Source organism: Felis catus, chromosome X (assembly GCF_018350175.1).
Source record: "Felis catus isolate Fca126 chromosome X, F.catus_Fca126_mat1.0, whole genome shotgun sequence".
NCBI lineage: Eukaryota > Metazoa > Chordata > Mammalia > Carnivora > Felidae > Felis > Felis catus.
The window spans coordinates 10,329,106-10,451,001 of NC_058386.1; the positions used below are offsets into that span (position 1 = coordinate 10,329,106).

At 47.7% G+C, this 121,896-nt stretch overlaps 2 protein-coding genes, 1 long non-coding RNA gene and 1 pseudogene across 11 annotated transcripts; all 4 read left to right on the forward strand.

Annotated features, from left to right (window-relative positions):
- Positions 1–16,456: 16,456 nt before the first annotated feature.
- On the forward strand, positions 16,457–17,862 carry LOC101092242 (annotated as a pseudogene).
- A 23,264-nt stretch (positions 17,863–41,126) lies between these two features.
- Positions 41,127–98,092, forward strand: EGFL6 (EGF like domain multiple 6). 9 transcript variants are annotated; one of them, XM_045050877.1, is made up of 12 exons: positions 41,162–41,490; positions 63,589–63,701; positions 69,688–69,780; positions 73,823–73,942; positions 76,754–76,873; positions 80,016–80,150; positions 81,798–81,920; positions 84,677–85,003; positions 86,306–86,386; positions 90,405–90,509; positions 93,589–93,854; positions 97,543–98,092. In XM_045050877.1, the coding sequence occupies exons 1-12, from the start codon at positions 41,177–41,179 to the stop codon at positions 97,651–97,653; spliced, it is 1,908 nt and encodes a 635-aa protein (XP_044906812.1). In that variant the 5' UTR covers positions 41,162–41,176; the 3' UTR covers positions 97,654–98,092. The 9 variants fall into 9 exon arrangements, with proteins under 9 accessions (XP_044906813.1, XP_044906812.1, XP_023104856.2 ...); XM_023249088.2 differs by having other exon boundaries at positions 90,408–90,509; XM_045050882.1 differs by lacking the exon at positions 41,162–41,490 and adding an exon at positions 63,162–63,403.
- A 6,882-nt stretch (positions 98,093–104,974) lies between these two features.
- LOC102900736 lies at positions 104,975–110,931 on the forward strand. Its single transcript, XR_442452.5, has 3 exons — positions 104,975–105,129; positions 110,004–110,270; positions 110,872–110,931. It is a non-coding gene; the product is annotated as an uncharacterized LOC102900736 (long non-coding RNA).
- Positions 110,932–112,886: 1,955 nt separating this feature from the next.
- On the forward strand, positions 112,887–115,747 carry TCEANC (transcription elongation factor A N-terminal and central domain containing). The gene is given in 3 exon segments (XM_006943564.5): positions 112,887–114,932; positions 114,934–115,532; positions 115,535–115,747. Coding segments are annotated over 3 exon segments (975 nt in total). The 5' UTR covers positions 112,887–114,741; the 3' UTR covers positions 115,720–115,747.
- The last annotated feature ends 6,149 nt before the right edge of the window (positions 115,748–121,896 follow it).

Here is a 121,896-nt window from a genome sequence, read left to right on the forward strand (position 1 = left end):
ATCTCACAGTTGGGGAGTTCGAGCCCCACGTGGGGCTCTGTGCTGACAGCTCGGAGCCTGGAGCCTGCTTCAGATTCTGTGTCTCCCTCTCTCTCTGCCCTTGCTCCACTCACGCTCTGTCTCTCTTTCGCTCGCTCTCAAAAATAAAAATAAACATTAAGTAGCCCGGCTCAAGTTAAACCAGAAGTAGCTGTTGTAAAGCTGTTGTCACAATTTATTCGGGCCCTTGCCTTGTCACCGACCTACATTCCTCATCTGTAAGTAAGTTACATTCACCTGGCATTTTGTTTAAAGAAGGTTGCTGAGTCCTGTCCAGGCAGAAGGCCCCAGCCCTCTGCTGCAGAGATCTGTCTCAGGAAATCTCCCCCCACCGAGGGACTAGCTCTCATGCTCTTGAGTTAAGCCATGGGGTAGAGCACCGGCAGGAAGCCCTGTCCCCTGGGCTTTCTCTCTGCGCAAAAGGCAACTTAGGAAGACAGAAAACACGCGTGTTTGCAGAGGAGGGACCCGCTGAAAGAAAGACGGAGCCGGACAAGCTGGAGTGCACGTGTGGCGATTTAAGTTTAAATTAGTTAAAATGAAATAAAATAAAATATTCGGTTCCCGTGGGGCCCTAGCCACACTTCCAGTGCTCAGTGGCCATAGGTGGCTAGAGGCGACCATATCGGACAGCCCAGGTAAAGGACGTTCGCGTCGTCGCGGAGACCCGTGTTGTGCAGCGTGCGGCTGACGGTGCTACAGAGTGGTGTTCCCTTCTCTTCACAGACTATGCCCTGGAGCCTTCTTTCTGGAAGCAGGAAGAAGAAATGGGGGACTTGATAAAGAGAGAGGGCCCCTTTTTAAATGTCACTTTTCTGAGAACACAGTTTATACCTTGTGTATGTGTGTGCATGTGCATGCAAAAATTGAAAGTTTTTGTTTCTGGGTTCCCCATAAATACCAAGAAGATACTAGAGACGCTGGTGAGTCAGACGTCAGTGAGGACAAGAATCTAGAGAAGGTCATCAGTTTGGAAGGAGCTGGTCAGACAGACCTGAGTCACTCCAGATCTTAAAGGCATTAAAATGGCTCAGTTTGGGGCACCTGGGTGGCTCGGTCAGTTAAGCATCTGACTTTGGTTCAGGTCGTGATCGCACAGTTCGTGAGTTCGAGCCTGAGCTCGAGCCCCGCTTTGGGTGAACGTGAGCCCCACTTTGGGTGAGCCCTGCTTCTCCCCACCCCCACCCCCGCCCCTCACTCGCTTGTGTCCTTTCTCTCTTCCTAAAACGAAACAAAACAAAAGATGCTTCGGTTTCCCCCAAGTGATCCCCTTTTGGAAAGCCCTACACGGAAACCATCTAGAAAGGCCACTGACTACAAAGAATCCCCAGTGGACCCCACGTCCCCCTGCCAACAGTCAGCTACATTCTTTTTAAATTACCAGGGATTTCATCGGTACGTCTACAAAGCACTGCTGTTTTTGGCTTCCTTGCTTATACCAGGCTATCTTCCAAGAATGGATTTAACACAAATATAAATTGTTACATACTTTTTACACTCATCAACTGCCACAAATTTATCAGTCATTTACAGGTGTTTCAACCTCTTATGAGTTGAGTCCCATGTACTGATGATGCTTATGTGTTGTGTCAAATGGACTGATTATAAGTGTATTTTAAATGTATCAGTTGGAACATGTTGAACCATAGAGATAAGGTTAAATTTAAAAACAGGCGAAGAAACTGGGGAAAAGAAGGCAGAGCGAACTGCTCGACACCCGTGCTGTGGCCACACATTTGGTTCTGAGCTTTCAAGCAGCCAAGACACGAGGAGAAACCGGCAGTTACGTGAGCCAGTGTCCATAAAGCATAAACTAATTCTTAGGGAAGGTTCCGTTCGCCCTCCGTCCTAGCACCAGGAACAGTATGAAAGTGAGCAAGGACCTCATCAGTGACCCTGTGACAAAGAGACAAGTTTGACATATTTGTTCTTCTCGGAAGGCCAATGGAAATGTGCAACGCCAAGAGTTCCAAACAGCAACTCTTGGACAGGGATTGGGATCAAAATATTTTTGTCCAGTTAAGATGCTTGCCAATGTATTGTTTAATCCAAGGCTAGATTGGAGGGCTGTGATTCATGCCGTAAGTGGGAAAATGAAAAGGCTCTTTGAGTCAACTGGGGAGATTTTTCAAACTACATCTGACTCCTTTCTGGTGCCATCCTTCCTCAAGATTTGATAGGGGGGCGCCTGGGTGGTTCAGTCAGTTAAGCATCCGACTTCGACTCAGGTCATGATCTCACATTTGGGGAGTTCGAGCCCCACGTCGCGCTCTGTGCTGACAGCTCAGAGCCTGGAGCCTGCTTCGGATTCTGTGTCTCCCTCTCTCTCTGCCCCTTCCCTGTCAAAATATATACTTTTTTTTTTTTTAAAGGAAGAAAATGTGAGGCACCTGAGTGGCTCAGTCGGTTAAATATCCAACTCTTGATCTCGGCTCAGGTCACGATCTCACGGTTCATGAGTTCGAGCCCCATGTTGGGCTCTGTCCTGGGAATGCAGATCCTGCTTGGAATTATCTCTCTCCTCTCTCTTTCAAAAATAAATAAACATTAAATTTTTTTTATTTTTTTAAGTTTATTTGTTTTGAGAGAGACAGAGAGAGTGTACAAGCAGGAGAGGGACAGCGAGAGAGAGGGAGACAGAGGATCCAAAGCAGGCTCTGTTCTGACGGCAGAAAGCCTGATGCGGGGGCTCGAACTCATGAACCAAGAGATCATGACCTGAGCTGCAGTCAGACCCTCAACCGACTGAGCCATCCAGGCTCCCCAGCAAATAAACATTTTTAAAGTGAAAAAAAAAAAATTCAAAGACACCTACCAATAAAAATAGACCTGATTTCTAGTGCAAAATAGTTTTCACTTAAGAAAAAAGATGATTTTCAATTTGATTTTCTGTTTTAGCTGCATAGCTAAGAAATTCCCTGGGATTAGGATGGTGTGTTTTCTTTTTCTTCCTCTGGGGCTTTGTAAGGACACATGAGAACTACATCTTTCGGCTGGGAGGTTATCTCTATTAATATGTGGGATCACTAGAGGTTATTCACAGAGGAGGTAGGAAGCTATGGACTTCATCCTTTCATTCAAGAGGGCTTTTGCTACTTGCAATAAAAATTCCTTTCATGAAAGACGGGTGGAACGGTATTCCATCACACTGAACTCCCTATTTCCATTGCAAAGACAATAACCTACGTTTGAGGAAAGAGAGAGTACTTGTGCCTCTAAAGTTCACCCGAAGTCACTTGAAATTCCTTATTTTTACTACCTTGAAGAGGGATGGGAAGGAAAAAAAGCAGGGGAAATGTTGTAAACATATTGGCACGTTGGCACGCCGTTTCGTTTCATACTTTTGAAAAAGACCTTTAAAAAGACCTATGTTGTGCCCTCCTAATTGATACGGTTCAAGGGACCTGTGACTTCTGCACAACGTCGAACAAATAGCCTCAGGAGGAGATACGTGCCTAAGTGAAGTCTTCTAGGTTGAGCACCCTTGTAACTGTCACCAGGTCAAGAAAGGGTTTTGCTGGCTACCCCAAAGCCCCATCTACGTGCCCGTTCCTGGCCCCTTCCCTCCCTCTCCCCATAAGTAGCCATCACTTTTGATTCTCTAGGAATCACTTCCTTGCAGTTTTTAATAGTTTTATTAGCCAATTACATGTACCTGGATATGACATATAGTCTTGCCCATATTTTAAAATTAAATGTCTCTTTTGGGGGCGCCTGGGTGGCTCACCTGGTGAAGCGTCCGACTTCGGCTCAGGTCATGGTTTCCCAGTTTGTGAGGTCGAGCCCCGCATCAGGCTCTGCGCTGACAGTGCAGAGCCTGCTTGGGATTCTCTCTCCACACCCCCCCCCCCGCCTCTGCCCCTCCCCCATGCTCGCTCGCACTCTCTCAAGATAAACTTAAAAATAAATAAATAAAATAAAATTTGACGTCTCTTTCAACTGTAGGTCCCTTGCCCAACTTGCCCAATCCTTTCTTTTGCTTGCAATTTATCTTCCGAAGAGCCCGGGCTGTTTGAAGAGTGGCATTTCGCGGCGTGGAGTTTGCTGATCGGGTGCTTGTGGTTTCCACCTTTCAGGATGACTTCCGGTGATCCTCCCGTCCTGTGAATCACACACCCGTGTAGTCCACTCCAGCCTGGTATCAGGGTTGGTCTGTGTGACCAACAGAATACAGCCAAACTGATGGCGGGTGGCTTCTGAGGCTTTACCATAAAAGACGTGCTGCTTCTGGTTTTGTCTCTTGGATTACTCAGCGAGAAACGCCAGCCGCTACCTCACCAGGACATCGAAGCAGCCTGGGGGAGGCCCGTGTCGGCCTTCCGCCGACAGCGCCGTGGTCGGGCCACCCTGGAAACCGCTAGTCTAGCCCCAGGCAAGCCTTCCGATAACTTCAGCCCCAGCTGACAGCTTGTCTGTGACCTCACGTGTGAGCCTGAGCCAGAAGCCCCCTGGTAAACCATTGAATTCCTAATCCGCAGAAACTCTGAGGATGATAAGCGTGCATTGTTGCTTTAAGCCGCCAAGCTCTGGGGCCATTTGTTATGCGGCGGTAGATAACTAACACAACGCTCTTGACGCAGTTCAGTATGTTCCCTTGTCCTCCGTGTTTCGTGCAGTTCAGCAGTGGGATCCTGAGACTCGTCAGACTTAGGTCAGCTCTGTCTGACAGGACCACGGGATGGTGATGATTTCCGACCTAGACAGCTCATCATGTCTGGTTGTCTCTCTTTTGATGATGTTACCAGCCACTGATGTTTAGTACTTTATATATTAATGGCGGTTGCAAAATGGTTCTTTTCTAATTTTACCCTTTCTTTTACAGTTAATTGTTGGAATACTCTTATAGGGAGGGACTTCCTCTCATTTAGTACTTGTCACCCACTGTTGCGGTTCGTAGACGAAAGTGGGATAAATCTTTGATTCGCTTCCTTGATCTGTTAGTTTTTCCAACAACAAATTGGTTTCCTGTCCTCATCACCGTTCTAAATACTCTTATAAATTCGCGTAAACATTAGATCGACTGCAGTTATGATCGTCGTCACCTTCTCAGAGCATACAGTCACTGCATACTATATACTCTCCTCCACCCCATTAGCCCTCATTTGGTCTTTCTCAAATATGGTAATCACTAACTACATGTGCCAGTTAAACACTACAAATGTGAGCCTAAGGAATTGTATTGTAATTTTAAATAACCCTTTGCCTTTGTGCACTTGACCCGTAGCTAGCACAACCGATAAACTGAATATTGTAATTCGAATTTTAGTTGCCCTCATCGGGCAGCACAGATGCGGGGGGGAGGGGGGAGAAGAGAGAGAGATGAACAAATCTGCGAGGGGGGCAAAATAAAAATTAAAGACAAATGAGTTCGTCCCAAAGAACTCCCAGGGGAGTCTGAGCTGGCGCGTTAGAAGGCTCGTATCAGCCGGTGCTCAACTCTCTGAAACAGTTGACCACCCGCCCCGGTGGCCCGATCCCACCCCCAGGTATTCTGATTTCATTGGTCCAGGGGGGTTCCAGTTTGCAGCCCAGCCTAAGCGTATAAATAAGTGTGTGAGCCATTCACTCTTTCAACAACAGTGTGTCAGACACTCTTCTGGTCACTCCTGACTTGATCCCAAACCTGCTTCCACACACAGCTCAGGGCAGCGAGGCCAGGAATCCGTATACAAAGAACTCAACGCCGTTGCGGAAGAGGATGGGAAACCATTTCAAGCCTCCAGGATGGTAGTGGCAGGATTTAGGCTGCATTTTAAGAAAAATTCCGCCTGTTGTGATACTGTGATTTGTAATAAGAAATATATATATTTGGGAGCGCCTGGGGGGGCTCAGTCGGTTAAGCGTCCGACTCTTGATCTCGGCTCAGGTCAGGATCTTACGATTCCCGGAGCTCCTAACACCCTTGGAATTGCCTCAACGTGGAGAGCCTTAGAGGTGTGTTTTGTTGTGTTAACGAGGTACTTTGGGAGAGCACCTAAGGATAGAGGCAACCAGGTGATTCTAGGGCTGGAACTTTCGGTCCCCACCCCCTGAGCTCCGAGGAGGGCAGGAGGTGGAATCAATCACCGACAGCCAGTGATGTGGTGGAGCCTACATAAAAACCCAGGAGGACGGGGTTGGTGAGTGCATCTTTGTCCCTGAGTTACAAAGGTAAGAGTTACCGACGGAATCTAGGGACGGATCCAGCGGCTGGGGACTTGGTTCACTGGGCGCATAAGGAAACGCAGACTAAGAAGAAAAAGGCAGAATTTTCAACCCCCCGGGTTATTGTTATCTGTAACAGCCAAAATGAAATTACAAGGGTGCTGGTTCAGGCTGCGATGCTGGACCTAGCTTAAGATTTCAGTGGGCCTGAGCTTTGGCCACTAGCCTCGAAGCCACCTAGAAAAGGGGAAACTTCTGCAGGGACAACACAAAGCCCCTCTACGACCTCTGTTCACCAGGAAGGTAGTCGCCACGGGGGAAGGGCGAAACCAAGAAACTATCGAAACTAGGGTGCGCGGTGTGAAGCTATCATTTTGGGGACGGGCGGCCTCATTTTTGTGGATCAGTTTCCTAAGCAACCTTTGCTGAAATGGATTATGAAAGCGACTAATCAGGACTGTCTTTGCTTTTGAATGCCGCCGAGGGGAAGTGCGTGTTTGAGTTGATCCAGACCTAAATAGGAGGTTCTTCCTGAAGGAACAGGCAGCCTAGTGGACCGGACAAAAGCCACCGGAGGATCTGTTAACCCTGAGAAGGGGGACTGCCCCCCCTCCCTCTGTGAATGACTCTGTGGAACGCTCCAGGTAAAGCTGCCCAGAAGTTTCTATGCAAGCCAGGTGGGACTGGTGACTGCTGTAGTTAAGGGGGGGCACCTCATTTAACCTTATTACTGAAAAACGGACAAAACTCAGGGAGGTTTGTCACTTTGTCCGTCCCTGCTTGACCTCCTGTGTCTTACAAATGCTGATAAAAACCTGCGATTAACGAGAGGATAGGAGTAGGCTGAGGGGAGTCTAGGAAATCTTGCCCCCCAAGTGGAAACTTGGAAACGGTTACTACGAGATCGTGACTAGGAGAAATGTGCTCAGAGGGAAACGAAGACCGAGGAGAGTCCCAGGAAACACCCCCCACCCCCGGCAGGGTCGCCATCTTGAGGTGGCTATTCAGAAATGGATGGGGCGCCTGGGTGGCTCAGTCGGTTGGGCCCCTGACTTCGGCTTAGGTCATGATCTCACGGTTGGCCAGTTCCAGCCCTGCATTCGGCTCGCTGCTGTCCGTGCAGAGCCCACTTCGGATCCTCCCTCTCTCTCTCTCTGTTTCTCAAAAATAAACAAAAAAATGGGATGCACAAAATGGGCACAGATGAGGTTAAAAGTTTGAATAGGGCAAAGGAACTCCCTGATGGTCCCCAACCTTAAACGGCCCCAAATAAGTTTGCTGTGTGTACCCCAGTTGGAAGGAATTAAAGAATTCAGAATCCCCAGGAGGCGGGGGAACCACTTTTTTCCCCACATCCCACATTGTCAACGTTCAAAGAGGCACGTAAGAAATAAAACCGGTCCTTGGTAACCGTCGATTTCTAAGGTAATGGCTTTGCACGCCGTAATCATCTGGGGAGCTATGAAAAGATATCCCCATTCTAGGGCACCTGGGTGGCCCAGCTGGTTAAGCCTCCGACTCTTGATTTCAGCTCCGGTCATGATGTCGCCATTGGTGAGTTCAAGCCCCGTATTGGGCTCCACGCTGACAAGTGTGGAGCCTGCCTTGGGATTCTCTCTCTCCCTCTCTCTCTGTCCCTCCCCTGCTCACACTCTGTCTCTCATTCTCTCAAAATAAACATTAAACAAATTTTTTTTTAAATCCCTCCATTCTGATTTCTTTGGTATGACCTGGGCATCAGAATTCTTTAACTCGACCCAGGGGGTTCTAATAAGTGGCCAGGGGTGAACTGCATTGCTGTAGGGCAGCAGCTCAACCTTACATGTGCTTGCAAATCCCCAGGGGCTTTGGTGAACTGCAAATTGACTCTGTAAATCTGGGTTGGGACAAGATGCCGCATTAAAAAAAAGAAAATTGGCCAATGGTACTGTAAATTGGTACAGCTTCTTAGAACAATCGACTATTAAACAAAATACAGCATACCTATATGCTCTGACCGGAGTTCTCCAATTAGGTAGTCTTTTTTTTTTTTTTTTTTTAATTTTTAAACATTTATTTTTGAGAGAGACCGAGTGTGAGCAGGGGAGGGGCAGAGAGAAAAGGAGAGACACAATCCAAAGCAGGCTCCAGGCTCCGAGCTGTCCGCACAGAGCCCGACGTGGGGCTCGAACTCACAAGCCATGAGATCATGACCAGAGCTGAAGGTAGGACGCTTAAGCGACTGAGCCCCCCCAGGCACCCCGTCCAGTTAGGTAGTCTCTTATGAACATGTGCACCTATGTGCAAGATGACCCGTGTATGCAAAAATTCCTCACACTGGAGCCCGTGCACTGGCCTAAATGCCCATCGGTAGGGGACCGGGGAGATAAAAGCTAGGGCCTCCGCAAAATGCCATAGAAGACTCCATAGCTCAAGATCCAGTGAGGCCGGCCACATAGGCTAGTGGGATAATCCATAAAACACGCTGTCACATGGAAATAAGGTAGAAATGATAGGAATGTTTACAGACCTATTGCTGTAAATACAGACCATCTAGAGGAGGATATGTGACCCACTGGGAACCGGGGTTGCCTTCGGGGAGAAGTGGGAGGTGGGGATTGAGCAAAAAACCCAGACTTGATTTAGTCAAACTTCCATGAACAAGCTTGTTTTGATTGATGGGTGGGGACAGAACAATTCAGCGAAGCATTTTTTTTTTTTAATGTTTATTTATTTTGAGAGAGCTGGAGAGAGGAAGGGGCAGAGAGAGAATCCCAAGCAGGCTCTGTGCTGACAGCACAGACCCGGATGCGGGGCTGGATCTCCCGAACAATGAGATCATAACCGGAGCCTAAAGCAACAGTCGGATGCTTAACTGACTGAGCCACCTAGGCGCCCCTCAGCTAAGCATTTTCAAGGCAAACAAATGGGAATTGGGAGAGTCTTAATGAAGTCCTGTGGAGAAAGGTGGTTCTTCATAGTAAGCTGCTTCCTGGAATCCAAAACCTGGGGAGATTTCCTTCTGCTTTCTAGGAGCACAGGGCTCAGGCAGCGTTCAATATCCTTGTTGGAGAGAAGGAACGAGGTGTATTTTTTCGTGGCAAATCTTTTTGTACCTTTCTTTTTTTTTTTTTTTTTTTTTTTTTTTTTTTTTTTTTTTTTTTTTTGAGAGTGTGCATGTGGACTGGGGGAGAAGGGCAGAGGAGGAGAGAGCATCCCAAGCAGGCGCCACGCTCAGCGCAGGGCTCGACACGCGACTCGACCCTACAGTCCCCGCGGCGTGAGTTGAGCCGAAATCAAGAGTTGGACGCTCAACCGACTGAGCCCCCCGGGTGCCCCCTTTTGTACTTTGGAGTTCGGCCCCAAAATAAACTCAAATAGAGAGTTTGAAAATTTTACACGGATGAAAACAAGACCATGAATCCCAGAAACCCCTTTTCTTGCTACGGTTTAGAGTTCTTCCAAAATGGTTCTGGATGTAGAAGGAAGTCTTAGGCCGTGCTTATGGAAGCTTGGGTGGAAATGCCGAGAGCTTAGAAATGTTCCCAGGGTTTTGATAACTCAGTTCTGAGTTTCACCCGTACAGATAAGCGGGTTAAGCCGGCCTACCACACCACAGAAATGGCCTCTATCTCTCTCGGGGATCAGTTTCGCAGGCAGGCATTGTATTCCGTTCCCACAAATGTGCTGTTTCCGAACCTCCGCTTGGACAAATGAGAACAGATCCTGAAACGGGAGATGTGCTCTAGCCCACGTGTATGCAAAAAAGAAGCAGAGGGACATTCATTTTCTGCTGAAAGGGATTTTGTGAAGCACTGCGTTTCTATGACACTGAGCCCTTGTTAACAGCCGACTGAGGATGATGTGATCGAGTTTGGGGATTTCCTCCACTCCTGGGGTCTGCTCTTTTTTTTTTCTTTTTTTTTCTTTTTTTTAAGTTTATTAAGTTTTTGAGAGCACAGGAAGGGAAGGTCCGAGACTGAATCCTAAGCAGGCTCCACGCTGTCAGCATGGAGCCCAACGTGGGGTTCGAACTCACGAACCGGAAGATCATGACCTGAGCCGAGGTCAAGAGTCAGACGTCGAACTGATGGAGCCACCCAGGCGCCCCTCTGCTCTTTTCCTAATACACGTTTTTGGCCTCCGCCAGGAGCCTTCTTGGACTCTTCTGTCATCAGCTGTGTCGGAGTTTGGCCTCTTGCTCTACAGGTGTTTCGGGCAGTGATTACGCATCCAAAATGTGGGCCTTAGCAGGACCCGGGTTGTGCAGCGCATTTGTTCAGTTGATCTGCCTCTTAGCCCCAGAAACCTGACTGTGATTGCCACAGTCGACCCGTTCAATTCCCTTAATAGCTAAAAGGCTTCTTTTGCTAACGATAAAATGACAACAGAAAAGTTAGTCAAAATTAAATCCTCTCTAAGGAAGTGAACTATATATAGCTTCCTAAATAGTTAAGTGTAGCACATGGAGATTTCTCAGGACAAGGCTGGAGACCGACTGCTTGTGACCTCGACTCCCAAGTTCCCTACACGTGGACATGGCTGATGCTAACACAGTAAGGCCCGAGAGAGACCCGGCAGTGCCCTAGGCCAGCCGTCGGCATGTAGCGTGCAGGCCTTCAGCGGCAGGAGCGGAGATCCACCCCAGTTGGGGACTAGCGCCTGTGCTTGGAAATCAATATCGAGTGCAAGAGGAAACTGAGGCAGCCTGTGGTTGGGAGACACAACTTTCCTCTAATGGTATGCTTAGGCTCCCACACTTCCCAGCAGCTTTGCCAAAACTCGTCCTAAATTATTTTTTTTAACTTAGTTTGAGAACGAGAGCGCGCACGTGAGCCGGGCAGAGGCAGAGAGAGGGGGAGAAAACCCCAAGCAGGCTCTGAACTGTCAGCACAGAGCCTGACTCAGGGCTTGAACTCACAACCCGTGAGACCGTGACCTGAGCTGAAACCAAGAGCCGGACAGTTAACCGACTGAGCCACCCAGGCGTCCCCAGATTTTCTGCTTCTGTTTGCTAACTTGATTGCTGGCCTTGGGCCCTCTTGTCACCTGGCCCCAGGCTGCTGGACGTTTCCTGCCAGCCTTATGAGGAAGGTTACTTTGTTATATTCAGGTGCTCTGTGTTTCCCAATTCTAGTAAGTCTGAGTCTTGGGTGATTTCTGTTAGTGGAGGATACGGCCTTTGAGGATTGTGTTTTTAAGATTTAGATTCTGATGTCCCCAGCTGTTAGAGCACAGATTTAAGAAATCCCAGCAAGTTGCATTTTTCCTGTGACGGTCTAGAATTCTCTGTTGACTTGGGCATGTGGCATCCTGGGCTTTGTCTTTCTAAGTTGGGCTGACTTGTTGAGGGTTAGAGCCATAGGGTTGTTGGTGCAGGAGAGCAACTCCTAGATTGAAAAGGACCCAGAACGTTGCCCTTGGCACAGAAGTCGCCGATAGTTCGGGTGTCTCTCATTCAAATAGACCCACTGACTCTTCCCACGCAACTTCTCGACCCCCATTGTTGGGCTGCACAAATACAGGTTCATTGCAGATTATTTTGTTGGAATGGAATTTTGCCACATCGCATATTGAATAATATTAGCGGAAAACAGTTTGAGCTCGAGACCCCTGTTTATTTTGAAGAGGAATCCTCTCTACATAGGAAATGGTAACCGTATTCTCTCCAGGGAGGGATATTGAGTGACGGGAGGACCCAGGCTAAGTGGGAGGTGGCCTTCTCCCTTGATGCTTCGGAATCTTTCCGATTTCTTGGCACGGAGGAAGTACTATGCTTTTTCTAAGTTTCAAAACAACGAAAAGTGGGGGCGCCTGGGTGGCTCAGTCGGTTGAGCATCCGACTTCGGCCCAGGTCACCATCTCCCGGCCCGTGAGTTCGAGCCCCGCATCGGGCTCTGTGTTGACAGCTCACAGCCTGGAGCCTGCTTCAGATTCTAGGTCTCCCTCTCTCTCTCTGCCCTGTCCCACTGTCTCTCATGCTCTCTCTGTCTCTCAAAAATGAATAAACATTAAAAAAGTTAAAACAAAAAATGAATTAACTCCTAAAAAGGAACTAGACGATGAAAATGGGATTCTCCTTGGACTATGTGGATACCTTAGCGTTACCTGGTTCATTGAATTCTCTGTCTGACCTGCTGCTGTCATTTTGCCTTCGTTCATTTGCTCCTGGGAAGAGGAATTAACTGGACTGCCTTTGCTTCCAGTGATGGTCAGCTTTCAGTTAAAGGTCGGCCTTTTTTTAATTTATTATTTCTTTGATTTTTTTTTTTTTAAAGCTTATTGATTTCTTTTGAGAGAGACAGAGACAGCGTGAGCAGGGGAGTGGCAGAGAGGGGGAGAGAATCCCAAGCAGGCTCTGTGCTCAATCCCATGAACGGGCAAGATCACCACCTGAACCGAGATCAAGAGTTGGAAGCTTAACCGACTGAGCCGCTCAGGCGCCCTAAAGGTAGTCTTTAAAACATTCACGTACATGTATAGGCACAGAAGTACCTCAAAGAGAAAGTAACTGTGTAACATTACAATGTTCTTCCCACTTAAAAACATGAGGGATATTTTACTTTAAGAGCGGGGAGCTGCTAACAGAGGTACAACATTTCTAAACCAACATACGGAAAATATTACAGACCAAGACATGAATGAGTCCTGAATTAGATCCAGGAGATGTCCTGGTTATAATTATAAACACTTAATGAAATCACAGACCCAGAAATGTGGCAATATGAAACCCTCAGCTCTTAGCCAGAGGTGAGCAAAGACTTTTTTTTTTTAATTCGAAAGCCAATGATTTATAATACTTCAAGTTGAACCTAGCCTTCTCGTTACATTTATTCATGAAAATGATAAATGGGCCACTTCCCGATGAATGAACAGATTTCCTACCATTCGTTGGAAGATATACTACAAAAGGGGGAAAATGTCACTCAGCGAAACCTCTATGTTTCTTTACTTTCTGGACAACTGAAACTGACATGAAAAATGAGTGCCTTGTGAATGTTGAAGTTAGACCTCCCATCAGGACTCCCAAGGGTAGGATCTCAGGGATAGCAAAGCATAGAGGCCCTAAATTACTATGTCGAACTTTCTTTTAGTTTTTAAATTTTATTTAAGTCCAAGTTAGTTAACATACCGTGTAAAATGATTTCAGGAGTAGAATTTAGTGATTGCTCGCTTACATGTAACACCCAGTGTTCATCCCAACAAGTGCCCTCCTTAATGACCATCACCCATTTAGCCCCTCCCCCCACCCAACACCCTTCCAGCAGCCCTCGGTTTGTTCTCTGTATTTAAGTCTCTTATGGTTTGCCTCCCTCTCTTTTTATCTTACTTTTCCATCCCTTTGCCTGTGTTCGTCTGTTTCTTAAATTCCACATAGGAGTGAAATCCTGGATTTGTCTTTCTCTAATTGTGCTTAGCATAATACGCTCTAGTCCTATCCACGTTGTTGCAAGTGACAAGATTTCATTCCTTTTGATCACCGAGTAGAGTGTGTGTGTGTGTGTGTGTGTGTGTGTGTGTGTGTACACACCACATCTTTATCCACTTGTCAGTCAGTGGACATTTGGGCTCTTTTCTATAATTTGGCTATTGTTAACAGGGCTGCTATAAACACTGGGGTGTATGTGCCCCATCGATCAGCATTTTTGTATCCTTTGGATAAATACCTAGTAGTGCAATTCTTGGGTCACAGGGTAGTTCTATTCTTAATTTTTTGAGGAACTTCCACCCTGTTGTCCACAGTGGCTGTACCAGTTTGGCATTCCCACCAACAGTGCAAGAGGGTTCCCATTTCTCCACATCCTCACCAACAGCTGTTGTTTCCTGAGTTGTTCATTTGAGCCATTCTGACAGGTGTGAGGTGGTATCTCATTGAGGGTTTTGATTTGTATTTCCCTGACGATGAGTGATGTTGAGCATCTTTTCATGTGTCTCTTAGCCCTCTGGATGGCATCCTTGGAAAAGTGTCTGTTCGTGTCTTTTGCCCATTTCTTCACTGGATTACTTGTGTTGAGTTTGAGAAGTTCTTTGTAGATTTTGGATACTAACCCTTGATGTGATATGTCATCTGCAAATATCTCCTCCCATTCTGTTGGCTGCCTTTTCGTTAATTGCTTCCTTTGCTGTGCAGAAGGTTTTGTATCTTGATGAGGTCCCAATAGTTCATTTTTGACTATGTCGAACTTTCTGAACTGAGGCAGAGCAAGGCCTGTGAGGAGATTATGGAGAGGGTCTGGAATACTACCCCAGACATTGGAACGGAAGAGGCGGTGCCTATAAGCTTGCCGATCCATTGTAACGTAATAGGAAACAGCTGCTATCAGACCCAAGCGTTGAGCAGAGTTAAAAGCAGTGGGTCTCTGAGTTGCAAGCTGAACTTAGAGTTGGTCCTGGTAAAAGGAGTCACCTTTCCAAACCTGCCATTTTTTCTTTCTCCTCAGTGCTGCTTTTGTATTTCAGCTTCGACAATACCTTGTCCCTCACAGTGGATTCTTTCCTACAATTCTCAGTCTCAAATTCTCTTCTCCCTCACAATTCTTTCTTTCCCACAATGCCTTTCTCTCCCATGGTGCCCAGGCTCTCCTACAGTTCTCCATAGTTTCCTACAATTTGTTTTCCTTTACAGTTCCATTCTCTGTTCTTTTCTGCCACGATTTCCCATCAGCCCCTACAATTCTCCCATTTTTTCAGAATTTTTTTTTCAGTCTGTTTACATTCCCTCCGTGCTTCCCACAGGTCTCGCTGACATTCCTACAAGTTTCAGTATTACAATTTTTATCTCCATCGTTCTAGACTCTAACAATTTTGTTTTTGCTAAAATGACTCTATAGCCTTTCCGCCAAGTCTCCGCTGCTCCAAGTCTGTTCTTCCCATAACTATTTGCATCTCTTATAATCCTCCAATTTCCCACAGTTCTTGGTATTCTAATTGTCATCTCCTTCACAATTCCCCATTCTCTCTCAAAATTTTATTTTCATTCTGCTAATTCTCCACTAGCCCATTTCTCTTCCACACCCAGCTCCCACACACGATCGCCCCTTGTCTCCTGCAGTTGCCCCTCAATTTTTTTTTATTCTGATAATTCTCCATTCACATTTCTTCTGCCCATCTCTCACCATTCTTTCCCATAAATTTTCTTCTTTCCCACAAGTCCCTGCCATTCCCCCAAGTCCCTGTATTTTATTTACTTATTTTTTAGCATTTTATTTATTTTTTGAGAGACAGAGAGAGACAGAGCATGAGCGGGGGAAGGGCAGAGAGAGAGAGAGGGAGTCACAGAATCCGAAGCAGGCTCCAGGCTCTGAGCTGTCAGCACAGAGCCCAACGCGGGGCTCGAACTCACAAACCATGAGATCATGACCTGAGCTGAAGTTGGACACCTAACCAGCTGAGCCACCCAGGCACCCCAAGTCCCTGGGTTTTAATTCCCATGCTCTCCCACAATTCCCCATCCTTCCCACAGTTATATGTAGTTCCCACAATTTTCTCTATGATTCCCAGTATTCTAATTTCCGTCTCTTAATTCTGCAATCTTTTTCAGAATTTTAAAAAATGTTTATTTTTTTGAACGTTTATTCTTGAGAGAGAAAGAGAGAGCGAGCCAGCGCACAGGCAGGGAAGGGGCAGAGAGAGAGAGGGAGGGAGACACAGAATCTGAAGCAGGCTCCTGGGGCACGAACCCACAGACTCTGAGATCACGACCTGAGCCAACGTCTGACACTTAACCTACTGAGCCACCCAGCTGCATCTCAGAATGTATTTTCATTCTGATAAATCCCCACTCTGCCATTTCTCTTCTTCACAGAGCTTTCCAGTCTTTCCCATAATTCCCCTTCTTTCCCACTAGTCTTTGCTTCTCCCACAATATCCTTTCCTTTCGTAAGGATATTCCTTCCTTTGCTCTCCTACAAGTCCCCGTCCTGCCTACACTGAGACGCCGCTCTCCTATTTCTTCATTTTCTCCCACAATTCTCTTTACAATTCCGAGTAGTCTAATTTCCATCTTTAACTTTGTATTTTCTCTCACAGTTCCCTTTGCTCTGATAATTGTCCATTTTCTTTCACAGTTCTCCTCTACCCCCAACTCTCCGTTTGTTCCCACAGTTCCCTATCTCCCCACCCCCCAACTCTACATCCACCCCATGGTTGTGTGCAGCCCATAATTCTCCAGTCCCTCCCCCAATTCTGTCTTTACAACTCTCGGGATTGGAATTCCCTGGTTAACGATGCAGCCTACCCACAGTTGCCACTTCACGCTGTTCTGTCTGTCAAGGAAAGGAGGTTGTGCCGGAAGGGAAGCCATTTACTTCATCAAGAAAGTTGCTGTGAAGAAGGAAGTCATGCCCCCTGAGCACTGCTGAGAAACATAGTCAGATTTGCTTTCTAGTACAAGCTTCTTATCCTGGTTTGGGCCAGTAACTAGCGGTTCCTGGCCCTTGAGTAACTCTGCCCTTTACTTAGAGTCTAGGTCCCGTTGCATACAGGAACAGTCGCTGAGTCCGTAAGGAGAGAAAGGAATTAATGAATTTTGAAAAAGACTCATTCGATAGTGCTTAGGGAACATTGGTAACATGCCGGGCCCTGTGTTAAGTGTTGGGAATACAAAAGTGAGCACCCCGGATGAAGTCCCTGCTTGAGGGCCAGGGCCCTCAATCATGGCACAGGACATCTACCTGCTTGCTCAGAAATGTCTCATCCCTGACCACGGCCACCTTCGTGGAGCTCAGTACCAAAGCTAAGGTGTCTCTTGTGGGTCTGCGCACCTGGAAGTCTCCCCTAGGCAAAGTCAAGGAGCCGGTGAAGGTGGCCGCTGATGTAGGCACAGTCTAGGTGAGGATAGCCTATCCGTGTCTATCAAGAGGAAGAATGAGGTGGGAGAAGCCATCCAAGAGAAGGTTGTCAAGCAAGAGGAACTCTTCATCACTGGCAAGTGAGGACCCACCTTCTTTGAGAGAATCCTAGCAAAAGAGGCCCGTCAGAAGACTTCGAAGGATCTGACGCAGAACTGTTTGGACGTCTGTTTGATTCACTGGTCACCGGGATTGCAGCCTGGGAAGGACTTTTTCTCCAAAGACAATAAGGCAGTGGCCTCACCAGTAAATTAACATTCTTGGGAGCCTGGGGGGCTGTGGAGGAGCTGGTAGATGAGGGGCTGGTGAGAGTCTTTGCAGTCTTCCACCACTTCCAGATCAAAAGGCTCTTGAACAAACCTGGACTGAAATAGAAGCAAATACCCCACACGAGAAAAAAATGGATCTAATACTGCCATTCCAAGGGCATCCCCGTTACAACTGACAGCCTTCTGGGCTCTCCTGAAGGACTCTGGGCCAAGTCCAAGGACTTTTCGCTTCTGGAGGGTCCCAAGATCAAGGTGATTGATGCAGAGCCCAAAAAACCCACAGCCCAGGGTCTGATTCAGTTCCCCATCCAGGGGAAGAGGGCTGGAATCCCCAAGTCTGCGACAGTGGCATGCATTGTTGAGGACATCAAGGCTTTTGACTTTAAACTGAGTAATGATGAGATGGTGACCATACCTAACTCAGTAGAACTGGAGGGCCAAGCACTGTGGATTCTAGCTCTCACTTAGAGGATTTATCCCTTTAGTGCAGACTTATTGAAGCTGAATCTCTTGATAAGATTACCTGGCAGGTTCTCTCTCTTGACCTGACTGCAGTGTAACTCTCTCTACCCGAGTCCCCTTTTAGCCAAGCCGATCTGAAATCCCAGTGACCCTGGCCTTGCTGTAGGCCAGAATCTAGGCAGGGTTGTGTCTAGGTCAGTACGGTTAGCTAGGAGCAGATTATCACAGGGAGATCGAACTGATAAACAAATTACCATCTTTGTTCTTTTTTTCAATTATTTGATCCGATCACTGGGGAACACTGTAAGGATTTGAGGATTAAAAAAAAAAATAAAAGACGAATAATGGCACAAAAAATAAGTCCCTCCTCTTGTGGAATTTATGTCTCCGTAAACAAATTGCTCGACTTATGCACAATCCAACACAGAATTTCCAAGTGCGAGAAACGCCGTGAAGAAAATGAAGCAGGTGGTGTGGCAGAGATGGAGGGGTAGTGACGCTACCCAAGGTGGGGTGTGGGGAAGCCAGGTTGGAGCCCCCGGGAGCTTGTCAGAAAGGCAGAATCGCAGCCTCGCACCCCCAGCCCCTTGAACCACGGAGTCGCAAGTCTGCATTGTAACAGATCGGCCTGCACGGTACAGATTGAGAGCTTTGGATACAGCCTCAGATGTGGTCATCTGGAAAGACTTCTCCAAGGAGGTGACATCTGAGCTGGAACCTGAATGGTGCGAAGGACCCAGCCAAGTAAAGATGAGGACAGAGCGTAGTCCCGACCGTGGGATCGGCAAAGGAAAGCCTTCTCCGATGAGGACGAGCAGAGGAAGGTCCGTGGGGCCTGCAGAAAGGGTGGCCTGAATGAATGAAGCCAGCAACCCCCGCCCCTTACAGTTCAGGACTTCTTACTCACCAGGACCCGCCCTCTCTGTCACATCTGTATCAAGGGCCAGGTTATCATTCTGTTTAATATTTTCAACATTAGGGGCACCTGGGTGGCTCAGTTGGTCAAGCGTCCGACTTCAGCTTGGGTTCCGATCCCATGGTTCATGATTTCGAGCCCCGCATCAGGCTCCAAGCTGACAGCGCGGGGCCTGCTTGGGATTCTCTCTCTGCCCCTCCCCCACTTGCGTTCTGTGTCCCAAAATAAATGAACTTAAAAAAAAAATTCAACATTATAAAAACTTCAGAGGATAGATCAATAAATGGTCATTTGAGTCTTTCCTCGAACTCTTAAAAAAAATTTGACTCCCTTGACCATTCAAAGAATGCTCTAAAATGGTGGATGATGGTGTCTTCATTTGGATCAGTCCCCACGTCTTATCTGAACCCCAGTTCCGTGCTTCCACGTGTACCCAGGACGTCACTTGTTGAATGTTTCTCTTCCAGCTAAACCTGTCCGTGACTCGACTCTGCGTTTCTCTTACCAATGTGACCCTTTTTTAGCTCCTTGCTTTCTCCCCGTGGGAAGTTCATTGGCTCATTTATATCTGATATCAAATCTTACTGGGTTGTTTTTTCTTGGCTCCTTCGACCTTTTGCCTTTAATCCCTACTGCCAGAGTCCTAAAGCCATCATTTTTCCGACAAGGTCTAGGTTCTCCATCCCCATAGATTCCAGTCCCTGCTCTCCATTTCCAGGAATGAACAGGACACTTAAGGGTGAAAGGGTCTGTCCTTTACTCCGGAATTAAGATGCAGGAAGAATTAAAAAAAAAAACAAAACACCACAGGTCTAAATTCAGGGTAGCATCTTCATAACATAGAAAGTATGGACTGCCGTCAAAACCCATATTTTGGGGCGCCGGGGTGGCTCAGTCGGTGAAGCGTCCGAGTTCGGCTCACGTCATGACCTCACCATTCGTGGGTTCGAGCCCCGCGTCGGGCTCTGTGCTGACAGCTCGGAGCCTGGAACCTGCTTCAGATTCTGTGTCTCCCTCACTCGTTCTGCCCCTCCCCTGCTCACACTCTGTCTCTCTCTCTCTCTCTCTCAAAAATAAACATTAAAAACATAAAAACCCATATTTTATTTCAAACGCCAGTCCAGTCTCCATCCGCTCCAAACTCCCAATAATGATAATAAAACACGTTTAAGCTCCCTAAAGTCTAGCACTATAACCTTCGTGCCATCAGCTTTCTCTCCAAATAGAGATTCTGGCGACTTAAATGCCAGAGGCTCCTGGTAGCTGCTTTAGGCAGCTAACGTGACTGATTTTGAATGTCAACATGTATAATGCTCAGAGGCTGACCTTTGCAGAACCGCTAACTATATTCTTGGTGTCCTCTTCCACTGACCACAACGCGGGAGTCATTTTAATGGGACTTCCCTTTTTCTTCTACGAGAAGGGCAGAGCGGCTACTACAGTGACAGGCCTCTATTGTGGCTGAACGGTGGGAAAAGGCATTTTGACAGGAAATACAACCCTCTGATCCCCGATGAGGCCCTCACGCTCAAAATGTTTGTCACCCAGTTGAAGGTTGGGAGCTTGCACTTGGGATCGACCACAGTGTCCCGGGTTTGAGGACTTTGCACAGGTAAATGTCAAATGGTCTGGTGTTTCTCCTGACTTCTTTCTCCAAAAACTCGGACCAAATGGCATGTTGATTCAGTTCAGCTTCGGCTCCCTGAATATTCTTACATTCTGTTTCAAGTTGAGAAAAATGTGCATGTGTGTGTAGAATGGCTTCCTTAAACCTTTGAAAAGCCCTTCTTTCAGTTTGCAATTTAATATTTAGTAAGTTAAAATTTCACCCACAAGTGACTAATGTGGCCCCATTTTTTTCTTTTTTTTTTTTTCAGAATTCTTAATTTTTTTAAATTTACATCCAAATTAGCGTGTAATGTCCCTTATCCATTTACCCATCTAGCCCATCCCCTGCTCCCACACCCCCTCTAGTAGCCCTCTGTTCTCCATACTTAAGAGTCTCTTATGTTTTGTTCCCCCTCCCTGTTTGTATGTTATTTTTGTTTCCCTTCCCTGATGTTCATCTGTTTTGTCTCTTAAAGTCCTCATATGAGTGAAGTCCTAGGAGTTTTGTCTTTCTCTGAATGACTAATTTCACTTAGTGTAATACCCTCCAGTTCCATCCACGTAGTTGCAAATGGCAAGATTTCATTCTTTTTGATTGCCGAGTAATACTCCATTGTGCGTGTGTGTGTGTGTGTGTGTATATATATACATACACACACATATATATGTACATATATATGTACATATATATATACACACATACCACATTTTCTTTATCCATTCATCCATCGATGGACATTTGGGCTCTTTCCATACTTTGGCTATGGTCAATAGGGCTGCTATAAACATGGGGTGCATGTGTCCCTTTGAAACAGCACACCTGTATCCATTGGATAAATACCTAGTCGTGCCATTGCTGGGTCGTAGGGTCGTTCTACTTTTAATTTTTTGAGGAACCTCCACACTGTTTTCCAGAGAGGCTGCACCAGCTTGCATTCCCACCAGCAGCGCAAGAAGGATCCTCTTTCTCCGCATCCTCGCCAACATCTGTTGCCGTGGCCCCGTGATTTAACTTCACAGGCGACTTAGGTCTCTCTCAACTCTCAATCCAAGAGTGAGAGACGCGTCCTAGCCGTGGACAAAATAGTCTGGAGATCGCACATCAAGGTTGTTCTGCTAAGATGTGGAAATGTGCAGTGACAGAAATGAAAGCGTGTGTGAGTGTAGCTGGCTGGGCTCGCTGGGGATCTTCCTTCTACAACAGGGATTGGCAAACTATGGTCTATGGGCCACATCCTCTCCACGGTCTGTTTTTGTCCGTTCCGGGAGCTGAGAATGGCTTTTACATTTTTAAATGGTTGAAAAAACATCAAAAGAGTGTTTCTCAACACACAAAAATTACGTGAAACTGAAATGTCAAGGTCCATAAATAAAGTTTTATTGGAACATGGCCACATTCGTGCGTGTTTGTATCAACTATGACTGCTTTTGCTCTACCCCTGCAGGGTTGAGTAGTTAGGACAAAGACCACATGACCTGCAAACCCTAAATTATTTGTTCTTTGGCCCTTTGCGAACAAGTTTGCCAACCTCTACTCCATAGGACCATCTTTCCATTACTCTTGTCTCTCTCCGAACTCCTGTGGCCAGAGCCCTGGGCCGTCTGCTCCTCAGAAGGTCCAAAAAGCATGTGCTTCTTGGTTAAATTGTATAGATGTGCAGTAGCCTAGGTCTTAAGCAAAAGGAATTCTTTCTTTTTTTTTTTTTAATGTTTGTTTATTTTGATAGACAGCATTTGCGCGCGAGTAGTAGAGGGGCAGAGAGGGAGAGGGGGGATCCCAAGGTCCGCCTGGTCAATGCTGAGCCTGATGTGGGGCTCCACCTCGCAAACCATGAGATCATGACCTGAGCTGAAATGAAGAATCAGAATCTTGCCCGACCGAGCCACCCGGGTGCCCCAAGAGTTCTTGAGGGTTCTACATATCCTAGACCAGAGTAAGAGCTAGCGCTAGCCAGTGGTGAAGAGACCGAGCGTGGATGTTTGCCGGAGATGCTTAGAGTACCCCACTTCTCCCAGGACCCTTGGCAGGGTGAGTGACTGGGGTGGGGTTAGGGCAGCCATGGAAGATCCGGGTTTGGAGATTTCTGATGCTGTTCATCTTTAGGCACAGTCAGTAGCCTAGCTGAGCCCGTGGGTGATCAACAGAACCTCTCTGGGATCATCTGTATAATCGGGGGGTGGGGTCGAGCCACTGCCCTGGAAAGACCCGTGGGCAGCAGGCTGTGCAACTGTCCCCTTCCGCATTGTGGTGTTAGGCAATACTTGTTGCGGAGCGGGGCCTGTCGGAGGATGTGTATATCTGCTTCGCGAGCCCGGATGTGTCTAGATCGTCCAACTTTCAGAGAGAGCTTCGGTTTCCAAGTTACCAAAGCCCTCGGCCCCCTTGAATGGTCGAGTCCTGTCTGACCAGACCCCTTCCCGGTGCATTGGAGTTGAGGAGATGTGGAAGAGGTCCACGCACTCCCCCATTTGTCGGGGTTGCGGATTGTCTCTCTGACTCATTTGAGCACAGCTTCGGGCTTCCCGCTTGCCTGCCACCTCTTGCCATGTGACTTTCAGATGGAACAGGAAGTTCCTTCCCTTCTCCCACATCTCTGACCCATCCCGGGCAACTCTGTCCCACCTGGGAGCAGACATCAGCAGCACTCCACGCACCTGCCCTCGGCCCCCTCGGCACCCTTTACATTTGGGAGCACAGTGCCTCCAGTGTGCGTGACCCTCTGAGAGCACCCGCATTTCTTTGTAGGCAGAGCCGCAAAGGGTTCTACTTCTGCCAGCGGAATTTCCAGAACGGGGGGTTTCCTCTCTGAAGACCATCGCGCTTGTTCACAGGTACTGTTTGTTCTTGGGGGGATGGCAGGAAGAAGGCGTGGGAGAAAATAAGAACATAAGACATGGAAGTATAATCCATTTGGATTAAAAAACAGAAGTTCATCTGTCAAGAGGAAATGAACACAGGTTACCCTGGGAAGAAAACCGTTGGTGTAGAGAAGTCTCCCCTCCTGCCCATTAATAATGCCCCTCTCTCTGATAACCTGAAAAATAACTTCGTTTGTATTTACCAGGCTGCCAGGGTTTGATCCTGATTTCCTTGCTTTCCCGCGAGGTGACTTGGGGAAGGTTCTGGATCTCTTCAGACGTTCGTTTCCTAAGCGGGGAACATGGGGGATGCTAAGGGTTCTCCGGTGACAGGCTGGTCTGGTGATTAAACGCAAAGGTGTATGCCAAGTGTTGAGAGAGAGTTTGGCCCATAGTAGGAGCTCATATGGTGGTTCTTGTTCCCCTCCAGTTGTCTTTCTCCTTTCTTTTTTTAAAATAGGCTTCACACCCAGTGTGGGGCCTGACCTCAGGACCCTGAGATCGAAACCTGAGCTCAGATCAAGAGTCAGACACTTAACCGACTGAGCCACCCAGACGCCCCTCTTTCTCCTTTTTTAAACTTATTTACAGACCGACTTGCAACTTGACCGTCACTCTTTCGCAAACCGTAGCCCTTCTTGAACTCAGTGCTACGATAGTAAATGGAATCATCTCGGGGTCTTTTAGAGAGACACTGAAAGCCGGAAGCCAGTGATCTATCTACCTCCAGCCAATTGGATCACAATCTCTAGAGATGAGTCCTAGGGTCTAACTCCTACTTTTGGGAGAGGCCGGCAGATGGTCCTAGTGGACGGGCAGGATCCAGGACCTGCTGTAACCATAAGCTGGATTCCCCTCCCAGAGCCTCCCGGAGCTGCACTAGAGAAGCCTTCAGGGGGCCTACCTGCCCAGCCCAATGGCCTTTTTCTCATCATCCTTGATCTCCTTGAATTTGTCCACATACTGGAACACTCCCTCGAAAGTTTCCCTTTCATTTTTATGTTCTCTCCTTCCCTACTCTGTCCTCTTCAGTACCCTCTTCCTCTCCTGCCCTCCCAGATGGGGCCTTGTGAACACCACTCTGACCTCTGCTGCGAGCCCGTGACTTGTGTCTGCCTGTTAGACACCCTGGCGGGCCCTTCACTTTGGCCCGTCTCGTGATCAGAACCTTGGCTTTGCCATTGATCAGCAGGGAGACTTTGGGCCAATCACGTAACCTCTCCATGCCTCAGATCCCTTCCCTGTACAACGGAGGTAACAACAGCGTGTACTTCCTAGGGTTGCCAGGAGGAATGAGAATTAAGGTCGTTAATTCAGGTAAAGGGTTTAGACCGGTACCTGGCCCACGGTCGTCCCACAACTGGGATCTGCTTGTTGTATTATTGACGCTATGTTCATTGCTGTGCTTAACCACCTCCCAGCACCCCGCATCTCCCACCTCAGCACCACCGGCATTCTCTGTGAGCCACACACACGGCAAGCTTACTGGGGCGCGAACGTCCTTGAAAGCCGTGCGTTAATTCTCACCACCATCTTGGGAAGTCAGGTAGTGTTATCCTCACTAACCTGGGCACCGGAGAGGTTGAGTAATTTGCCCACGGCCACACAGCTGGTAAGACGCATGGCCGAAATCTGAGCCCAAGTTAGATTCCAAAGCCCATACTTTCTCTACTATGATAGGAAGATGATTGAAAATGTCACGTGTTCATCTTCAATATGGTTAGCCTTTTTCGATAACTCAAACCTGGGGTGACCAACCATCCCAGTTTGCCCTGAACTGAGGGTTCTCCTGAGACGGGATTCTCAGCGCTAAACCAAAAAGTCCCAGGCAAACGGAGACAAATTGGTCACCCTATATAATCCTACCCAAGCTCTCCCCACCCACCTCCAAAGAAAGTAACCTTGGTCTAAATTACCTACAAAATTGCCTTAACTTTGTCCACAGAGCTGAAACGGTAGTGTGATACTTGTGAGTCATAATAAGAAATATTTATATGGTCTTCCAATGCCGGTTCCTGGCGCGGAGATCCTAAGCCCTTTGGAATTTCCTCGGCAATGAAAAGCATTTTTTTGTTAAGTGAATGGCGTGACTTTGGGGAGGGGTTTAAGGATGGGGGCTGGTTGCCAGGGGAACCGAGCAAGTGCGCGAGGGGGGGGGGGGTGAGGGGGAAGGGGCCGGTGATGGAATTCAATCTCCAATAGTCAGTGATGTAATCGACCAAGCCTGTGTCACAGAGCCTCCATAAAAACCCAAGAGGACAGGGTCTGGAGAGCTTCTGGGTTAGTGAACACATGTGGTTGCAAGAAGTGACATGCTCAGCATAGAAGCTCCGCGCCCTTTCCCCTCGCCTTGTCCGATGAACTCTTCCGTCTGGCTGTGCCACGCTTCTATTCTTTCCTAATACACCGGTGATCTAGTAAGTAAAATGGTTTTTTTGGAGTTCTGGGAGCTGCTCTAGCAAGTTAAACCCAGGGAAGGGATCGTTGAAACCTCCAGTCCTATGGCTTGCCGGTCAGAGGCACGGGTGACAACTGGTACTTGGGACTGGTGCCTGAAGTTGGTGGCGGCAGTCTTGGAGGACTGAGCCCTTAACCTGTGGCATCGGATGTTACCTCTGGGTAGACAGTGTCAGAGAATGGAATTGAATCTGTGGGGCACTTGGTCAGTGTCCTCGGAGAACTGAGTGAATCGTTTTGGTGGTATTAGAAAAATAAACACGCGTGGGAGCTAGTAGTAAGAATATCAGCTGGGGGCGCCTAGGCGGCTCAGTCAGTTAAGCGTCCGACTCTTGATTTCAGCTCCGGTCGTGATCGCGCGGTTCGTGAGTTCGAGCCCCACATCGGGCTCCGTGCTGACAGTGTGGAGCTTGCTTGGGGTTCTTTCTCTCTCCTTCTCTCTCTGCCGCTCCTGTGCTCACTTACTGTATCTCTCAGAATAAATAAAATAAACTTTACAAAATTATAAAAATAAAAAAAAAATTACCAGCTAGCCATGTGATGTTAGTTGTTTTTAGCCTCTCTGGTGAAAAATCAATCTTCTGTCTTAACAGTTAATTTTTTAATAGCCCTCCCTAGTCAATATAGATGGTTCCAATATATTCATTTAAAAAAATTTTTAAGGTTTTGTTATTTATTTTTGAGAGAAAGAGACAGAGCGTGGGCAGGGGAGGGGCAGAGAGAGAGGGAGACACAAAATCCAAAGCAGGCTCCAGGCTCTGAGCTGTCAGCACAGAGCCTGACGCAGGGCTTGAACTCACAAGCTCTGAGATCATGACCTGAGCTGAAGTCAGGTGCTTAACCGACTGAGCCACCCAGGCGCCCCCCAATATATTCGTTTTTTAAAGTTTATTTCTATTTCAGTAAATTTGGGTCGGGAAAGTACTTTATTTTGTTGGGGTTTTTTTTAACGTAAAGAATCTTTATTTTAAAGTGTGTGAGCAGGGGAGAGGAATGCCACCCAGGTACCCTTGCTTTGTTCAAATTTAAGAACTCTATTACAGAGAAGTAGAAACAAATTGTGATTTAAAACAAAAACAAACTGATGGGCACCTGGGTGGCTCTGTCGGCTGAGCACCTGACTTCAGCTCAGGTCATGATCTCATGATGAGTTTGAGCCCCATGTCGGGCTCTCAGCTGTCAGCACAGAGCCTGCTTTGGATCCTCTGACCCCCCCCGCCCCCCGCCTCTCCCCTGCTTGCGCGTTCTCCCAAAAACAAAACATTAAAAAAAATTCAAGGGGCGCCTGGGTGGCTCAGTCAGTCGAGTGTCCGACTTCAGCTCAGGTCATGATCTCGCGGTCCGTGAGTTTGAGCCCCACATCAGGCCCTGTGCTGACAGCTCAGATCCTGGAGCCTATTTCAGGTTCTGTGTCTCCCTCTCTCTCTGACCTTCCCCCACTCATGCTCTCTCTCTGTCTCAAAAATAAATAAAAACATTAAAAAAATTAAAAAAAGAAAAAAAAAAAGAATCTAACTGGTTTGGAAATCACACCTCAGAGTGTCTTAGTTATCAAACCAGTGCCCCGTATATAGAACCAGTATTTTTAAAACCTATTATCTACTCTATCTGGTCACGTTAGATTTCAAGTATTTCAGCTGTATTTCGGTTAACTCTGAAGACTAAAGTGATAGTTTTCGAAAGGTAAACAAAATCATGGCTCTCCTAAAAATGTAAGACGAACGCATGTTAAAGATTTAACTCATCGCTGTGGGAACTAGGACAACACTACAAGTAGCTCGGGAGAAATCAAGGAACAGACACACGTAGACCAGGAATGTTGAAATGAACGTGCCTCCATTTGCAGGATGGTACAGGTCTGTGGACAGTAATGATTACGCGCTGTGACCCGTCGTCTCCAACATGTAGTCGAATAGCTCACAGACTCTGAAAAGCTAGAGTCAGGACACCAGGAAGGGTGCCATCTAAACACACTGCTTTCCACCGGAGCACAAATGTTTCTCTGTCCCCACCATACGACAACATTTTTTGACCGAGATTTCCCCTTGGCGTGGCCGTGAGTGTTGGGGATCTTCTGTAGCCGAAGAATAAAACCTGAGGAGGTTTATTATGGAAAAACAAGGAGGCTTTTACTAAACTTCTTAGAAAGCCTTGACCGAATCCTTGCAATGAATACTGACGTCATATTTGTCGTGCTGCAGAAAATTCGGTCTCCCCAAATGCATCCTCTTTGGTATGGTAACCAACGGTACAACTGGGAGATTCAGTCCTAGTTGACCCCCAAACTCCAAAACCCGTGTTGGTTTTGAAGGGGGGGGCTGTAGTGTGGTAGCATGTAAGGAGCTTTGGGAGTTCAAAGCCTGGATGCCACTCTAGTTGTGTGGGCTTGGGACACATCTAAAATAAAAAAAATTGGGGGCGCCTGGGTGGCTCAGTCAGTTAAGCGCCCGACTTCGGCTCAGGTCACGATCTCGCGGTCCGTGAGTTCGAGCCTCGCGTCGGGCTCTGGGCTGACGGCTCGGAGCCTGGAGCCTGTTTCAGATTCTGTGTCTCCCTCTCTCTCTGACCCTCCCCTGCTCATGCTCTGTCTCTCTCTGTCTCAAAAACAAACGGGGCGGCTGGGTGGCGCAGTCGGTTGAGCGTCCGACTTCAGCCAGGTCACGATCTCGCGGTCCATGAGTTCGAGCCCCGCGTCAGGCTCTGGGCTGATGGCTCGGAGCCTGGAGCCTGTTTCCGATTCTGTGTCTCCCTCTCTCTCTGCCCCTCCCCCGTTCATGCTTTGTCTCTCTCTGTCCCAAAAATAAATAAAAAAAACGTTAAAAAAAAAAACGTTAAAAAAAATTTTTTTTTAAATAAAATAAAATAAATTTTAAAAAACCCATTCCAACTCTCTGATGACCTCTAACACTAGATGGGTTTTTGCCTTGTACTAGACACCATTCTAAAGTCTGGGTTTGTATTAACTCACTTAACTTCACAATGACCCTGGGAGGTAGCTTCTTCCCGTTTCACAGCTGCGGAAATTAAAAAAACAAGTTGAACTCCCCCCATGGGATACCGCTAGTAACAGGTGGGACTTTAACCTCCATTCTTTAACCCAGATCATTCACGTGGCCCTATCTGGCCCTGATTTTTATGTCATAAAAGCCAAAGCAAAACAAAGACGGGTGACACCAGAGAAAAATGGGACCAAGTTCTTTAGAAGTTTGTCTTCCAAGACTTGTCTTACAATTCACCATTTCCCGTGTCTGTACTTCGATGAATATGTACGGGAACCAGAGTTCTCAGTTGGCCTGGAATCCGTTTGCGTTGGACAGAACAGTAAAGGCACCAAAAAAAAAAAAAAAATCCTTGCATAAATGATTGGGCGGCAGGCTTGGACCCACCTCCTTCAAAGGTGGCGTCTTCTATCTGTCCGCACTTGCACTTAAATCAGAATACCAACCTTCTAGATGGCTCCTATCCCCAGAGTATTCCCCACGAACCCTTGGAGACTGGTGAAGAAATGCCATCGTTGAAAGATGCCAGAATTCGCAGTTTGAGACCGATTGCTTGATTTCTGAGTCTTAGAAGTCCAGCTCTATTGGGTCTCACAAATACCTGCTTGCAGCCGTCTTGTTACCGGCAAACAGGTCAGGCAAAATTCGGGATGATGAGGCCAGAGCGAGGCTGCACGTCAGTGGTATCGTTAGCATTCAGGTGACACCTGACGGGTTTGGGTCCGGGAATCAGAGATTCTCCGCTTAGCCCCCGAAGCCGGAAGCAGAACTCGGCAATTGACGGCAACTGCCCGGCAGGCATTTTCCTCCTTTGACGACGAGGAGGAGGGGGTCCCATGCTGCTTGATTGCTAAGGTTTGCCCTTGTATGTTTCTATCCTTCAGGACTGATACGAAGCGTTAGATGGCTGTTTTGCGTGTGTTTCCTATAATTGCTGCCCCTTGCCGTTGTATCCAAAAGAGACCAAACGTTATGCTGCTTTAAAAAATGTTTATTCTTTATTTGTTTCTTTGATTTTTTTTTTTTAATGTTTATTTTTGAGAGAGCGCGCGAGCAGGGGAGGGGCAGAGAGAGAGGGAGACACGGGATCCGAAGCAGGCTCCAGGCTCCGAGCTGTCGGCACAGAGCCCGACGCGGGGCTCGAACTTGCAGACCGCGAGATCATGACCTGAGCCGAAGTCGGATGCTTCACTGACTGAGCCACCCAGGCGCCCCTAAAACTTGGTTAAGTGTTAATTTAAAAGGTATGTTGTAGAAAGTAGGTGTTGTTCTGTGGCTATAAAGCCAAATTAAGGGCTTTGTATGTAACGGGATGTCCCCCCCCCTCCCCCCGCCAAAAAAAACCAACTAAAAGCAAAAGTTCTATTACTTGCATATTTACCTACTTGTTCATCATCTGCTTTCCTTCATAAGGAAGCTCTCAGAGTAGGAATTTTCTCTTGTTCGGTGCTCTGTTCTACAGATGGGTGCTGGGGACATCGTTTGCGTGAAAGAGAAAACACAATCAACTTTTCAACAGTCAGCTTCAAGCACAAACATTTCCATCAGCCTTATGTTGTATTAGTAATTCCTGAAAATAGGCCATCATCTACAATGTTTTACTAATTAACTTACATTAATGGAGCCCAGTAGCAAACGTGAGGTATCTTATTTTCATAGTATGAAGATTATTTCACATCAACAAAATTTTAGTACATATTTTTCTATATTTTTTTTTTATTTTTTAGGGAGAGTGCACGCAAGCAGGGGAGGGGGCAGAGGGAGAGACGGAGACTCTTAGGCAGGCTCCATTCTCACTGTGGAGCTGTACATGGGGCTCAATCTCATGAGCCTGGGATCATGGCCTGAGCTGAAATCAAGAGTCAAACGCTCAACTGACTGAGCCACCCAGGCGCCCCTGTTACATATGTTTCTATTTGGCAAAGAGATCTATGAAATACAAAATAATTGTTATGTTGTGTTTCTACCATAAGCTTCCAATTACATAAATTCTTGTCTCCGGCGTTCAAGTATCAGGAGTTTGACGAAAGAAAAATTCTAGAATTTATAAACATCATAAATCTGTCATTTAGGGAATTAAAAAAAATTTTTTTTTAATGTTTATTTTTGAGGGAGAGGGAGAGAGAATCACAAGCAACAGAGAGCCCGGTGCAGGGCTCGAACCCATGAACTGTGAGATCATGATCTGAGCTGAAGTTGCATGCTTACCTGACTGAACCACCCAGGTGCCCCCCCTAGGGAATTTGTAGTTTAATTTTACAAGGCGTATTTTCTTCATTTTCATACCATACAAATATTACACCATACCCAAAACACCACATGTTTAAATAAGTTCAGTGAAATGAAAGGTGCTTATAGTCAGACTAGGATAACAGGTTGTACCAAAATGCTCACTGAAGAAGACCACAGCACCTCACTGTTCTCAAATTGGCTGTGGGGAACCTCTGAATTCATATATACAATAGAGTTTATGTTAGATGGGCTTCCAAGGAGGGCCCCAAAGCTCAGATGGAAATGTTGCTACTAGAAGATACGTAGGTATCTTGTTTAGGGTTTCCCCAGAGGCAAGGGGGTGAATGCCAGGAGGTTACTTGGAAGGTGATCGTGGGAAGTTTTGGCAAGGGAGTGTGGAAATGAGATGGGTAGGAGAAGAAAGCCAGTAAAGAGTCAATTACCAAGCCAGCGTCCATGCTGGGCGTCTGGTGCTCAGTCCCCCTGGGGAACGCCAGGAGTCCGTGTAGAGCTCTGCCAACCAAGAGGTGAGGTATCTGGGGTGTTGAGTCACCAAATCCCTGTCTGTTACTAGTTTAGTTGTCATCAGTGACTACAAAGCCCTTTGATGAAGAGTGGCAAGGGTTCAAGGTAAGCAGCCCTCGGCAATGAACAGAGAGTGCCAAAAATTTTGTCACTGTTTGTTTATATTTGAGAGAGACAGAGTGCAAGCAGGGGAGGGGCAGAGAGAGAGGGAGACGCAGGGTCCGATGCAGGCTCCCGGCTCCGAGCTGTCAGCCCAGAGCCCGACACGGGGCCCGAACTCACAAACCGTGAGATCATGACCTGAGCCGAAGTCGGATGCTTAACCGACTGAGCCACCCAGGCGCCCCTGCTGCCATAGATTTTAAAAGGTCGACGGATGAACTGTTTCTTTCAGTTCCTCTGTGCATTTCATTTGCCCCATGAGAATAAACTGTGGGGCCAGGAAGAACACTTATCAGGTGACCTCATTCTTTTTATTTATTTATATTTTATTTTAGAGGATGAGCATGGGGAGGGGCAGAGGGAGAGAGAATCTTTTTAAAGTTTATTTATTTTGAGAGAGCGCGCACGAGCAAACGAGGGAGGGGCAGAAAGAGAGGAAGAGAGAGAATCCCAAGCAGGGATGTGGGGCTTGAACTCCCACACCGTAAGATCATGACCTGAGGTGAGGTGAAGAATTCACCTGAGGTGAAGTCAAGGGTCGCTCAGTGGATTGAGCCACCCAGACGCTGAGAGAGAGAGAGAGAGAGAGAATATATCTTAAGCAGGCTGTACACTCAGCACAGGGCCCAATGTGGGGCTCGATCCCAGCGGAAATCAAGAGTCAGATGCTCCAGCAACTGAGCCATCCAGGTGCCCTCATTCTATCCCCATTTTTATATTTTACTACCTCTAGTAGTAAATACCTCCAACATCTTAAGGCCGACTCCAGGCTGGAGCTCTCTGTACCCATTTTCCTGTCTGTGAAGTGGGAGGCGTGGACCATGTGATCCCACGAATTTCTTCCATCTTAAGATTCAATGTTTGATGCAAATGAATGTCTCCTTTTCTTATTAGAAGAGGTCAGTGCAGGTTGGCCAGACTGGGCAAAAGGTAGGAGGTGGAATGTAATAGTGTTTTAGTCCAGACCCTTCTGGATGCAGGAAATAAAAACTCACTCAAACTAGCTCAGGGTCAGAGAACGTCTATTAGAAGGATCCAGGGACTCCTAGAGACGGAGAGCTCAAGGAACAGAAGAATCCTAAAACTAACTTGAGATAGAGAGACAGTGATATGATATAGACAGTGATAGAGAGACAGCTAGTTACAGGTATATAGATGGAATTATAGAGATGTAAATATATAGAGATACTATCATAGACCTAAGGATGTCGATAGCTACACATATAGAGAGAGAATTACGCACAGAGTGATAGAGGTATAGCGATAGAGTTATGGACATGTCGATACAGATATGGTGTTAGATACTCATGGATACATGGAGAGAAACATACGCAGAGAGGGATAGACATAGAGCTATATAGAAATAGGTGCACGTGGGTGTAGTTGTAGAGATACTGTGATACAGGGTTATATATATGTCGCTAGATATGTAGATTGTGTATAGATATTGATATGGATACGGATATAGACATAGATGCAGATAAAATGGGTAAGAACCACCTAGCCCCTCAGCATTTGCTCCCTTTCTGCTCAGTGGCCTTGTTACTCCTCTCCCCGGTCAGTCCCCTGCCCTAACATCGGCTTGGACATGCCTTGACTTGTCCCATGCCACTCTCCAGTTGAGCGACAGACTAATGACCTTCGTGTTCCAATTCCAAAGTCTTGGAGAGGAAAAGCATGGCTTGTATATCCACCCTGGTCCAATCAGCCACGGCCAAGGACTGGTGAGTCACAGGGCACAAATGTGACTACTAAGCCTACTGTGTTTTTAGTACTGAAGGGAACTAGTTTTGAAGTTGACGAAGGAAGGGCACCTGGGTGGCTCCGGGTGTCGAGTGTCTTGACTTCCGCTCAGGTTATGATCTCGACGTCATGAGTCCCGCGCTAAGCATGGACCCTGCTTGGGATTCTCTTTCTCTCCCTCTGTGTCTCACAGCATGGATGTGCGCTCTCAAAAAAAAAAAAAAAAAAGTGATGAGGGAGTCATAAGATGTCCAAGCACCCCAAAATGTGTCTTCTTAATTATTCTTAAGGAGTGCTAGAGGCATGGTTCTGCACTTAAAGAGGATGAGGGTGTTTGGGCTGCAAGTGATTCAAAGCAAGTACTTATTTATTTGTTTTGGGAAACTTTTTTTTTTTTAATGTTTGCTTGTGAGAGAGAGAGAGAGTGCTTGTGTAAGCAGGGAAGGGGCAGAGAGAGAGGGAGGCAGAGGATCCGAAGTGGGACCTGCACTGACAGCAGAGAGCCCGAAGTGGGGCTCGAACTCACGAACTGTGAGATCGTGACCTGAGCCGAAGTCGGACGCTTAACCGACTGAGCCACCCAGGCGCCCCGTGATAAGTGTATTCTTAATCTCCTTCACCTATTTTATCTATCCCCCCACCCACCTCTCCTCTGGCAATCAATAACTCGTTCCCTAGAGTGAAAAGTCTGTTTTCATGTTTGTCTCTCTTTTTCTTTGTTCGTTTGTTTTGTTACGAGTGAAATCCTTTGCTATGTCTTTCTCCGACTTCTTTCACTGAGCATTATACTCTCTAGATCCATTCATATTGCTGCAAATGGCAAGGTTTTATTCTTTTTATGGCTGAGTAATATTCCACTGTATATACATAATCTTCTTTATCCATCCATCGCTGGACACTTGGGCTGCTTCCATGATTTGGCGATTGTAAATAATGCTGCAGTGAACATAGGGGTGCATATATCTTTTCAAATTAGTGTCTTCGTATTCTTTGGGTAAATACCCCACAGCGACATTACTGGATCTTAGGGCAATTCTAGTTTTAATTTTTTTTGTTTACACAGAAACTCTAAGTTCTACACCCATTGTGGGGCTCCAACTGAAAACCCCAAGACCAAGAGTTGGACACTCTACTGACTGAGCCAGCCAGGCACCCCTCCATGTTTAACTGAGAAGCCTTCGTACTGTTTTCCACAGTGGCTGCACCAGTTTGCGTCCCCACCAACGGTGCATGAGGGTTTCTTTTTTTCCACATCCTCGCCAACACTTGTGTCTTGTGTTTTTGATTTTAGCCCTTCTGCTGGCAGGTGTGAGGGGATAGGTCATTGTGGTTTTGATTTGCATTTCAAGGAAAGTATTTTAAAACAGAGGAAAGGTAATACCAAAAGGTACATATGCCCATAAAAAATAGCAAAGGAAAAAAAGGTGACACATACAAGAGGCTACGAGGTTCAGAGAATTATTATTTCTCCTCCTCCTCCTCCTCCTCCTCCTCCTCCTCCTCCTCCTCCTTTTTAGAGTTTATTTTGACAGAGAGAGCGCGCAAGTGGGAGAGAGAGAGAATTGCAAGCAGGCTTCGCACTGTCAGTGCAGAGTCCGACGTGGGGTTCTTGAACTCTCGAACAAGAGATCGTGACCTGAGCCAAAGTCAGACGCTTACCCGACTGAGCCACCCGGGAGCCCTGGGGTCCAGAGAATTTCTTAAGAGAGCTTAGGATGCCGTATCATGCCTCCTGCCCTAACAAAGTGCCTGCCTCCCAGAAGGAGACCCCGAGACTTAAATATGAGTGAAAATGACTTACAGATGATTCAAGACATCAATGGTAAACAAGAGGGGAGGTGAGACAAAGAAGGGAAGGAAGCCATAAGCAGAGTGTGTATTTAGGGAGCTCTCACTGTGGTCCCCATCCTGCTAAGCAGTTCTCAATAGCGCAGGACCACTGTCATGAGGGCCTAATGGAAACGTATGGTGGGTTTTTAGTAGACGTGATGATTAGGGGTACTAATGTCAGTTAATGCTAGACATCCTGAACTATATTACCAACCCCAAGCTCTCTGACACCAAGTGGCTACTAAATAGAGCTTTTGAAAAAAAATTTAAACGTTTATTATTTTTGAGAAAGCACAAGCTGGGGAGGGGCAGAGAGAGAGGGAGACACAGAATCCGAAGCAGGCACCAGGCTCCGAGCTGTCAGCCCAGAGCCGGATGCGGGACTCGAACCCACGAACCGCGAGATCGTGACCCGAGCTGAAGTCGGACGCTCAACCGACTTGAGCTACCCAGGCACCCCAAGTGGGTACTAAATAAATTACTGTATAAACACACACAACGTGTGGAAAAAAGCCAGAGGCAGAGCAGAGTGAATCTTAGCCACAGTGGAAGAGAAACTTCATTTACTCCTTTTTCCATCCATTTATTCATTGAAACAAGATTCCTTGTTTCCTGAAATGAACCCTACTTTTGAGTTTCAAATACGATCTTTTGGGTCCTAGTTGTTTTTTCCCCCCACCTTCCTACAAAAGAAAATGTTAGAATCATGGAGCTTTGAAGAGAGACACTTAAGGATCCAGAATCCTTTGCAAGCATGATACAGACGTAGTGAGGCCTGAGGACGTGAACTGACTTTGCGCGAGTGGAGGCAATTAGTTGGTAGAACCCTGAACTGAATCCAGATGCTCCCTCTCTCAAAAGGACCGGCACCCCTGTGGGTCAGGACCACGTCGTGGTTTGGGACCAGTTATTATCTGAGCAAAGACAGTTTTCAAGATTCCCTGTTTTGTAAAACCCCCGCCATCTAAAAACTGTTTTATAAGACAATTTATGCAAGTAGGGGATAATACAGGAACAACATCGATAGGTATAGAACCCAAAGCATTTATCTTCTTCCTTCCTTGTTTCCACAGCACCTAAAGTACTTCTGTTAGCACTGACACCGTTAATCCTAATGTATTGACATTTCCGTCACCCAGGGCAAGGGATTATCTCTTATTCATCTTTCCATCCCCGCCGGACACAGTGTCCTGCACGTGATTGGCAGGAGTACAATAAATGGGTTAAAGGAATAAGTCTGCAAACCCCATGAGAACCGTTTGCAGATCGGAAGGTATGTATGTGAAAAAAAAAAGAACGAAAATATATTGTTTTAGCAAATGTTGCTACTTTCATCCTTAAAAGAGGCATCACAAAGATAGTTGCAATTTAACAGCCCACGGAGCAGCTCTCAGCCAGGCTTTCCCAAGTCAAGTCAGAGCGACTTGGGACAAACGTCTGTACTTTGAAGGCCCATGTAAACGGAGTTGCCCGGGTTGAATTCTCAGAAATCAGCCTGTAGGATTTCTGTAGGCAAAATAAATAGACTAGCCTTGCCAGGGGTATGCCGAGCTATTATATTCAATCGTGAACAGGAAAGCAGCACAGGATATTTACACATGGAGCAGGAAGGAAGTATATAGGGTGGACTCCAGCTGTACCCCCACCCCCCACCCCGTAAAGACAAAAAGAAAAGCCCTTGGTGACTGAGTGCCATAGGTGGGAAACATGAATTTAGTCAAAGTCAAGGGTGCTAACATTCAGACAGTGAAATTTCATTCATGGGCAAGGAGATCTCTCTAGACAGTAGTGACATTTAAAGCGTCCTAGATCACAGACTCCCTTAAAAATCAGATGAAAGCTGGGGCGCCTGGGTGGCTCAGTCGGTTGAGCGTCCGACTTCAGCTCAGGTCATGATCTCGTGGTCTGTGAGTTCAAGCCCTGCGTCGGGCTCTGGGCTGACAGCTCAGAGCCTGGAGCCTGCTTCATATTCTGGGTCTCCCTCTCTCTCTCTCTGCCCTCTCCCGCTCATGCTGCCTCTCTCTGCCTCTCAAAAATAAATAAACACTAAGAAAAAATTTTTTAAAAAAATCAGATGAAAGCCATGCTGACCCTCACCAGCACATACTCCCCGACATCGAAAATCTTCACTGTTGCTGGTGGTGAACGGGCCTTCCTCCACCACTGCCAGGCCATGAATTCCTACTAGGAAGAAGGAAATCTGGCAGCCAAATTAACCACCAGTGGGGTCTGACTCCCACATCCATGTTCCTTCCATTTTGTCGATGGGTGACCGTGGACGAGACGTAACTGCTCCAGACTTCACGTGGCTCATCCGTAAAACGGTGTGATGGTATCTACCTTATTGCCAAGAGTAAAGAATGACTCTGAAATGCCCAGCATATGATAATCCCTCCACAAATATCAATTTCTCTTCAGTTATCAAGTGGGAGGTCCTAGGAGCGGGCAAAATTGGAGGAAAAATGAATCACGGTGTGATTTTTTTTCTCTTTCAAGTTGACCTTCATTTTTTTCCTGCTCCCCAAGAGGTGTGGGTCATGATGTTGAAGAGGGCCAGGTGTTAGCGGGCCATCCCAGGTCCCCAGGGAGGAAAAAGCAGAGCCTGTCCGGCAGACACATTTCTACCAAGCGGTCCCCACAGGGCCTGGCACTTGGTAGGGTCCAGATAAATGAGCAAGAAGGGAGGGAGAAGACGCAGAGGGAAGGAAGGAGAGGTGGGGGACCAGGAAGGGAAGGAAGACTGAAAGTGGTTGGGACTTTTCTGCCACCACAGAGCTCCAAGAACAGGGTCCCTGACAGGCACAGGATGAAGCCAAGCTGTGTATACCTGAAGATTCTCCTTGCCATACAGAATTTCACGGAACAAATGAGAAGGGTGATGGATATGAAGGAAGGCACTTGCTGGGACGAGCTCTGGGTGTTGTAAGTGATGAATCACTCCATTCCACTCCTGAAACCAATACTGTGCTAAACTAAAACTTAAACTAACATTTAAATGAAACTAAAATTGAAATAAAAAGTAATAAAACACAACAAAACAGAGAAATGGAAAGAAAAACAGACTGGGAAGACATCAATTTCTAGAACGTGTCACTACAATTAACATAGAAGACTAAGAATGAAGAGGGGCCATTTTCCTCTTGAGAGGAAGGGTGATCTCGAAAATCTCTTGAAGTTTGAGGGGAGGGCCACGTGATGGAAACCGAGGCAGGACCTCGCCCTGTGTGTGGCCTAGGGCATGGCTCTTCACACAGTGGAGCTGCTTTTCCATTTGTAAAATTTTGGAGTCGGCCCAAACCAATGGTTCTCCATCTTGGTTTGCGCTTAGAACCACCAGGGAAGATTCTAAGGGTCCCCATGCTCAAGCCTTGGTTCATACAGTAGAAACTGTGGAGGTGGGGCGGGGCATCGGCAGTTTCAAAGCTTCCCAGGCGACCTCAATGTGCAGCTGAACTTGAGAACTATTCCTCCGGGTGATCTCCAGTTGTTTTTTAAAGTTTTTGATTTTTCTTTATTTTGAGAGAGAGAGGGAGACAGAATCCCCAGCAGGCTCTGCTCTGTCCGCGCAGAGCCCGACGTGGGGCTTGCACTCAACGAACCTTGAGATCCTGACCTGAGGGGAAGTCGAGTCCAATGCTCTACCGACTGAGCCACCCAGGCGCCCCCTCCAGGTGATCTCCAGACTCTCACTTCTCGGGACGGCAGCATAGACATCACTTGAGATCTTTTGAGTAATCGAGACTCCGGCCTTATTCCAGAGCTAACACCATCCGAATCTGCATTTGAACAAGACCCCCAGCTAGTGTGTACTGACCTTCGAGTTTAAAAGCTCGGGCCTAGACACTTCCACCCAGCCGTTTGATCTCACAATGCTTTGCTTCTGGTGCCGCTATTTCAATACAGCTTTTGGATCTCAGCACCGGGCGCGATGTCAGCATTCAAAGTTTTATACGTGTGTTCCGTGTGTATATTTCAGAAGGGCACAAGAATATCCCATCACACCTGTACCACGCAGGGGGCTCGGCGAAAATAGATTGGAGGAAAAAAAAAATGTGGTAAAAGGTGCGGATGATTTTATGAGATTCTGATCCAAGATTGTTTTTCCTTTGTAGGAGGCAGTGGGGCCCCCTAAAGAGCCGCACTCCTCAACGTCAGCGACGCCAGTGTGGTTATTAGAAACACCTGCCTCTCCACGGCAGTTTGTATCCAATGTCTTCTCACCTGGCAACACATAATTTCCAGGTTCCTTCTCTGTTCATCATGCTACCCGATGGCGCCTTTGTCCACAGCTCCCCCTAGGAGGTAAGAGGTGGGTTGGCAGAGGAGAGTTTGATCAGCCACTCTGGAAGGTTCCTGTTATAACGTTCATCACCTCCTTTAAGCAGACAGAAGAGAGGTCTGTTCCGAAAAAAGCAACAATCGTAAAACAGCCTCACCTTTAGAACTCAGTTTTGGTATTTTCAGTAAATCTCACCAGTTTTGGTGTGAAGAGTCCAAAGGATTGGGGTCATGGCCTTGAAGCGGTCATCTTACTACCTTATTCACGAGACTCATTTGACCTCTGAAGCCACCAAGGATTAAGAAGAGGAGAAAAAGGATTTCTGGAACAGCAGAGCTCGGGGGAGAAGGGCCCTCCTTTCCAATCCCAGCTTCACACTTGTTAGAGGTAGGACTTTGGGGAAGTCGCTTAACCTCTCTGGCTGCCTTTCTTGACACTTTAAAAATGGGGGAACCGGGGCGCCTGGGTGGCTCAGTCGGTTAAGCGGCTGACTTCAGCTCAGGTCATGCTCTCACGGTCCGTGAGTTCGAGCCCCACGTCGGGCTCTAGGCTGACAGCTCAGAGCCTGGAGCCTATTTCAGATTCTATGTCTCCCTCTCTCTGACCCTCCCCCGCTCATGCTCTGTCTCTGTCTCAAAAATAAATAAACGTTAAAAAAAAAAATGGGGGAACCAATGATCACTACGTATGGAGTTGTGGGTGTTGAGTAAGATGATGCATGTAGAATGTTAGGACAGGCCATTATCTATGAGCAGCTCAATGGCCTAACTGGTTACTGACCAATGATACCGCATCCATTAGGATACCTTCAACCATAAAACCAAGGATCCAACTGAACATGGCTTACACCAATAAGGAGATCCATTATGGTTTAAATCAAGAGTCCACCACTTGCATCTTCCCATCTCCGCTTCTCACATTTTGTTGGCTACAGTTAAGGCATATACTCATTATATAACCATGAATCAAGCATATCAAGACAAACCTCCTCTTTCTCCATCATGCTTCTTTTGATTTCTAATACCAGGTCATAGGCTGCGTCCGCGTAACAGAGGGTCACAGTGAGGCTCAGTAGTTTGTTTGGCATCGCTGACCTTGGCTGAGCTCACTCGTGTATCTGGGGGTTGGATGATACAGGCTAAGCTTGACTGAGTGGCTCTGTTCCTCATTCTCCTTGGCCTATGATGCCAGCTGGGCCATTGTCTTCTCTTGCCCGGGAGAGGGGCTCAGGTGTCTTATGGTGTAGGCTTGGAACTGGCAACTTGGCTAACTTCTGCCCTTATGCCATTGGTCGAGGCAAGTCGCAGTCAAGTCCAGAGACAAAAACGTGGGGCCACAGGTTGTGCCCACCGTGAAGCCAAAGGGTATGGATGTGCAGGGGCGGGGTGGAGGAAGGTCCGAACGTGTTTCTGCCATTAGATTCTGCGCTGGTTATATTACAGTATCATTCGATGGTCCCCTAAGTAAGCCGTCGCAGATGAGCCTGAGAGATCGCTTGTGAAAGGAAGGGTTTGCCCCGGACTTGGTGACCTTCCAGCTCTAGCCGCCCATGATTTACAGTGCGTGGAAGAAAACCTAGCGGAGTATGAAGACCTAAACAAAAGTGGCACAGAAGTGCTCTGAACCAGCATCCTGGGCTCCTGCTTCGACTTCACCAAATTCTGAAACCCGAGCGCAGGTATCCCCGGAATCGGCCCCAAACAGATGGCGCCACGCGGTGACTCTGCCTGGAGACAAGCGCCCTGAGCCCCGGGGGGAAGGTTCTCGGGTGAGCAGAGAGCGCGGAGGATGCGCGGGTGGTGCTGGAGGCGGGTCCCGGCCAGATGTGCACGGCCCGCCCCGCCCTCCCTGGCGCGCCCGGCCCCGCTGCACGGGGACAGGAGCCGCGCGCGCCTCGCCGGGGCGCCCCCACAGCCCGCTGCGACCGCGCCGGGGAGCGGCGGAGGCCCCGAGCGGCCGAGGAGAGCGGAGGCGGCCGGCCCGCAGCGCCCCGGGGCCCGCGCCCTCCCGAGGAGGCGCAGCAGGAGCGGCGGGAGGCGGCGGAGGGAGGCCCCGGCGCCAAGATGCCGCGTCCCTGGGCCCTGGCGCTCCCGCTGCTGCTCCCCTGGGTGGCAGGTGGATCGGGGGACGCGGCCAGGTGAGTGGTTATCGCCCGGCCTGAGCTCCCCCGCGCGGCGGCTTCTCTCTCTCCTCGGTCCCTCCAGGCACCCCTGCAGCGTAGGGGAGGGGTGCCAGTGTGCGCGCGCGCTGAGACGGGGTTTCAAAAGGTGGGGGGCCCGGGGCGCCCACGGGCTCTCCAACCCGTGCCCCTTTGGCGAGGCTTGCTCCCCGGTACCCCCCGCACCGCCTGTGCCCCACCTGGCGGCGTCGGGCGGGTTTCGGGGGGGGGAGAGAGGCTCTGTGCCCAGCCCGGGGGGTGCGCGTTCTGGCTTGGTGGTCTGCACACATCTGTGTGGGTGCGAGCGGCGGTGGGTGGGTGGGTTCTGTGCCCGTGGACTTCTGTATCTTCCGTTCTGTCTGTAGGGCGCCCACTGATTGTCCGTCGCTAGTTTTGCTGGGGAAGGAGGGGGAGAAACTGAGGCCGAGGGAGTAAGTGTTTGCCGTGCTTGGGCTGAGCCCGGGGCGGGGGGGGGGGGGGGGGGGCCGGCGCGCCCCCCCGCCCCTCCTCGCCCCTCCTCGCCCCTCCTCGGTCTAGGTGCCTTTCTGATTAAGGTTGACGAACCGGAAAGAAAGGATGTGGGTGTCAGATGAAATTGACTCGTTTTTTCTTGCTGTGGCAATTGAGACTCTGAAGCCGTTCTCTCTACTGTTGATAAACTTCTCGAAGCCCTTGAAAAACTTCCTTCTCCAGAGATCAGCAAAGCCACTTGGTAAAGACGAACGTAGTTAGGGCTTGCTGTGGTCCTGGCCCCGTTCTAAACACTTGAGGACTATTAACCCCATTTAAAGCCCATAAGTGTTGTGGTAATAAGCACTATGATTATAATCCCCATATGGCAGGGGAGAGAAATGAGGCTCAGAACAGTTGAATAACTCGCGCAAAGAGGCACAGCCAGTAGTAAGTGATGGAGCCGGCGTTCAAACCCAGGCAGTCTGGCTCAGATTCCTGCACTCCTCTCCCACACTAGGGCAGCCTTTTAGGAATCACTCCCTGGACATGCTTTCCCGGTTCTCTGGTTGTGATACCTTGCTTTCTGAGGTGCCCACTAGAGCTGGGTTCCTTTGTTGTAGCGCTGTTGACCTTTGGGGCTGGGCTGGACAATTCTTGGTTGGGGGTGGGTGGAAAGCTGTCCTGTGCATTACAGACTTTTGAGCAGTAGCAGCCTCTCCAGCTAGAATGTCCCCAGACACGCACCAAGGTGGGGGTGGAGGCGGTGGCTTCCAGAATCCCTGCCCTGTGGAGATTTTTTTGTGTGTCACTAATTCCCAGGGAGAGCAGGCTGAGAGCCTTGGTGTGGAACAGGCTTCTTAAAGGTGAGCCTGACTATCTTTGTTTGACTTACGGGGAGGGGGGGGAATCTTTCATCAGTCAGCCACCGTATTAAGGGATTTTGAAGTTCAAACAGAACAAACCTCAAACCAGGTTCTTAGAACGTATGATCGTAAGTTTCAATTTCCTTTCCACCCTAAAAATGTAAGCAGATGCAATTTTGCTCATAATCACGGTTTCCTGGAACGTTGGGGGGTTCTTGTATGGCTAGAAAGCCTACTTAAGAAAGACCAAATGCTCTTTGGAGATGAGATTAACGGTTCCTCAGCAGCCGGCAAACCGACCTCCAAGAGCTCCACTCGCAAAGAGCCACCAAATTAAAATAAAAGCCGAAAAGCCCTCAAATAAACCAAGGAATAGTAAAACGAAGAATCCACGTCAGGATTCTGCAATTCCTTGGTTTTCGAGATGTGAAATGTGCTTCCTTTACACGGTATCAGGTTCACAAGCTGGTGTGTTTATTACCTGCTCAGCGGGCTTGGGAATGTCAGGCGGTCAGCCCTCCAGGAGCTGCCCAGAAACCACGTTTAATCAACTCCAGCCCCCACGTTACAGACGATATGTTCACCAAAAAGGCAAGGCCCTTGCTTGGAGAAGAGTGTGTCTTCCGGTTGTTTCCTGAGGCTTCACAGCCTGCAGTAAAATCTGCGACTGCTGTGTAGAGCTTTCTAATAGAAGCACTGTTTTCTTTTGTTTTTAATTAAAATACTGCACCAGGATTTTCGTGATCTAGAAAATTGCATGCCTCCTAAATGGTGCTTAGTGCATAGTACAGTTATCAGTCATCAACTGAATAAATCATTAGCAGCATGCATTTTCCTGATCTTAAGCATCAGTATTTGGCTTGAATCCTATGTATTTTAAAAAAGAAAATCTTTCTAATGTTTTATTTATTTTCGAGAGAGAGACAGAGACAGAGCATGAGCAGGGGAAGGGCAGAGAGAGAGGGAGACACAGAATCCGAAGCAGGCTCCAGGCTCTGAGCCATCAGCACAGAGCCCGACGCAGGGCTCGAACTCATGAACCGCGAGATCATGACCTGAGCCGAAGTCGGACGTTTAACTGAGACACCTAGGCGCCCCTGAATCTTATATTTTTTAAATGCTCTCTGGGCATTGGGACTTTTTGCCCGTCTAGGACATTTATTGATCTGAATTTCACCTCCACAGTGTTCCAGGACCTAACACTGGTGTCTTTTGGCCTTGAGCACATGAGATAAATGTTACTGTTGTTAATCTTTTCAAGTTTGGAGCAATTCCCTGTTATAACATATATCTGGTAAACATTTTTTTCTCTGTTGAATTCAAGTGAAAATGTGAGAGGAAGGAATGAGTGGGTTCATGCTGAGGGTCTGTGCTCAGGGAGAGAGATGCCTGCTTTCTGTAAATCACACCTATGTTGAGAACTGATTCTTCTCCGAGCCCTGCTAAGAAAGTGCCCTTGTACGAATTTTCCACACGTTTTGTGGCTTAAAAAATACACAGATTTATTCTCTTAGAGTTCTGGAGATCCACAATCCAAAATGAGTCATAAGGGGCTAAGACGAAGGGGTTCGGAGGGCTGGTTCCTTCTGGAGGCTCCAGGGGAGAATCTGTCCTTGTCTTTTACAGCTTCTGGAGGCTTCCAACAATCCTAGGCTTGCATCCACATCACTTCAGTCCCTTCCTCATCACCTTGCCTTTTTTCTCTTAGTCATCTTCCTCCCTCGAAGAAGCAGCCTGTGATTATATCAGCCCCACCCAGATATTCCAGGATGGTCTCTCTCTCATAAGATCCTTAATTTGATCACATCTGCAAAGTCCTTTTGCCATAAGGTAACATGTACAGGGTCCAAGCCTTAGGACGTGAATATCTTTGGGGAGACCATTTTTCAGCCTTCCGTAGGAAGCATGAACTGTGAATCCATTGTTCTTGGTTTTATGGGCTGGATCTTTTTTTTTTTTTTTTAATTTTTTTAATGTTTTATTTATTTTTGAAAGATTGAGCCTGAGCGTGAGAGGGGCAGAGAGAGAGACAGACAGACAGACACGGAATCCAAAGCAGGCTCCAGGCTCCAAGCTGTCAGCACAGAGCCCTACACGGGGCTCGAACTCATGAACCGTGAGATCACGACCTGAGCCGGAGTCGGACGTTTCACCGACTGAGCCACCCAGGGGCCCCCTGGATCTTGTTTTTAAACACGATTTTAGTGATTTGTCAGTGGCTGAGGTATCATGCATCTTTTACATTTCATGGTCACTATTTCCTAGAAGAACTCGGCTCATTGGTTTAGGAGGTTATTAAAATCCTATTTATATGTAATTGATGCGTATAAGCCAAGGTTGCACAAACATTAAAATGAAAATAAGTATCTTACCCAGTCTTCATAAATCAGATCAGCATTTAACAAATACTGTTGACACTCTACTGCGTGTCAACGCTTTTCAGTGTGATTTCAATCACTTCTCTCCTCAACCCTAAGAAAGAGATATTGTACCTATTTGACAGACATTGGGATGGACCAGCTTGAAGAGATTTGATGAATTTCCAAGAACCTTATTTGATTGGCTCTTCTGCCTCTAGAGCAGTGACATTCCAATATTCCAAATTTATTCCCCCACCCCCCAAATTGGATACATCGATCCTGACATAATCTCAGAAGCAGATTCTGAGACCAGGATTCGAGTGTATGCGGTTTATTTGTAAGGTGACCCCAGAAAGTTCTAGTAGGGAACGAAATGTTTTCGAAGTTACCACTGTGATTTCATCCTGCTGGGGAATTCTGGCAGACCATAGGACACATGGCTCAGAGTTACCCCCCTGAAGGCAAGGGAGCTGGGGTATTTATACTCCCATCAGTCATTGGTTGAGGGCTTCTGAGGGGGGCAGTCTACACTTTCAGCTTACCATGGGCACAGGCAGAGCTGGCTGCCGCCGACAGAGAAGACCCTTGAACATCACGAAACAAGGCTGGCCACCAGCCACAAGGCACCATTTGTCACTAACCTGATGACACAGGGAAATGCCGCAGGCATTTGTGCTTCTGGTGACAAGTTCCAGGACACAAAGTCCTCTGGGGAGACTAGGGGCAGGACATACGGGTGTCCTAAGGTTTTGTGGGCTGAGTTGTGTCCTCCCTTCCCAAATTCATACGTTGAGAATGTGACTCTTGGGGGACATAGTGTCTTTAAAGTGGTAACTAGTTAAAAATAAGGTCATTAGGGTGGCCCTAATCCAGTATGACTGGTATCTTCGTAAGAAGACATTAGGACACACAGGCTCACTCACGTGTGCACACACACACGTACAACCACAGAAAAAAGACTGGAAAGACCATGTGAAGGTACAGGGAGAAGATGGCCATCTGTAAGCCAAGGAGTGAGGCCTCAGAAGAAACCATTTGTGGCTTGATCTCAGACTTCCAGCCTCCAGAATTGTGAAAAAATGAATTTTGGTCCTGAAGCCACCCAGTTTGGGGTACATTGTCATGAAAGCCCCAGCAAACGAATGCGCAAGTTAAGCGCACAAAAGATAGAGACCCTATGGGACGTGATCTTGATTTCCGGTTGAATGCACACTGAAAACTGGGCCTCCCAAGACATGTGACGTTGGGGATTTTAGGTAGGAGATGTCAGAATAGGGTAACTGGCCAGTGAGTATAGCAACATTGCCTTTTGACCCTTTAATATTGGCCACAAGTGAGAGAAAACCCACATAACCTTGGCTTAAACAAATAGAACTGTGTTTCTCACATAGGAGGGCGTAGTTGGGTCAGTCAGGCGCCCAGGCTGCACCATCTAACATCTCTACCAGAAGGTTCCCCCTTCATAGCCAAAGATGGCTTCTAGAGCTCTGGCAAATCTATCCACATTCCAGCCATAAGAAGAACAGATATTGAGGTCCCTCTTGCGATGTCAGCCATGTGTAAATTACAGATCATGTCTTCAATTTACAGATGGATAAACTAAGTTTCAAAAGACTGAGTGATTAAATGATTTGCTTAAAATATCATAGCGGAGAGGTAGCAGATTTAAAAGCTGTGGTTGTCTCCCAAGAATAGTTAGATCACTTTCCATGAGGTGTTCTATCCAGAGTAATCAGTGTACTGGTTTAAATACCTGTTTTAAATCTGAAGGTCTCGTTTTTTGTGGGGTTTTTTAAAGTTTATTTATTTGTTTTGAGAGAGAGAGAGCATGAGCTGGGGAGGGGCAGGTAGAGAGGGGGACAGAGGATCTGAAGCAGGCTCTGTGCTGTCAGCAGTGAGCCCAATGCGGGGCTCGAACCCACGAATGGTGAGATCATGACCTGAGCCGAAGTCGGACACTTAGGCGACTGATCCACCCAGTCGCCCCTGAAGGTCTTGTGTATGAAAACAAATGAACAAAACCCCCCAAAACCCAATGTTCTAAAAGTAGTTAAAACTAATTCACTTCAACTCAACATTAATTGAACAAACGACATGCCCAAACATTCTCCTGGATGCCAGAGATACATATCTCTTTGCCGCCCCCACTGAACTTTGTAGGACAGGCAACATCTCTGCCTGTTTTGGTGAATGGGGTGCAGGGTGAGGGTCGTAACTCTAGCTCCTAGCCCCCTGCCCGGCACATAGTAGGTGTTGCATTCCAAAGAATGAATACGTATATATTATATTTTTACGTATCACAGTTGACCCTTAACACGCGTTTGAACTACTCAACCTTGGATTTTTTATGGTACGGTACTGTGGATGCGTTCTCTCTTAATAACATTTCATTTTCTCTAGCTTACTTTACTGTAAGAACACCATATTAATACATATACAGAATACGTGTTAATCAACCTTTGTATGTTATCGGTAAGGCTTCCAGTCAACGGTAGGCTATTAGTTCAATTTGGGGGGAGTCAAAAGTTATACAAGGATTTTTGACTGTGCCGGGGGCTAGCACCCCTAACTCCCACGTTGTGCACAGATGAACGTCTGTTTATGTATATATATACACGTATAAAACTATATACACATTTGTGTGTGTGTGTGTGTGTATGGTGGGGGGGAGAGAACATAGAGAACATAGGAAACATTCCATAGAAACCAGATAGGAGAAATTTAGTCTGCATGAGTCAGGGAAAGTGGAGGACAGGGGCTGACATTTAAACTGTCCTTGAGCAATGAATATGAGCCCACCTGATAGAAAACAGAGGGCAGAAAGCCAGGATTCCACTGCTTAATTCCCAGTAGATGTTTCATAGGAATAAATGAATGGCTGGCTGGATTGATACATACTTGCAAGAGGAATGTGAAAGGAAGGCATTGGGCCCAGATAGGAAGTGGACTGGCCAGCATCTGGGGTCACGAGCCCAGGGACAGCCAAGAAGGCAAGCTGGAACCGGGCTGCAGGGAGCCTGTGGGTTGGGCCACGGGACGTGGGCTCGGTTGTGAGAGCAGAGAGCAAGGGGGGGCCTTGCAGGCCGTGTTCTGTAAAGCTAACCCCATCATGACCAATTCAAGCTCAGAATGATCACACAATTGCACTGAATTATCTTTAAGGCAGTGGACCATAGTTCAGTTAGACTGGCAGTATTTTTCCTTTCCGGACGTGCATATTAGCGCGCTTATGGTCCGTGGCACCTCAGACTTGGCGAAAACAAATGCAACATTAAACATCATACCAAAGCACCAAATATCTTTACAGAGACCATCACCTCTGCTCTTCGGGTAGTCCCTTTGCTTGGTTTCTGGCCACCACATGCATTAATTTTCTACTGCCGTTCTACAGAATACTCCAAAGCTCAGAGGTTTCAAATGACATTTCTTATCCCTCACGGTTTCTGTGAGCTGGGAGTTTGGGAGCACGTCAGCCGCACAGGGCTTGGGGCTTTTCACAGGGTTGCAGCCAAGTTGTCGGCCAATGCTGTGGTCCTCAGAAGGCTGGACTCCAGCTGGAGGGTCTGCTTCCAAGATGGCGCACTCACCTGACCACAGCAGGAGACTTCGGCTCCTCAGTGGCTGGTGGCGGGAGGTCTCAGCCCCTGGCCTTGTGGACCTCTCCATAGAACTGCTCGAGGGTCCTCATGGCATGTCAGCAGACTTCCACATCGCAAGAAATCCGAGAGAGAGAGAGAGAAGGTGAAGGTTGCTACGCCTTCTGTGTCCTAATCTCAGAAGTGAGCCTCTATCGCGCCCACCATGATCTCTTCGTCTGAAGCCAGGCACGAAGTCCAGTCCCACATAAGGGGTGGGGACGTGGGCTTCACCTTTTGAAAGGAGGACTGACAAAAAAATTTGTGGGTATGTTTTAAAACCACCACATCACACTTTCTGGTTTTCCTTCTCCCACGCTGGTTACTCCTCAGCCTCTTTCATCAGCCTCCATTTGCACAGAGTTCCATCTCTGACCCGAGTTTATTCCTTATCTATACTCCATCCAGGCGATCTTTCCAGTTCTAGCTGTTTCAATGCCATCTATGTGTAGACGGCTTCAGAATGTCAGCATCAAGCCCCAGGTGCTCTCTGCTGTACTCTTGACCTGTCCATTGGGATGTCCCGTTGAGCTTAGGACATCCCAAACTGAGCTCTAGATCGGCTCCCCAGAACTCACTGCCCCCCGTCTCACCCAGTCTCTCTCTTCCAGAACAAACAGTATCCCCACTGGTTCAAGCCCAAAACCTGGGCATCATTCCTGACAACTCACTCTTCTCCCCTCTTCTGTTCAGTCTGGCGCTAACTCCCATTGCAGACCGCGTCCCAAGCCCATCTCCTGGCCTCCCTCTCGCCTGCCACCACCCGGCCACATCACCGTCATCTGTCACCTGAACCCCTACAGTAGCATCCCTTTCCTGCTTCTTGTGTCCCCTCTAGTTCAGTCCCAAAGTGTTCCTCTTCAAATTTAAATCGGACGGTGTTAGCCCTCTCCCTAAAGCCTTTCGGTGGCTTTCCATTGGATGAAGAATAAAATCTGTTCCATCTAAGATGGTGTAGAAGGCCCTGTCTGATCTAGCGTTGCCTAGTTCTCAGACTCCATTTTCTGCCCTTGGCCCCCATGCCTTTCCCTCCTCGACTAACCACTTGTATTCAGACCCTTGTTTCGATCGGCCTCTGGAAGAGCCTGAACTAGGACCACCCCCATGCCCAGTTTCCACCGGCTCCTGAGCTTGGAAGGCAAGCGAGAGAAATGGAGGAAGCCATGGGAGGCACCACGTATTACACTACCATTCATGACCCGGGAGACTGGAAGGTAAGGGACACATCCCGGGGCACACGTGATAGTCCGGGCATTTTTTGATGAGGCTCTTCAGTGCCTGCGCATCTGGGAAGGTGAGACGCTTTGGGGCATCCCTGGGCCTGTTGGACTTGGGCTCTGGATATTGAAGATGTGTCGGAAATCAGAATTAATCCTAACCGGTTAGGTACAATGGGCCAGCCATCCTGGGAGTTCTGATAAACACAAAAGGAAACAAAGCAAAGAGACCTCATGGCCGGACCTGATGGCCCCTCTCTAGAAACCATTTCGTTTCATTTGTTTGGCCATATATAAACGTGAGCAGAAGAAGTTTTAACTCCTCAATTTGTCTTGTAGAAGGAATAGCCTAAAGTTTCCTGGAACCTGACCATCAGCAAGCAAAGAACTCTGGCACAGTATATTTTTGCGGAAAGTAAGGAATCCCATGAAGACATACTACACTACTTACACAATCCCTGGAATGTTTTTAAATTAACTTCAGCTGTGGAGATGGCGATTCGTGATTAATTCGATCAGTGTAGACAGCAAGCTGTATAACGCGTTAAAGGAACTGGGGACAGTTTGGCATTTAGCTCAGACTCCCACAGCTCAGAGCCTCCTCTCCACAGACGTTTGCTCATCTACACTGACACATCCCTGCCTCGGGAACAGGTTCCCTGGGCCTCCGATATGCCAAACGTTGTTCAGCAAGAGAGATCTGAGAGAGACCGCCGCTAGCCGACCAGGCCAGACCTCCCGAGATGGCCGAGGATGTTGCTGGGGTCAGTTCAGCCCACGATCAGGAATTCTCTTTCTAGGTTCGTAAATCCCTTTGGATTGATGACCCCACGTTTATCGGGTCCCAGCAGGTTAGGTAATCCAGCCAAATGCATACAAGCACATTATAGTCTGTTATGCATTAAATTCCAGTGCTTCGTACTGTGCCGGAAGCATGCCTCCTTCGTATCTTGGACTGTGCTGCTCCAGTTTTGTACATTTCAAAAAAAAAAATTTTTTTTTTACATTTATTTATTTTTGAGAGACAGAGCACAAGTTGGGGAGGGGCAGAGAGAGAGGGAGACACAGAATCCGGCTCAGAATCTGAGCCATCAGCACAGAACCCGAGGTGGGGCTCGAACTCACGAACCGCGAGATCACGACCTGAGCCGAAGTTGGACACTTCACCGACTGAGCCACTCAGGCGCCCTGCCAGTTTTGTACATTTTAAGAAATACATGCTGGGGTGCCTGGGTGGCTCAGTCGGTGAAGCGTCCGACTGCAGCTCAAGTCGTGATCTCGCGGTTCGTGAGTTAGAGCCCCACGTTGGGCTCTGTGCTGACAGTTCAGAGCCTGGAGTCTGCTTGGATTCTCTGTCTCCCTCTCTCTGCTGCTCCCTGCTCGTCTCTGTCTCTCTCTCAAAAATAAACATTAAGGGGCGCCTGGGTGGCGCAGTCGGTTAAGCGTCCGACTTCAGCCAGGTCACGATCTCGCGGTCCGTGAGTTCGAGCCCCGCGTCGGGCTCTGGCTCGGAGCCTGGAGCCTGTTTCCGATTCTGTGTCTCCCTCTCTCTCTGCCCTTCCCCCGTTCATGCTCTGTCTCTCTCTGTCCCAAAAATAAATAAAATATATATATATATAAATTAAGAAAATAAATAAAAAATACACGGTTCACTAAACAGGGAACTAAATGCAATTCATGTTGATAGTTTCGTAAGATTTTATTTGTGCAAACAGATGCACGTATGAGAAACAAATAAAAAATAAAAAGAAATAAAACAGATGCACGTATGAGGAAAATATGTGCGCTAGACTTTAGGAAAGGAAATCGCTCTTGAGATACTACTCTGTTGATCAGGGTAGGCTAATTTCCGTATCAAACCATCTCAAGTTTGCAGTGGCTGAACATGGTTAAGTTTATTTCTTCACCTGCCTTGAAGTCCAAGGCATGTTTGAGAGACTTCTGCTGCATGTTTTCACACGGGTCCAGGCTCCATCCATCTCAAAGTGCCATTTCCTCCAGGTCCACAGAGTCCTTTTTGTTCAATGGGCTGTTAGAAATGGAGCGTGTCCGGGATCCCACGGGAGGCTTTGTGAACAGACCTGGGGGTGATCTGCCCACTTTTGATGGGCCCAAACCAGTCATGGTGACCCCACCTAACTGGCAGGCTGGCGGGCAAGCATAGTGTAGCCCAGGAGACACAGAAGCCGATTTGCTGAGTACCTATAACGTTCTCATCCACGATCGTTAAATCGTAACGCGAAAGTTCAGAAACTTGGCCATTTTGGGGGGGCCAGTTTCATCTTGTAAAAATTTCATGCAGTTTCACCTAACAGTGTATGTCCCTCATCCAGAATACAACCAGATATTAACGTAAAACGATAATTGAATTAATGGTGGGAAAGTTAGTGATTGGACAGGAATTAGAGCAAAAGACAGGTGGAAGGAGGATGCTAGGGAAGTAATCTGAATAATTCGCTAACATTAACTTGCAATGCCGTGCAAGAACTCTAGATTAAACCTTTTTTTTTTTAGCCCTTTTTAAAGGATTTTATAAGCCCACGTGCCCTGCTAGTATTGTCGAGATGCTGGCCTGCGCCGCGTTCCTTTCTTCCCCTCAATCGTATTGTTTCAACTTAAACAGAAATATTTTAATACTTACTTTTTTATCCATAATTTTAAATAACTGCATATGTGCATTTCAGGAAAAAAAAAAAAGAAAAAAGAAAAACCCGGCAAACATAGAATGTAGAGCCGGATTCTTGGGGTAATAAATCAATTTCCTCTGGCATCTACAAACCAACAAGTAATTATTAGCCATTTTATCCGCCAGAGAGTCCCCCCCCCCCCCCGCCTTTAAACTAGTTTTCCATTTTCCTGACCAGATGTAGAATCGGATGATTAAACCACTAAAATCCCATTTGTGGCTGTCCCTTTGAATTAAAAGGCATGTTGCTCGTTTGTGGACTTGCGTGGTTCTCTGATGGTTTTTCCTATGCTGTTGTTTCAAGCTGCTCGGTCTTCTTTAGGAAATATGCACAGAACATGTCGCTGCAGCTACGGAGGAGCTGTCGGCTGAACTGGTATTTTCTGATTTCTGTAGTTGCCCAGACATCAGAATCCATTGTATGGTTCTCAATCATAAGTTCATTCTTTTTTTTTTTAATTTTTTTTTAATGTTTATTTATTTTTGGGACAGAGAGAGACAGAGCATGAACGGGGGAGGGGCAGAGAGAGGGAGACACAGAATCAGAAACAGGCTCCAGGCTCCGAGCCATCAGCCCAGAGCCCGACGCGGGGCTCGAACTCACAGACGGCGAGATCGTGACCTGGCTGAAGTCGGACGCTTAACCGACTGCGCCACCCAGGCGCCCCAATCATAAGTTCATTCTTAACTGTTGTTTCCTTTTTTTTTTTTTTTTTTACCAAATGGGAATAAGGCTAGATTTAATAACAAATCTCCGTTATCTTCTAACAAAGCTATAGTGCTAAGATGCATTTGCGGGGAAGGAACTCTTTACAGCGGATAAGAAATCTTACTTGATTAACAAGTCTTTGGTGGCCCAAGAGTGGGTCGTTAACATTTTGGAGAGCTTTTCAAGTGATGCTTTGTACCCAACGTCAAAAATGATGATTTGGGAGAAATCGATACACCTCAGATTTCCCAGCTTCACCTTTTCACCTAAAGACACGCATGGGAAAGCAAGAAAACTCGAGAAGAAGGATTTCTCTGGAGAGTTGCGGTAATGTGCGAGCACTGTTCAGACAGAGGACCCTGGACTCTTTCCCCAAAGTTTTTAATTAAGCTTTTAAAAAAATATCGTGTTCCAACCAATTTCAATTTTTTTGCTGTGATTTTATATCCCAACAGCTTTGGCAATCTTTTTTTTTTTTTTGAGGTGAAATTGACAGATAATATTATATTAATTACAGGTGTACAACATAATGACTTAATATTTGTATCTATTGCAAAATGATCACCATAGGTCAAGTTACTCTGTCACCATGCATAGCTACAATTTTTTTTCTTGTAACGACAACTTTTAAGACTTTTTCTCTTAGCAACTTTCAAATACGCAAAATAGTATTATTAACCATCTGTACATTACATCCCTATGACTTACTTATTTTATAACTAGAAGTTTATACCTTTTGACCCCCTTTACCCATTTCACATTTACCCCCACCTCCCTGCCTGTGGCAACCACCCATCTCTTCTCTGTATTTATGAGCTTGTGGTTTTTTTGTTGTTGTTGTTTGTCATTTATATTCCACATAGAAGTGAGCTCATATGCTTTCGTCTTTTTCTGTCTGACTTATTTCACTTAGCATAACATCCTCGTGGTCTGTCCATGTTTTCGCATATGGCAAGATTTCACACTTTTTTTTATGACTGAATAATACTCCATTGTGTATATATACCACATTTTCTTTATTTCTTTCTTAACTTCTTTCTTCTTTCTTCTTTCTTTCTTCTTTCTTTCTTTTTTAAGATTTATTTATTTTTGAGAGAGAAAGCACAAGTAGGGAAGGGGCAGAGAGAAAGGGGGACAGAGAATCCAAAGTGGGCTCTGCACTGACAGTAGTGAGCCTGATGCGGGGCTTGAACCCACGAACCGTGGGATCATGACCTAAACTGAACTTGGACGCTCAACCGACGGAGCCACCCAGGCACCCCATATACCACATTTTCTTTATCCATTTATCTGTCAATGGACACTTAGGTTGTTTCCAGATCTTGGCTATTGTAAATAATGCTGCAGTGAACATGGGGTGTGTGTGTATCTTTTCTAGTTGGTGGTTTCATTTTCTTTGGATAAATACTCAGAAGTGGAACTGCTAGGTCATATGGTAGTCTTCTTTTTAATTTTTTGAGGAACTTCCATACTGTTTTCCAATTCACATTCCCATCAGCGGTGCACAGGGGCTCCCTTTTCTCCCCATCCTCGCCAACACTTATTTCTTGTCTTTTTGATAATAGCCGTTCTAACTGGTATGAGGTGATCTATCCTTGTGGTTTTGATTTGCGTTTCCTTGATGACGAGTGACGTTGAGCATCTTTTCATATACCTGTTGGCCATCTGGATGTCTTTGCAAAAATGTTTATTCAAATCTGCCTTTTTTTTTTTTAACCAGGTTGGTCTTGTTGTTATTGAGTTGTATGTTCTCTTTATATATTTTGGGTATTAACCCCTTACTGGATGTATGATTTGCAAATATTTTCTCCCATTCAGTAGGTTGCCTTTTCATTTTGTTGATGGTTTCCTTTGCTGTGCAGAAGCTTTTTAGTTTGAAGTCATCCCACTTGTTAATTTTCACTTTTGGTGTCAAGTTTCAGTAATGTTGTTGCTTATTGAGTTCACCCTATGCCTACGGAGGCTGCTTTGTCTTGCAAAATCCTTGATATTTCCAAACTGCTTGAAATCCTTCTCTAACTCTCCAGAGCCTTCAGGATGGACAAAATGTTCTGCATGGTCGCGGGCCTTTTCTTGCCCCTGCTTATCTCTCTGCTGCCTTCTCCTCCCCGTACTCTCCCCACTTCCCTTCCCACTCCCCTGCTCTAAACACACACCCCTATCTGAGCTCTAGCTGATAGGCCACCAATCCTCGTGTTCTTAGTGGCTCCCTCCTTGGCACAGGCTATCTTCTTTGCCTGGAACATCTTCCCCACCAAACAGCCTCCTTTCGTGTTACCCGGGTAAGTCCCGTCAGTCACCAGAATTCACATCAGGCCCCCATTTCATCCAGAAAACCCCTCACCTGCCCACCTGAACCTAACGATTCTTTTATCTTCTCCGAGCTCCTGAGAACTTACTCCTTGGATAAGATTTGTCATGTTGGAGTGTAATTATCTGTTCACTTGCCTCTCTTCATGCCTAGATTATAAGTTCTTTGTGGGCAGGGGCTGTTCCGTATATATGTCTAGAGTCTCAGTGCCCACTACAGTGCCTAACATGTGTAGTTACTGAATAAATTTGGGGTGAACAAATGGAAAGATGGATGAATGAATAGCGCGGGAGGGTGGAATTATTTTCCCTCTACCGTTCTAGGTTCTTGACTGAGTTCTCCCTGTAATAGAAGATTAATAGAAAACCAAACAGAAATGTAATGACGTATCTACCTGCTGTGCACATGGGGGAGACCCAGGAAAACCAAATAACTCCCCCAAATGGAGTTAAGGAACATCTCCAGCTAAAGACCAAAGATGATGTTGGGGGGGGGGGGAGCAGGTTATGAGAGGTTACCAGGCAAAGCCCTGTAAACAAGGGGTAAGGCTGTTACACAGATTTAAGTCCTGGCCTTCTCCATTGATAACAGTTTCTTGAGATTTAAAGTCATCATTGGAGTACCTGGGTGGCTCAGTCAGTTAAGCGCCCGACTTCCACTCAGGTCATGATCTTGTGGTCCGTGGGTTCGAGCGAGCCCCACATCGGGCTCTGCACTGTCAGTGCGGAGCCTGTCTGGGATTCTCTCTCCCTTTCTCTCTGCCCTTCCCCTGCTTGTGTGTGCGCTCTCACGCTCTGTCTCTGTCTCTGTCTCTCTCTCTCTCTCTCTCTCTCTCTCAAAATAAATAACTTAAAAAAAATAATAAAGCCATTATCCCCTTCCTGGTACAGAGAGGGGGACACCCTTACAGATGGAGATTTCTCTTCTTCTCAGGTTTTCAGAGCTTCTCGTATGTCTGCTGTTTCTTAAAAATAATCAGCCCCAAATAGCCCTTATGCCAAAGAAGCATATTTTGAGGTGAAAACTCTGTTCCCCTTCCATACTTTGGTGAAGTGTGTTCCCCTCTGACTTTTGATACAATGTAAAGTCCCCCGGTCTTTTTCTTGGCCCTGGTTTCTTCAGGTGTCAAGTGATAGGGTAGAACGGGGCTGACGCCTAAGGTTACTTTCTTTAAGGTAAAATTCTATAATAACCTCCCCTTACGGTGAAAACCGATTCGTAGGTACGTTAACAAGTCAATTCGCGTGGAAACTGTGGCAACCACAAGAATGTGCCTTGCAGACTTCCAACTGCTGGGGGTGTAATTGACCCAGGGCCCCGACTACTCTGCTCTTAGAAATCCATCACCACATTTGGGGCGCCTGTGTGGCTCAGTGGGTTATGTGTCCGCCTTTGGCTCAGGTCATGAATCTCACAGACCGTGAGTTCAAGCCCCGCGTCGGGCTCTGTGCTGGCAGCTCAGGGCCTGGAGCCTGCTTCCGATTCTGTGTCTCTGTCTCTTTCTGCCCCTCCCCTGCTCATGCTCTCTGCTCTCTCTCTCTCTCTCTCTCTCTCTCTCTCTCTCTCTCTCTCTCAAAAATAAATAAACATTTAAAAAAAAAAAAAAGAAAAATCCATCACCACATTTGAACAAGGCCACGCCTCCCATGGGCTGCTCCCTCCAGGCCGCCTTCCAGGCTGAGCATGGCAGGGATACTAAGGCAGGACCTTTTGTGGGAAATACCACTCTCCTCTGAAGGTCAGCTTGGGCTCCAGGAGTCCCCTCGGTTTTGCCAAACCTTCCTTAGACTACGCGGCAGCCTCGGATGCTTCCGCTCAACTTTTTTCCCTGTTCCCTCCACTCCGAGTCAGACGTCCATGGGGCTCCAATAGATGTCCCAGCCTTCCCCGGCTCCCTCCCGTCCATTTTCTCTCACAGGTGTTTCCTGTAATAACATCCTTGCACGTTTAGTCCCCTTACGGGTTCTGCTTCTCAGGGGACTCGGACTGAAGCAGAAACCTAGTTCAAACGGAGATTCTTTTCGTTGATTATGAGTCAGTGGCAGTTTTAAACCTTATACCCTCTTCAACACATCTAATAATAATCCTACGCTACTGAGAACGATCAGGTAGAGGGCAATTACCCTGTATTTGGGTATTTTACCCTGTAAATTTACCCTGTAAATTACCGTGTTAGTCACTGTTCTAAGCCCTTTACGTATACGTATTCAATCATCTCGTTGTCACAAATGAGATCCGTTGAGACAGAGAGAGGCGAAGTAACGTGCTGAAAGTCACAGGCCCGTATATAGTGGAGCCAAGATTCCAATTCAGGAAGGAGACCGTAGTCCTAACCATCATATTTTATAACCACTCAGCATCAGCTGATCCTGCTTTTTCTAGAAACACTCTCTGCATTTGGCTTTCCTGACACTGTACTAACCTGGTGTTCCTTTTACCTTTCTGAGCATTGTTTGGGTCTCTTTCACCTTCACGTGCTAGTTTCCCTGGGGCTGTGCCCCAAGCCTTCTTTTCTTCTTACACTACATGCATTCCCATGGGCTCAGTAATCAAGTACCTCCAGAAGATTCCGGAATGCAGTCCTGCTTCCTGGACTTCTGGCCTCACCCTCCAGCTTCCTCCTCAACATCCCGTCTAACGAGCCCTTACAATTATCATGTCCCAAAGACAACTCCTCATGTACCCTGCTCCTGGATGTGGTCCTCCATCCATGCTCCCCATTCCAGAAACAACACCCTGCCATCTTCCCATTTTTGCATCCCTCTCACACTCCACGTCTGACTGACCAGAATACGACCTCTGTGAGGCTGAGAGCTGACGTTCCTCATGATCACTGCTGAGCTTCTGGAGACTGACCCAATGCCTGGTACATGGTAGGTTCTCAGTAAACACTGAATGTTTCAATGAATGAATGAATGAATGAATGAGTGAATGAATGAATGAAGATTCATCCATTACCAAGTCTTTTGGTGCCACCTTGAACCATTCACTTTTCCCCACTGCCCCTGCTACTGCTCCAGTCCAAAAGACCAGCATCTTCCAAGCCAGCTGGCATCCCTATTTCCGTGTTGCCTCCGTCTCATGCACTTTCCAGACTGCTGCCACGATTATAGTTTTCTAAAGGAAAATGTTATCAGATAACCTGCCTACTTCAAACCCTTCCGTGCTGCCCTATGACCATTCAGTTACGAGGCCCCATAGCCCTGGCTTGACTAACACGGCCCTCTGCGTTGTAACCTGCTCTCCTCCGTTCCCTCCGATCCTCTCGTCTTCTTTAGGTTCCTCGAGCACCAGCATGGTGTCTCTTAGCTCTTACCCTGCACTCGTGCCGTGACTTCTGCCGGTAATATTCTTTCCCTCACTCCGTGCGGTTGACTTCTGTTCATCTTCCGTTTCCCTGAAAGGTTGCGCCCTCAGAGGGAACATCTTGGAACTCTTCAACCAGAGTGTGTCTCTTTGCTTTAAGCTTCTATAGCTGATGGAGTATGTTTAGTGCCTCTATTACCCTCACCCTCTTGTCTGAAAGCTCCTAGTCAGGGACTATGTTCATCTCTGTATCCCCAGTCCCCAGCTCAGCGCTCGATACACATTCACGTCCTATTGAATAAGCTGAGCTTGGGGCGTCGGGAAACAGGTAAGGCCCTCCCTTGCAAACCTATAGGCAAGACGTTGGCCACGGTCATCGCCAAGGTTTTAGTTGATAGATTGAAATCTAATTAAATGCATCCCTGTCTTCCTGTTTGTCATGTTTTCTCTTTGATTTTTATTATTTTTTAAATGTTTGTGTTTTTTGGAGCGAGCATGAGCTGGGGAGGGGCAGAGAGAGAGAGAGAGAGGGGGAGGGAGGGAGGGAGAGAGAATCCCAAGCAGGCTCCGCACTGTCAGCACGGAGCCTGACACGGGGCTTGGGCTCGCGAACCATGAGATCATGACCTGAGCCAAAATCAAGAATCAGACACCTAACCAGCCGAGCCACCCAGGCACCTCTGTCATGTTTTCTTTTCAAATCCAACCCCAGGTTGTTAAAGGAGAAAGCAGATGTGCGTGCTTTGTCAATGTTTATGAGAGGCATGTGTAGTGAAGAAACTGACTCTCTAGGGGGTGCCTGCGTGGCTTCGGCCTAGGTCATGACCTCGCCACCCCTGAGTTCGAGCCCCAAGTCACTCTCTGCTGACAGTTCAGAGCCTGGAACCTGTTGCGGATTCTGTGTCTCCCTCTCTCTCTCTCTCTGTCCCTCCCCTGCTCATGCGTGCACTCGCTCGCTCTCTCTCAAAAATAAACTTGAAAAATAAGAAAAAGAAACTAACTAACTCTGAAGTTCCAGGGGGAAGAGTTTTCTGCAGGGTGAGACAAAGTTACATTACCTTATTCACCAAGGTTTGGGGATAGCTGTTTTTACCGACTAGTTTCAATCTTTGTGTTCACATCTTAAGGACATTGAGACAAATAATCCAATTTAAAAATGGGCTAAGGACCCGAATAGATCTTTCTCCAAGGAAGGTACACAAATAGCCAATAAACACATGAAAGATGCCCAACACCATTACCATCAGGGAGATGCAAACCAAAACTACAGTAAGATACCACTTCTCACCCACTAGAATGGCTGTAATGAAAAAAAATGGACAATAACAAGTTCTGGTGAGAATGGAGAAATCAGGGGGGCGCCTGGGTGGCTCAGTTGGCTCAGCGTCCGACTTCAGCTCAGGTCATGATCTCACGGTTCATGGGTTCGACCCCCACGTCGGGCTCTGGGCTGACAGCTCGGAGCCTGGAGCCTGCTTCGGATTCTGTGTCTGCCTCTCTCTCTGCCCCTCCCCGGCTCACAGTCTGTCTCTCTCTGTCTCTCAAAGATGAATAAATGTTAAAAAGAAAAATTAAAAAAAAAAAAAAAAGAATGGAGAAATCAGAAGGCTTGTCCATGGCTGGCAGGAATGTAAAATGATGCGGCCATCTTGGAAAACATTCTGGCAGTTCCTCAGAAAGTTCAACATGGTTACCATATGACCTAGCAGTTCCACTCCTAGAAGTGAAAACGTGTCCGTGCAAAAAGTCGTGCATCAATGTTCACAGCAGCATTATTCGTGATAGCCCAAATGTAGTAACAACCCAAATGTCCATCAGCCGCTGAATGGATGAACATATGTGGTGTATCCATACAATGGAAGATTATTCAGCCATAGAAAGGAATGAGGTCCTGTTACGTGCCACAGCACAGATGAGCCTTTTGCATATTAAGTGGAAGAAGCCAAACTCAAAAGATCACATATGATTACACTTATGTGAAGCGTCCAAACTAGGCAAATCCCAAAGCAAAGAGTAGATTTGTGGTTGTCAGATGATAGAAGGGGGGGAAATTGGAACTACGAATGGGTGTGGTTTGGGGGTTTTTTGTTTGTTTTTTTTTTTTTTTGGAGGGATGAAACTGTTCTGGAATTAGATAATGGTGATGGTTTCCCAACAGCAAATACTAAAACGTACTGTGTTTTATTATGTCAATTTTATCAATTTTTAAAATACTAAACCAAGATTCTGAAGCGCATCATGATGTGTGGACTGACACACATAACACTTTATGTTCCATAGTCTGCTTTCTTGTTTGGGAATTCTTAGTAACGTGCAGACTGGGTCAAGATTGTGGTATTTTGGGCAACTGGATACTTCAGCCGTTAAGCGTCCAACTCTTGATTTGGGCACAGGTCATGATCTCATGGTTTGTGAGATCGAGCCCCACGTCGGGCTCTGCGCTGGCAGTGTGGAGCCTGCTTGGGATTCTCTCTCTCTCTATCTCTCTCTCTCTCTCTCTCTCTGCCCCTCCCCCTCCCCCAAAATAAGTAAGTGAACTTTAAAAGTTTTTTCTTTCATTAAAAAAAAAAGTTTGTGGGATCCCTTGAAGAATTGTTAGTAATATCCATATCAGATTATGACAGGTGACTATTATTTCTCGGTCAGAGCTCTGAAAGCATCGCAAAGGATACTTACCATGCTGTCCTCGACTGCAGTATATCTGTTTACACTAGATTGGGAATTTAAGAGAGAAAATAGTGGGTCTATTTTCATCACTCTATGTGTCTAAGACAGTGCTTGCAATATCGCAAGTGCTGAGTAAAGGTTTCACTTGCAGGGGGACTTAACGGGACAGTCTTGTCCCCAGGGGACGTGTGGCAATGTGTGGAGACACTTTCGCCTGCCACACCTGGAGAGGTGGGTGTGTAACCCACACGCTTCTGGCGTGTGTAGGTAGAGGCCAGGGATGTTGCACAGGACAGCCTCCAGCGGCAAAGATGTATCTGGCCCAAAGCGTCCGCCACGTGGAGGTTGAAAAATCCAGCTCTAAATGGTCGGGCGAATGACTTATAAATCCGTCAAATTAACTTCAGCAGAAGATGAAAGAAAGTCCCCTTGAAGAAAAATTAAACACTAAAAGCATCCTGGCGTTCGGTGTTCTCGGTTAACGAAATGTCCCAGACCGTATCTTTGTGGCTCTTGACGGAAGAACCAGGCTGGTGGGAGAGGCAGACCACAAGGGAAAACCGCAAGGCTGTGTAAGTTCCCGACCTTGACTAAGGTGTTATTGCATAGAATTCAGTCGTGCAGCAGAAAGCGGGTGGTAACGCGTGCGTTCCTTGTCTGTTAAAGAGCCCGGGAGACGTTTTACGTTGCATTTAACACGCGGGAGGAAACCATCCCAGCCCCCCACAGAATACACAGCTCCAGTCTTTTCTTCCAGAAGCTGGTCGCAACCCTGTCCGACCCTAGGTCAGCAGGCAAGTAAGTGCGGGCGAGCTTCACTCGTGGCCCAGAATGCTGAGGGGCGCTTGATGGCCGGGCTCGCTCTTTCCGGTCTCCGGATCAGGGGTCGGCAAGTTCCAGCCCGCGGGCCAGCAGTGGTTTGCATCTTTTTAAGTGGTTAAAGCTAAACCAAAGGAAGGGTACTGTTCCATGGCGCGCAAAAAGTGGATGAAATTCAAGTTTTGGTGTCCATGAAGAAAGTTTCTTGAACCCAGTTATGCGCACCTGTGTGCTATTGCCTACTCTTGTCCGTCTGGCTGCTTTTGTGCCTGTTCAGAGACCGTGTGACCGTATTTATGACAAAGCCTAGGGTATTTACCATCTGACCCTTTATGAGAAACATTTGCCACTCCCTGCTCCACAGTTAAGGAGTGTAGCAAATGGTGTTTCTGGGAGGCGGTCTGGACCGAGAACCCGCCCCGGGCTGGATTCCCCGACACCCGGCTCTGCTGGGCACATGACTGTCCCCCCCACCCCACCCCGGGCTGGAGTGTCCTCATGTGTGACATGAGAGGGCTTTGCCAAAGGGTCTCTGGAGCCCTTCCAGTTCTTAACTGCCTGTGGCGTGTGGAGATTCCAGTTTGTCTAGTGGTTCCCAGGTGGCCAGTGGGGTGAATGCAGCACTCTTGTCTGGGACAAAGCGGCGGGGCCGGGGAGTCACATTACCGCCCTCGGCAGCGAAACAGACACAGACCTGGATCGCCACTGTGTCTATGCGGAATTGGAGCGGAAAATTGGCACCGCGGAGTGTCCGGAGACCAACTTTGGGCCCCTCTCACGCGTCCTCGTTTGATAGATTATGTCACTCAATTCTTTTAACCCTGGAGAAGAAAGAAATGGACGGCGCTTATGATCGGGGAAGGCTGGTAAGGGATGGTGGCAGAGGCTGGCAACCTGAAATTGACGTTTTCAGAATCTAATTTAGCCCTTAGGGCGGGTTTATTGAAACTCACCAGGTACTTGTCATCTCTCCTGCTCGTTGACTAGCAGGAAAGGGTCTCTGTTGCCCTTTCTGTTTTCTCATTACTAACGGGTGGCTCTTGACCCACAGTGCAAAGGATCGTGGGCTGTCGACGTCCACACCACAGCCCGGGCTCTGTCGCTACGGAACTAAGCTGGCCTGCTGCTATGGCTGGAGAAGGAACAGCAGGGGAGGCTGTGAAGGTAATTTTATAAAAACTCAGACCACCCTGTGCTCGAGTATGAGGGCAGCGTCCTTAGGTTTTTACCTGTGACACCGTAAATTGTCGCCAACTTGTCAGTGGGTTCCCCAGCAGAGGGACGAAAATATCTATACCCAAGGTCCGGGTTCCTGTGAGATGTTTTCCCATTCAAAATGTGGCTGCCACCTTCATTCTAGACAGGATTTGCTTTAGGAGAGGGGTCTTGTGAGTTACTTCTGTCAGTCTCCGGCCGGTATACTTCCTTCTAGTTATAATTGTTCCAACTGATTGCTAATGAAATCTACTTGTTAATTATGAATCATCCAACCAGTAGGCTCCAATTACACACCAGAAAGTAAGCCATTTACTTCATGGTTTGGTTACTCACATTTTTAAAGTCCATTTTGCCTGTTTCTAGATATTTCAAGAGATAGGTGCGTATAGGTAAACACTTTAAGTATTTTTCTGATCCTTTTGTCTGGATTTCAATCTAAGGATCTGTAATTTGCTTTGGATACGGTTTCTCAGACCATGTGTGAGGAACTCCCAAGAGAGGCCTCTGATCATCTTCAGGAGGGCTAGGGAGGACGAGGCTTTGCATACTTTTATGTCACTTTCTTTTTTTTATAAATTTTTTTTATGTTTGTTTATTTATTTATTTATATATATATTTTTTAATGTTTATTTTTGAGAGAGAGAGAGACAGAGAACGAGGTGGGTAGGAGCAGAGAGAGAGGGAGACACAGAACCGGAAGCAGGCTCCAAGCTCTGAGCTGTCAGCCCAGACCCCGACACGGGGCTCAAACTCACGGACCGCGAGATCATGACCTGGGCTGAAGTCGGACGTCTAACCGACTGAGCCACCCAGGCGCCCCTATGTTTGTTTATTTTTGAGAGAGAGCATGAGCAAGGGGAGGGGCGGAGAGTGGGACACGGAATCCAAAGCTGGCTCCAGGCCCCGAGCTGTCAGCACAGAGCCCGACGCGGGGTTCGGACCCACGAACCGCGAGATCATGACCTGAGCCAAAGTCGGACGCTCAACCGACTGAGCCCCCCAGACGCCCCTCTTTGTTTTGTATGACTGTCTGTGAGAACCCACAGTCACAGTGGAGAAGAATCCGATCCACATTCCTCCTAGCTGACTGTCTGACCGGGGGTGCATTCCTTCAGGGCAGGAATCTGGTCTCATGGTCCCCATGTCCCTAGCAGGTGGCTATACCTGAACCCAAAGCCCTTAATCTCTTCAATAGGATAAACACACAACTGGATTATAAACAGTAAGGCGCAAAACTGTTAGCTTTTTTTGACAGTACTACCTTCTTTCTGTCTCTGCCCTAAACTCTTCCTCTCTAGCTGGTTAAGAAATAGCCGGGTAGACCACAGGTGAAGACAGAACTTGATAATAACTGAGATCTATAAAACCCTGGAAGGCACTGATAATGCTCCTACCCGCTCATTATTATGCAACATCTCTCACCATCAGCCTCCTTGTGCCGTAAAGTTAGAACATTCTCCCAGCCTTGAATGCATGATAAAACAGAAAAGGGAAAGATGTTACTAGGGGAAAAATTTATCCACGTCGCATTCTCCTGGGGCTTTGTCAATTAAAAAAAAAAGAGGCTGGGGCCTCACCCTGACGGGATTTATAGTGTCCCGATCAAGGACACTGTCCTGAGAACTCAGAACGCTGTCTGTGACCTTGGGCAAGGTGGGCAAGCCGGCTGAGGCTCTCCTTCCTCCATGTGGAGAGATTAAGCCCTGCTTCAGAGGACGAGGAGAGTAAGCATCGAAGGATATGTTCGTTCCCCGGCACGCGTAGAAAATACCTCATAAATCACCCTTGATTCGGAAAGGACCAGTAACTCTCCTGTCCCCGAAAGCACCAGGTGATGCAGGAATGAAACGTTGCTGTATTCTTTTTCGAGACACAGCACATTTTTATTCGCAGCCAGTCAGGTGGAAAGGGGCAAAAACCACGTGGAGCGCATGCTTTGGAATCTCTCACAGTTGCACAAACCCCAGCACCTACTGCCATAAAACTGACACGTCTCTGGTGAATAAATGAGGGCGGTAAGGTCTGTTCTGTACCTAAATCAGAGCAGGTTGGCCGTGGCACAGCCAGCCGGTCACGTTCTCGATGTTTTTGTGGACAGTGTACTACAAAACAGGCAGGAGAGGCTTTAAAGCAAGATGTTAAAAGAGCACGTGCACAGGGCTTGAGCGAAATGCTCACTGTGCGTGTTTGGCAAGCCGGGGGGACCATCGCCCCCCTCCCCCTGCTGCCCGAGCCCAAGGTTCAGGTATTGCATTGCGATGATTTCTGTATCTGAAATCCGTGTTGTATCACGTCCAATTTGCATGGTCCTTCTTGACGGTGAGGTCATCTCCTTGAAGCACCAAATAACAGCGTGATTAGCCCCCGACTGCCAGACCTCTGATTCCCAAGCCAGAGTGTGGGCTGAATGGTAATGAGGCGAGAACGCACGTCCCGAACAAGCCGAATCACACCCCAGACCTGGGAGGTCACTTCCATCTGTCTGTTCCTTCCTCCAGAGGCCCTGACTCCACGCTGGCACTTTCTAGCTCTTGGCGGGATGGCTCAGCTCGACATCGTTACCCTTCAAATGTACGGCCCTTAGCGCGATGAGATACGGAGCTGAGAGCTGTCCGTGAACGCATTCCCACCGAGAATCTGGAGGAATCTAGGGAGGATGAACAAGAACTTTAGCTGGAGGACACTTAAACCTCAGGCCATCGTAGACATAAACCAAACTTCCCTGCGCTGGACCCTGGCTGTTCGAATCACAGATCCGAAGTCACTGTAAATGGAAAACATCTTGCTGAAGCTTTGACCTCAGAGCAGCGGGGATATTATTCACCATTTCTCTCATGTTCTAGTTGGCCCTGGGCCTGGCTTTCCTCTCTGGCCCACATTGAAAATAACTTTCGAGGGAGCCATCAGAGGTATTCAAGGCTCGAAAAAGTAACAGATTTCTTTTCCTAACATCTGAACTTAAGGCTGCCTCTCCAAGAACACATCCATAACAAAATAGACGCTGGAAAGCAGAATTCTCTTTTGTTCTCCAGAAGTGAAAGCAATTTGCCGGGAAGCATTTTTTCCTGACCTTCTCACTTGTGATTTGCTCAGAGCCATAAAAGGTTGCCCTGGTCAGAGTTCTGCACCTTTTATTTTACTTACGACTCGGAACTGTTGGCGTGTCTGACACGTTCACGACACCGCTAAGCGCAGCGGGAGGAACAACGATGAACGTTTAAGTCTGTGTTCTGAAGGCACTGGGATCAGATAGGAGATGCAAGTCAAGGATAGAAACCAAATATATGTCTAGTTATTTAATAAGATGGTACCTGATCGGCTTCGTGGGAGAGGCCCGCCAGAGGTCTGTGGAATTCTCAAGTTCACACATGGCCAGAGAAACCCCTGAAGGCTTCTGGAAGCAGAGGTCATGCAAAGTAGTCTTTGAAGGATCAGGAGGATATTAACCATTGGAGGGTGAAAAAGGGGTGCCCGTGTGTGAGAAGAGGCCGAAAGGGTAGATTTATTATTTAAAAAAATATTTTAATGTTTTTATTCTTGAGAGAGAGAGAGAGCATGAACGGGGCAGGGGCAGAGCGAGAGGGGGACCCAGAATCCAAAGCAGGCTCCGTTCTCTGAGCTGTCGGCACAGAGCCCAACGCGGGGCTCGAACTCACAAGCTGTGAGACCGTGACCTGAGCCGAAGTCGGACCCTCAACCGACTGAGCCACCCAGGCGCCCCACATTTATTAATTTTTAAATGCTTATTTATTTATTTTGAGAACAAGAGAGATTGCGAGCACGTGTGCACTAGCAGGGGAGGGGCGGAGAGAAAGAATCCTGAGCAGGCTTTGCACTGTCAGCACAGAGCCCGACACGGGATTCAAACTCATGAACCGCAAGATCATGACCTGGGCCGAAATCAGAGAGTCACTTAACTGACTCAGCCACCCAGGCGCCCCAGAAAAGGGTAGATTTAGAGAAGAGTAGGCAATCTAGTTTGACCACAGGGTTGCCTATGTCTAGGGAACAAAGTAGGCCAAGGGAATGAACGAAGGTGAAGCCAGGCCATGGTGATGGTACCTATACTGTATTCTAGAGGCAGTTCATAATATCTGGTGACTTCTGCGCAAGGCCTGGCATGATCAGAGCTGTGCTTCTGGAATATCGGCTTAATGTCATATCTGACATCAGATTTCCTAGGAGCAGAGCCTGTAAGGGGGCTTCCTGGACAAACAATCTGTTGAGAGGTGCTCTCCGGAGAGATCTGTAAGGGAGCCGGGAAGCAGGGGAAGAAGCCAGGCAAAGATGTGGTTTCGAGAGAAGTCTGCCTTCGGCTTGATCCCCGGGCAGCTCGAGTTTTAACCCCACCACCGAGTTTGTCCTGCCCCCAAAGCAGGGGCTAGGCTGTGAGACCCCATGCCAGTCAAGCACTTGGTCACAGGGCTGTGGCGGGGAGAAGCGGGAGACAGACGGGTGCAGGGTAATGTCCCAGACATCTGTGGGCAGCGTGGTTCCCTTTAGGTAGATAAAGACCTGTTCGAGGAATGACTTGGTGGAAAAGGAGGGATAGGATGTTGCAACGGATTGGTTTGGGGACAAGAGATAATAGCGATGACTGGCATTTTGAGTCCGGGTAACTGGGAGATAAATGTGGACGTTAACAAAGAATAGGGTCTGTGGTGGAGGGGGAAGAGGCTGGGGTCTTTGGGAACAGGCGTGCTTAGAGGTAGACCTACGGAGCCGGGAAATCAACGAGAGGGGAGGTAGGTGGCCTTCCTGGGCAATGGCCGAGTCAGCCGTTCAGGGCCTGACTGCTTCCTGGGCTCCTACTAGATCCAGAAGCTGCTAAGGGCTCTCTACTCCTTATCTACCTCCTTTCTCGTTCATTATTCCTTTGGCCTCTTCCTCTCTTTGGGTTTTTTCATTTTCCTTTTTTTCTGATCTACTTCGTCTCCCTATCTCCTTCCTATGAGCCGGACTCAAACTTCCCACCGTCGTTGACTCTTTTTGCTTGCCCCCAACCCAGACAGACGCTCTAGCCTCGCTCTTTCTCCTGTCACTTCTTTCATCAAACAAATATTAAGCGAGGGCCTCGTTTGTGTCAGGCGTCTGGGAGCAAACATCAAAACAAAACAAAATAATGACACAGAAAAAGCATATCCTGCCTCACGCCATCATCACCATCACCATCCTTAGGCTGATCCTTTTGACTGATAACGTACAGCTTTCAAAATAGAGTTTGCTGGGTGGCTCAGTCGGTCAAGCATCCGACTGTGGCTCAGGTCATGGTCTCGCGGCTCGTGAGTTCGAGCCCCGCGTCGGGCTCTGTGCTGATGGCTCAGAGCCTGGAGCCTGCTTCACATTCTGTCTGTGTCTCTCTGCCCCTCTCCCACTTGCGCGTGCGTGCGCATGCACTGTCTCTCTCTCTCTCTCTCTCTCTGTCTCTCAAAATATAAATAAAACGTTATAAAGAAATAGAGTTTGCTCATTCCAAAGAAAAACAGGAGAAACAATATGCAAGAGAAAAGAGAGGTGAGTGACAGAAAGGAGGAGGACCTTGACCTAGAATTACTCTGGACTCTCTTCCAGCTCCCACGTTATACTTCTTTTATTAAATGTTTTTGTGTTTAGATGCAAACCTATCTGGCTGTGGTCTGGGAGGCTTTGTTGATCTTGGAATGCCACTTGGAGGCCTGGCAGGGCTAAGCAAAGTGAGGATAAACTTGGAAAAGCTTGCGTTCATGGGGGTGCGGGACGGGGCGAATGCTCTCGTTCACAGGCGGAGGGCTCCCCAGCATCCCGAAGGGGAAAACAGACCCGAGAGGGAGCAACACATCATCCTCTCTACGGCCCCCCGGATTTCTGTGCCGTACAGAAGGCTGCTGAGTGTGACACACGTGCATTTCTCTGTGCAATCGACTCCCGCTCAAAACACCTTTCCTTTCCACAGCTTTGTGTGAACCCGGATGCAAGTTCGGGGAGTGCGTGGGACCGAACAAATGTAGATGCTTCCCGGGATACACCGGAAAGACGTGCAGTCAAGGTCAGTACCACAAGCCAGGGTCCCAGTACCAACCTTTCCCCGGGGCTTTCAGAAGCAATGCAATCATTGCGGGGGGCTCTGTGATACAGGACAGCGCCCGGGATTTTGTAGACTTAACCCGAGTCTTTCTGATCTTTTTGTTAAGATGCCAGACAAAAGGCCTTGGTTTTTTTGGCCTTTTTTGGCCTCTAGAATATTTTTTTTTCTCAACAATTTTTCTTTTCTGAAACAGTTTTCATTGTGGGGCGCCTGGGTGGCTCAGTCGGTTGAGCGTCCGACTTCGGCTCAGGTGATGATCTCGTGATCTGTAAGTTCGAGCCCCGCGTCGGGCTCTGTGCTGACAGCTCAGAGCCGGGAGCCTACTTCAGGTTGTGTGTGTGTCTCTCTCTCTACCCCTCCCCTGCTCATGCTCTGTCTCTCTCTCCCTCTCTCTCGAAAATAAACGTTTAAAAAAATGGTTAAAAATAAATGAAATAAATACATAAAACAATTTTCATTGTGTTTTTATGCTACCAAATGCATATTTTTATTGGGAAAAAAAAAAAAAGCAAAACAACCCAACGATGCAAAAGGATATAAATGAAAAAGTGGGAGCGCAGCTTGTGAGTTCAAGCCCCACATCGTGAGCCCTCTCTCACTGCCTCTGTCACCCTCTCTCACTGCCCCTCCCCCGTGCACACTCCCCTCTCGCTCTCTCAAAAATTAAAATTAAAAACACATTTTTTAAGTGGGAGTGCCGAACTGAGCACCTGTGATCTGTTTCTGTGATGGTGCAGACAGGGATGTTTCTCGTGGGCCGGTTTGCGTGTTAGTGCATACAGAGCTAGCTCATGCTTTTTAAGGCTGTATCCTAGGCCCCGATGCGAATGCTTTTATCATTTGTGTAAAAAAGATTTTATTTAACTGCTCTCATTTACCTTGTCTCCAGTTTCTCACCATTACAAGCGATACTAAATCGGATGTCAGTCTCTGCGTATCCTTGTACCCTTGAGTATTTTTATAGGAAAAATGTCTGAAAATAGAATTGTCGGGATGCGTGACGTGCACATTTTTTTAACTTTATGTATTTTGAGAGACGCAGAGAGCGCGCGGGAGGGGAAGAGACAGAATCCCAAGCAGGCCCTGCGCTGTCAACACAGAACCCGACGTGGGGCTCGAACTCACAAACCGCGAGCTCATGACCTGACCCAAAATCAAGAGTCAGACATTTAACTAACTGAGCCACCGAGGTGCCCCGACATGCATATCTTTAATTATAATTAGCGTATTTAAAAAGATACTTTGTGACTTGTCATAAGCTATTTATCTGAGGATATTAAAGAGTATTTATAATAATGAGAACAGTGGTTCTCAATTTGGGCAATCTTGTTCCCCAGAAAGAGTTGCCAGATAAAATAAAGATCTCAAGTTAGATTTAAATTTCAGATAAACAACAGATAATATTATAGTGTATGAACATTTTAAATACTGCACAAGACATAGGTATACTAAAAAAGTATTAGGGCGCCTGGGTGGCTCAGTCAGTTAAATGTCCAACTTTGGCTCAGGTCATGATCTCAACGTTCATGAATTCGAGCCCTGCATCAGGCTCTGTGCTGATGGCTCAGAGCCTGGAGCCTGCTTCACATCCTGTGTCTCCCTCTCTCTCTGCCCCTCCCCCTTCACGCTCTGTCTTTCTCTCTCTCTCCCAAAAATAAATAAACATTAACAATATTTCAAAAAATAAAAATAAAATTAAAAAGTATTACTTATCTAAAATTCAAACTTAGGGCGCCTGGGTGGCTCAGCCGTTGAGCATCTGACTTTCGCTCAGGTCATGATCTCACGATTTGTGAGTTCGAGTCCCTCATCTGGTGAGCTTGAGCCCCACTTTAGGTGAGCCCTGCTTCTCTCTCTCTCTCTCTCTCTCTCTCTCAATAAAATAAAATAAAATAAAATAAAATAAAATAAAATAAAATTCAACTTTAACTGGGCATCCCATATTTTTACTTGCTAAATCTGGGAAGCTCCCCCTCGAGGACATCTGGCAGTGTCTGAAGGCATTTGGGGGGGGGGTGCCACTGGTGTCTGGTGGGTAGAGACCAGCAATGCTACCGATCATGTTCCAGTGCACAGGGCAGACCCCACACGAAGAATGCTCTGACCCAAGTGTCCACAGTGCTGCGGCTGAGAGACCCTGGCCTGAAGAAAGTGTCCCCAGCCCTATGAGCAGTTGAGCAAAGAGCCACAGATCACGTTGAGCTGTCCTTCAGGCCGCCGGGGTTCCAGATGGACAGGTGGGATCCCAGAGAAGGGCAGGCACACTCCACTCCGCCATCCCCAGGCCTTGCTGCTAAGCCCAGAGATTAGCTACGAAGGCCGAGGGGGCTGCCGGGCCTGCGGCTTCTGTGGGGACCTCTGAGCCTCTTCCATCCCACCACCAGCACAGAGGCCGGTGCCCTACGGTGCTTCTTACCCCCCGTGTCCACCTGCTGGAGAGACGTGCGTCACGGATCGTGCTCTTCTAAGTCGTCATGCAGCAGTGTCCCTCACCGGAGGGGCTCGCGCCAGAAAACCTGTTTCTCCCTCGTGTCTTGGATTCTGTATCGAAATGGCTCCACCCGAGATTTGGAATAGAGAAGAGATGTTCGATTCCCAGTAAAATATCAGTGTCGAGGGAGTGGTCTAGTCGGCTCAGGTCTGGAACTGTCTGTCTCCCCCCACACACACACACACAGCCTTTCTGCCCCCCAGGGTGGCCTGATCAAAGCCCGGATGTATCCATTAATGGTGACAGGCCTCAGCCCTCCGCTATGCCGTCTTTCCCCCAAATGCTTCTTCCAAGCGACGCGTGAGTTACCTCTGAGTTAGGGCCAAGTGACAGGGCGTTTCTGGGTTTCCCATTATGTCTCATCAGCTTTCTCCAATTCCCACTTCTTTTCTCCTTTCTGTATCTTCCTTCAAGGAGTTAAGCTATGAGGGACCCACGTGACCACATTTCCAAAGATAAGCTCCTCTCCTCATGATCGTTTTATTTCCCTCCTGTATCGTTTTTATTTTATTTATTTATTTTTTAGTTTTTAAAAATTTTTTTAATGTTTTATTTCTTTTTGAGAGAGAGAGAGAGAGAGAGAGAGAGAGCGAGAGAGAATGAGTGGGGGAGGGACAGAGACGGAGACAGAATCCAAAGCAGGCTCCGGGCCCTGAGCTGTCAGCACAGAGCCCGACGCAGGGCTCGAACTCACGAACCGTGAGATCATGACCAGAGTTGAAGTCGGATGCTTTACCGACTGAGCCACCCAGGTGCCCCTAAAGATTTTATTTTTAAGTAATCTCTACACCCAATGTAGGGATCGAATGCACACCCCAAGATCAAGAGTCGCAGGCTCTAATGACAGAAACAGCCAGGCGCCCCTTGCCTGATTTTTAATGTACTCGTTTGTCTCATAGCTTCTTCCGCTCGCTCTCACGTCTGTGAGCTTCATCCATTGTGTTTGTAGCTGTACTCTGTCCAGTCTCATTGCCATATAGTGTTCCTTCTGTTGGGACACGTTTGGATTCTCTCTAGGTTGGGGCGATTAAGAATAGCGTTATTGTCGGGGCACCTGCGTGGCTCAGTTGGTTAAGCGCCCCACTTTGGCTCAGGTCATGATCTCACCGTTGATGAGTTCAAGCCCTGTATATATCAGCCTCTGTGCTGTCATCATTTTAGCACGTGTTTTCTTGGTGGGCACATATCCATGTTGCTGTTGGGGATCTCCCCAGGGGAGGCACTGCTAGGTCCTTGGGTAAATCTGTATCTAGCTTCAGTAGATTCTGCCCAACAGTTGTCCAAAGTGGTTGTGCGCGTCTGCCTCCCCTCTGATGGCGCGTGATCGTCCTGTTCGCTCCGCACGCTCATTCGTCCTTCAGGATGGAGTTTTCATGATGACTGGAGAAGAGGCGACTCATTGCCCCTTGTACCCACCCCCACCGGTGGGGGCCAGGGAGGCCAACCCAATCCTACATCTTGATGTTTTCCAATCCGGTTAACTTTTCTCCCTTTTCCCCCTGCCCCGTGCAGACGTGAATGAGTGTGGACTAAAACCCCGGCCGTGCCAACACAGATGTGTGAACACACACGGGAGCTACAAGTGCTTTTGCCTGAGCAGCCACGTGCTCATGCCGGATGCCACGTGTGCGAGTAAGTTTCAACAGCCAGGCTGCTCTCCGTCATCCTTTGAGACTAGATTCTTGCCATCTGAGCAGTTGGGGCGGGGGGGGGGGGGGGGGGGAAGGTGGTAAAACAAGTAAACGTGAAATTCACCATTTTAACCGTCACCACATCCTTATCACCCCAAAAGGAAACCCCGTGCCTATCAGCAATCACTGCCCACTCCTCCTCCCCCAGCTCCCCCACAGTCCCTAACCTGCTTTCTGTCTCTCTGGATTTGCCTATTCTGGACACTGGCTTTTTAAAGAAAACAGCTAACTGGGAAGAAAAAGAACTTACATATCTCTATATGCAGGGTTGTATGGGGTTTCTTCCTGAAAATGAGCATATTGCCTTGGGAAGGTGATGCATTGAAATTCCATCTTGGGACATCTTCTTTCCACCCACTTCCCATCTTCTTCCCACCAACTGCCTTTCTCACGCCCCTTGCCCCATGCTCAAAGATTAGTGACTCTTGTTGGGAATACATTCCGATTCACATTCCTGAAAAGAAAAGCCCTTCTTTGATAAAGAGAAACCCATGTCCCGTGGGAGGGTGAGAGTCCATCTATTCATTTATTGAGAGGGAAGGTTTTTCGGTTTAATGTTACAGCCGACAGGCAAACCCATCCTCCCTGCCTGCCTGCCCTCCTCCCTTCTTCCCCTCCTCCCCCCTCCCGTCTCTCTTTGCTCTGTCCTGCTGTCCCCAGCAAACCTGGAGCTTAGGTGTTCTGCTAGCTCCCTGTGCCACAGTGTCACAGTCCTGGCTAGTGCATGGCTTGCTGCTCTCCTGACGGGTCCTTGTGCTTTCGGTCCTTGGCAAAGCGCCCGATACCACCAGTCACCTAGATCCTCTGTTGGCAAGCAAACTTAAGAGATAAAGCAGACATTCAAAGTCTTTTTTTAAAAAAATCCTTAGTATTATAAATTAAACCCACCAAAGACAAGTATGTATGTGTGTGTGTGTATGTGTATATACATATCTCCATATAGATACATATATCTCCATATATATATATCTCCATATATATGTATCCATCCATATATATATATCCATATGATATTACATATTATATTATATGTAGCTTCATGAATTCTCATAAGGCGAGAATAACCCTGTAACACCTACCAAATAGAACTTTGTCAGAACCTCCCTCCCTACCCTGTCATGGGAATTACCATCTAGGCTTTTACAGTGATCACTTAACACTTTTAAATAGATATGTACTAATGGATGTTTCTGAAACATTCCACGAAAAGCCTAAGTAGTGCCAAGAAAGGTATCTTTTCCCAAACGGAAAGATAGAATTAGGTAAATGTTGAAGACTAATCTTAAGAGGCGACGCAACAGGAAAAGAGTATAAAGTAGAAATGTTACCATTGGTGGGTGTTTGTTACATTACCTTGACCTGTGTGTGTATCCTTTACCCTCTTTGTCTATTTCTGTATATGGAAGCTGTTGCCTGTGCCTCCCTGTTTATAGCTCAGAGTGTCCAGGGAGCCCTTGGACCTCTTTCCTAATTTTATTTCACCTGGTTCCTGGCAGTCTCTCTTGTCCCGCTGAGTGATGGGCATGTTACGGATGCGCATGGTGGGTAAAGGGAGTATATTCACCATACTTGCCTATAGTAGACATGCGTGATCCATACATAGTAGGCCTGTGCTAGGGAAATGCATTTATGGGAGACAAGTTACGTGTAGCAACAAGTAACCGGAAAATCCACCTAAAGTATCTCAGGTACTGAAAAAAACGGGAGGCACACAGTTCTAGAACAGCTCGGCAAGGACTCCATCTCTGCCATCCTCAGGGTATGGATTTTATGCTCATGCTTGTGACCTCATAGTCACAGGATGGCTGCCCCAGCTCCAGGTATCACACACGCATTTGAGGCGTGCGAGACAAAGGGGAGTGATGTCAGTGAGTGAATGACTCTTTCGTCCTTGTCCCTTTTTGTCATGCAGCAGCATGTTTGGGGAAGCCCCACTCCCTCCAGGAGACTTCTCTGTATACCTCTTTGGCCACGGCTGGGTCCCATGGCCACCCTTTGTTGCTGCAGAGGAAGCTGGGATGAAGACACGTAACTGGCTTTCCAGCCTCTACGACGGTAGTGGCGAGAGGAAAAGGCGTCCAGGATGGCTTTCGGGCAGCCAACCGGTCCTATTTGCCACATGTTTTAATACAGCCATGTGAACGACTGGTTACTTGCTAACTTAAACAGTGTACAAGGGATAGATTTTTGTTTGCCCTAATTACTCAGACTGATCATCTCCATCAGAAGTTGCATTTCAGCGTAGCGACGCCAGCCGGGTGACGTAAAGAGTGATTTGAATGTGCAAGAGGAGGGGCGCCTGGGGGGCTCAGTCGGTTGAGCGTCAGACTTCAGCTCAGGTCATGATCTCGCGGTTCGTGGGTTCGAGCCCCGCGTCGGGCTCTGTGCTGACAGCTCGGAGCCTGGAGCCTGCTTCGGATTCCGGGTCTCCGGCTCTCTCTCTCTCTGTCAAAAATAAATAAACGTTTTTTTAAAAATGACTTTAGAATGTGCGAGAGGAGAGGAAGATGCAGTCTCTGGTAACTGCCGGGGACGTGCCGACCTAAAGACGATCAAATTCAATACACCGGCCCGCAGAACAGACCGTGGGGGCCACCAAGAGGCCGCCCTTGCCCAGATTCCATTCGGGTCTCAGACAGTGTGCTTATCCTATAATACATTGCAGGTGTCCCGCCGAATGTCCTAGAATGCAGAGATGGTTCCTCAGTAAGTGCTTTTTATCACCTCGGCTAACCCTTGCCTACGTTTTCAGACTCCAGGACGTGTGCCATGACAAGCTGCCAGTACAGCTGCGAAGACACAGAGGAAGGGCCTCGCTGTCTGTGTCCGTCCTCGGGGCTCCGCCTGGCGCCGAATGGAAGAGTCTGTACAGGTAGCCCAGCAGGAGGGCCGGCCTCCACTCCTCCTCCTTTCCCCTTTCCTGACCTCCTTCTCTCTCACTCATCACAGTCTGCTTGTTGACTAGACCGAAAGTTCCTGAAAGTACAGATTTATGCCCATGTCTGAGACCATCAGCCACATATACTCTAGACACCCGTTAGGATGCTGGAAAGCACACTTCTCTATTATTTGGGGGTTGTCTAATGTCATAGTGGAAAAAAGGACACAGGCCATCTTATTTTAGTACATTTACCCTGTATGTTTCACTTCAGTCACCATCCCACAGAAACATGCTACTTACTGCCATTCAGTGGATAAAATCCCAAGGGCCACTGGACTCCCTTTCAGGTTCTAACTAATATTTTCCTACAAAAAAGTGTTTACTGGGGCGCCTGGGTGGCTCAGTCGGTTGAGCGTCCGACTTCGGCTCAGGTCATGATATCCCGGTCCGTGAGTTCGAGCCCCGCGTCGGGCTCTGTGCTGACTGCTCAGAGCCTGGAGCCTGTTTCAGATTCTGTGTCTCCCTCTCTCTCTGCCCCTCCCCTACTCACGCTCTGTCTCTATCAAAAATAAATAATAAAATGTAAAAAAAAAATTGTTTTTAATGTATTTACTTATTTTTTTTTTTTAGATCTAAAACTGTTGAGAGTAGTCTATCCCTTGTACACTGTTTAAGTCAGCAAGTAACCAATTTCTCATGGTCTTTAAAGGTTGCTCTAAATTATGTGAACTAAGTATTCCAAAATCATTTCCGCTTGGAGGGGTGAACAAATTAAATCCATAATATTAGAGGGCGAGAGACAGCCATCATTTATAACTTTGAATTTAGTCAAGTCACTGGATTAGAACTTTGGGCTCTTACTCTCTCTGGTCTTATTTTGTGTCTTAGTCTTGGGTCCCCAAAAGCTGACCCCGAGCAAGTAGCTGATCTGGGAGGTGATCTCAGGGAATGCTGGTTGAGGAGGGGAGAAGGGAAGGGAAGACCCTAGCACAGGGTGAGTTCAATGAGCCGGTTAAACATCTGTGCCCTTCCAGGAGGCTGGGAGAGCTGCCTCCGCATTTTCCTTCCTTCCAGAGCAAGTGGGGGGGGGGTCGGATTTATGCGTCAAGTTTATTGATGGGGGAGTGGCTCCAGAACACTGACTCGAGGACATGCCCAGCCCAGCCTAGCCCAGCCCTGATAAGGGTCATTGCAGAAAGTCCCAGGTACAGCCTTAGGCAGGTAGCTGAGTGCTGAGGGGCGATGGGTGGGGCACCCACAGGGCACCCTCAGTGACTGATGCAACACTTTCTGCCTTAGCTCCCTTGTGGATTTGTATTCTGTTCAATAACCAAACTGCATATCCTCCTGGATCTGTACTTACATTGCACTAAAGATACACGGTATTTAGAGCAAGTGAGCACATAGCATTAATAAGGGATCTCAAACCAAATCAGAATATTGAAAGAGTTCTTAATGGTTTTTTAATTTAAATTTTTTTTTACATTTATTTATTTTTGAGAGAGAAAGAGAGACCATGAGCAGGGAAGGGGCAGAGAGAGAGGGAGACACAGAATCCAAAGCAGGCTCCAGGCTCTGAGCCGTCAGCATGGGGCCCGACGCGGGGCCCAAACCCACCAACTGTGAGATCGTGACCTGAGCCGAAGTCGGACGCTTAACTGACTGAGCCACCCAGGCGCCCCTTTGTTTTATTATTTAAATAATAAATAATAAATATATATTTACCTCTATTTATATTTATATTATTTATATATTTTATATTATATATATAATAAATTATTATATAATAAATATATATATTATATAATAAAATAAATTAATATAATAAATTAAATTATATAATTTATATATTTATATTATTTATATATAATAAATAATAAAGAATTAAGCATATTCTTACTTGTTGACTGCAGTAGAAATACTTTTCAGTCAAGGTGTTGGACTGTTATTCTAAATGTACCTAACTTGATAAGCTGCATTTAGAAAGTTCCGCCAAACAGGTTACCTAAAGCAGTTACATCTTTTTTTAAAAATCCCCGTAAAATTACAATTTTGGCCCTGTTCTTTGAGAGTAATCCGATTTAGTTACATTCGCCAGGTTTAACGTTCTTTGGTGAACTAAGATGTATATGACAAGGCTAATTCTTGACCAGACCGAAGGCAATTTTCACCACCTCTGATTTGTCGGGTGCCTTTTTTATTGAAGGAAAAGCTCATCTGCACAAAAGTGGTCACTGAGAAATGAGTTTTGATCAGTCCGACACTTCTTTAGTATTTTAAGAATGAAGGGGCGCCTGGGTGGCGCAGTCGGTTAAGCGTCCAACTTCAGCCAGGTCACGATCTCGCGGTCCGTGAGTTCGAGCCCCGTGTCGGGCTCTGGGCTGATGGCTCAGAGCCTAGAGCCTGTTTCCGATTCTGTGTCTCCCTCTCTCTCTGCCCCTCCCCTGTTCATGCTCTGTCTCTCTCTGTCCTAAAAATAAATAAACGTTGAAAAAAAAAATTAAAAAAAAAAAAAAAAAGAATGCACCACAGGTCCAAATGAACAACATACACCATCTGCTCGATCTGATAGTGAACGCAAAGCCGGAGTCTGGCTATTTTGCTCAGCGTTGCCGCCGGCCCCTCGGTGACCTGACTCACAAGGAAAGGAGGGAATCCTGTTGTCTGCTGAAGTTGCATCATCACACAGTTTCTGTTTAGGTGCAGTTTCAGGAAACCACATCTTGGGCACTTGGGTGGCTCCGTCGGTTAAGCGTCCCACTTCGGCTCAGGTCATGACCTCGCTACACGGTCTATATACCTGGAAAGGTAGTAATTCAGCCACCAAGCCTGTAGTGTATATGTCCCCAGGGCCAGGCATCTCCCAGCCCCAGAAGAGCCTGGGCCTACCAGGACAGATGTGAATATAAGTAGTGCCGTGAGATAACGTCTCTAAGACGGGATGTGCGACGTGATGGAAACACATAAGAGGAAGAGCCGTGAGTGTGCTGAGAACACCTCCCGAGGGTATGATGCTGGCAGAATAATCAGAGAGACTGCTGTGCGTGTGGGCTCACGTGCGTGCGTGCGGGTGTGATTTGGAGGGAAAGTGCCGTTCTGGCTATCGCCGACGCCTTCTGGTTCTGTGTCCTAGATATCGACGAATGTGCCTCTGGGAAAGCTGTCTGCCCTTACAATCGAAGATGCGTGAACACATTTGGAAGCTACTACTGCAAATGTCACGTTGGTTTTGAACTGAAATATGTCCGTGGCCGCTATGACTGTGTAGGTAAGAGTGGGTCGCACCGTTTCCCTTTTTCTTCTCCCCCCCAAACCTATAGCCGTCGTCTACGGATATTTTGAGGTCGATTCCGTCTATTAGTTGAACAGTCTATTGTACTGACCAGTTTAACAATACAGAAGAAGTCACATTCTTTTGTTTCTGGCTTTTAGGAAAAGTCTGATGAGATGAATTAGAAGAAGCCAGGTCAGTCAAGGTCAAAAGTAAGGGACCTCAGCGGGTATCGTTTGTTCTGGGGGCCTGTTTGAGCTTGATCTCCGCGATCTGTTCATGACAGTTCCCTCCGGGGGTGGCATTAGACAAAGGTGTAAAGAAGATGAAGGCCCCTTTCATGGTTCAGGCTCCAAATGGCCTAAGATGTTCCCTTTCCAGGTCACCGAAGCCACTCTCTGATAAGATTCTGGTCTCAGTTGGCTATTGGCCTGATCTGTGTGAAAGAAGATATTTGGGCCCTTAGTGAAGGGATTCCGAGTCCGAACGAGCGAGTAAAGTACGGTGTTTGGGGACCTGGGGTGCATCCGCACTGCCCTTGATGTAATGGGGGACGGGGCCTGCCCTTCGGTGAAGGGAGATCCGGGCTCCCTGTAGATGCCTATCCGTGTAACACGTGGAGCCAACGTGTGCGCGACAGGAAAGCTCACGGTTGGGGGAAAGTGGGATTTCTTTCAACCCCACGTGCGGAGCGTCCCAGGTTGTGTCCTGTGTGACCGCACCGTGGCCACCGTTGGTTCCAGCATTTTGAACCGTCTTAGGAAGACTCTCCAGCTCTTTACTCAGATCTTTTCAAACACAAAGGCCATTCTTCACCGGCTCGTCACAGCCGTGTTGCTCGTGGGCTTGGACCCCATGTCCCGCCGCAGACCCATCCAGCTGTGTAACCCAGTGGTGCTGTGTCCCTGAGAAGTAGCCCGTTCCTGGATCCCTAGCCGGTTCCACTGGACAGGGTGGGAATTCCCATGGAGAGCTTCCAGAAGAAACCCATCTTGTGATTTTAAGGGATTAAGATTGGCATCTGGGCTCCTTTGGTGGCTGACTTAAAAACAATGGGCTATTTTGTGTGCATAGGTCTCCCAAAGGGTGGATAGCAAGTCAGATGCAGAAGAGGGCTAATGAACTTCTCACTTGGGTGGAATTCGGCCAACTTTCCTGGTCTCGGTCCAGCAGACAAGCTCCGACCAGCCCAGCCCTGCTCCTGGCAGGCTTGGAACAAAATGCCTAGGAGTTTAGATGATGTCAGTGGTTCATAACCCCCCTTCTCCTTTGTTGGTTAGGAGTTCCGAGCCCTTCCACATGCAGAATTTATTTTTTGATGCCGTTATTTAGTTTGGAATTAGACAGATGAAAACATGCAGAAAAAGACGTAAACATCTTCCAGCTTTCAGTAGTTGTGATAAGCAGTCGAGGTTGCTGGGGGTGTGGGGGGCTGCGAGGGGCCCCCCAGTTCCCTGCGTACCGGCGTCGGGCAAAAGCCAGGCATTGGGAGATTTGACGGCGTCCCGGTTCTCAGGCCCCACGTGGTTTGTTGGCAGGTGTTGAGGGGTCGGCCCTGGAGTTGGTCAAGTGTAAGGGATAGTCGGGCTTTTAGCAAAGCCCGGCAGCCGCAGAGTTGTTCACGGGAACGTTCACATTTTTTAGATATAAACGAGTGTGCTGGGAATACCCATCCGTGCAGCCTCTATGCCAACTGCCTCAATACCCAAGGATCCTTCAAGTGTAAATGCAAACAGGGATACAGAGGCAATGGCCTTCAGTGTTCCGGTAAGTAGGATTTGCTCATGGCGTCTTAGCTATTCTCAGTAAAGCGTTCTCTCCTCTTCTTTCTCCCTTCGTCTCTGTCTCTGTCTCTCTCTCTCTCTGCACGTATGATAACGTGTGCATGCAATATCTGGAAACTCTAACTCAGCCTTGACTTCTCTGCTAACTGGACCACATCTTCACTACTCACTGAAGTCGTAGCCACTAAAGCTTACAGAGCAGCAAAGGTCCTGGATTTCTGTCTGGTCACAACGCACTCTCAACGACCGAAAAGAAGATTTAAGGACAAATGGCCCTGGGCCCATGTTACCTGCCGAGAGAGGGCAGGTTATGGCACAGTAGCAAGCAATCCTAACACGTCAGGGGCTTAGAACCACAAGCTTGTTGACCACAGGAATCAGAACTTCTTCCAGAATACACCACCAAAAGCAAGTCGGACAAAGCTGATAGCACGTTATCGGTCATCCTCAAACCTAGATTCACACGTTTAGCAAAGAGTCCCGTTGTTCTTGCTGGTGAATTCCTTACTGCGTAGGTGGTAACATCTCAAATTGACAAACCACACGTAGAACCGTGAAATGTGACACGCATTGCCCTTGGCGGTGTATTCTCTCCGACGTTTCTTCTCCATGTGGTCCCTCAGGGAGCCACGCCGATAGAGTCCCCAGCGTCCTGTGATACCACAATACCGATTGGAGCCCTTAGGGTTTGTCAAGGCAGGGAAAGAAGCATGGACAATCGCACACCAGCTCTTCGTTCATTCAACTTGGGAGTAGGGGGCAAAATATACATAGTCTTGCTGTGTGTCTGGCAAACTAGAAATGACCATAAGAACCCGGAACGTCTACCAAGACAGGCCGGTGGTGATTACATTGCAGTCACCGTCCTGGCGAAAGTGTCTCATAATGTCTGAGGTCCCTTAGGTTTATCCCTCGGGTCTTGTCCCTTTTATTTCTCTATTTAAAAAAAAATTTCTTTTTCATGTTTATTTATTTTTGAGAGAGAGACAGAGTGCCAGTGGGGAGGGGCAGAGAGGGAGGGAGACACAGAATCCGAAGCAGGCTCCAGGCTCCGAGCTGTCGGCACAGAACTTGACGCGGGGCTTGAACCTACATGCTGTGAGATCGTGACCCAAGCTGAAGTCGGACACCCGACCGCCAAGCCACCCGGGCACCCCTGGTCTGGTCCATTTTAGCACTGGCCCATCATGTGCCTCAACCTGTTCACTGCCCTGACTCCACTGTCCTGTATACCCCTTAGCGTGGTTCTCACGTCTTCCAACACGTACGGCTTCAAGTTCTGCCTTGACCTGTCCCGTGTCCTTACATGGCCAGTGCTCCTGGTGACACAGCGGAGTGGCCACTCCGTGGTGGCCAAAAGCAAAGTGTCCGCACCGTGATAGACACCGAGCCCCACAGCCATAAAAGTTCACAGTGCCCCGGTGGGCCGTGGTTGAGTGCCGCTGGACGAGAGTGTGTGCCAAAGAATATGGTCAAGGAGGATGAGTCTAGAAATCAAATTCTCTGCAGAACCGCCAGAAGAACTGGGCAGCATTTCGTCTGGAACAAAGAGTATGGAAAAGTATACGTGGTGCCCGTAGGTATTTGAGGAATGTGAAATAAAAGTGACTTCCTAAAGCGGACTGGGAGAGCCGGGGGGAGGCCATGTTCTGTCTTCCAGATGATGGCCAGGTGTCTGGGAGTGGAGCCGGGAGCCCTGCCCAGTGCGTGTTCCGCCACTCAGGCTTCCAGGCCCGGCTCTCCGAGGGATTGCTGCACGGGGCTGGAGGTGGGATTACACAGCCACTGGGTCTCCAACCACACAATGCTCGGGTCTCGATCCCGTGCACATGTGCTCGTGATCTCCTTCTGGAACTTTCTCAAAGACAGAGAGAGAGAGAGAGATCGACGGCCCATGTAGGACGTGCACGGGTGGATCGGGAGGAGGGATGCCATACCCTGGAGAGGCCCCCAGAGAAGAAGTGGAGTAGATCAGCTTTTCGTGTTGCATCGTGGTCAAGGGCTCCTTCGTGCCACCAAATCTGAACGCTTGTCTTCCGGCCTCACCTGTTGTGGGCCATTTGGTGTAATGGTCAACAGCTGAGGTTCAGGACCTAGGAAAGCCTGCATCTCACTCTGAGCTCTGCCCCATACTGGCTATGACCTTCGATAAATTTTTTTCAACCTCTCCAAACTCCATTTCCTCCTGTCCAGCTTGTGACCAGCTAGGCCCCAGTCCCTTGTTGCTCCCTGATTTCAACACGGCAGGGTGGATGGACAGTTCCACGCAGATCTTCAGCCCCAGGGCAGTGGGCTCTCTGCCTGTGGCCGTTCGTCTTCTCTGGAGTGCCACTCAGCCCCTTTGTAAGGACAGCCCTCAACCAGTGGGGGCCAGGAGTCTGGATAAATACCCCTAAATTGTCGCAGGATGGGACAGTTCTGAGGTGTGTTCTACATTGTTTTCCTCCTTCCCCTCACTTCTGCCTCCAGGGATCACCTCTCAAATAAACCCCCTGCCCCCAAATCCTTGTTTCAGGGCTGGCTCGGTCAGTAGAGCACGTGACCCTTGATCTCAGGGTCATGATTTCAAGCCCCACGTGGGGTATGGCGCCTACTTAAAAAAATATATATTAAAATATCAAGCAGGAGGGCCTCCTGTGGGTTGATTCTGGAAGCATTCATTTACTGTACTTCACTCCATCTTTCATGAGTGACCTAATTGTCAGCCAATGTGAAACTTCCCACCTGTTGTTATTGTAGTGATCCCTGAAAATTCTGTGAAGGAAGTCCTCACGGCCCCTGGTACCCTCAAAGACAGAATCAAGAAGTTGCTGGCTCACAAAAACAGCATGAAAAAGAAGATAAAAATCAAAAATGTCATCACAGAACCTTCTGGAGCTCCTGCCCCTGAGGTCAACCTGCAGCCCCTCAACTCTGAAGAGAGTGTTTCCAGAGGTAGGAACTCTGATGGAGGAAAAAACCGAAATGAAGAGAGAAAGAAAGAGGGGCTCGAGGAAAGGAAGAGAAAGGAGAAAACCCTGAAGAACCACATGGAGCGGGAGCAAAGCCTTCGAGGAGATGTGTTTTGTGAGTAACACTTTGGGTATTTTGCACATTTTATGAAAAGCGAATGGTGATTTCCCCTGGCAGGGAAAGAAGGAAAGACGGCTTCGTGCCTGCCGTAACACTAAGGTTCGGTACTGATTCTAAAGAAGCGGGGTTCTCTGTAAGTTCGGGAAATGAACATCCCCTGCAGATCCCAAATCGTATTTGCTGCTGTGGGAAACAAGGAGGTTGAGTCCTTTCCCCTTCCCTGGGGGGCTTCCTGTTTGATGCAGACCTTCTTTCCGCTCCCAGCCAAGTAAGCACGCTTGCCCTGGCTGGCCATGCTGCACACCCCCAGACCAGAGAGACCTTGGGTCCAGCTGGATCTGCCAGGCTCCGCCTTTTTACTTCTCGAAGGCACTTTCGACCTGCCCGCTCGATGCAAGGGGAATTGCGCAGCCGTGAGGTTACAGGTTAAAAAGCCAGAATGACAGTTGTAGAGGGGAACATTCTAGAGAGGACCTTAAATTTTCTCCCTGAACTGGATAACGGCCCTTTTCACCCATTGCTGTGCAGAGCCCACAGCTAAGTCTCAGCCCCTCCAGGACAGTTTCCATATTAACCCCCTCTCCCCCACATCCCCAGGCGGAAACTTGGTGTTTCATTTTCACCAGGCATTTGTTACTGCCCCTATTTTTTTTTTTTTTTTTTTTTTTTTTTGCCTTGTCTGCCCTTGGCTCCATGGCTGTTGGATTTAACCAAATGGAAAGCAGACCCGGGCCCACTTATCCAAGAACTAGCATAACGATGGCATTCTCTCCTCGAATAGAGAGCGAAAATCTCAAGAGTGTATTTCCAAACCCGGGTGAGAAGAGGCATGTTACTAGTTGTAGATGCTTAGGTCATCTTTGGAAAACGATGTCTTAGACACAGAAACTGGAACCAGTGTGAATGCTTTGGGAGTGTTCAGGAAAGTCTGCTCTGACATAGTCTGTACTCAGAATAACAGGATAAACCTCTGCTCGGTCGTTCATTCACACCTCCTTTTTTTATTATTTATTTTTTTTTTTTTTCAACGTTTATTTATTTTTGGGACAGAGAGAGACAGAGCATGAACGGGGGAGGGGCAGAGAGAGCGGGAGACACAGGATCGGAAGCAGGCTCCAGGCTCCGAGCCATCAGCCCAGAGCCTGACACAGGGCTGGAACTCACGGACCGCGAGATCGTGACCTGGCTGAAGTCAGACGCCCAACCGACTACGCCACCCAGGCGCCCCGACATTCACACCTCCTTAGCATGCGAGGGTTCAGGCCTTTTCTTAACTGACCAAGTGTTCTTAATTAGCCCCGAAGGTGAACGCAGCGGGTGAATTGGGTCTGGTTCTGGTCCAGAGAAAAGCTGTCACATCCAGGCTGGAACACCAAGGTAACTGATACCTTCATTTATGAATCACTGCTTCGTTCCTAAGCCCCCGAGGGAAAAATCGTTACATCTGGACACAGTGCCAGTACGAAGAGTAGGTCCTTACGGGGTCAGTACCAATGACGACAGTATAGGAAGGCTGTCTTCTCTCCACCACGCCCGCCTGACACCGAGAATGACACATGGTATATATGTGAAGATAGATGAAAATGACCCCTTTGCTTCAACTTCAACACCCGACGGCCCACAACCTGAAAATGACCACGCACTGAATTCCGGACGATAGTGCTGCGTCATAGACAACCCCAGACCTTCGGTCGCCTACAGCCGCTGTTTATTTTGCTTATGAGTCCGTCAACCGGCTGAGTGGTTCTGCTGATCCGAGCTGGTCTGGGGGGGCTCACCCACGGGTCCGCAGTCAGCTTTGGTCCCACTCGGTGACTTGGCCGATCTTAGCTGTGCTCCGGGCCTCAGTTGGGACAACAGAGCTGTCTCAGCTCTGCTCCATGTGGTGACTCATCCTCCAGCGGGCCAGCCAGGCTTGTTCTCGAGAAGCAGTGGCAGGGTTCCAAGAGAGAGTGGAAGCACACAGGCCTTGTGAGGGCTAGGCTCAGAGCGGCCACAGCATCACTTTCACCGTATTCTGTTGGCCAAGGCAAGTCCCAAGGCCGGCCGGGACTTGAGAGTTGGGGAAGGCGCTACAACGTCATATTGCAAAGAGCGTGGAGACAGGGAGGGGTAAAAATTGGGACCATTCTTGTGATCAGGCTAACAGAGCCTCATCGTCAGGAATCTCGTAGGTGTGATCCCGGGTTCCTCTGAGTCCCTTTAGCACTTTGACTACCTGTGACAAATTATATGTGGCATCTCTACACAGACACCAGGGGAAAGCCTATTTCTGTATTTATCCCTTTATTTGGCATAAATATTCATGCATCGATCTTCCCTCCCCTTTGCAAACTCTCTTACTTACCGCTGTGCATGTCCTAAGCTTGTGCTAATTTGACTGCCTTTTGTGTTTACCCCATGAGTACATTCTCCAGTTCGGTCCCTTTGGTTTATAGGAATCTCCACCATAAAGGTAGAGCCTCTCTGGTTCAGTCCTCCAAACTTAATCTGAGAAGCTTCTACTAAAACCTCTCCAAAGGCTAGTGACCCAGCTCCGACAGGCATCTTGTTTTCTTCCATATTTCCCCTAAATGTTCTGTTTTCAATTTTATTTTATTTTTAATTTATTTATTCTGAGCGAGAGAGGCAGAGAGAAGGGGAGAGAGAATCCCAAGCAGGCTCCATGCTGTCAGTGTGGGGCCCGATGCGGGGCTCGATCTCACAGACCATGAGATCATGACCTGAGCCAAAACAAGAGTTGGACGCTTAACCAACTGAGCCACCCAGGCGCCCCTCAATGTTCTTTTTTTTTTTTTTTTTTTTAAGTTTCTCTGCAGCAAACATCTTATTATCCATTTTCCTGGTTGGGAAGAAAATGTTTCATAGCTCAGGGAATTAGCTACATTCTCCGGGTGCTTAGAACTGCTTCTGCTCAGCTCTCCACTTGCTAAGTGACATTACTAAATTGACCCCCTTTGGATCCCCAGAATGACCAGGTCTCTTATTTTACTTTTTCTTCCATGATCCTTAATGAAACACGTGAAGTTTACTCAATTGTCAAAGGTCCTTGAGTAAGGTCCCTTGGAGCACTCAGTCTCACTTGGAAGACTCGGTGGGCACCCCAGCCCTTCTACTTGCTATTTGCCTTGGGCAAGTCCCTGAGACTTAGAACATCTCACTGCTTTCATGTGTGAGGTTGGAGTAAAAGCACCACTCTTGTCTAAGGTGCTGTCTTAGGCTGGATTCCCCAGAAACAGAATTTGTGTGCAAGTGGTTTAGGTGGGAGGCGGTCCCAGGAAAGAATGCTTGGGGAGTGGGGGCGAGAAGGAGGCAATCAACAGTGTGTTATTAAGAAATTTTCACTGGGGGCAACTGAAGCCCAGTCCCATTGGGGAACTCAATCCCATTGGAGCCCAATCCCATTGGGGAACTCAATCTCATTGGAGCTCAATCCCATTGGGGAACTCAATCCCATTGGGGAACTCAATCCCATTGGAGCTCAATCCCATTGGGGAACTCAATCCCATTGGAGCCCAGTCCCATTGGGGAACTCAATCCCATTGGAGCTCAATCCCATTGGGGAACTCAATCCCATTGGAGCCCAGTCCCATTGGGGAACTCAATCCCATTGGAGCTCAATCCCATTGGGGAACTCAATCCCATTGGAGCTCAATCCCATTGGGGAACTCAATCCCATTGGAGCTCAATCCTATTGGGGAACTCAATCCCATTGGAGCCCAATCCCATTGGGGAACTCAATCCCATTGGAGCTCAATCCCATTGGGGAACTCAATCCCATTGGAGCCTAGTCCCATTGGGGAACTCAATCCCATTGGAGCCCAGTCCCATTGGGGAACTCAATCCCATTGGAGCCCAGTCCCATTGGGGAACTCAATCCCATTGGAGCTCAATCCCATTGGGGAACTCAATCCCATTGGAGCCCAGTCCCATTGGGGAACTCAATCCCATTGGAGCTCAATCCCATTGGGGAACTCAATCCCATTGGAGCCCAGTCCCATTGGGGAACTCAATCCCATTGGAGCTCAATCCCATTGGGGAACTCAATCCCATTGGAGCTCAATCCCATTGGGGAACTCAATCCCATTGGGGAACTCAGTCCCCTTGAAGCTCAATCCCGTTAGGGAACTCTGAAAGCCAGTGTAGAACACACAGCTCAGAGTTGTCCTATTGGAGGACAAGAGAGCTGGGTATTCATACACCATCTCCCATCTGACAATGATTAATGGCCGCTCCTGGGAGGGTGTTAATTCCCTGGTACTCCTGGCTTGCCATAAAAGCAGGGAAGGGCACCACTGTGGCCACTGGACCTCCATCCCAGTTGGACCCTCTGCAAGACCAGAGAGAGCCTGGATTCCAGTCTGACTTCAGGTCCATGTTCAATTCCAGGGACTTATGGTCTTACCCAAAGGCAAGAAAATTGCGGTATCTGTCCACCAACACCTGTCCATCAGTGGTTGAGGGTTTTCTTGGGGAAATAGCTTCCTGGTATTCTGGTCTGCCTGGCTTGATCCGAGCATGCTCCAGCAAGAGAATACCCTCACACAGAGAAATTTAGCATTCTGCAGATTATCCCGAAGGATCTGACAAGGTCTGCACTAGTTCGTTTGGGTAGGAGAGATTTTCTGGCCCAAATTTTACAAACTCTTGCCTATATTCTCTGTCTCACTTTGCTCACAGGGCTCTTGCCCATTACTTTTTTTTTTTTTTTAAGTTTTTGGTTTTGCTTCTACTTTATTTAAGATCACAACAGAATTTGGCCAGAAGGACTTCACAGGTTTAAATTGAAGCAGTATCTGGTTTGACACTGTCCTTAAGGCCATTTCAGTGGCCGTGATCTGTACTCCATGCAGTTGTTATGATTTTGTTAAATTAATATTTGTCAGGTAGAGCTCCCCGGGTGCCAGATGGCTCAACAAAAGACCACAAGAGAAATTGAGACAGAGAAGTTTATTACTCGCAGGTCCTGTAGGAGCATGGCACGCCTCGAGGGCCACACAGGGAAGTTGAGGCAGGGTGCTTAGAGAGAGAGGCGGGACCTAGAGCACAGGCCTTTATTAGTGGATTGGTCCGTTCAAACCAGAAAGATCTGGGTCTTGGTGAGTTCCAAGGGAGTCTTATCTACAAGGGCTGTTGGGAAGTCATATTAGGAACTTAATTAGCTTGTGACTCAGCAGGCTGTTCTCTAGGGCTCGCACCTGCATGAGGGGCAAAAGTCCGTTTTAGGACCCCGTAGGCTGTTTGGCCAGACCAGATGGTTGCGGACGCAGCAATACCGTGGAGTAGCTTGGCTCGATGCTCAACAGCTGAAAATACAGCATTTCCTTCCAAAGCTCCAAATGTCAGACGTGCTTCTAATACTCTTCGTGATTATACAATGTACCCTTTTTCTTAGCAGATTTAAATATCTCAGTTGACTGCAGCTTTGAGCACGGGGTCTGTGACTGGAAACAGGATATAGAAGATGACTTTGACTGGAATCCTGCTGATCGAGATAATGGTATTTGGATTTTACTGTTTCGTGTTCTCTGCTGTGTGCTCTGCCCTCCGTACAGGTAAAGAAGGCTCTCCAGTGACGGAGGGTTATTATTCCTATCTCTCGTTAGGTCAGCGTTTGTCACCTTTGGAAACTTCTAGACCTTCCGAAGTCTGCCCTCATGAATGGCTCCGTTGGTTCAGTATCTGTGTCCCGCCTTATCCCTCTTACCCCCACCCACCCACATACAGGATGTTCTAGCAAAACTTTTCCATAGTCACTCCTGCTGCCGAGAGACAGATGTTAGAACTCGTGAACATTTTTGACTTATAAAGAAAAAAACCCTATTTTTTAAGTAATCTCTGTGCCCAACGTAGTGCTCAAACTCATGACCCCGAGCTCAAGAGCCACATGCTCTACCAAGTGAGCCAGCCAGGGCCCAAGAATTCATGTACATTTTAAGAGTATTGGGGGAAGGGTAGAAAGAAGCTGTTCTTTTCCCCAGTTTGGCAGCTCGTGGTGCTCTGTAGTTTTTGTTTTGCTTTTGGTGGGGAAATAAATCTGGAAAGGAAATATGACCTCTGCCTAAACCTGAAGTTTTAGTAAAGCCACCCCTCAAAGTAGCAGCACCATGATGGGCATCAGGTCAGCAACCTGAACTTCTGGACTGAATGTTCCCCTCCGTCGCTTGCAGATTCCTCTCTGGCCACTTACACTGGGATTTTTCTCGACTTCAGCTCTGAGCTGTGGAATTCTAGCACTTTCCACTTCTTGCTTAAACACTATTGACGGGCCCTAGCTTTCCCCTTGGGTAGAGCATTTTGGCTGATACAACCCACTTGGAGCATCAGTCGAGGCCCTGTCTCCTGAGGCTGACAGGAAGAGGTGTAGGTAGAGACAACTCTGGGGACTCGACTTTCTTACCAATCCATTTATTTATTTGGGACTCTACAAGTTCAGCCCTCAGTTACAAGATCCTTCTCCTGGACCCTTCCTCTAGACTAGTTCCTCCCTTAGACCTTGCCTTTCAAGCCTTCACACGCAACCAGGAAACCTGGATATCCCCCAACAAAAATTCCTTGCAAAACTTGAGATTAGGGTAGAGGGGGTACATCTCACGCAGCAAGTTGTGTGAGTGGAACTGTCGCCGAAGATTCAAGGAAGGTTTAACCAGTCCCAAGACCGTATATCTTGGGAGAGCCTGTCTGGTCAATAGCTAACTTGCATTTCTCCTTTCTTCCATCATGACATCTCCAAGTTTCTATCCGCCAGAGCCACATCATACAGGGAGCCCGTAGGTTATTCCGGAATCTTGACAGCTCACACAGTCAGCAGGGTCTTCATGTGGAGCTTTCCAGCAATGGAAAGTCCCCTGTTTACAAACGCGATTCACAAATGGCCTCAGGTTTCCCAGCCTTTGTGTCACTCAAATCGTACGTTCTTCCCCCCTGCGCCCTGTTCAGATCTCTAGGTGGGCTCGTCTTTCCCTGAGGAAACGTGGGATGAATCAGCATTTCTAGAAGGATAAAATCTCAAGGACAAATCAAAATGGGCTTTAGGGGAGAGAGTAGGGAAATCTGCCTCAGTGGGTCACAGAAGAGAGGGTGTCGCTGGTGGAGTGGCAGTGGCTAAAGTGTAGGATGCCTACGTTTCAGATTAGCAGGAGAATACTTTTTAGTACATCTCAGGTTGTTGTTTTTGTTTTTTGTTTTTTTAACATTTATTTATTTTTGAGACAGAGAGAGACAGAGCATGAACGGGGGAGGGTCAGAGAGAGGGAGACACAGAATCTGAAACAGGCTCCAGGCTCTGAGCTGTCAGCACAGAGCCCGACACGGGGCTCGAACCCACGGACCGTGAGATCATGACCTGAGCCGAAGTCGGCCGCTCAACCGACTGAGCCACTCAGGCTCCCCTCAGACAGGTTGTTTATCTGAAATTCAAGCTCTCCTGAGCATCCTGTATCTTTATTTGCTGAATCAGGCAACCTGAGCAGCTGGGGAAAAGACCAGACAGTCCCTGAGTCCAGTGAAAACTAAGGCAAGGTCAACCTGGGTCCTTCAAGTGACGCTGGGAATATACTAGCAGAAGACTCCGGGCGCCCACCCCCTACCCCCAATGCATTCCTCCTGGCTTCCGTACGAATTCTTTCTTTTCGTCAACTTCTTTAGACCCCCATTCCCTGAGAGTTTTTTGCCCAGGTTCGTCACAGCCACAAGCAAAGGACTGAAGATGAGCTATACTTAGGACGTGGATCTTAGAAATAGAAGGAGGTGTGTTCCATTCCTCAATCGGAACTCGGACTGATACGTTACAGGTGGTAGTTGAGCTCCATGAAACCATTAGGACAAATTCATGTATGTTGTGGATTAAATGCCACCCTACCTAAGGAGCTGGCCGTCATATATTTCATTGACTCTGTGGGAAAATGCAGTCCAAGGTTCAAACAACCAAGGTGGAAAGTTCTGGAACACGAGTTCTCCATCAGCTGCAAATTACCTACGGTGCCAGATGACTGTTTCATTAGATTCTTACCCCGTCTCTGCTTACCACCACGCCTTGTGTATGTGGACAGATTCCTCCATTTGTCTAGCCTTCGCTTTCCCTTTCCGTACCACAAAGGAGTTCAGCTCTGTGATCCCTAAAATCCATTTTAGCATGAAATTGTCTTTCCTGTGTTGGAAATGAGAGAGACTTCAGCTTTCCCTACAGGAGACTATTATTCTTTTTTTTTTTTTTTCATTTTGTTTTTTATAAAAAATGGTTTTTTGTTTTTTGAATGTTTATTTCTTTTTGAGAGAGCGAGAGAGACAGAGCAGGAGCAGGGGAGGGGCAGGGAGAGAGAGGGAGACACAGAATCTGAAGCAGGCTCCCGGCTCCGAGCTGTCAGCACAGAGCCCGAGGCGGGGCTCGAACCCACGCACCGCGAGACCGTGACTTGAGCCGGAGTCAGACGCTTAACTAACTGAGCCACTCAGGCGCCCCCTATGTGTTTTTTTAAGATTTTGAATCCGGTTATCATTCATCTTCTGTGCTATTCTATACCCCGTAGCCAGACCCTTTACAATGGCCTCATTAACTGCGCATTTTTCTTCTCTTGGAGCTGTTGGCTACTATATGGCAGTTCCGGCCCTGGCAGGCCGTAAGAAGGACATCGGCCGCCTGAAACTCCTGCTCCCGGACCTGCAGCCCCAGAGCAACTTCTGTTTGCTCTTTGATTACCGGCTGGCCGGAGACAAAGTCGGGAAACTTCGAGTGTTTGTGAAAAGCAGTAACAACGCCCTGGCATGGGAGGAGACCAGGAGCAAGGATGAAAGGTGGAAGACGGGGAAAATTCAGTTGGAGCAAGGGATCAGCACTACCAAAAGTGTAAGTGGAAAACCAGTGTCACATGGGATACTGACATTCTCTTGCAGTGACTCAACAAACAGAGGGGCGGTGGGGCCCTAAAGATGAGCGAGACTTTTTCCCTATACTTCGAGAGTTTATATTCTGGAGCAAAATAGGCCAGACGGCTAAGCAGCGCAGCTCGCGATAACACCCGTCAGGTGCGTGCCCCTCACGTGTCATGGAAATGATCCGTTTGTGTGTCCGGCTCCTAACCAGCGTCCTCCCAAACCAGACTCTAATTTTACATGTATAGCTTAATATGTAAAAGAATGTCTTGCTCATTCATTCTGTGCCCAGCACTGATCACGATGAGTGGAAGCTGCAGGGTCAGTTTTTTAAGTGTTTGTTTCTTATTTTTTTTTTTTAATTTTTTTTTCAACGTTTATTTATTTTTTTGGGGACAGAGAGAGACAGAGCATGAACGGGGGAGGGGCAGAGAGAGAAGGAGACACAGAATCGGAAACAGGCTCCAGGCTCTGAGCCATCAGCCCAGAGCCTGACGCAGGGCTCGAACTCACAGACCGCGAGATCGTGACCTGGCTGAAGTCGGACGCTTAACCGACTGCGCCACCCAGGCGCCCCTCTTATTTTTTTTTTTTAATGTTCATTCACTTTTGAGAGAGAGAGAGAGACAGAGTGTGAGCGGGGGAGGGGCAGAGAGAGGGGGAGACACAGAATCCGAAGCAGGCTCCAGGCCGTGAGCTGTCAGCACAGAGCCCGGCGCGGGGCTTGAACCCACGAACCGGGAGATCGTGACCTGAGACGAAGTCGGACGCTTCACCGACGGAGCCACCCAGGCGCCCCAAGCGTCTGACTCTTGATTTCATCTCAGGTCATGATCTTACGGTTCACGAGTTCGAGCCCTGCATCAGGCTCCATGCTGACGGTGCCGAGCCTGCTTGGGATTCTCTCTCTCCCCCTGCCTCTCTCTCTTTTTGTTTCCCTCGTGCGCACGCTCTTTCTCAAAATAAATAAACAAAACTTCAAAAGAGCTGACCTATTTACAATTACACCAAAAATAACAAAATACCTAGAAATAAGCTTAGCCAAGGAGGTGAAAGGCCTATACTCTGAAAACTATAATACATTGAGAAAAGAAAGTGGAAGATGACACAAACAGATGGAAAGATATTCCATTCTCATGGACTGGGAGAACAAATACTGTTACAATGTCCCTCCTGCCCCAAAGCAATCCCCAGATTTAACGCACCCCTTACCAGGATACCAATACCATTTTTCACAAAACTAGAACATATAATCTTAGAATTTGTATGTACAAATTTGAGGTCTTTGTACAAAAGACCTCAAACAGACCAAGTGATCTTGAAAAAGAGGAACAAAGCAGGATGGTACTGGCACAAAAACAGACACATAGATCAACGGGACAGAATAGAGAGCCCAGAAATAAGCCCACACTTACGTGGTCAATTCATCTATGACAAAGGAGACAAGAATATACAATGGAGAAAAGATAGTCTCTTAATGGTGTTGGGGGAAACTGGACAGCTGTATGCAAAAGAATTAAACTGGACCAGGGCACCTGGGTGGCTCAGTCGGTTAAGCATCTAACTCTTGGTTTCAGCTCATGGTTTGTGAGATCGAGCCCTGTGTCGGGCTCTGCCCTGACCACGCACAACCTGCTTAGGATTCTCTCTCTCCCTCTTTCTCTCTGCCTCTCTCTCTCTCTTTCTGTCTCTCTCAAAGTAAATAAATAAACTAAAAAAAAAAAAAGAATTGGGGCCCCTGGGTGGCTCAGTCGGTCAAGTGTCCGACTTTGGCTCAGGTCATGATCTCACAGTTTGTGGGTTCAAGCCCCATGTCGGGCTCTGTGCTGACAGCTCGGAGCCTGGAGCCTGCTTCGGATTCTGTGTCTCCCTCTCTCTCTGCCCCTTCCCTGCTCATACTCTGTCTCTCTCTGTCTCTCAAAAATAAATAAATGTTAAAAAAAAATCTTTATTAAAAAAAAAAGATTTCAACTGGATCACTTTCTTACACCATACACAAAAATAAACTCAGAGTGATCTAAAAACCCAAACGTGAGACCTGAAACCAAAAAGCCCTAGAAGAGAGCACAAGCAGTAATTTCTCTGACATCGGCCATGGCGACATTTTTCTAGATATGTCTCCTAAGGCAAAGGAAACAAAAGCAAATATATACTATTGGGACTACATCAAGATAAAAAGTTTCTGCACAGCAAAGGAAATAATAATCAACAAAAAAGTAAAAGACAACCTACTAGATGGGAGAAGATGTTTGCAGACGACGTCCAGTAAAGTGTTAGTACCCAAAATATATAACGAACTTCTAAAACTCCACACCAAAAAAATCCCCAAATAATCCAATTAAAAAATGGGTAAAAGGCATGAAAAGACATTTCTCCAAAGAAAACCTACAGATGGCCAACGGACACATGAAAAGATGTTCAGCATCACCCATCAGGGAAATGCAAGTCAAAACCACAATGAGATACCGCCCCACACCCCTCACAGTGGCTAAAATCGAAAAGTATTCGTGAGGATGCAGAGAGAAAGGAACCTTTGTGCCGTGTTGGTGGGAAGGCAAACTGGTGGCAGCCAGTGTGGAAAATGGTGTGGAGATTCCTGAAACAATTGAAAACAGAGTTCCCATATATGACCCAGTAATTTCACACCTGGGTATTTACCCGAAGAAAACTGAAAATACTGATTTGGAAAGATATATGCAGCCTCGGTTTATTGCAGGATTACTTATGATAGCCAAGATATGTTTTAAAAAGTTGTGGTAACGGGCAAAAAAGAAAAACTATCAGTCAGCTGTCATTTATTTTCATAATATTTCTTTCTAAATATTGTTGGACGAATGAATATAAAGTAGTAACTGTCTGTCTTTCATTTTGTTCAGTGAGTCACTCCTGTCAGTTTTTGTCCAATTTAGAGATACATTTTTTTAGTATTTCTACAACATAAGGAAGTTTGCTTCTCTTTTGATTATTAATAGATAATAGATATTTAATTTGATCTACTTTATCATAGGTAAAAATGATTATAGCCTATTAGCAAACATTTTTCAACATTTGAAAACAACGACATTCCCAATAATTTCCAATATTAAAGCCAATGTTTTCGGAAAAATAGCCATACTACTACAAACTCCCCAAATCTGAATATGTCAAAATAATTCTCTTTCAACTGTTCGGTTTTACATGAGGTGTTCACAGGGAATGTTAAATTTCTCCTAGCCTGGTTTTGGAAAAGAAAACCACATGGTTTTTTCATTTTTGCTTTTTCTTTTCTTTAAATGCGAATTCCAAAATTTCCTCTTCAACCATACCCTTCTCCGCTCTTCAGGGCCGTCCAGATTCTTCTAGGTGGTGCAGTGACCCAGTTTTCTCTGACTATAACCCGCTCAGTGTAGATACTGGCATCTGGAAAATACGTTACTATGCATGCAAATGTCAAAGCCTGTTCCTATGCAATAGGGCTGATGAGTTCAGTCCTTTTATTGTTAAGTAATCTCTGTGCCCAAGGTGGGGCTCGAACTCACAACCCAAGATCAGAAGTCCCATGCTCGACCGACCGCGTCAGCCAGGCTCCCGAGCTCAAGCCTCTTTAATGGCTATGAAATAGTTTGAGTATATCTTTGACTTGGAAGTTGAAAGTAATTATTTTCTATCTTCTCCGTTATTAGATCATTTTTGAAGCAGAACATGGCAGGGGGAAAGCCGGAGAAATTGCAGTGGACGGCGTCTTTCTGGTTTCAGGCTTATGTCCAGATCGCCTTTTATCTGTGAACGGTTGAATGTGACCGTGGCCTTTTGCATCTTTATATTCGGCTTTTTATGTCAGTTCTCTGTTTTCTGATATTACGCCATAGATCCCCCCACTTTAGAAACACAAACTGGAAAGTTGTAATGTACCAACAGAAACACTGTTGTCACACGCCTTTCTTGTATAAGACGTGCCAAGAGTTGCTTTAAATGTAGTGCCACTGTGCTTTTAGAAGTATAAAAACGAACAACAACAACAAAGACTACCGGGAACTGTTTCTTTGTTTGACTTTTCTGGCACTCCTTGGAAACTGTGACGTCGCAGATAGGTTTTTACCCAAGCGGCTTAGCCTGATCTTTTACAGCCAAGCTGGTACATCTAAATTCTTTGTAATGACGTTCAAATAATTACCTTGTGTCATGGTTTAAGTTTTCCTAAGTAAGAAAATGAGTTTTTGATGCTGTGTTTCATTACGTGTATAATTATTTGCTTTCCTGGAAAATGGGGGTTTTATTCATTTTCGTCGGAAATACTTTGCATTCTTAAAAATTCATAGAATGACTTCCTTTTCTGGGAGCACACGACTGCTTTATTAGGCCTCATAAGTGCAATGCACATGAGCTTCCGTTCTTAAACGTAAGGCCTCAGAGAAATCCCTAAGATGAAATCATGCAAATACCAGGATACAGAAGAAAGACCAGTGCCTTCTTTTCTGTTTCTCTTTTCTTCCAAATTCAAGAACAGCTTTGTGTGGTAATGAATCTGGAGTATATTCCCCTGAGGATGAACGTATATTATGTTTTTAGATTCTGGGTCCAGGACAGCTCCCAAACAGAAGGTTCCCCAGCTATTTGTTACCCCCTAAAGCAATGAAGGCATTGAGCTGTAGGATCAAGGAAAGAGAGAAAATGGCCTCCTTACTAATCTTTAATGTTTATAGCCTCACTCTTAAAGTTTATTTTTATTTTTAATTTTAACGTTTATTGTATTTTTGAGAGAGAGAGACAGACCATGAGCAGGGAAAGGGCAGAGAGAGAGGGAGACGCAAAATCCGAAGCAGGCTCCAGGCTCTGAGCTGTCAGCACAGAGCCCGGCGCGGGGCTCGAACCCACGAACCACGAGATCGTGACCTGAGCCGAAGTCGGCGCTTAGCCAAATGAGCCACCCAGGCGCCCCAAAGTTTTTTTAAACTGAAACTTGTAGTGATCCTTTCCCCCCCGCCCCAATTTAGTAACCTTTTCCCAACAGTGTTCTCTTTAATACAACCAACACATACAACCTTTTAAGATGGTAGGGGAAAGCGTTGTTTTCCTTTAGTGTGAAGGGATTTTGGCATATAGTCTCCAAGGGCTGTGGTTGTATCTGTTAGGATAACTGCTACGTATGAAAACCCCCAAAATAAGTGTTTCTAGTGAGACCAGATGAAGAGGTTTCTAGCTAAGTCACATCAGCCTGCAGAGCTGTGAGACATAATAAGATGGTTGTTTTAAGATGCTAAGATTTGGGGTTGTTTGTTACACAGCAAGAGCTAACGGATACAGGTGGTTTCTAATACTGTGGTAGAACTTGAAAAAGAACCCCTGTTTCTTCAATGACCAAGGAAGTTGGAGAGCATAGTTATGGCTTAGAATAAAGGAAGATAGAAGGGAGAACTTGCAGCGAAGGACCAGTGCCCCGGTGATCCAGGTTAAAGGAAGAGATGTTGAACCCGAAACGAAATAGGGAAGCCTGGGAATCGTGTTCTCTACAGGTAGAGAATCATTGCCCAAGGCCGAGTTAAGTTGAATTAAATAATAGTGTTTCATGTCTCTCTAGGAGCTGTAGCAGAGACTTAAAGTTGCCTACCCAATATCCATTTTCGAATTTCGCCTTACAAGTATAAACATATAAATATATATGTATATACAGCCTCTCTTTAAGGTGGGAGAGCCTGCTGAAGTCACTGGTGGGGCTTCAAGGAAGAGTCATTAAAGAGGGCTGTCAGGGGTGCCTGGGTGGCTCAGTTGGTTAAGCGTCCAACTTCAGCTCAGGTCACGATCTCACGGTCCGTGAGTTCAAGCCCTGCGTCGGGCTCTGGGCTGATGGCTCAGAGCCTGGATCCTGCTTCCGATTCTGTGTCTCCCTCTCTCTCTGCCCCTGCCCCATTCATGCTCTGTCTCTCTCTGTCTCAAAAATAAATAAAAACATTAAAAAAATAAAAAATTAAAAAAAAAAGAGGTCTGTCAGTTGGAAGCCCCTCTCGCCATTCCTCTTCCGCCTCCTTCCTTCCTGCAATGTGGTCGTGAGGGCAGGAGCTCTGTGAGCTACCTTGTGATCATGAGGTCCAGGACCGTACCTTGTGGAGGAGCGCGTAGCTGGAAGACGCCTGGGTCCGTGATGACACTGTGGCATCTCTATCCCTGTCCCAAACCAGTCACGGTCCAACATTTTATTAAGTGAGAGAAAACTGAACCCTCTCTTGGCCTATCTGGGATTTCAAACAAAGCACAATCCAGACTCTGGTGACTACTCTTCCCTGACCCCTGGGGGCTACCCCTGCCATTTCCACCACAAGACCATCATCTCGGGGGACTGACTTTTTGGATCCTGAAATAGCAAAATATTGTTTTGAATTCCGGCCAACAGGCTATGGTGTCCTCTATCTCCCCGGGCTACCTCTCCCCTTGCAGCCTTATCCAGTGAGCCCTGCTCATCGTCCTACACTGCCCACGTGCAGGGTCCAGTGGAAGGTGGCACCCGGTTGATCCCCTCTTGTTCACAATCTCTCATTTCTCTGCTTCCGTGTAAAAACCACCGATCCTTAAGAGTCCAGTTAAATCGCTCTACAGCCCTCTCTGGCCTCCTTTGCCATTGCCATCAACCAACGTGGCGACATCTATGCGGATGACCCGTCCAGTGTCCCAGCCTCACCGTTCGCGGGCCTCTGTTCCACTTACCGTCATCTCCCCGGTCACTGCACCGTGGCTGCCCCGTTGGACTTGATCATCACCTCTGAACTTGAACTCCAACATCACACTCTCTAGTTTATCTGGCTTTTAATCATCCCCCCACTTATCCTTTGGACTCTTTGAAAGCCCCATTCCCTTGAGATCTTCATTTTCTGCCCCTCTCTTGGCTTCCTCGTATCTGGACTCTCCTCTCTAATAAAACATAACCTAGACCCTAAGGCGCACCATCCCTTCAAGACCCTCTTGCCAACGCTCCCCAAGGCCCATGCTCTTGTCTCCTTCCACCACAGCCACCACGCGGAGTCCCAGTGCGCATCAACCCACAGCCTTTCGTCTATCCCGTCACCGGGCTTGCTAAGCAGTGTTACAAAGAATGACACATTGTGCAGGCTGGTTCTTCGGCGAAACCAGGACCTTCAACCTTTCGCGGATCCTGAGCACTGCCCGAGTGATCACCGAACGGTGCTTGCCTGCTTGCTGGCTCGGGCTGAGTAACATTCACCAGGACGTCCCACATCCTCCAGTCTCAGGGCTTCCTATTAACACATTGAAATAACAGTGGCGCCAGTCCCCGTTTCTGCCTCCTCTCTGAGGCTCAATGTCCATGACTGACTAAAGCACCAAGTTGACTTTGAGAACGCGGCGGGGCCTTTGCCGTACGCAGGGAGGGGTACTGAGTGACACTGGGGTTTTCTGCTCTAGGGGTTGAGAAAAGCCTCCTTGTGGCCAGAAGGTTTGCCCTCCAAGGGGGTGTTGGTGGAGGGGGGAAGCCCGACGGGGGACATCTGGAGGCCCGGTCATTCTGTTTCTTGATGCTTTTTGGTTGGCCACACTTTGTGAAAATCATTGAGCAGTACACTTACGACCTGTGCACCGGCATTTCTACGTATGGGTTCTACTTCAATAAAAACGTACCTTAGAAAATAAAAGTGTCACCCCTCTCCCGGTTAAGATGAACCCCATCTGTCTGTGCCGGTTGACTTGGGACACCCGAGTGAATTCACCTCTCAACACCAGGCGGGCTATCACTGAAGTCCCACAGGCTCGTGTATAGTCCAGCCACTGGTGCCTCTTACGTTGGGGATGTCCCCTGGCTTGCCACCCAGGATACCCGCGGACGCTGGTCACCAAGCTGGTTGCTGAAGGTAAACTGTATTGGAGTTTCGAGGCGGATGAGGCCGGAGATGTGCCTGCTGCTCAGAAAGCCAGGAACCCCTCACCTCTCCCACATGTGTTGGTCCTTCTGGACGCCCGTGAAAGCTTCTACATCCCCCTTTCCCAGTCCTGTCACTGTCCTTCTAAAATCTTTTCCCTCGTGGGCCCAAGCTGCAGTCACACGGCTCTCCTGCTGGATAGGAGACACTTCTTGCCAGCGTTCGGTTTTCGGATCCTTCTCCGAGTTCTGGCAGCGCCCTCTCGTGGCAGCCGGGGGTGACCGTGTGTGTGTGTGTGTGTGTGTGTGTGTGTGTGTGTGTGGCCGCCGCGGGGGAAAACCGCAAAGAGGGCCGTCTTCAGTATCTCCTGCTGCCTCTCTGCTCCATTTCTCCCCTCCCCGGTGTCTTGCGAACCCGTGCCTCTTTCTGGGGGCCTAGAACCTTCCAGTCCGGTCACCCCTGAGATCTTGAAGAAGCCAATCTTGCAGACCTTTCATTATTTCCCATCTCACCCCTGTGTACTTGTCCTGCCCCCGGCTGCTGGTCTCTGCCTATGCTTCGATACAAGGGACGAGGAATAAGGCAGTTTCAGCACCATCTGCTGTCAGGTGGCCCTCAAGTCACACGGCTGCATTAAGGGGAGTTACGGCAAGGAGACAGGAGCGTGCAGGCGCGTGGGAAAACCAGCAATCCAACTTTGGAAATGGGCTTCAAGGCCGGAAGCAGAGCTATGGGAAAAAAGCCCTTGCTGATCAGCCTGCCAACATCACTGTCACCACACTGGTCTCCACATTACTCAGAATTCACATTCCAGGCGCGCCTGGGTGGCTCACATCTGGCCCAATGTGTCTCCACCTGAAGATTCAGAAGACCTGGAATAAGCATGTTATCCTTTATATTGTCGCGGGGTTTTTTTAATTTCAAGTTTATTGGGGGGTGGGGGGTGCGCAGGAAGGGAGAGAGAGAGAATCCCAAGCAGGCTCCACACTGTCAGCACAGAGCCCTGATGTGGGGCTCAGACCCACGTACCGTGAGATCACGACCTGAGCCGAGGTCGGAGGCTTAACCAACTGAGCCACCCCAGCGTCCCAAGAGACCTCCCTTTAAATGAAAAAACCTGAGAGCCAAAGCGAGGCGAGGCACTTCACAGAACCATCCAAACTTCACAGAACCGTCCAAACATCAGGATCGCGGACTGCATTCCTTCGGGCAACAAGCAACTGACAGAATGAAATCCCAGGTGGCGGGCTCAGATTTCTTAGCAGAAATGCCAAAGGCAGTTGAGCAGGCAGGCAGAGGTCTTTGCGTAGCTTTAGCATCCTTTCTTCCCATTTTTTTTTGTATCTTATCTATATTTCCCTGATTAAATGGAATTTCGAGGCGTCCCTAGTAACAAAGTAGTATAAAATGTTTCTTTGCCTCTGAATTTCCATCCTGTGATATGCACCACCAAGTGATTGAAGCCATACGTGCTGGTCTTTCATTTCCCTGCTAATCCGTTGTCACAAATCTGTGGTAGAATAATTCTAGAAAAATGGGCAAAATGGACAAATGGCGTGGAGAAGAATAAGTGATATGGAAACGACCTACAGATTATGACAGGTGCAAGGGGATGTTAAATGAGACTTTTCTTGACTCAGAGTTTTGCCCAGGGCCCCAAAGCTGAGCATCGTGTGTAAGTGCCCTCTGGTTCTAAAGAGACATGGTAGGGGCGCCAGGGTGGCTCAGTCTATTAAGCGTCTGACTTCGGATCAGGTCATGATCTCACAGTTTGTGGGTTCAAGTCCCGCATCGGGCTCTGTGCTGACAGCTCGGAGCCTGGAGCCTGCTTTGGATTCTGTGTCTCCCTCTCTCTCTGCCCCTCCCTCACTCACGCTCTGTCTCTCTCTCTCTCTCTCTAGAAAAATAAACATTAAAAATAATAATAATAAAATAAAGAGACACGTTAGACCATCTGCCCGGGGCTCACCGAATGGAGAGCCCAACACTACTTTCTGCTCCCCGTGGTCCGTCACCCCTCTTCAGCTTTAAGGCAAGAGTGGAAGAGAGCTGTTAGAATTCCAGAAGCTTATCTTTATTTTTTATTTTTCTTTATTTTTTAATTCTTAAAAAATTTTTAAATGTTTATTATTGAGAGAGAGAGAGTGGGGGAGGGGCAGAGAGAGAGAGGGAGACAGAATCTGAAGCAGGCTCTAGGCTCTGAACTGTCAGCACAGAGCCCGAGGCAGGGCTCAAACCCACAAACCGTGAGATCGTGACCTGAGCCGAAGTCAGACGCCAACTGACTGAGCCACCCAGGCACCCCCTTATCTTATTTTTAGATGGTTAGAAAGTCCAGCCTAATCTAATATTGAAACTTCAGGCACTCATCCAATTCCAAGCTCTGGCCCTTGCTTGGCTCAAGTGTAGTCTCCAGATCCTACAAAGCCCCCCTTTTTTTTGCCAAGTAAGGTTGCATTCACAGGGTTCGGGGGTTAGGAGGTAGACATATCTATCTTGGTCGGGGTGGTTGGGGGGGGGGGGGATATTATTCAACCCACAACACTGATCAGATTGTTTCTTTATACCTGAAAGTGACTGGAAAAGCTGTGGGATTTGCTCAAACCTCAAGCTCCAGCCCAGGAGCAGCCAAGGGGCGGGAGAGAGAGAGTGAACAGAGCTGGTTTCAAAGCAATGGTGAGAAAAAATAGGTTTCTTCTTATACCCTATGGATCCCAGCCTACTCAATAAATTAGATGTACAGGTGTCTCACTTTGTTCTTGTAATAGAAACAATCTTAGAGCGACAGCCCTTTGAAACTAAAGTCTCTAGTTTTACCATCACTTTGATTTTATTGGACCCTTGCAGGGAAAGAATGTGTACAGGTGAGAAGTGCAGGATACACCCACGGCTGCTTAATGAACGTTTACTACTTTCATATCAACTGATGTATGCTAGAGGGTGCAATAAATACTTGTATTAATTACTGCATTAAATAAATCGCACGTTTGGCCAAAGTTCTGTGAACATTTAGCTCAGCAATGCCTTGAATGGAAGCGGAAAGCGTGCGTTGCAGAGTAGTTCAACCAACGTTGCTGCTGAAAAACATCACTGGGGCTCGTTTCTTTCAATCCAGGCCCCGCTACCCCACAGTCGCCCAGGCAAATCAGCCCTCCGGCAGGGGGCGGGGGGCGCGGCTTCACAGCCGCGGGTCGCTCTGCGCAGGCGCCATTCACCTAGCACGCAGGCGCTAGGGGCAGGGGCGGTGGTCTCTAAGTCTGCGAGCTTGGATTGGTTGAGCCTTGGTGGTCCCGCCCGCGTACCGGAAGCTCTGGGCGCGGAGGTGTCCGGAAGCTCTCTCTGGACGCGGAGGTGTGCGGTTGCTGTCTCTGGGCGCGGAGGTGTCCGGAATTTCACGGTTTCTCGGTGAGTAAAGCTCTAGGTTCGCCGGGGTGTCTGCACGCCGGTGCTCAGAGAAGCCGGCGACTGCTCGGGGTGGGGGTGGGCCCTCGGTGCGTTCTGGGTCGGGTAGGCCCTATCCTGTCCTTTCCTCCCCCTCCCCCCCCCCCGAAGTCGCCGGGGTGGGCAGATCTCTCGGGGCCGCCGCCGCTTCTGTGCTGGGTGCCAGGCTGGCACACTGGGACGGCTTGCAGCCGGCTCTGCTTGTCGCCCCGCTCCACCCCCCGGACCCCGAACTCCGAACCCGGGCCACAGCGGGTCTTCGGGCTGGTCCCTTCCCCTCGCTGCACCCGTGCTAGGGATCATCCCAACGTGATAAAGGGCGCTAGCGCAGTGTTGAGTGGCTGTTCCGAAACTGCAACGCCCCTACCGAATATTTGGCTTCAGTTCTCTCCATAGAGGAAGGGGCTCCCTGTGTATGTGGAGAGGTGTATGTGGGTTATGGCTAGAAACAGAATTCTTCTCTAGATGTTAGGTCTAAAGACTTAAACAGAATTGAGTTACTGCTGATTTGTTACCTACCGGCTTTTGGAAATTGTCTTTACTCTCCCCTCTCCCCGGGGTTTAGGCCAGAAATGTGCAGATGTGGGTACCTTGCCCGTGTAAATGTTAGTTAACATTTACAAGCTTTTTTATGCACCTAGTCAACAGATGTATGGGACCAACTATTGGCCGGCCCTATATAAACTCTCATCGATACGTATTCAGAAGGTAGGAGTTATAGGTGTGTATGTTGGCATTATCTATATTAGCGTATGCTCTAGAACTGTGTTGTTCACTATGGTAGCCACTAGCTACGTAGGATAATGAGCACTTGATATGTTCCCAGTCCTAATTGAGATGTGTGGTAGTGTCAAACAGCGAATTTGGGAGAGCTAGTATGAAAAAGAATTAAAATATCCATCATTTGTTTTTACCAATTACATATTGAAATAGCAGTGTTTTTGGATACACTGGTGAGGCAAAATGTTATTAATTTCGTCTGTGTATTTATTTTTTTTTAATTTTTTTTCAACGTTTTTTATTTATTTTTGGGACAGAGAGAGACAGAGCATGAATGGGGGAGGGGCAGAGAGAGGGAGACACAGAATCGGAAGCAGGCTCCAAGCCAGCAGCCCAGAGCCTGATACGGGGCTCGAACTCACGGACCGCGAGATCGTGACCTGGCTGAAGTCGGACGCTTAACCGACTGCGCCACCCAGGCGCCCCTCGTCTGTGTATTTAAAAAAAAATTTTTTTAACGTTTATTTTAGAGAGAGACAGAGTTCGAGTGGGGGAGGGGCAGAGACAGAGGGATTCACAGAATCCTAAGCAGGCTCCAGGCTGTCAGGACAGAACCCAATGTGGGGCTCCAACTCACAGACCGAGAGATCATGACCTGAGCCGAAGTCGGACGCTTAACCGACTGAGCCACCCAGGTGCCCCTATTTTGTAGTTTTAATTATTTTGTGTAACCATTTTAAAAAATAGATGAGGAGCACCTGTTTATTTTTTAAAGTGGTTACTAGAAAATTTTAAATTCTATCTGTGGCTTGCATTATATTCCTATCGGACAGTACTGCTTTAGAAAGGGTTCAGCAAACTGTGATCTGCAGCTAAATCCAGCCTGCCTGTCTTTGAAAAAAAGGATTTGTTGGAGCAAAGCCTTACTCATTCTTTTATGTATTGTCTGCGGCAGAGTTGAGGAGTTCATACAGAGATTGGATGGCCTGCACAGCCTAAAATATTTCCTATCTGGCCTTTTACAGAAAAAGATTTGCTGACCCCTTGCTGCAAAACAATGCCTGCTATGGTAGATACATGTCATGTGAGCTTTTTAATTAGAGTCCTGTGTTAATTGTCAGGCCTACTGTGGGACAGGCACGGTTCTAAGGACTTTATAAGGACTATGTCATTTATTTCCCGTATTAATCCTAGGATGTGGGATTTCCTTGATTTTGGAGATGAGGAAATCGAGGCACAAAATCGTCAAGAGACATGCCAGATGTGCTCAACACCCCTCCCTTCTAGAAATTGCACCCTCCTGACCCTCCTTATCCCCAAATGCTTGACACTGGGAGTCTATTCGATTAGCCCCTAGTGGGCACCGTGCTGCTGCGTTTTGTTTTTTTTCTTTTATATGACTTTTTAAACTAGAATTGAGGTGACGTTGGGTCTCCTGTGGAAGCAGCTGAGAGGCACTGGGCTTGGGGGAAGTGGGTACAAGCAAGCGGTTCCATAGAAGGGAGCGCACAAGCAGAGAGGAGAGGGCGCAGCCTGGGTGCTCTTTTCTCCTTTAATAAAAACCCTGTTTGTTGAGAAATAGTAAAGCACTGGCCAAGTGTTCTCCAGGCATTCTCCGTGAATGAAACAGACATCATTCTTTTATGGTCTTGTGGGCAAGGCAGACAATAAACCATTTTTTCAGTGCGATACACGCCATGAAAAACCACTGCCAATATTTGCAGTTTTTGAACAGGTCTCACTCATCTGTAAGATGGAGATAAGCCGCATGCTTGTCTCGGGGTTGTCGTGAGGCTTGAGATGACGGGAGCGCGTACGGCACGTAGAGTTGTTCAGTAACCCTACTGGGTGCCTTCTGCCGTGGAGAGGTAAGGGAGGGAATGAGTATGGGCAGTCGGGGGCATCGTGACACTTGCAACATCACAACCGCCGTGCCCGGCAAGTGTTTTTAACACGTCCTGAGGGGGCTCGTCCGGCAAAACCCAAAACCAGAGCGGTTCTGTACATTCAGTCCAGGAACAGGACAGGAGCTGTCTTTGGGCTGATGGCAGCGGAACTGAGCCGGTCCCATTGAGGGAGGGCCCTGTGCCCATGTACAGAGCAGTGGCAGCAGCTCAGAGTCCCCTGGATGGCTGGGAAAGCACCTAGGCCTACCCTCAGGGATCCTGATCCAGGGTGCCTGGGACAGGGCCCTGGCCTCAGTTTTGTTTTCGCTAATTTCTCCAGATGACTCCGGTTTATAGGCAGGACTGAGAAGCTCTCGCGGTGTGGATCAGGCTAGGCTCCGGGAGCTACGGAGGTGAAGCACAGAGTTGTGAAATAGGCGGGGCCTGTGAATGGTTCTGAGGTCTCAGAGGAGGCTGCTGGGGGGGGGGCCAGGGGGCTTTTTATCGCCTGGCGGGGGACCTCGGTGTCCGTCCTGAGGGCAGAGGGAAACCTCTGGAGGGCCGGGAACATGAGGGAATGTCTTGGAGAGATCCGTAGTATTTCATTTCTACCCCCACCGTGCGGCTCAAACACAAAACCCCGAGATCAAGAGTCTCATGGTCTACTGACAGAGCCAGCCAGGTGCCCCTGTGATAAATATTTATTAAATGAGCTCTGTGGAACTCCAAACTGGACCCACAGCTTACTTTGTCTCCTTGTGGCACTTCTCAAAATTTTATATCTCCGTTGCTTTCACGGTATACTGTCCTAGGGCAGTAAATGCTTTATGTCCGCATCATTGTCCCACAGAGGATATAGAAAGTTTGACAGGATGTAAATGCTGTTAAAAATATAGAGGAGAGGGGCGCCTGGGTGGCGCAGTCGGTTAAGCGTCCGGCTTCAGCCAGGTCACGATCTCGCGGTCCGGGAGTTCGAGCCCTGCGTCAGGCTCTGGGCTGATGGCTCAGAGCCTGGAGCCTGTTTCCGATTCTGTGTCTCCCTCTCTCTCTGCCCCTCCCCCGTTCATGCTCTGTCTCTCTCTGTCCCAAAAATAAATAAACGTTGAAAAAGAAAATTGAAAAAAAAAAAATACAGAGGAGAATGGAAAACAGTATGGCGGTTCCTCGAAAAATTGGAAATAGAATTCCCATATGACCCAGCAATCGCACTCCTGGGTATTTACCCAAAAGCATCGAAAGCAGGGTCTTGAAGAGAGATTTGTACATCCAGGTTCCTGGCAGCGTTAGTCACACTGGCCAAAAGGTAGACGCAGCCCATGTGTCCACTGGCAGATGAGCAGATAAGTAAAATGTGCTTTATGCATACAATGGAATATGATTCAGTCTTAATAAGGTTCCATTGCATGTATAGACCACACGTGCCAGGACACGTGCTACCATGCAGGTGAGCCTTGAGGACGTTATGCTAAGTGAAATGAGCCAGACACAAGAGGCCACCTGCTGTATGATTCCAGTTCAATGCGGCCTGTAGTCACATTCAGAGACAGTAGGGTGATGGTGGCCAAGGGCCACGCAGGGGGAAGGAAGGGGCAGTTGTTTAATGGGTACAAAGTTTGTTTTGCAAGATGCAAAGAACTCTGGGCGTTGGTTGCACAACAACATGAACGTACTTACTGTCACTTCACTGTTCGCTGAAAAATGGCTAAGATGCTAAGTCTTGGGGTATGTGTGTTTTTTCACAATCAAAACTGAAAAAGAAGGAAATGAGAGGTAAATAAAAGGACACGCATTCCTTCAGAATCTCCTGGAGACTCTGACCCTTGGTTGAGAAATTCTGGCTTGAGTTAAATATTGTCCAGCCTCCACATGGGCACTGTAGGCCTGTCTGTTATTAACCACCTTGCTGACATGTGGCAAACTTCAATCCCGATCCCTTTGGTAGCGATGCATATAAACTAAATGTGGAATGCAGGCCAGGTGAGTGTTCTTTCTTTGTCAGGCAACTTGCCAACAAGCTGGTGGGGAGGGTTCAAGTGTATTAAGCAGCTTGAGACCTTATCGTGATGTGGGCTGCTAGGCATCCTCCAGATCCCAGGATCTCAGGCAGACGGTTTGGAGAAATGTTCAGCCATTGAAGGCAAGTATTTTTTTTATTTTTCTGCGTTATCTTGCCTGTTCTTTGTCCACTGAGCCTTTTTCTTTTCTTTTCTTTTCTTTTCTTTTTTGACACAGAGAGGGAGAAAGAGATTGCACACGTGCACTAGGTGGGGAGGACAGAGGAAGAGGGAGAGAGAATTCCAAGGAGGCTGCAGGCTATCAGCGCAGAACGCGACACAAGCCTGAGTCCCGTGAGCCGCTAGATGATGACCTCAGCCGAAATCCAGAGTGGAACGCTCAACCGCTTAACCAACTGAGCCAGCCAGGTGCCCCAGTGAGCCTTTGATTCTCAGGAAGACCTCTTTCACTGTTTCCAGTGTTTCAAAGTGGAATTTTAAAAAGGTAAAACAATGATCTTGAAGTACTGATTCTTGCTAACGAGAAATATAGCCACTTAAGATCCTGAATTGCTGGCCCACTGAGTCTTAAATAATTAAAAAAAAAAGACCACCCAGGTTGCCTTCATTCCAACTCCCTCCCATGGCACAAATGCCAGACTCGCAATCTTGGTCATTCTTGAGCTGGCCCCACAGGGAGAACTTGAGTAGGAACATCATAGCTGTGACCAAGGGTACGTAACCGTTCGTATTTGAGGGGAGATCCATCTGGTTTAGACTCAGTAATAGACTTCGTTCTGACTGCTGGTCTGAAGGCAAAGCCACAGGTCCTGTAACACCTGTATGATACTCTGATTCCAAGAGAAGGTAGAAGACTGATCTGCCGACCGTGTCCAATTTGCAAATATTATAAATACATGTTTACCATGAAATTATATTGGACTAGTCACTTTTCTGGTTGTGAAAATAATACATACTCATACAAAATACAGGAAGGAGTAAAAGAACGAACAAAAATCACCTAAAATCTTACCGTTCAGAAAATGTCACTGTCTAAAATTTTGTGTATTTATTTTCAACCTTTTCTCTTCACATGTGATTTTTAGCGTTCGAGGGGAAGATGGCGGCATAGGAGGACGCTGGGCTCACCTCGTCCTGCTGATCACTTAGATTCCACCCACATCTGCCTAATTTACCCAGAAAACCGCCACAAGCCTAGCAGAACGGACTCTCTGGAGCCAAGCGTAGACGAGAGGCCCACGGAAGAGGGGCCCCTCCCGAAGCGGACCACCGAAGGCAAGGCGAGCTGAGCCTGCCCCTCCCGCCCCCGTGCACCTTGCGGATCCGCCCCGGCTAATACGCCAGATCCCATCGAAGCAGCGCCACAAGCCTGGCAGTGCGCAAGTAGCCCAGACAGAGGCCACCCCGCTCCACGGTGAGTCCTGCCCCCGGGAGAGGGGAAGAGGAGGTATACACCAGTCTGACTGTGGCCCCAGCGGTGGGCTGGGGGCAGACATCGGGTCTGACTGCGGCCCCGCCCACCAACGCAAGTTACTCCTGACAGCACAGGGGAAGAGCCCTGCAGTTCCGCGCCACCCCAGGGACTATCCAAAATGACGAAACGGAAGAATTGTCCTCAAAAGAAACTCCAGGAAGTAGTGACAGCTAATGAACTAATCAAAAACGATTTAAGCAATATAACGGCGCAAGAATTTAAAATAATATTTATAAAATTAATCGCTGGGCTTGAGAAACGTATAGAGGACAGCAGAGAATCTATTAGTACAGAGATTAAGGGACTAAGAAAGAGTCAGGAGGAGCTAAAAAATGCTATAAATGAGCTGCAAAATAAAATGGAGGCAACCACAGCTCGGATTGAAAAGGCAGGGGAGAGAATAGGTGAATCAGAAGATAAAATTATGGAAAAAGAGAAAGCTGAGAAAAAGAGAGATAAAAAAATCCAGGAGCGTGAGGGGAGAATTAGAGAACCAAGTGATGCAATGAAACACAACAATATCCGTATAATAGGGATTCCAGAGGAGGAAGAGAGAGGGAAAGGTGCTGAAGGTGTACTTGAAGAAATAATAGCTGAGAACTTCCCTGATCTGAGGAAGGAAAAAGGCATTGAAATCCAAGAGGCACAGAGAACTCCCTTCAGACGTAACTTGAATCGATCTTCTCCTCGACATATCATAGTGAAACTGGCAAAATACAAGGATAAAGAGAGAATTCTGAAAGCAGCAAGGGATAAACGTGCTCTAACATATAAAGGGAGACCGATAAGACTCGTGACGGATCTGTCTACTGAAACTTGGCAGGCCAGAAAGGAAAGGCAGGAGATCTTCAATATGATGAACACAAAAAAAATGCAGCCGAGAATCCTTTATCCAACAAGTCTGTCATTTAGACTAGAAGGAGAGATAAAGGTCTTCCCAAACAAACATGTGATTTTTAAATAAAATTTGGATCAGACTCTATATACTGTTTTTAAATAACTTTATTCAGGGGGTGCCTGGGTGGATCACTTAGTTAAACGTCCAATTTTGGCTCAGGTCATGATCGTGTGGTTCATGAATTTGAGCCCCATATCGGGCTCTGTGCTAATAGCTCGGAGCCTGGAGCCTGCTTCCAATTCTGTGTCTCCCTCTCTCCTTCTCTGCCGCTCCCTACTCACATTCTGTCTCACTCTCTCAAAAATAAAAAAAATAAGGGCACCTGGGTGGCTCAGTCGGTTAAGCATTTGACTTCAGCCCAGGTCATGATTTCATGGTTCATGGGTTTGAACCCCGCATTGGGCTCTGTGCTGACAGCTCAGAGCCTGGAGCCTGCTTCGGATTCTGTGTCTCCCTCTCTTTCTGCCCCTCCTCTGCTCATGCTCTCAATCTCTCTCTCTCTCTCTCTTCCTCTCTCTTTCCTTCTCTCTCTCAAAAATAAACATTAAAAAAAATTTTTTTAATGTAAAAACCATCTTTAAAAAAATTTTTTTTTTAACGTTTATTTATTTTTGAGACAGAGAGAGACAGAGCATGAACAGGGGAGGAGCAGAGAGAGAGGGAGACACAGAATCCAAAACAGGCTCCGGGCTCTGAGCTGTCAGCACAGAGCCCGACGCGGGGCTGGAACTCACGGACCGTGAGATCATGACCTGAGCTGAAGTCAGACGCTTAACCGACCAAGCCACCCAGGCGCCCCAAAAAAATTTAAGAATAAACATTAAAAATGTTAAATAACTTTATTCAGATATAATTTATACACCATACAGTTAACCTCCTTAAAGTGTATACACTTCAGTGGTTTTAAGTATATTTTCTACTGTGCAGTTCATCATCACAGTCCACTTTAGAGAAGATTTTGCACTTTCCCCAAGAAAAACTACACCCATTGGTAGCCACCCCCTTTCATTCTACCCCACTGGGTCCCCCCCGCCCCGCCCCCATCCGTCCACCCCAGCCCTAGTCAACCACTAATCCATTTTCTGTCTCTAGATTTGCCTCTTCTGGGCATTTCATATAAATGGAATCGTACAATCTGTGGTCTTCTGTGTTTTTAACCCAGCATAGCGTTTGTAAGGCTCATGCATGTTGTATATGTCAATTTCATATTTCTATTGCCACATACCACTCCATTGTATGGATATGCTACATTTTGCTTATCCATCAGTTGGCAGGCATTTGGGTTGTTTCCAATTGGGGGTTATTAAGAATAGTGCTGCTGTGAACATCTGCATGCAACTTTAACCATTTGAGACCTTCTAGTTTGTCTGAAGTTTGACAACATTCTTACATACACACCTTCCCCATCTCTCGTTTCCCTAATGTAAACTTGCAGAAGTCGAATCACTGACAAGGACGTTGCATTTTACAGAACTTGTCGGATGGTTTCTAAGAAGACTGCATGGATTCTCTCTGCACTCTAGTGTCAGCCTGTGTGCTTAGTGATGGGCATTTAATATCAGGTCCTGTGAAATGGAAGCCCATGAGTTTCTTATGAGACAGGTCTCTACCATCAAGATGCATATGTCTACATGTAGACATGATGGGCAGATGTAGGTCCAAAGGTATTAGGTAGCAAGGTTATGTACCTTACGTGGAGAGAAAAATGGACTGGTTGGATAAAGGAAACATTTGCCTGCCCAGGATGAGGTTCACACAGATACAATCATCAAGCAACTTTTTGCACCTCGAAGTTACAAAATTAATGGAACCAAACTGGCCTGGGAACTGGTTTGGTCCAAAGTCATCACTTGTCCAGATTGCTTAGTCTGAACCCTTACCCTGTTGTTCAGAAGACTCAGTTGTCAGCACAGTGCCTTTTGACCCGTGGGGTCCACCAGGCCTGTCTGCGGCTGCCTCCCAACCTGTGCTATCTCACGATTTCTTCAGATGTCCTTGGGACGTCTAAACAGCATCCCCTTATTGTTCTGTTTCTCATTCATATTCAGAACAGTACCTCTTAAAGATGATCAAATCAGCAAGTAGTTCAGCGATGTGGCTGAAGAGGGGGGGAAATGGTCCCGCCTTGCCCAGACTTCCCTGTTGATGCTGACACTGGCATGATTTCATGCCCAACAGGACCGCCAAATCCCATCCAAAGCAGTTGGCCAATCCGGATCCGCAAAGATCACGGATTTGTCCAACTTGAGATGGACAAAGTTCTAGAGTTCTTCCAGCAAGCTTCTTTTAAGTGACTGGGAATGCAGAAGCTGGTTGCATTGCTGCTTTTTTTTTCCCCCACTACAGGGACTCAGACTTTTGAAACTGCAACGATAGCACATTGCAGATGCCGTTTTCTAACATGTCACACCCCTTTTTGTTACATAACTCTTTCAGAAAACACACAGGTAACTGGCAGAAAGTGCTGTGCTATTAGGTCGCTGCAATTGGCAAGCACAAGCCTAAAAAAAACGGAACCTTCTTTTTTCTTTGCCGCTGTAAAGATGTCTGACGGCAACCACAGCTTCCCTTATTGAGCATTCGATGTCTAGAAGGAATTTTGAGGATCTTGGCAACCACCTTACTGAGCCAGAAACTCTTCGTGTGACTCAAGAGCACCTCCAGGGGACCGTTGTGGTCAGGGCCGTGTACGGAGTCCTCAAAAATTGCCCCACGGTGGCTTGGAAAAAGAAAGCCAAGCGTCTATTGTCAGAATGGAAAGCTGTCTCTAAGGACCTCCGCTTCAACGGACAGCCCGAAATCATTCCCTACGGGCGGAAATGAAGAAAAGCCAGGACTTTCTCATGACCCAAGTCGGGGTGAGATATGGGGTGGCTCCGGTTCTCATTCATGCCACGATGTTGCAGAAGCCATTGAAATGATTGCGCCTGAAAACAGCACTAGTCCAGTGGAACCTGAGAAAAAGCATTTCACGGGCGGTGCCCCTCAATCCGCTGATGAGCGATCCAGTGAGTTGCCGGATCCCACAGTACCTGCGAGAGCTAAAGGCACAGAGCTTCTTTATGAAGCTTTAACGAGTTCTTCCACGGACCAGCAGCCCAAAGCCGATATGTGGCACAACTTCGCAAGAGACATTCTTACCCTCTATTTAAAGAACCTCAAAAAATACAAAACTTGTGTTAGAAGCAAAGTCACCAATCTGAAGAACCCCCCCCCAAAATTCTCACGACAAAGCTTGCTCTCTGGGACCATGTCGCCGAGAGAATTTGCCGAAACGACTGTCGTGGAAATGGCACACGAGGACCTGAAGCAGTTGAGAACCGCATACACGGAATCTCGCATCCAGGAACACCACTTTCCCCGAGCGGTGGGGGGCGCACAGACAAAATAAAATGTGGAAGCTGTGAGAAGTTCAATTGCAAGGTCACCGTAGTCACCAGAGGAGCACTTTTCCTTCCAGGCTGGGTGCGGAACTCAAATCCAGACGAAGACACGATGACCTCTGTGATCTGTAACGAGTGTGGGGAGCAGTGGTACCACAGCAGGTGGGTGTGCCTGTAATTGCAAATAAATGTTCTCTTCACAAAGAGCCAGTGATGCCTTTTTTTTTTTTTTTTGGTACCACCCTTTTATGTTTGGTCTTAAAATCTTGTACACACTATTCTCAAAACAACCCTAAGAAGAAGGAAGGAAAGTCATTCGTTGAGGCTCACACCACCGTCGCTAAAAGTTGACAGTTTGGGGGCGCCTGGGTGGCGCAGTCGGTTAAGCGTCCGACTTCAGCCAGGTCACGATCTCGCGGTCCGGGAGTTCGAGCCCCGCGTCGGGCTCTGGGCTGATGGCTCAGAGCCTGGAGCCTGTTTCCGATTCTGTGTCTCCCTCTCTCTCTGCCCCTACCCCATTCATGCTCTGTCTCTCTCTGTCCCAAAAATAAAAACGTTGAAAAAAAAAAATTTTTTTTTTTTTTAAATAAAAAAAAAGTTGACAGTTTGGGGAGAGAGTGGATGACTGTTGGCCCTGTGCTTTGTGGCCACTTAGTACTTTGCTGGACTCCAGAGCGTGGTTGAGAGCAGCTCAGCACACACTAGAGCCTGTTAGAAATGCAGAGTCCTAGGCCTCGTGCTGCTGAGTCTGACTCTGCATTTTGGCAGGATCCCGGAGCGGTCCTGTTCAAGGTAGTTTGAGAAGTGCTGCTTTCGCAGTAGGCATATAGTTCTCGGCAGTGGCTGCGTAGGAGAATCATCTGGGGAGCTTTGAAAACCCACTGGTGCTCAGGGCCCTCCCTAGAACGATGAAATCTGAATGCATGGGATCTGACCCAGGCATCAGCATTTCTTTAAAAAAATTTTTTAACATTTTCATCTATTTTTGAGAGACAGAGTGCAAGCAGGGGAGGGGCAGAGAGAGAGAGGGAGACCCAGAATCCGAAACAGGCCCCAGGCTCTGAGCTGTCAGCACAGAGCCCGACGCGGGGCTCGAACCCACGAACCATGAGATCATGAGCTGAGCCGAAGTTGGATGCTCAACTGACTGAGCCACCCAGGTGCCCCATTAGTATTTCTTTTTTAATTCCTCAAGTTATTTTAAGATGCAGAGTTGAGAACTATTCACACACAGGCTCTCACTTGATTGTCTCACGGCTCTCAGACAAGAATGTCACTATACATTTTACAGATGAAGAAACAGGTCCACGGAGGTGCTGTGACTTGGCCGAGCCATGCAACCTTAACTAGCCCAACTCAAACGGCTCCCACATTGGCCTTCCAAATTCACTGTCCAAGACCATCTCACCATTAACTTCTGAGAAATGTATTCCTGGAGATGTGTCTTTAGGCCCTAACATTGGACAGCTAGAGCTTTGTTACTGTTCCCTGTCTTTTCTCACATTACTGGTCTCTCCCTTGAACCATGAAAGTTATCCTGTAACTAATCCCACAGTTAGAATTTTGTTTCAAGTCCTCTTGCTTAGAGGAGGAGTTGTGTGTGTGTGTGTGTGTGTGTGTGTGTGTGTGTTTTGTTTTTTGTGGGGGGTTTTTTTGCATAAGTTCTCAAGAGTCTATAAACCGTTTATAAAATTTGGTTTCTGTTGTTAGCCTTCATGTTCTCAAGGGCGTGTGAGTTTAGATCTGGAGGAGCTGGAGGCGCCTGGGTGGCTCAGTCAGTTAAGCGTCCAACTCTTGATCCCAGCTCAGGTCTTGATCTCAGGTTTGTGAGTTGGGTTCCGTGCTGGGCATGAAGCCTACTGGGGGAAAAAAAAAAAAAAAAAAAAAAAAGATCTGTAGGAGGAAAAAAGCTCTCCTAGGCTGTATAGGTGGGACTCTGCAAATTAGCATGACCAAAGACAGAGTAATGAGAAAAACAGCTTATTAACCTGTGCAGCGTAATACATGCAGGAGAAACTCAGTGATGAAGAACTCAAAGGGGTGGTTAGAACTTGGGCTTGGGCTTGTATAGTAGAACCTTAAAGAAGTGTACGTTTGTAGAGAAATGAGACAAAGGAAAAGGGCTTTAGGCTTTTAGGGGCAGCAAACTATGGGAGGGTAAAATACGGGGGTGCTGATGGAAGATAATGTTTATTTAGGAAGGTTTGTTTGTGTAGACGCTTCTCCATGCCATCCCATCTCCAGCGATAAGACTGTTACCTCCTTCCTGGTACAGGATTCACAAGGGGGTTTTATGTTCTACTTTCAGGCAGGTAGGTGGAAGGCGGAGAGCTCATTCCGTGTCTGCCTTTTCTCTTTTGCTCTCAGCGCAGAATGATCCTTATGCCAGCATGGCGTATCTGGGGACCACATATTTTGAACCCTGTTAGGTCTGAAATTCCAATTCTGCTTATGTAAAAACAGGCCTTCATCTGTCAGAGGCAGCCCATTGCCTCAGCCTTTGGATCTACCAATATTTCTCGAATGAATGAATCATGAAGAGGAAGTCAGTTCTTTAAGGCTTTTTTTTGCAGTGTTTAACCAGTCTGTGCAATCCTTTCAGCACAACCTGCCTTCCGTGTGATTACAGCTGGTTGTGTTCTCTTTTAAGAACTTAGAGGGCATTAATGGTTACAGTTTTTTTCTTGAGAGAGAGAGAGAGAGAGAGAACGAATCCCAAGCAGGCTCCACGCTGTCAGTGCAGAGCCCTCTGCAGGGCTCGAACTCACAAACTGTGAGATCATGACCTGAGCCAAAACCAAGAGTCGGACGCTTAACCAACTGAGCCACCCAGGCGCCCCAATGGTTACATTTTTAATAAGTTCACTTGTAAGTTCTCTCCAAGCCTACGTATTTTCACCAGTTCTTTCCCCCACCGCTCCTAACTTCTGAACCAGAGCTTTGAAGGCCTAACCACGCATACAGCTTACCTGCCTCCTGCCGGAATTCCCCCAAATGTGCATAAAACTCAAATATGTTTGTGTCTTCAAATGGCTTGAGGCCACCACGTAGGAATTCTATTTTGATACCTTTTCTCCCTGTGGCTACCCAGGAATGCTCGTTGTGATGTAACATGCTAGTCTTATAAAGAGAAACTTGCAGAGTCACCCAAAACTTCAAGTTTCACAAACTGGTTTCATGTGACTTGGAGTGATCTTAAAAACTATTCAGCGGTTATAAAAGAGCACATCACATGAAAACCAAGTGTTCGTGCCGTGTTTGTTTTTTGTGTGCGGTTTTTTGGGGGTTTTTTTCTGGAATTGTGCAAACTTAATTTGCAGACAGAAGCATTTGAAATGGCAATTCCTTTACTCCCCTAACATGTAAAAATCTGGGTAGTCTTTCTCATTTCCTATCAACTTTGTAATGTAATGTGGGTTTTTTTCTTTTAGCCAATGAGACAGCATTACATTTTATTTTATTTTTTTTTATTATTTTTTTAAATTTTTTTTTCAACGTTTATTTTTTGGACAGAGAGAGACAGAGCGTGAACAGGGGAGGGGCAGAGAAAGAGGGAGACACAGAATCGGAAACAGGCTCCAGGCTCTGAGCCATCAGCCCAGAGCCCGACGCGGGGCTCGAACTCACGGACCGCGAGATCGTGACCTGGCTGAAGTCGGACGCTTAACCGACTGCGCCACCCAGGCGCCCCGCATTACATTTTAAAGTACAATCATTCCTTCACATTCTCTGTCTTAGCCACTAAAAAAAAAAAAAAAAAAAGTGTTTTTCTTTAAAATTGCTCGTGGGAGAAAGGAGCTTTCATTTATTTTTTTATGTTTATTTTTGAGCGAGAGAGAGTACATGGGGGAAGGGCAGAGAGAGGGGGGGAGACGAGACTCCCGAGCTGGTTCCCGCACTGTCAGCACAGAGCTTGAACTCAGGAACCGTGAGATCATGACCTGAGCTGAAATCAAAAGTCGGACACTTAAGTGACTGAGCCACGCAGGCACCCCAAGGAGCTTTCATTTAATTTGAAATCGTGTTTACAGGAACGGCAAGTGCAGGGGCCCCGAGGTGGGGGCGGCTGACACAGACCAGGCAGAGCAGGAGTCCACCAGGGCTGAGGAGCCATGGCAAGAGGAAGAAGGATGAGAGGTGACGTCTAAGAGCCATTGAGTTCGTTAAGGCCCTTGTCAATCACGACAAGGACTTTGGGTTTTTTTCCCCAGCCCAATGGGAAGCCACTGAGGCCAGGGAGCTGGTAGTGACACCGTTTGAATGGCCTTTGGGAAAGGTCCCTGTGCCTCAAGTTAGATGGGGGTGGGGGGAAGCAAGAAGGGATGCAGACCACCCAGTTAGGTGGCCATAGCAATGGTCCAAATGTCATGTAACTGGTTTCAAACACCAAGGCTGGTCTCCCTGCATCTTTATAGTGGACTAAGTCCTTGGTGACAGGGTTCGGGACGCGGTGCTCCAAAATACGGCACCTTGGCTCATTGAATAAGCTGAAGGAATCTGAGTGACCCTCTGCCCCTCCCTTCTCCCCTGAGGCAGGTCCCAAGACCCTCCAGGGAAAGGTGCCCTCCTGGTTCAGCGGGCAAGAGCAGAGGCGGGGACACGGAGGGGAATCCGAACGAAGAGGCCTTTCTAGGTTTCCCCCTTAGCTCGTGCCCTTCTGTCCTATCCCATTTCTCCGTGATACTTCACTCTTCCTGAGGCCGAGTATAAAAGCACACCAAAAAACAAAAACAAAAACCCAGAAGACAAATCCCACCGGCTTAACTGCGTCTTGGGCTTCCTTTCCTTCCGAAGGCTCCTGTGTCCCGTTAAAATTTAACTTACATACACGTGACCGCTTTCTTTCCTCTCGTTAATCTGCCTTTTGTCACAGAGCCCCAGCCGAGAGCCTAGATGGGGGTAGAAGAAAAAAGATCCCTCTTCCTTCCTTATGTTGGCAGTTTGGCAAATGGACGTTTCATCAGCTCCAACCCCCCCCCCCCCACATCCCCTAGCCGCGCGGGCCCGCAATACAAATCCGCTAACAGCACGGAAACGCAGCCCCGGGCGCGTGGAGCCTGGATCTCGTTGCTGCGGTTCCGGGAGTCCCTGCAAAGGGCCCGAAGCATCAGCTGTTACACCTGAATGCGGAAGGGCTCTTTGGGACTTGGCCCACATCACTCTCCTTTTGTCCCTGTTACTTTTTTTAGATAAAAAAAGTTGGATACAATTGCGGCTCTGTGTCTTTCCCCAGCACTTCCCCGGCTGAGAGGCCCCTTTCACGCGCTATTACCATTTCTAAACACCAGCCAGGAAGCCGCAGCTGGCAGCTGCCTTCGCCGCCGGGGGCCCAGCTTCATCTCTCAGGTCAGATCGCTTTCTTTATGACTTCCCAGTAGATGCAAAAGAGTTTACAAAAATACTTTCCTACCTCGCCGGGGTATTTATTGTATGTACCTACATTATAGCAGGCGTTCGTCTTGCTTTCAGCACAGCGCACAAATCAAAAGGAGAGGGGAGGACGGCTTCGTGCAATCCCCTTGGCGTGATTCTTGAAAATGAGGTTTGCAGAGATGTTGCTGTACGTTATCGGAAACGCTGTGCGGTAGTGATTGCACAGGGCTGCGTTGCCGGGTGCTGGGGGCAATGAGACGATCAGGAGCCAACCCCGGGCTCGGGGATCCACAGCGTGATGTAGCTGGCTATCATTTTCCAGGTGCAGAGCCAGGAGCGAGGCATGGACTGACTGACCGACCCGGCAGGGCTGCAGGGTACCCGGAAGAATCAGGGAGGGCTTCTCGGAGGCTGTGACCCTTAGGGTAAATCTGGAGATGAAGTTAGCCAGGCAGAGGGAGAGGGAAGGGGATCCCATCACCATATTTGCTAGATTCCTGGCCCTTTATATACAGCATCTCCTTTCATCTTCACGACTACCCTGCCGGCATTTTAGAGATGAGGAAACTGAGTCAGAGAGAGATTAAGTGACTTGCGCAGGAGGCACACAGCGACAAAACCAGGTAGGGTGCTGTTTGGGGGCTTTTTTCTTGCATATCCGTTCGCTTCCAGAAACATCCTGACTTCCTGTTAATTCCACCCAAGGTACCACTGTTTTTTAGTTGTGGTTTGTTTTTCCAATGACCAGAGTGTGTGATTTATAGACTCCACCTTGCTCCAGTGCTGTGCATCCCTCCCTCTGATGGAGAGATCAGCTGGGGGCACCGGCAACCCATGCTGGGGCTCCTGACACGGGACCCTTTCCAAACCTTGTGGCGTCCATGCGGCTTATCCGGCTTTCTGAAAAGCAAGTGATTTTTAAAATACTTAAATTTTAAAACAGAAAAACATATAGCTTTTAGGGGCACCTGGGTGGCTCAAT

Bases quoted from the DNA above. Each gene is read 5' to 3' on its own strand.
- EGFL6 (XM_045050877.1), top strand. From the start codon at position 41,177: ATGTGCACGGCCCGCCCCGCCCTCCCTGGCGCGCCCGGCCCCGCTGCA. The intron at 41,491-63,588 runs GTGAGTGGTTAT...CTTGACCCACAG, and splicing joins GGATCGGGGGACGCGGCCAG to TGCAAAGGATCGTGGGCTGT. The intron at 63,702-69,687 runs GTAATTTTATAA...TCCTTTCCACAG, and splicing joins CAGCAGGGGAGGCTGTGAAG to CTTTGTGTGAACCCGGATGC.